This window comes from Papio anubis, chromosome 12 (genome assembly GCF_008728515.1).
Source record: "Papio anubis isolate 15944 chromosome 12, Panubis1.0, whole genome shotgun sequence".
Lineage (NCBI taxonomy): Eukaryota > Metazoa > Chordata > Mammalia > Primates > Cercopithecidae > Papio > Papio anubis.
Window position 1 is genome coordinate 26,668,197 of NC_044987.1, and position 144,179 is coordinate 26,812,375.

The 144,179-nt window shown below is 38.8% G+C and overlaps 3 protein-coding genes and 1 pseudogene across 9 annotated transcripts in view; 2 read left to right on the forward strand and 2 right to left on the reverse strand.

Annotated features, from left to right (window-relative positions):
* Positions 1 to 7,095: 7,095 nt before the first annotated feature.
* ELMOD1 (ELMO domain containing 1) lies at positions 7,096 to 82,936 on the reverse strand. Of its 3 annotated transcripts, none has more exons than XM_003910640.5 (12): positions 82,618 to 82,880; positions 55,352 to 55,453; positions 42,894 to 43,039; positions 42,728 to 42,756; positions 41,784 to 41,881; positions 37,561 to 37,690; positions 26,282 to 26,415; positions 23,523 to 23,591; positions 22,977 to 23,000; positions 19,504 to 19,554; positions 17,996 to 18,129; positions 7,096 to 8,855 (listed from the first exon to the last, which is right to left on the reverse strand). In XM_003910640.5, the coding sequence occupies exons 2-12, from the start codon at positions 55,366 to 55,368 to the stop codon at positions 8,683 to 8,685; spliced, it is 1,005 nt and encodes a 334-aa protein (XP_003910689.1). In that variant the 5' UTR covers positions 55,369 to 55,453; positions 82,618 to 82,880; the 3' UTR covers positions 7,096 to 8,682. The 3 variants fall into 3 exon arrangements, with proteins under 3 accessions (XP_003910689.1, XP_009185465.1, XP_003910688.1); XM_009187201.4 differs by lacking the exon at positions 82,618 to 82,880 and adding an exon at positions 69,256 to 69,345; XM_003910639.4 differs by lacking the exon at positions 22,977 to 23,000 and having other exon boundaries at positions 82,618 to 82,936.
* Positions 29,781 to 30,762, forward strand: LOC116269795 (annotated as a pseudogene).
* LOC116269691 lies at positions 79,243 to 82,610 on the reverse strand. Its single transcript, XM_031652999.1, has 2 exons — positions 82,008 to 82,610; positions 79,243 to 81,674 (listed from the first exon to the last, which is right to left on the reverse strand). Exons 1-2 carry the CDS (start codon positions 82,267 to 82,269, stop codon positions 81,541 to 81,543), a joined length of 396 nt encoding a protein of 131 aa, XP_031508859.1. The 5' UTR covers positions 82,270 to 82,610; the 3' UTR covers positions 79,243 to 81,540.
* A 19,822-nt stretch (positions 82,937 to 102,758) lies between the features above and the next one.
* Positions 102,759 to 144,179, forward strand: part of ALKBH8 (alkB homolog 8, tRNA methyltransferase) — a 75,008-nt gene continuing 33,587 nt past the window's right edge. The window contains exons 1-9 of one of the 5 annotated variants that reach the window (XM_009187199.3): positions 104,856 to 104,995; positions 107,765 to 107,872; positions 109,704 to 109,838; positions 113,770 to 114,007; positions 115,884 to 116,015; positions 116,660 to 116,755; positions 118,358 to 118,462; positions 120,401 to 120,471; positions 137,995 to 138,101. In XM_009187199.3, the coding sequence (XP_009185463.3) occupies positions 109,710 to 109,838; positions 113,770 to 114,007; positions 115,884 to 116,015; positions 116,660 to 116,755; positions 118,358 to 118,462; positions 120,401 to 120,471; positions 137,995 to 138,101 (878 nt within the window). In that variant the 5' untranslated portion in view covers positions 104,856 to 104,995; positions 107,765 to 107,872; positions 109,704 to 109,709. Of the gene's footprint in view, positions 104,996 to 107,764; positions 107,873 to 109,703; positions 109,839 to 113,769; positions 114,008 to 115,883; positions 116,016 to 116,659; positions 116,756 to 118,357; positions 118,463 to 120,400; positions 120,472 to 137,994; positions 138,102 to 144,179 lie in introns of all 5 variants that reach the window. The other 4 variants (XM_009187200.4, XM_017948928.3, XM_003910638.5 and 1 more) reach the window with 4 other exon arrangements.

Sequence of the window (144,179 nt, forward strand, 5' to 3'; positions counted from 1 at the left end):
GTGTAGATGGAATCTCTTCATATTATTTCTTACAACTTCATGTTGTAAATAAACACGATTATCTTAAGAAGTTTAATAAAAGATGCTTTTGAAAGCTGGAAAAAAGTTCTCCAAATAAATGTACTTAAAATGTATTAATTTATAAACACAAGTAAACCCATAGCCAGTTAATTGTATTTTAGATAGATCCTGTTTAGATGATCCATGTGTCCTTATGTGAAATAGTAATAATTTTTAAAAAGAGAACTTTTCACATTTGTATAGCATGTTCATCCATGTTAATTCATTTCTTTTTTTTTTTTTCTTTTGAGACAGCGTCTCGCTCTGTCACCAGGCTGGAGTGCAATGGTGCGATCTCAGCTCACTGCAACCTCCACCTCCTGGGTTTAAGTGATTCTCTTGCCTCAGCCTCCTGAGTAGCCGGGACTACAGGCGCCCGTCACCACGCCCAGCTAATTTTTGTATTTTTGGTAGAGACCGGGTTTCACCATATTGACCAGGATGGTCTCAATCTCTTGACCTCGTGATTGGCCTGCCTCGGCCTCCCAAAGTGCTGGGATTACAGGCGTGAGCCACCGCGCCTGGCCCTCATTTCTTACATGGGGTCAGGAATATAAGTTGGGAATGTAAGTTTAAGCAAGGAAAAGGCCTGAAGCCAGGAAATTAGCTATGTGGCTTACGGGAAGAATGCATATAACCCCAAACCTACATTTTCATAGAAACATGTTAATAGCTTTCTTATAATTGGCTAGTATTTTTAATTGATTTAAATTCCTCATCTTTATTCTAGATCATTCAAAAATATTCAGATGTGTGAGATTCTTTGGTTTATTTAAGAATGGATTCTACCTTGCTCTGCAAAGGTTTTGGTACTCTCTTAAAATAGGATTAGAACAGTTGGGCAGCAGAATTGTACTATTTTGATTGTATTGGTGCTTTCAAGCTCCTGGGTTCATTCTAGGAAGCACAAAGCTCAGACTTCAAATAACTTCTAGAAAGAGTTGGTGCTATGGACTGAATTGTGCCCGCTCCGCCCCACCCCCAGACCGTTTTATATGTTGAAGCTCCAACCCTCAATGTGACTCTACTTGGAGATGAGCATTGGAGGTAATTAAGGTTAAATGAGGCCATAAGGGTAAAGCTCTAATCTAATAAAACTGGTGGCCTTATAAGAAGGGTAAAAGAGGCCAGGTGTGGTAGCTCATCTTGTAATCCCAACATTTTGGGAGGCTAAGGCGAGAGGATCACTTGAGACAAGGAGTTTAAGACTGGCCTGGGCAACATACTGAGACCCCATCTGTAAAAAAGAAAAGTAAAAAGAAAGTTAGCGAGGTGTGGTGGTGAATGCCTGTGGTCCCAGCTGCTCAGAAGGCTGAGGTGGGAAGATTGCTTGAGCCCAGGAGTTCGAGGCTGCAGTGAACCCTGATGGCACGACTGCACATCAGCCTGGATGACAGTGAGACTTTGTCTCCAAAAAAAAAAAAGTAAAAGATTCTCGGCCAGGTATGGTGGCTCATGCCTGTAATCCCAGCACTTTGGGAGCCCGAGGCAGGTGGATCACCTGACGTCAGGAGTTTGAGACCAGCCTGACCAACATGATGAAGCCCCACCTCTACTAAAAAGACAAAATTAGCCGGGCATGGTGGCGCATACCTGTAATCCCAGTTACTCGGGAGGCTGAGGCAGGAGAATCGCTTGAACCTGGGAGGCGGAGGTTGCAGTGAGCTGAGACTGTGCCATTGTACTCTAGCCTGGACAACAACAGCAAAACTCCGTCTTAAAAAAAAAAAAGATTCTCTCTCTCCCTTTCTCTTAGCACATGCACGGGGGAAAGGCCACGGGGCACACAGTGAGAAGGGGGCCATCTGCAGGCCAGGAAGAAGACCCTCACCAGAACCCGACCACGCTGGCACACTGACCTCGGACTTGTAGCCTCCAGAACTGTGAGACTGTTGTTTAAGCCACTGAGTCTATGGAATTCTGTTAACGGCAGTCAGAACGGACAAATATCGTCACCGAGCAGCATCCAGGTGGTTCTGGTTAGTGAGGAGACAATGAACAAGCTAACAAGCGAAGACTCGACTCATTTGTTTTCTCCAGCATCTAGGAGATTGGCCATCCTGACAGACACCTTGAAAGAAGGACCCTCTGAGAAAGGTCATCCGTGGGAGTCCACATGGGGGCAGGACCAGCTTTGGCTACTGTAGGAAGCGTCCCAAGCAGCATGGCATGGGGGTAGGCCACCCTCTGAGGCCGGTGTCCAGGATGAGGCCAGCTCCTGTTTGCACCTCTGGGTGATGACAACAGAACATGAAGTCCTTTGTTAGAGGTGGGAGCAGGGTCAAGTTATAATGACTGCGTAAATTGAGGGAAAACAACGGGAATATTTGATTGATTTCTAAACCATCAACAACTGAGACTAAATCTTGTCAGGTTTCAGTGAAGAACCAGATCAATAATCCCTAGAGAAGTGCTTCTCAGCTGAATGTGCACACGCATCACCTGGGGGAGTGTTAAAATGAAGACTATCATTCAGTAGGTCTGGGGACGGGGCTGAGAGGATTCATTTCTAACAGTGCTTATCATGGCGGTCCAAAGACTGGGCTTTGAGAAGCCAGGCACTAGATTCAGACTGTGAGGTCCCTGAGACCAAGGCCACACTGTCTTGTCTCCCATTTGGTCCCCAGACTTGGCACGATGCCTGGGACTAAAATAAGTTTTCAATAAATATTTGCTGAATTGAATTACTGAGGAACACTGGCTCCAAGGACAAATTTTGTAGCTGAATTCTTTGTTAGAGGAAGTTCATAGCCAAAAACCAGAGGGATGAAAATTGAACCATGATTAAACCTGTGTTTGACTAGCACTTTGGAGTTTCCCAAACACTTATAGCTAATAATTATTGTTAGCTTATTTGAATTTTACTCCTACAATAATCCTCTGAAGAAGAGTTGTCATTATTATTTTTATGTTACAGATGGTAAAAGCAAAGTCAGAAGGATGAAATCATTGACCTAAGGAAGGAAGCAGCACGTGCACTAGAACGCGGGTCTTTGGATTGCAATTTTTTGCTGCTGTGCTCTGTAGAAAGAGTAAAATCGTCACCCAAAGTGGATGATGTAACTCTTAGTACCATATAGCTTGAGGCTGTTGATGTCCCTATTCCTCTATAATTGTTATACACTTGGTACAGAGAGCTATTATGTCAAAAATGTAAGTATATGGGTGTAATATGAAGAGATTTCTCAAAATATAATTCATGAGCTCACTCTGGGCTGCCTGGACAAACCAGCTATAACTGAAAGCTCCTCTCTCTTCTAGCAAAGAGGTTGCATCCCAGCTTAGCTTCCCTTAGAACCAGAGATTTCCTCCCCCAGGGCAACATCCCACAGACCTCAGGGCCTCCAGGTGCAGGGAGCTCGTGCTCCCACTCAGCTCGCAACCGGCTGGCAGCCAAGCCAGACTGCCTGCTGCAATGTGTTCTGATCAGATCTTCACCCCTTGGCCAAGGTTGCTTTCATGCTTTCCCTAAAAGAAAGAACGATAGGGGGTAGGACCCTCTCCAGCTGAACTCAGACCTACACCACCAGGCCTTGGTGTGCCTCGTGAGCATGGGAGGTACGTGAACCTTCTTCACTTGCTGACCCTTGCTTTAGAAAATTTCCTAGTAAAGCTGATTCCAAAACTTATGCCTTGTGATGCTGTGGAAATCCTCTGACCCTTTGTAGGGTAGGTGAAATCACAAAAGGGCCATTTAACTTGTATGACAGAGGGGGTTTACCTGTGGTTTTTCAAGATTAATCTCAGCTATCTCTTCTCTTTGCCACTCTTTTCTAGTGGCCATAAACTCTTTATTTTTATTTTTATTTTTTTTCAGACGGAGTTTTGCTTTTCTTGTCCAGGCTGGAGTGCAGTGGCACAGTCTCAGCTCACTGTAACCTCTGCCTCCCAGTTTCAAGCGATTCTCCTGCTTCAGCCTCCCAAGTAGGTGGAATTACAGGTGCCCGCCACCACGCCCGGCTAATTTTTGTATTTTTAGTAGAGACGAGTTTTCACCATGTTGGCAAGGATGGTCTCGAACTCCTGACCTCATGATCCACCAACCACAGCCTCCCCAAGTGTTGGGATTACAGGCGTGAGTCACCTCCCCCGGCCCATAAACTCTTCTTCTATGGTCTTTCCCAAAGCATTGCACAGTGCTATGATTAAAAAAAGAAAAGAAAAAAAAAGTAGTCAAGGGTTTGATCTTTGTAACCATGTCCTGACCCTGTCCTGACCATCTCCGTGGGGTTTCCATGAAGCATCCCAGCGATGTTAGCGGACAACATAATTCCTGTTAGTGTCTATGAGTGGCAGCATTCTGAAGGCTATGTCAGGTCAATGAGACACAAGAACCTCAGCTGCAAAAGGAATGTTTTATTTATGAAGCGCACACATGCCCAAAGCCCTGCGTGTTTCTCCTTCCATAGAGATAAATGCTGTGTAGCTTCCGGCCTGAGCTTGCCATCGCACAGGTCCTGCACACCCATCTTGCTGAGGTTTCCCCTGCAAGGGAACAGGAAGGAGGTTTGCAGCCTCCCCTCCTGGGGGAGACAGGGATCAGGAGAAAGAGCTTACAGTCCTAGAATTGTTCTTTGAGTAGCAAGGGGAAAAAAATCTGACCAAAACTGTGGGCAGTCCTGAGGGACAGTATGGCAGCATTTGAATTCACCCTACAGACATCTGAGCGAGAAATATTTATGAACACATCTGCTATCACTTGGGGGTGGAGTGTGTGTGCACATTTGTGTGTGTTTATAATTCACCAGTGTCCTGGGATGGTAGAGGATTCCAGTTCGGTAGACAGCAGCATAATGATTGAATGTCTGGGGTTAAGGTCTTGGGTTCAAGTCTAGCTATGCCATTTATTAGGCTGGTGCAAAAGCAACTGCAGTTTTTTGCCGTTACTTTCAATGGTGAAACCACAATTACTTGTGCACCAACCTAATACTTCTCTTGAGACCTTTGGCAATGTATTAACTTATCTAAACCTGTTTGTCTAGAAAAACAAGTGTGTTTGTCTAGAAAAACAAGTGTGTTTGTCTAGAAAAACAAGTGCGCAGGCAGACAAAAACCCATCTGATCCTGTGTGTTGTTAAGGAAATGAAATAATGCAAGGTAAGGACTAGCATAGTCCTGGCACATGGCATAAAACCCGGCTAAATGTGAGCTCTTGAAATGGAATCTGTACCAGAATCTCTTTCTTCTTCTAGGACTTGATGTTATATTTGGTTCTGCTTTTCTGCCATTTTGTCTCTAGATTAGAGCAGCTACCATTTCTGAGCTCCTTGAAGAGTTAGAGGCATTGCTTTAATAGAGTCTGTGTCAGAAGGCTCAGTGGCTATGGGCCTAGCTGATATTTTCCTTTTTCTCTGCCCCCTTCCTCTTCTCTCCATCATCTCCCATCTCCTATCCTCATATTCCACCAATTCCGCTCCCCTCCGCACTCCCCTTCAATTTGGATCTGGCACCATATGTTTATGGGTCAAGACAATTTGTTGCCATGGAGTTTGATTGTCAGGTTTTATGTCCCCATTGCCAACTTAGGCCCCATCTATGCAGCTGAATTTCTCAGCTCAAACCAAGCCCATGCCTGTGATGGGTCTCTAAAATTTTGGGTAGTGTCCTGCATATCAAAATGTCTATATCTCTATGATGTACTTCTCCTGCCAGAGGCTTGAAAGTAAAGAAATCGGGCTATATTTGATTAATCACGTTGTGGGTGGACAATCCTTATGTCTGTCTCTTGGTCTCTCTTGGCCACCTAACATCTCAGTTTTCTTAAATTGTCCCAGTTTACTCTGTTGTTCTAAAGAAACTATTAACGACATCCTCTTTCTCTCTCAACAGTGTTCTGTTTTGGAAGATACATTGTAAGGTCACCCTGTCTTTTGGGATTGGTATATATTTAAGCCTCTTTTCAAATATGGAAAAGATGGTATGTTACCAGGCAAAATTTTTTTCAGTACAATAACAAGAACTGTGAGAAGGAAGGTCACAGTCAAGTTTCAGAAACAGTGCTTCGAAAGGTTTTCTTTCTCTAGTGCAAACAGGAATGTGTTTTTATCGTAGCAAGTAGTGTTTTGGAAGACTTGGAAGAGGCTTGCCGCACAATTTACATTTTATGTGGTCAACCCTTATTCAATGGAATAAGTATAAGCTGAAAATACTCAAGGGACACACACACACACACACACACACACACACACACACACTCCACAGGTTGTTGATGCTTTTGAAACCTCTCCTCTTCTTTTTCTCACCTCGCTTTGCGTGACTGGGTGGAATGCATCTTCCACAAAGTGGTGTGAATGAGAAATCTAATAATACTCAGAGCTCAAAGGAGCTGTCAGAGCTTGTTCATCCTAAGATTGTGCAGCCATGCTCAAATACAATAGAAAGAAAGCATCCTAGGAGCCGAGAGGGGAAACTCTTAGCTTTGTTGGCATCAACTCTATCTGAACAGAAGAGACGCAAGCTGGTGTAAGTGCCGCATGCTGTCAAGCTGTGACAGTGACATGGGACCGCAGTGGATAAAAAGAGACAATGAGCACATGTGGCTGGCAAAGGCTGGACTGCATGTGGAATAACACCTTCATCGACAGCAGCTGCAGCTACGGTGGAAATTCAGGGCTCCTCAGGCAGGCCTGAGGAACTAGGTTGACAAGTTCTCGGGAGAGGAATATACATTCTTGTCATTACTCATGGTATCCACCATGTGCTAACCAACTATTTTCCTTCCTCATTCTAAGAAGGGACACAGGGCCATAGGAAAGGCAATGCAAAATGCTGCCACTTGGTACATGGCTGAAAGGGAAAGGATAATGCAATCCCAGAAGGGAGAGAAAGGACAAGAAAACAATGGGTAGTTAATGTTTCTGCTTTATCTAGCAACAGCCAAGCCAGGTTTCCTAGGAAGTTATGAACCTGCTGACTCTGAATGATGGCGTGATTTATAGTCAGCTCCATGTTGTCTGTTTTTGACATTCTATTCACTCACATATTTGCATATTCAGAAGCTGTACGAGCACGAAACTATTAATATGAAAGCCACTATACGTTACAGTAGAATGACATGTAATTTATTCATATAACTGACAATTAGGCAGTACTCAAAATTCATTTAAATAAGCAAGTGGTTACACAAACATCTAATAATACTAAAATTGATAGTCAGAAGGTATAAAATACCATGGGTATGAAATGCCATGGTAAATACTATTCAACAGACTACAATCATAATTCCAAACTAAATCACGGTTTTTAAAATGATTTTTAGCAGTTCTGGAACGACTTGACTTTTCCCTTTCTAAGCAATTTACATCTTCCACTGATACAAGACAAGGTCGTTATTTTCAAGAAATATTGCAGAGTGACTTAGCTTAGGTTGCTCTCTTGAAACACATTTTCTTGCAAATTGTTTTTTAATATTGCCTCTTGACATAGAAAACAAACTAGTCAGCACTTAGTTCCCCAAGCAAATATGCTTGGATCAGAACAGTGCCAGGGTGTAACCCAGTTCCGCAAGAGGCAGGCAGTGAAAAACCTTTTGCAGTTTTTGAAATATGCTTATTTCTTTTCTGAGGCTTTAAGCATCATACACTTAGGCATCCAAGCCAGTGGAGTTATGGGAATAAAATAGTTTGATATACAGATGACTATGACACAATTGCAACTGGGGTGAGGGGAAGTTACAATATAATTCTGCAGTACTTCAAACAAAAACAGCTCCTACCTAAAGTTACTTCTTGTAAGCCTCATTACATTTTCATGAAGCGTAGCTATGTTTGCAGGAACAGTTTGGCTTATCATGTGTCTGTCTGTATTATTTTATTTATTTATTTATTTATTTATTTATTTATTTATTTATTTATTTATTTTTGAGATGGAGTCTTGCTCTGTCACCAGGTTGGAGTGCAGTGGTATGATCTCGGCTCCCTGCAACCTCTGCCTCCCGGGTTCAAGTGATTCTCCTGCCTCAGCCTCCCGAGTAGCTGGGATTACAGGCACCCGCCACCGCACCCAGCTAATTTTTGTTATTTTTAGTAGAGACGGGGTTTCACCGTGTTGGCCAGGATGTCTTGATCTCTTGACCTTGTGATCCGCCCGCCTCAGCTTCCCAAAGTGCTGGGATTACAGGTGGGAGCCACTGCGCCCGGCCCTGTTTGTATTATTTTAAAGTCTTATACTTTATCAGAATGAGGTCCAAGCATGAACCTGGCTTGAAAAGCTAGCAGCAGTAGTCATGAAACATATCAATAAATTAAAAGGCTTTCACAGAACAAGATTCGGCTAAACCTCTTACATACAAAATACAGCGAGAGAAATACAATTCTTTAGTGCTGAACTATGAGGGAGAGGAAAAAAAGTCTAAAAAAATAGAAAACTCTCTCCATACCTAGGTGTCAAGGCAAGATGTAACACTGCATAATGCCACAATATGAGCAGTCACTGGATGACAGATACTCCAGAAACAGTGGTCTCTGGGGATCTCGGAATTATGACCAAGAGATGAAAATACTGTACCAAAAGGCATGCATACAATCACTGTGTGCATTCAATGCGTGAGCTGCAACCTAAGCAGAGATCTAACAAGACAATGAGGCAGTGTTCCAGGGTATCCATTAAAACTGGCGTGGGCAACTACATGTTGATTAAACCTTCCGAGGCAGCAAAATGTGGGCACAGCGCCATGTCTGGGTTCTGCAGCTGTTTTATGATCCTCTTGCGGAATTTCTCCCTCACACGATTAAATTCCATTATGTCCATGGGGTCCTCTTCGATCCAAAACTTATGAAATTCGTGCATCAAATAGCCTGTTGGAGACAAGACAATGATAAAAATGCAGGAGAAAAAAAATTCTTAATCACATTCAAAATCATTCTGAATGCTGAGGGAGATGCTGAACCAAGCCACAGCAACCATGGAGCTCAAAGAAGATGTCAAAATCTAGAAAGTACCACTGTTTAAGATTATTCTTTAAAATCAGTGCAGTTGAAGACTATCAATCTGCAAGCTTATTGCAATTGGCCCTGGAATTATTCTCATTCTTCCCAAGCAGGAAGACAAATCAGTTCTGTCATCTCTTGAATATGAATCGCATTGGGAACATTGTCTGAAAGGCTGACAGTGACTACTTCATCCTTCTCCTCCTAATTAAATTAACGTAACGGTCCAATTTTTCCAAATCACCCCACTCAGTCTTTATTCTCTTGATATTTGATATAACTAAAGTTTTAAATTACCCCAACAAATCAAACAAATGCATTCTGACACTCTATTATGAGACAATAAAAATTGTAAATCAACCCTGAACAACACAGCCTGGTCATAAAACCACATGAAATTGTTAATAAGACTTCCTTGCTCTGAAGCAATAATTTCATATTCAAATCCTTTGGTGTCTCAAAAACGCTACCCACGAGTGATCGGGATTGAAACAATTTGGGGAATAAATGTGAAGTATTTGGTATAAGAACCTATTCATTGTGCTTTGTTCCCCATTATGCCCCCTCCCATTACCACATTTGTTTAATTATTTTTATCTACCACATTTAGTATTGAAATGTGCATAGGCTGGGCGCGGTGGCTCAGGCCTGTAATCCCAGCACTTTGGGAGGCCGAGGCAGGCGGATCATGAGGTCAGGAGATCGAGACCTGCCACGATGAAACCCCGTCTCTACTAAAAATACAAAAAAATTAGCCGGCCCTAGTGGCGGGTGCCTGTAGTCCCAGCTACTCAGGAGGCTGAGGCAGGAGAATAGCGTGAACCCGGGAGGCGGTGCTTGCAGTGAGCTGAGATCGTGCCACTGCACTCTAGCCTGGGAGACAGAGCGAGACCCTCTCTCAAAAAAAAAAAAAAAAAAAGAAAAAAAGAAAAAAAGAAATGTGCATAGTGTTTTGTTTTGTTTTGTTTTTATAATGCTAGATACTTGTAGGTAGTAAACTACTACAAGCTCAGGTGTCTCTATATATTAGAAAGAAAAGTACTTAAGGAAGTAATCCTAGTTTAAAAAAAAGAAAAACAGCCAGGCATGGTGGCGCAAGCCTGTTGTCCCAGTTGTTTGGGAGGCTGAGGTGGATCACCTGAGCTCAGGAGGTCGAGGCTGCAGTGAGCTGTGATTACGCCACTGCACTCCAGCCTCAGCGACAGAGTGATACCTGTCTCAAAAAAAGAAAAAGAAAAAGAAGACAAAAGAAAAACAAATATTACGCAAAATTTTCTTTGTCTTAACATTAGAAGGAGGTAGAACATAGAAGACAGGATTCTGGAGCCAGAAACCTGGTTTGAATCCTTGTTTTTCCACCTGCATGCATAAATGAAAATGGGGAAGGGGAGGATGAGAAGCGAATTTGGAATAAACATACTCAATACTAACAGTACAAAAAAAATCAATACTTTTTGGTTTTCTGGTAACTAGCTATGTATGGAAAAATGCTTCAACATAATTTCATACATTTTTAAAAATCTTTACTCATATTTTATTTTAATACAAAAATAGGAGTGACCTTCACTGTCCCCAACACACATGGCCGGCTGCTCGTCCACTTCCACAGACCCTTCCCACTGGTGACTTGTCTCATTACATTGTTAAGTATGCTTATACTTGTTTAAGTATGTGGTCTGTCTGTAAACTTAGGAGGAGGGTTGGGTTGACTGTTTCATTTCTTTTTTTTTTAAAGTTTATTATTTTTTTTAGAGGCAAGATCATGCGATGTTGCTCAGGCTGTCCTTGAACTCTGGCCTCATGTGATCCTGCTGCCTCAGCCGCCCAAATAGCTGGGACTACGGGCACATGCCACTGTGCCTGGCTTATACCATTTCTTTTAGGACTAGCCTGCCTTTGGGCCCTTCATACTCTAGAACTGACTGTTTTCAACATTTCTGATGAGGGCACACACCAACCCATCACTCTACTGGCCTTGAGGCTACACAAGCCAGGGCTCCACTATCACTGTCGTGGGAACCTGACCACATCAGAAAAGGCCCAAATCAGAAGGATCAGTCGCCCCAGAAGCCACCTCCTCTGTCTCTCGTCATCTGATGCTTAGATTCCCAGAGGCAGCATTCAGGCTTGAACTTCTCTGGTGACAACACTATTTGTTCCTTGGATGAGGAACCTGATTCTTAAAAGCTTCTTTCTTGTCAGGCACTGTGGCTCACACCTGTAATCCCAACACTTTAGAAAGCTAAGTCAGGAGGATCACTTGAGGCCAGGGGTTTGAGGCCAGCCTGGGCAACACAGGAAGACCCCATTTCTACAAAAAATAGCTTTTTTTGAGACAGGGTTTTGCTCTGTTGCCCAGGCTAGAGCACATGGCAAATCTCAGCTTACTGCAACCTCCACCTCCCAAGTTCAAGCAATTCTCATGCCTTAGCCTCCTAAGTAGCTGGGACTACAGGCATGTGCCACCATGCCTGGCTCATTTGTGTATTTTTGGTAGAGATGGGGTTTCACCATGTTGGCCAGGTTGGTCTTGAACTCCTAACCCCAAGTGATCCACCTGCCTTGGCCACCCAAAGTGCTGGGGTTACAGGTGTGAGCCACCACACCTGGCTTACAAAAAGTTTTTCTTTTTTTTTTCTTTTTTTGAGACAGAGTTTCGTTCTCGTTGCCCAGGCTGGAGTGCAATGGCACGATCTTGGCTCACCACAACCTCTGCCTCCTGGGTTCAAGCGATTCTCCTGCCTCAGTCTCCCAAGTAGATGGGATTACAGGCATGCGCCACCACGCCTGGCTAATTTTGTATTTTTAGTAGAGACTGGGTTTCTCCATGTTGGTCAGGCTGGTCTCGAACTCCCAACCTCAGGTGATCCGCCCACCTTGGCCTCCCAAAATGGTGGGATTACAGGTGTAAGCCACTGCGCCTGGCCACAAAAAGTTTTTTAGAATAAGCTGGCTATGGTGGCTTGCACCTGTAGCCTCAGCTACTCAGGAGGCTGAGGTGGAAGGATCACTTGAGCCCAGGAGTTTGAGGCTGCAGTGAGCTAGGATGGTGCCACTGCACTCCAGCCTAAGCGAGAGAGAGAGAGAGACTCTGTCTCTAAAAAACAAACAAATAAAGGTTCTTCCTCATTCTGGGCCTAAATCTGTTGCCCTGTATTTCACAAAACAACTTCAATCCTTCTCCAACTCAAGTGTTTGACGTGTGCTTTATGCGTCGAGCTTTTCTCTTTCCCTGCTTCTCCTCACCATTTCTCATATGCCATGATTGGAGCCTGTTTGTCATCTGGTTGTTTTAGCGCACATCAACAGAAACTTGTTTCCTCTGATCTCAATATCTTCTTCAACCAACCAAAAGAATTCAATCACCTGTCCATTTCAGTGACTGGGCAAACTCCTAAAATACTCCACGAATGATCTGGGGTACTTGTTAAAAATGCAGATCCTCCTAGATTTAACCAGACTTGTAATTCAATAAGATGAAACTCGTGTCACAAAAGTTGAGAACCTGTGGTCAAGAAGATTCTCTTTCTAAAAAGAAAGTTTCCTTGGCTTCCTTCTAAATATAATTTTTACGGTTCTAAAATAAATCTATGATAATTTACAATTTCTTCTTTCTTTATATAAAATGCATACATAAATTTTCCTGACTGGTCTCTGAGCTCAAATAAACATAGCTATTTTGTATGTAGAGTCAGGTTTCCAATACTATGAATTAAAATCATTGATAATGCATCTCATTAGTATTTCATGAGTGACAGCATCTTTTCTCCTGTTGACAATGATAAACAGGCAATATGAAAAATCATCTTTTCTACAATGTGCAGGAATATTGGCAACTCACTCTAAAGGTGATGTAGTGTGGCACAGTTATAGAAGAATGTGGATTTATTTGGTTTCCTCATTTTCCTACCTTACACACAATTATAGAAAAACATCATGAAAGGTTTAAAGGGCTTGGGTAAAGGTAGAGGAGTGGGTGGCTCCTAATCTGACACCATGCTCAGGATTCTTCCTCTGAAGATTGAAGACTGATTCCCTGGGACTCTCTTTCTCTGTCCCATCAGGAAAATAATTAGAGACCGTGTAACATGATCTTAATCAGAATGCAGAAATGGTGGTCTGGCTTCCAAGGTGCGTATTATAATCATAAAACTCCACTCACTTATACAAATCACAGTGTTCAAAAATTCATTTGGTCTGTCAGTTAACTCATCTGCCGATGAACAAATATGAAACAGACACAGTACTAGGTATTGCGGATGAAGAAAAACGCAGACTTCCTGTGGTCCCTAATGCTGGGTTTGTTGGAGAGAGGCAAACAGGAGTACAGTTGCAGCTGATGATTTGTTCACTAGGGAAGCTAACAAAGTGGCATGGAAAGGAGAGGGAGAAAACAGAGGCCAGGCTATTTTTCCACCATCTCATTGTATTCTTACAACAGCTTTGTGGAGTAGGTAACACAGATATGACATCTCCATCTTTCAGATGCAGACATTGGGCTTAGATGAGTTCCTCGAATGGTCTACAATAACAGGTACAGCTGGAAGCTGGAAACCAGGGCCTGAAACCAGCTGACTTTTCGCCACAGCAATAGGCTGCCTTTTCCAGTGCATTCTGTTCCTCTGGTTCTTATTCCTATGGAATAGTCCCTTCTTTTGGAGGTCAAAGAAAAAGTAGTTTCCTCTTCCTCTTCTGGCCTTCATACTTTCCCTTCTGCTCATTACACCTAACCTCACTCCATTTCAGTGGGGCCGTGTGTTCAGTGGAGCTTTAGACTGAATGCAATTTTTGTAACATAGTGTCTTGGCAGCTCAATGTTCACCGAATAATACTGTAAAGTCAGAAGGATGGAGCTATTATATTCTTACATTTTTCTGCCTAGATGGAATACTTGTTTTGAATATTAATTTGGCTCTCCGATTCCAGCCTGCAGAACATTTGTTGCTGCTTGAATGTCTTGGTTTTGCTTCACTGCATTCAGTTAGTAGAGAGCAGAGACATATGCAAGGACACAGGTAATTGCAAGAATATTACAGAGGAGACATGTAGAACTGATCATGTCTGATTGAGGAACAGTGAATCTAGGGCACAGTTTGTTTCCCTTAGAGAGGCCTCAGTCCCTTTGCCTACATACCCCACAATCCATAGGGGGGCTGCTGCTGCTTCTAAAACCTGATGAGGGCCTAAGGAAATATGCATACTTGCTCATCTGGGCTAGGATTCTCTTGAAGCATATCAATCCAGACCAAGACTAATATTGTTTTTCTTTTGTAGAGATGGGGTTTCACCATATTACCCAGGTTGGTCTCAAATTCCTGGGCTCAAGTGATCATCCTGCCTTAGCCTCCCAAAGTGCTGGGATTACAGGTGTGAGCCACCGTGCCTGGCCTAGGCTAAAATTTCCCACAGAAACTAGACTCTCCTTTCTCCTGCAAAAAACATCAGCCAATATTTTAGCCTTCCATCCATCTATGCATCCATCCATCCATCCACCCATCCATCCACCCACCCACCCACCCACCAGTTACTACGCACCTCTGCCCTGTACCAGGCTTTGTGCTGAGGATACAGCAGTGAAACCTGCCCTTAAATGCCAATTCTTTACGATTCTAACTTTGACTCTTTCCTGGGAATGCTCCCCCACTGTGTGGCTCTGATATTCTCCCAGGTGCTCACAAATCACAAATCTGTAGCTTGAGCCTTTCTAATCCTTCAGCACTCCAGAGCCCTACATTATGAGAATGCCCACTCTGCAGCTCCACATGGATTTCCCAAGAGCAGCTCACCCTCAGTATGCCTAAAACGAAACTCACTCTACTTTCCCTCAGAACGACTTCCCTAACTTCCCTAATGAGCATGGTAAATATAGAATAGGGCAAGTATAAGGGGCCAGGGAAACATGGCAAGAGGCTTTCTTTATCTGCATGTTGATGCACTTTGATGAGGCTTACCGAACTCTTCAGGACTGCCCTTCATCCTGCTCTTAGGCTTCCAGTGCCATCTCTCGTCACCGGCAAACCCTATGCTCTACTTCTTAAATCCACCTACTCTTTTGCTTTATGGCCTTCACAGGACCACTCAGCCACCATTGCCTTATTTCCTGCCACTCATCCTTTGGTTCTCTTCAAAAGGGCCATTTGCTTTGCAGAAACTTCCCTGACTTCCAGGCTGAATGAATTAAGGCAGCCACAGACTTTTTCAATATTTATATATATATATATATATATATTTATGAGATGGAGTCTCACTCTGTCGCCCCGGCTGGAGTACAGTGGTGCAATCTTGGCTCACTTCAACCTCCACTTCCTGGTTTCAAGAGATTCTTGTGTCTCAGCCTCCTGAGTAGCTGGGATTACAGGCGTGCGCCATCACACCTGGCTAATTTTTCTATTTTTTCATAGAGACAGGGTTTCACCCTGTTGATCAGGCTGGTCTTGAACTCCTGACCTCAAATGATCTGCCCTCCTTAGCCTCCCAGAATGCTGGGATTACAGGTGTGAGCCACTGCGTCAGTGACTTCCAGTTTTTAGAAGCAGTGTCTTTACTTCCTCAATGACTAAATTCCTCCCACTACATTTTATTTTTTTTAAAGACTTTTTTGTTTCCCTGAAGATAATGCTGGACCCACTACATTTTAAGTATTTGTTTAAATGCCTGTCTTCCTCAGCATAGAACCTAATCCATAGTAAAATCTCAATCATATTTGTTGGAGATGCTCAGAATTTTTATAGGAGTGAATAAAATCATCCAATTATCAAAGCAGGAGCTGTGATAATGCATGTAAGGGACTTACATTTTCCATTAACAAGTTGTAAAGTATATGTGTTTTATAATTTACTTTTCATTTTTATCTAAGTTATACATGCACATTGTTCAGAGTCAAATAGTTTAACAAGTCTTGTTACAAAAACAAAAAAAAAATCCCCAAAACAAAAAGAAAAAGCAGTCTCCTGCCCTAATTCCTGCTTTCCTAAAGCAATATTTCAATTCTTTTAGCTGATTATTTTGGTTATCGATCTTCATAGCTCTAATCAACATGCTTTCCATTACTTGACTAAAAAAATTTTTTTTCTTTATAGAAGATTAAGATTTAGCTCCCTCTCACTCACCCCAGCCACATAGTCACTTATTTTCTCACCCTTTTCTTTACTTTGTATTAATAACTGCCTTCTTTGTTTATTTGCCTGACTTCCCCCTTAATTTAAGCCTAAACTAGCTCCTTAATATGCCAATGTCCTCGCAGTGTGTTCAAACATGGTAATATTCTGTCAATTTCAGGTTCTTCAAAGAGTCTCTCCCACAGCCTTCTGACCTTCTAGAATCTAGATTTATTATTTGCAGCCAATTGCACAGATATCTTGGGCTTTCCCTTCACTGCTCTCCTGGGATAGATTTCCTATTTTCTAGACCCCATTTATTCCTTTAGGATTACTCTCTTATTTTGTGGAAATAAGCTTCCCGATAAAGGTACAGGGAAGTAAAATGCTTAAGACGTTGCATTAAGAAACTGTTTTTATTCTATTCTCATATTTGATTGGTAAGGTAGTAAGTTATACCGGGTGTAAAATTCTAAACTAGAAATCATATTCCCTTAGTTTTAAAAAATATTCTCTTAACTTTGATTGACTTATTGATTGAGATGGGGTCTTGCTCTGTCACCCAGGCTGGAGGCAGTGGTGCAATCATAGCTCATAGCAGCCTTGACCTCCTTGGGCTCAAACGATCTTCTCACCTCAGCCTCTTGAGTGGCTGGGATTACAGCTGGCTAATTTTTTATTTTTTTTGTAGAGACAGGGTCTCGCTATGTTGCCTGGGCTGGTCTCAAACTCCTGGGCTCAAGCAATCCTCCCACCTTAGCCTCCCAAACTGCTGGGATTACAGGTGTGATGTGCGGCGCCCAGTCTCTCTTAACTTTTGGAGACAATATTCTACTTTTTAGAATACAATGTAGTGTTGAGAAGTCCAATGTCATATTGATTCCCAATTCATTATGTGATAGCTTTGGAAGTTTTCAGGGTCATCTCTTTCCAATGTCATTAAATTTCACAATGAGTAGGTCCTTGGTGTGGGTCTACATTAATCTATTGTGTAGGTACTTATTTCTTTAAGTATGAAAACTCATACTTCAGTTCTGAAAATTTTTCTTTCTTTCTTTATTTGATTCCCCTTCCTTAGTTTTTACCACTATTTTTCTGGCACTTCTATTATTCAGCTATAAGACCTCATAGAATGATCCATTAATTTGACAACCTTTTTTATTTTCTATTTTCCATCTATGCCTTTTTGCTCTACTTCCTAGGAGAGTTTCGACTTTATCTTCTAATCCTTCTTGGAGATTTCACTTTTGCTAAAACATAGATCTGAGAATTAACTCAGGCTGTCTTCAGAACCTGCACTCTTGAGTGCTATGCCATGAGGATCAGAGGGAGAGAAACACCCATGACGTCTTTAAGTCAGACCAGAAGTGGATACACTGGAGATTACGCAAGAGCCAGGAAAGAGAAGAATTTACCATGCCTGAAAATGTAAGTGTAGATTTTTGAATGAGAAAACAAAAAAATCAGAACCAAAAGAGGAAGTTCAAAGGCTCCAAAGCAGCCAAATCACAAAGATCTCTCAGCTTCGATCCTTGTCGGGAGTGTTCTATAGAAACCTATATATATATATATATATGATTTATATTTTTTGAGATGGAGTCTCACTCTGTCATCCAGGATGGAGTGCAGTGGCACGATCTTGGTTCACTGCAACCTCTACCTCCTGGGTTCAAGTAATTATCCTGCCTCAGCCTCCCAAGTAGCTGGGATTACAGGTGCGCATCACCATGCCTGGCTAGTTTTTTTATTTTTAGTTCAGATGGGGTTTCACCATGTTGGCCAGGCTGGTCTTGAACTCCTGAGCTTAGGCAATTCACCCGCCTTGGCCTCCCAAAGTACTCGGATTACAGGGGTGAGCCACCGCGTCCAGCATAGAAACCTGTATTGACAATTATACAACAGGATACTTACAGAATGTTTGCTGAAAGTGAGACAATGTTGGAGCTTCTGGGGCGATATTGTAGAAATGGGTTTTTAGAGCTCCGCTGATCAGTAGATTATATGCCAGGTCAGTTATATTGATGCCCACAATTGCAAATGAATACCTATAAAGTATAAACCATAAAACCAACTCTGTGTCACATACAAGAAATAAGCATTTCCCATTAGCATGCTAAAAGACACTACTACCAGTGCCATTACAGTGTACAAATGCCATGGTAATGTCAGGAAGTTACCCTATGGTCTAAAAGGGGAAGAACCCTCAGTTCTGGGAATTGCCCACCCCTTTCCCAGAAAACTCATGAATAATCTACCCCTTGTTCAGCAAATAATCAAGAAATAACCATAAAAATAGCCAACCAGCAGCCCTTGGGGCTGCTCTACCCATGGAGTAGCCATTCTTTTCTTTTTTTCCTTTACTTTCTTAGTAAACGTGCTTTCACTTGACACACACACACACAAAAAAAAAGCATTTCAGTAATTGATAATCTGATATTTAACTTACTATTAAATTATCAGAGTAGCAGGTCACCCTTCCATCTCTACCCTATCAAAACCTTGACTTTTGTAATTTAGCAGAAAATTTCAGTAATGTGTATCAAGAGAATTGGTAGTTCATATACTTTGACCTTTCCATTTCCAAATATATGACAGAAAAAAAATCCGAAGTGGACAAAGCTTTATAGATATATTTCATTATAGCATTTTTAATAATGGAAACGACATGGAAACTATTCAAATTCCTAAAGAAGACAGATAGCAAAATAAATTATGGTAATCTCATATATTACAGTTGATTAAAATTATCTTCTTAAAGATGATTTAAGCAGGATATAAAACATTACGGATAGAGCAAGCCATTTTATTATATAAATGCACACAGATGTGCAAGGAAAAAAACTAAAATAAAATGCCACAAAAGTAACAAGATTGGGGTGATTTTTTGTTTACTTTTCTATAATAAATTGTATATTACTTTTAAGATGAGAAAAATTTAAGTAAGTATCTTAACACAGTGTGTATTTTCTAGTTCCTTATTTACATGTTTACCAAAAATTAATGGAACCCGAGTTCTTAAATCTTCTCTGCTAATATAAATCCAGCACAGAAAAAATTCTCTGTTCAGAAATATTTTTGGATAATATGGGGCATTATAAAAAAACTAAAGTAAATTTTTATCAAATAGCCCAATATTTGATGAAATCCTTAAAAGAAAACTACCAAACACAATTCTAAGTGATTTCTGAAAATCATTTCCTTATAATTACAACTTTCTACCTTGTCAGTTGTTCATAGGCAAAGTAATATCATATAACCATACAGATGAATCCACAAACATATAAAAGGTGCTTTAAATATTTTAACTAGATTGTATATTTCTATCAGAACAAGTAGAGTTTCACTCTTGTCTTTCATGATACTCTAGTTCTGGTTCTGGTTCAGACGGACCATCTTTCCATGTGAGATCCCATACTCACCCAATTGCCTTATCCATCCTTTTCTTCTCCCATTCTGCTTTGCTGAATTTGCTGAACGGATGAATGAATAAGTAAGTAAATCAGATTTAATCTCTAATTGGTACTTGTTCTCTTTTAATGCTTATGTTAAAACTGTTAACTATATGCAGAGATGTCTGTAGCTCAGTTATCCAACACTTATCAATTTAAATATTACCAATTTTAAAAGCCACAATACAATTTATGTGGAGCTCAGAAATGGAATTATTTAAGGCCATGCTATTTACCTCCTATTCACTTTAGTACAGCCATGGGAGACAGCCCTAAAGGCCAAACATTAAGATATTCTTTTGCACTATCATTAATGATCAAACCCCTCCTTCCTGAAACATTTAGTGAGGTAACTAGATGTCATCTCACTCTCTCATGATTCCCCACTGCATTTTGTTTGGTTTTACCTAGTGGTATTTATCCTATTCAGTCTTATTTGTGATGCCTGATACATGGTAGATGCCAAATAAATGTTCATCGATAAATAAATGATTGAGTTAGTAAAAGAAAGAAAAGAAGAAAAGAAGCAGGGAGGGAAGTAAGGAAGGTAAGGAAAGGAGGAGAGGAAGGAGAGACAGAGGGAGGGAGGGAGGGAGGGAGGAAGCAAGGAAGGAAGAAAAGAAGGAAGCGAGGGAGGGAGGGAGAGGGGAGGGAGCATTTACAGGTTTTAAAAATTCTGTCCCAGTAAGTGCTATGGTATTTCTTCTGGCTAAGTCAGTAAGCCACAGCAGCTCCATTTTCATCTGTTTTTGTAATTTAAGCTTCTGAATAAGACTGTTTGAAAAAAGATTTCTATCATAGAAGCATTCTGAAAATGCTTGCTTGCTCTCTCTCTCTCTCTCTCTCTCTCTCTCTCTCTCTCTCTCTCGCTCTCTCTCTCTTTCTTGGCCTCGCTCTGTCATCCAGGCTGGAGTGTGGTGGTGCAATCTCGGCTTACTGTGCCCTACATTCTATTACTCTGTGTGCATCTGCCCCACTCCCATGCCCTTCCGTACAGCCAACAGGAGGAGGCAGGACTCATGTTCCATTCTTCACTGTGACTGATGTAACCTTCATTCAGTATTTTACACTAAGGTCATTTAGCCTTTTCTTATATTTCCAATGCAGATAGATATGTAATTTAACAAATAAGGAGGCACCGTTTATTTATAAAGCTTTGTTGAAGAGAAAAGGGGTGCTTATAAATTCTTATATACAAAGTTTGTATAAATTGTATAAACCGTAGTTGGCATTTGAACTCAATACAGTGTAAAAACTAGTTATTATGAATATTTAATTTCTCTCTATCTGGCTAGAAGAAAGGAGAGTTCTCCAGAACACACAGCAAAGATTTGATTACAAGACGCTCATATAATACACACAACACACAACTACAAAAACATTACACAGAATTGATATTTAACTATGTGTATTTTCTATTCTATAAATGGTTATAATTCAAAATAACTGCTTTTAATTCATGTTAAAATGTGCCACCTGTTTCTAAAGTGTAACTTCTGGCTAACAAACCAAACAGCTGAAGAGGAATCAGGAGATCAGGAGATTTCTTTACCTTAAAGATTCATATCCAAACTAAAATAAGGTATGTGTGCAATTTAAGAAATTTTATATATAAGAATTTATAAGCACCTATTTTCTCTTCAGCAAGGCTTTATAACTACACAGTATCTCCATATTTATTAAATCATATATCTATCTGCGTTGGAAATAAAAGAAGAGGCCAAGAGATCTCTACTTATTTGATACTTATAGGATATCCTGACCCAAACAGATTGCATTCCCCTCGTAGGGAGAAAACAAACACACACACAAACAGTCAAAATTTTCTTCTTAAACTTGAATCCGCTTTTATCCCTCAAGTAACTTTAATACTCAACCAATGGATGTTAACAAAAGCAGTAATGTGTCATGCTTGCTAAATGATAGACAGGAAAGAGCTTTCCTTAGTACGCACTGACTTTTGAACTTTATTGATTCAATTTTATTGTAGTTTGAGGGATAAAGCATGGTAATTTTATATACATGACTACACATATATGCATGCACACACAAATGCTAGTCTCTTTTTAAGTAAGAGTAGTCACCCCAAACCTCAAATACTTTCTCTTGGATGGCTGACACAGGAGATACAACTATAAAGCTTTTTTTTCTTTTTTCTTTTTTTTTTTTTTTTGAGAAGGAGTCTCGTTGTGTCGCCCAGGCTGGAGTGCAGTGGTGCGATCTCGGCTCACTGCAAGCTCTGCCTCCCAGGTTCATGCCATCGAGTAGCTGGGACTACAGGCGCCCCACCACCACGACCGGCTAATTTTTGTATTTTTGATAGAGACGGGGGTTTCACCATGTTAGCCAGGATGGTCTCGATCTCCTGACCTTGTGATCTGCCTGCCTTGGCCTTCCAAAGTGCTCGGATTACAGGCGTGAACCACTGTGCCCGGCCAAGCTTTTCTTTAAGAAAGACTCATAGACAAAGTCAGTGCCCCTCCAATGGTTAATCAGAAATATTGTGAGCTTATTGTCACTTTCCAAGGACCGTGGAGGACTCGTATCTTCTGACTGATGTTCCTCCAGGAAATGCCACCTGAGAGCATGGACAGACTCCCCAGCCAATTTTAACTAGAGGGAGTTTAGAGTCTTTACATTATAGAAATATGCAATTCAGAAGATGTAGTTAAAAAATTAAAATAGCTTGATTTTAACCATATAACAAGAAAAAGCTAAACAATTGTAGTGTTTTTCTTAAAGGAACGAATTTTTAATCTTATAAAATATTACGAATGTAAATTCGGGAAGTGTAATATGACTTAATGAATCTTAGCCAAATGAAGCTAGAATGAGTAAAATAGTAAGGTGGAGGGGGGAAAAAAAAGCCCAACTCAACATATCCCTGAATTTTAAGAAGGTTTTGATAAAATTTTGGATTTACTTAGCCAACATGAATACTAACAACTAATCTACCATCATGCTGAGGAGAAAAAAAAGCGATATAAAACTATGATTGCAAAATAATGGAACTCCTTCTAAGAAGAGTGACTAACACACACACACAAAACTACCATTTATAATAATTAAATTAGATATATTAATAGAGAGTAAAGTTGTTCTGTGCAACAAAATTCCCAAATAAAATGCCCTTCTCTGGGGTAACTGGAGTCAGAACAGGTGTGGTGAGGGGTTCAGCCTTTAGGTGAGTGTTCAAAATGTTTCTCCAACCAGATTTCGTCATGGCTGTAGAAAGACCGTTTGACATTTTGCAAGCGGTCAGTCTCATCTGGTTTTCAGTTCGTTAAAACATAGCCCAGCTATAATCAACTATATTAAATTAAAAGTTTGAAAATGTTGGCTTTTAGAAACAAATAAATTCAGAGTTCCTTAAAAAAATTCTTACCCATACTTATTCTAAAACAAAATAAAAGCACTAAAACACAAAAACAAAGAAAAGATACCTTATTTCTTCTTTAGTGATATCCCTTCATGTAATCAAAGAAAAAAAAGTAGAAAAGCAAATGAAAATGCAAATAATTTAGCATCTAGAATTTTACAAGAAAGAAAGAAAAAAAGAAAGAAGCCTCAGCAATTCCAGATGTTCTCACTTGGTCCCTGACTTCTTAACTCCCATTCTTCCTTCTGTTCCCCCGTCATCTTGTCTCTGGACTCTTTCCCCCAGACCCTGCCCTTCCTCCATGCCCACCTCCTCAGTCTTCCTGGACACTAGTGACACTATCAGTCCCTTTAAATATAAATACATATCTCACCTGAATAAAATAAAATAAAAATGCATATCTCACCTGAATGGTGCCACTTGATATCCTAAATCTTGGAATGAGTACCTGAAGTTTTAACCCTCCATCTCAGCATTTATTATGAGGGCTTGTTTGAAAAAGTTTTGAGTCCCACTATCCTGAGAATCTCATCAACAGATACATGTAGGAGATGAAGTTCATTTGATCTAACCCATAAAACCTAATTCATCTTTTACTTTCAACAATTACCTGCATTTGGGATGAAGAGAGTCAGACAGGACCTGCTGAGCTGCTGTGGCATCCCTTTCTGCGAAATACCTGCAGCGGGGGAGGGAAAGAAAACCGTAACTCTGTACTTGCTTACTTGCTGAATATATTCATTTTAATCCAATTCGAGGTCATTCTGAATTCAGAGATGGATACTGGCATAAGGTTATTACTTGTTTCAGCTCCTCCAGGGAACAAACAGTTTTTCACAACAGAGTTTTCGAAATGTAATGACATGGTAGAGTAGCTGTGAAACCCGCATAGATTTAGGAATGTATCCAGTAGATTTTGAAAATTTAATTAAGAGCTTTGCCATTACCCAGAGAACCAAAGATTTTATTATAAAGAGGGGTTATAGAGGAGGGGGTCAAATAGTTCGATTTTTGGAGGCCTTCAGAAGGCAGAAGCCTCGGTTAAGGGACATGATGAGAGAAAGAAAAGACTGAAGGAGATGAGAGAGGATATGCTTTGAATACTCACTGGGAATCTGAATTCTGGATGAATGGAAAATATTTTTTTGAGTTTAGATATGTTAAAAACAATAACATTTTATTCTAAAGGGAAAAGGGTAGTTAGGTTTCCTAATAAACACAAAAAACTGCACACCCTCAAAAATGATCCGTTAAAAAGTACTTCATAGAGACAATGATAAAACACTAGCATATATTATTTAATGTGATGTGTGTATATTTCCTGCATAAATCCAAAGGGTAAAAGAAGTTCTTGAATTTCCTCTGAGGAAATTTCAACCCCAAGTCAGCAATTGTAATGCACACATTCACAGTTGTTAATGAAACGGAGTTTATTTTCATACTTTTGTTGGTTATCTGAGTTTCCTCTTTTATGTCTCATCTGTTCATATTTTTTGGCTCAGTGAGTCTAAAAATGACCTCAAATAAAAAAGACAAATAACCTTATAGACAATAATATACTGAACATAGATCTTTTATCATTTATGTGTCAGTCTTGTCTCTTTTTACTTTGTTTATGGGGCTTATCTTACTGCAGTTTTCAATTTTAATGTGTGAAATTTATTGATTCTTCTTTTCCAGTGGATGCTTTTTTTGCTCGTGTCTTTAAGAGATCTCTCCTCAGTCAGATATCTTGATTTTCTTCTAAAAGTAGGAAAGACTTGTTTTGGACTTTCAGCTTGTGAACTGAGGTGACGTAGTGATTTAATTTAATTTTATTTTTCTCAGTGGAAGGCCAATTGTCCCAGTTATTCAAAAGCTGACTCTATTCACTTATCTGTAACATTGTCATTAATGTTTACTTTCCGTTCATTAACATTACATTAAAACGTTTCATAAAAGAATAGGTGATTATTAAACTTCTTAAATTTAAAATAAAGGGAAAGATCTAGGGGAAAATGGGATGCCACCAAAATGACTGAGTAAGGCTTAACTTCTTTTAAAAATACATCACTGCCCTAATAGGGTAGCGTCAAAGGACACAAGAATCAACTTGAAAGGACTCTTTGGCTCAAAAAATAATGACTATACATGACTGAATTAAAGCATGAAAAAAATGACAAGTACAATTAGTTGAGTTACAATAAACATATAGAAACACAGGAGTTAACAAATGGTGTTTTAAAAATAGAGAGAGCGAGCAAAAAAAAAAAAAAAAAAATTGATCACTAACAGGGGAACGAGGCAACCAACTCCTGACTCTGAGAACTGGCAAGCAAATGCAAAAATTGAATATCTGTCCTGCCTATATTTCAGAGAAACCAAATAACTATATAAGGAAACGAAGTCTTTAAAAATTCCAGCCAAAAATTATAGGAAAAATAACAAAAATAGAAAAGCACTCTTTATACAATTAATTAATCGGTTCAGTAAAGATCATAGAAGGAGGACTTTACACTGGAGGCATTAGAATGGGATCCCTCTGATTTGTTGCAGCACAGGGCTGAGAGTGGAGGGACACTGAAGGCCTCCCGCTGTGATGTCAAACTGAATCTCTTCAGGCCTGTCTGCATATCTCCAATTTTCAGGAAATACAGGGGATGGATACAAGTGCAAAGAGGCAAATCCAGACCATGGGACATATGACAGGACAACTGATCTGAAATCCTGACATGGAGAAGGGGGCAAAAGGAAGGGACAGAGCAAGAGAGACCCATCTAGTTTAAGAACACCAAAGGGCATAGTTGGAAATGCACTAGGATAAACCAGCCGTAAAAAGTATTTTCGAGAGAACCGGGAAATTTGAATATGGACTGGATAAAGATGACACCAAGGAATCACTGTTAATTTTGTTTGATGTGATAATGGCATTGTGGTTAATGTGAGGTAATATTGATATTTTTTAGAACTACATATTAACATATGAAGGGTGAAATGATGGTGTAGAGTTTTCGTTAACACCCTTCTGCCAAAAAAATAATGTTGTGAATATTTCAAAACCTCAACAATTACTGAATCTGCATGATCAATACAAGGGTGTTCTTTACAATCTTCTCTGTTTTTACATATGTGTGAACATTTTAAATAATAAAACAATTTTTAAATATAGTTGAGATTTGCTTTAAAAATCCATGAAATTTGCTGAAATACAAGGAAGGCTACTAGCAGACACTTTTAACATTTTATGAACCTGACCTCTCAGGGAATTTGAATGTTTTCTTAGAGTCTTATGGGAAGTAGCTTTTGAAGCTAATTACTCAGCTTTTGCCATTTCAATATGAGGAGACCAAAACATCACTCGATCAGTCAGCTGTCCTTCATTTTACTTACTGCAAATTGTACAGTCCCAGAAGTCCCATTCCTCGAAAATCTGTTTTAGGATCATCACCTTGGAAACCAATTTCACACCACTGCTTAGAAATCCGAGATTCCAATGGAGTATTGGGCTTCAAGAATTTCCATAACTGTAGGAAAAAAAAAAGAGAATTACCGTGTTGATATACACTCACAAATACCCTTTCCTATTGGTTCAGATTTTGTAAACTACATCATTAGGAGGAGCTTTGCAAAGCTGAATGTATGCAAATACATTACAATTAAAGATGTGATCATCTTTCAATTATTTATGACAGCATTTCTCAAAGCATGATCTGAAGCCTCCCTGGAGGTTCCCAGGACCTTTCCAGAGGGTCTGAGAGATAAAAACAAAACCAAAAAACTACTATTTTATAATAAAAGAAGAGGTTATTTGCCTCTTCTCTCTCATTGTGTCATGAGTACATAGTGGAATTTTTCCAAAGGATGCATGATGTGCTGTGATATCTTTGCTCTGAAGGCAATGGATTGAGTACTTACATATTTTAATGTTTAAAATCTTTCTATTTTAATTTTGAATAGGAAATTAGATAGCAGATAGGTAGGTAGGTAGATAGACAGATTAGATAGATAATCTCTCACAAAAAAGCTCTTTGGTGCTCTCAAAAGTATTTAAGAGTATAAAGAAAAGACAGAAGTGGAAAAATTTCAAGGCCACCTACTATTGTTATTCAGATTCTCGGAAAATGCTGTAATATTATATCAAAACTTTTAGCAGCATTATTAACCAAAAAAAAAAAAAAAAAAAAAAAGCGAACTGACATGAGTTTCTTTTTGCTTTTTTATTTTGGAGACAGAGTCTCACTCTGTTGCCCAGGCTGTGCTCTTAAAAATATTTAAGAGTATAAAGGAGTGCTGTGGTGTGATTTCGGCTCACTGCAACCTCTGCCTCCTGGGTTCAAGTGATTCTCCTGTCTCCATCTCCACAGTAGCTGGGATTACAGGCATGCACCACCACACCAGGCTGATTTTTGTATTTTTGGTAGAGACGGGGTTTTACCACATTGGCCAGGATGGTCTCAAACTCCTGACCTCAAGTGATGTGCCTGCCTCGGCCTCCCAAAGTGCTCGGATTACAGGCATGAGCCACCACGCCCGGCCGAGTTTCATTTTTTTAGATCTCACCTATAACAGGAGTGAGAGTAAATATTATCGTGTTGCTAGAGGAAGCAACATCAGTAACGTTCATGAATAAACCTCAAAATGTATTATTATCTTTAAGAGTTACCAAAAGTAATTTCAGTTAAAATCAATTTTATTAATATATTACTGGACAATTGTAAATTTTAAGCATTATACTCTTTACTGCTTAATAAGCTGGTTCTATTTTTTAAAGTTTTCTGTAGAAAGATTCAGCACATATCATTACTTGAGAGAGACTCTGAGACCCATAGTTGTATAAATACGTAATGCTGAAACTCTTCAGTTTTTTCTAATAGAGATGGGCATGTAAGTAAGTTTACTTTTTAGACTTACATCTTCATTACCAACAGGGTAAAATACAAATGTAAAATTTCCTTGCTACTATTTCAGAAATAATTCAATTTCTAAATTGCTTATTCTACATTACGAAGCTTAAATGAAACAGTAATACACAAAATACCTTGCTAAATCAAATTGTCACATACCTGACACAGTGTAAAACATAATATTCGATGACAGAAAATACTAATAAAAGCTGTTATTCATTTTACTAATGTTATTTTACACATTAATCTAATATTACTTATTATTCACATTATACAATATTTTATGTTAGTGCCACAACAGGTAAATTCGATTTGTCTAAAGGGCGAGAGAAAAAGGGTAAAAAGGAGGTAAATCTCTCACGCTTGAAAGCAAAATATCAAGCATGAGTATACAAAATCTCTTTTTAAAGAATTCACATAAGAATATGCCAGTGCTCTGCATTCATCAAAACGGAAACTGGTCCGGTACGGTGGCTCACGCCTGTAATCCCAGCACTTTGGGAAGCCGAGGAAGGTGGATAAATTCAGGTCAGGAGTTCGAGACCACCCTGGCCAACATGGTGAAACCCCATCCCTACTAAAAATACAAAAAATTAGCCGGGTGTGGTGGCGCATGCCTGTAACCCCAGCTACTCGGGAGGCTGAGGCAGGAGCAGGGCATGAACCCGGGAGGCGGAGCTTGCGGTGAGCCGAGATCGCGCCTCTGCACTCCAACCTGGGCACAAGAGCAAAATTCCATCTCAAAAAAACAAAAAACAAAAACCAGAAACTGTTTGAGATCATCAGAAAAGACTAAATGAGACCAGGAAATCGTCACTGGGGAAAGGTTTATTTTAAAAAATCCTTTAGAGGGCCGGGCACGGTGGTTCACGCCTGTAATCTCAGCACTTTGGGAGGTAGAGGTGGGCGGATCACGAGGTCAGGAGATCGAGACCATCCTGGTTAACACGGTGAAACCCCGTCTCTACTAAAAAGGCCAAAAAAAAAAGAAAGAAAAAAAAAAATTAGCTGGGCGTGGTGGCGGGCGCCTGTAGCCCCAGCTGTTTAGGAGGCTGAAGCAGGAGAATGGCGTGAACCCGGGAGGCGGAGCTTGCAGTGAGCCTAGATCGTGCCACTACACTCCAGCCTGGGCGACAGAGTGAGACTGTCTCAAAAAACAAAACAAAACAAAACAAAAAACAACAACAACAAAAAATGTTGGAACTGATTTTTCACTTTAGGAACTGATTTGGTGACTGACACGAGGGGAAAAAAGGAAAAAAAAATGTAAAACTTGTCGCATTCATTTGAATAATAATGTGAAGTCATCTCAGGGCCCTGCACAATTAAAAAATATCTTATTTTATCGAATGAGTGCAGCAAGATGGCAAAAGCAGGTGCTTCATTTCCGTAGGTGGGTGATAAACCTCACTCATTAGGTGAATGCTTAGTGTGGGATGCTTAGTAAATGCTTAGTAAAACATTTGAATAATAAAATGCTTTGGTTTTTGTTTTGTTTTGTTTTTCACAAAGACAGGGTCTCACTCTGTCATCCAGGCTGGAATGTAGTGGCATGATCTCAGCTCACGGCAACCTCTGCTTCCTGGGTACAAGAGATTCTTGTGCCTCGCCTCCCAAGTAGCTGGGACTACAGGTGTGCACCACCATGCCCAGTTAATTTTCGTGTTTTTTTTTTTTTTTTTGGTAGCGACAGGGTTTCGCCATGTTGGCCAGGCTGGTGTGTCAAACTCCTGACCTCAAGTGATCTACCTGCCTCGGCCTCCAAAATTTCTAGGATTACAGATATGAGCCACCATGCCCGGCCTGAATAATAAAATGCTTTAAAAAGAAATTTCATTTTAGTAATTTTATGGATCATGAAAGACTAGAATAATGGCTAAAAAGTGTTGTTAATCTTCAGATGATAGCACTGTGGTCATGGCAGAGGACATGGCAATGCTGAGGTGGACCAGGCTGGGCACCTGGCCTGATGATTCTTTTGATGAAATGACAGTATGCTAGCTGTTCAGCAGTATATGCAACAGAACATAAGAGAAGATTGCTCCAATACTGACAAAAATCTTGAACCACCTGAAGGCCAAGATGCAGGTATATGGAAGTATGAACATTTAAGGCAATTCTTCCTTGAGCTAAATGGACTTGCTGTCAAACTTCAGACTGAATGCCATCCAGACACTTGTATTCAAATGACAGCAACTGAACAATGGATTTTTCCTTGTGCAGCTCATAAAAATCCAAGTGTTCTACTACAGACTATACTAGACACAGACTTGATGGTGCTGCGTCTTCTGAAAAGCAATAACTATTTCCCTAGCAGGGTTAGTATAAAGGAATCATCTGTAGCAAAACTTGGACCAGCATACTTCAAGATTTCCAGAATATTTTCACATGCTTTTTTTTTTTTTTTTTTTTCCCTAGATGGAGTCTCATTCTGTCGCCCAGGCTGGAGTGCACTGGTGTGATCTCAGCTCACTGCAACTTCTGCCTCCTGGGTTAGAGCGAGTCTCCTTCCTCAGCCTCCTGAGTAGCTAGGATTACAGGTTTCAGCCATAATGCCCAGCTAATTTTTGTGTTTTTAGTGGAGATGGGGTTTCACCATGTTGGCCAGGATGGGGTTTCACCATGTTGACCAGGCTGGTCTTGAACTCCTGACCTCAAGTGATCTGCTGGTCTCGGCCTCCCAAAGTACTGGGACTACAGGTGTGAGCCACTGTGCCTGGCCACGTGCTTCTTTTTATTACTCTAGATATTGGATGAATACGAAAATGAAACATTTTTGTGTCATTTTGTATCACTAAGTTTGTGATAAAAGAAAATTTGATGTCCAAGGATAACCTGATCGTACCAATTTTAGAAGAGGAAGTTCAGTATTCAGTTTCTGAAGAAAGCAGCATGAAGGGGAATCACAAAGAAAAATATACCGATCACATGATTAACATTAATTATGTATGGTACGTATCATCTTAGACCCATCAATCCTGTATCCATATTCTAGCTTCTTTGTTTAGTATAGTTGTCTGCTGTGTTTGCCTTTTAAAACGGGAAATTTTTTTAAGGTTATTCATAAGCTGTATATTCACCAGTGTGGCACTCATTATTTTTAAATAAGATTAGTATTATCTGTTTATAATGTCTGTTAGTGAAAGAACTTACAGTTTGGTAAAATTGCTGCTAACCAATCATTGGATTACAATCCTCATCAGACAAACCCATGTATTAAAAAATGGGTGAGGAGACATGGGTGGCTCAGGCCTGTAATCCCAGCATTTTGGGAGGCCAAAGCAGGTGGATCATGAGGTCAGGAGTTCAAGACCAGCCTGGCTAAGACGGTGAAACCCCATCTCTACTCAAAATACAAAAATTAGCCAGGCATGGTGGTAGGAGCCTGTAATCCTAGCTACTTGGGAGGCTGAGGCAGAGAATTGCTTGAACCCGGGAGGCAGAGGTTGCCGTGAGCCAAGATGGCGCCACCGCACTCCAGCCTGGATGACAGAGTGAGACTCCATCTTAAAAAAAAAAAAAAAAAAAGAAGAGTAAGCTCATACGATCCATTTACTAAAAAGGTAGTAATGTTTTCCTTTGATTTTACCTCTTAGTTTAGATATTCTAAATTCTATAGTACATAGTTCCATCTTCCCTGAAACTCTTTAACTCATTTAGGGAAATGAGTTTTTAATATGCATATAGGATTATGTATAATCTAAGTGCAAATGAAGCATTAGTAATACTTAAATAATCTTACTATGCTACATAAAGTATATTCTAGGCTAGCATACTTGAACAGGATTTACCTTCCTGCATCAGTGGATTGTTACATATAAGAGGGTGATGATAAGGCATGTAAATGATGTTTCCACTGAAAACCTGCCCTGTCTGCCCTTTCTCATTTCCCTTAACTCTCTTCTCCAACTAGCTTAGCTGAAAAGCTTTTCATCAGACTGTGATTTTGTGGTGGCTTATGCCTGTTTATATTTGTATTAATTGCTTACCGATTATACCTCATATTAGCAATTACATTACACTATAGGAAAAACGTATTGGCATACTCTGCATATCTTGGTTTTACTAAATTGTGGTAACTACTTAGAAAACAAGTTATTAAACTAGTTTGATTCTTCCTGTTAGCTATATACACATATATATATGTGTGTGTATATGTGTGTGTGTATATATATGTGTGTATATATTATATATATATATATTTCTTTTTTCTTTTTTGAGACAGAGTCTTTCTCCATCACCCAGATAGGAGTGCAGTGGCACCATCTTGGTTCACTGCAACCTCTGCCTCCCAGGCTCAAGCAATTCTAGTGCCTCAGACTCCCAAGTAGCTGGGACTACAGGTGTGTGCCACCACGCCTGGCTAATTTTTGTATTTTTAGTAGAGACAGTGTTTCACCATGTTGGCCAGGCTGGTCTCGAATGCCTGGCCTCAGGTGATCTACCTGCCTCGGCTTCCCAAAGTGCCTGTTAGTAATATTAACCTTTTCACCTAACCATCTAGGCAGCATTAAATAGGACTGAAGAAATATTGTAGTATTTATTTTATATCCCCTCTCCACAAAGTTTATGTTTGAATTATATGCACACATGAGATTAACTGCAATGATTCACAGGTTTTAAGGGTGTTGATGAATGGTCATACATTTACTGGACTTTGTTATAATTCAGTGTCCTAATAATGATTCAAATGCAGATTGAATAATTTTATAATCTATTGAATGCTGTTTTTGATAAAGCACAGAAGGTTTTATTGCTAAACTGATTTTAATGAGGCACTAGGGTCAAAAAATTGTACATGTTGTGAACAAAGTATTTAAATCCTTCTTTTAAACAGATTTCACATGAGGAACTTCTTTTTCATTAAAAAGGTCATTTTGAAATTCAGATGAAAATGTATTCATCTTGTTTTTTTTTCAGACTTAGGGAATAATTTGTACCATATTATGAAACAAGAATGTACAGCAAAAATGTGGGACTAGTAGTATACTGACAGTATGTATAAATAGTTTATGCCTTTCTGAGCCTGCCAGTCCTTTTGGCTTTTAACAGTACCCAGCAGCCACAGTCATTATTGTACCCCTTAAGAATTCTTATGTCCACAGTGAAAGGAATGTTGACTTTGAAGTTGTGCATTTATATGAATGGTACTGTAGACCAATGGGAATAGTAATTTTTAAAATAAACTTGCTAAATATTGAGAGGCTAAACCAATAGGTTAATAAATATATGTAGCAAATAAAATAGTCAAACTTATTTTGGAAGATGAAAGCCCATTATGCTAAAATACTTACATGAAGTACAATTATCTGTATATTTCCTATTTTAAAAAAATCTTGAGCCAGGTGCCGTGGCTCATGCCTACAATCCCAGCTACTCAGGAGGCTAAGGTTGGAGAATTGCTTGAACCCACGAGGTGGAGGTTGCGGTGAGCCAAAGTTGCACCATTGCACTCCAGCCTGCATGACAGAGTGAGACCCTGTCTCAAAATAAATACATATAAAATAAAATAACCTTGAGCTATTTCGATTCTCTTCCAATAGGTAAGCTCTTCCCTGAAAAAATAAGAGTAGGGGATGGGGTGCTCCTGAAGGATGAGGTCATGCACTAGGAAGCCAACTTCAGATCTGAGAAACGGTGGTGGGCTTATGGTGGGGACTCTGAGGAATCCACTCATCTAGGACTGTGCTACTGGGAGTAGTTATTACAAAGCCACCTGCCAAGCGGAGGAGCCTAGGGGCTAGGAAAAGTGATTCCTATAGCAGAAGACAAGAAACAGATGTGAAGACTGCACTCTGAGTCAGATTGTTACCCTCACAGACTGCCCTCTCTACTGAACTCTCTTCATTTCGAACTGAAGCTTTACACAAGTTTATTTGAACACTTCTGCCTGGTCATGAACTCTCTGCAGAACAGAAAGGGAAGGTGATTCGTCTACCCTTGAGCTAGAGCATTCAAGGAGAAGCAGCTTCTCACCAAGGTCACCATGGGATTGCTCTTTCCATCAGGAGAGGGTCTTTAATTCTGGACTTTATGTTTTTCATTAAATGCATGAATCCACCTAGAATTTTGTCTTCATTATTAATTTGGTTGGAACACTTTTAATAGAAATGTCTATATAAGTGATTCATATGGACAGTGATATTATTCAATTTCATCCCAGGCTATGTTCAAATGATCATAAAATCTGGACTTTGAAAATAATTTAGAACTCTAGTAGCACTGATAACACTCTCCTATGCTTAAAAAGCCAAGCGCTTAAACATGTGGCAATACTATATATGACCTGTGCTTAGAAACTAGAGGTCAGCAAACATGTTTTTACATTTAACTTAATTTAATTATTATTATTATTATTATTATTATTTTTAGAGCTAGGGTCACACTCTGTTGCCCATGCTAAGTGCAGTGGTACAACCATAGCTCACTGTAGGCTTGACCTCCTGGGCATAAGTGATCCTCCTGCCTCAGCCTCCCAAGTAACTGGTACTACAGGTGGACATCACCATGCCCAACTATTTATTAAATTTTTTTTGTGTGTGGAGATGGGGTCTTGCTATGTTGCTCAGGCTGGTCTTGAACTCCTGGGCTCAAGTGACCCTCCTGCCTCAGCTTCCCAGAGTGGTGGGATTACAGGTGTGAGCCACTGTGCCTGGGCACAAACTTTGTAAAAGACCAATTGACAAATATTTTAGGCTTTATGAGCTGTATGGTCTCTGTTGTAACTACTTAACTTTGCCTTTAAACTAGGACAGCAGCCATAGCAGCTATAAATGCCACACACAAATGCATGTGGCTGTACTGCAAATATTACTTGTAAAATGGGTGGTATGCCAAATTTGGTTTGCAGGCCTTGGTTTGCTGACTTTTGCTCTAAACGGTTCTGTGAAGTAGCTAACAAGGGTATTATGACCCATTTTAAAGATGAAGAAGCTTAAGCTCAGGCAGTGAAACACAAACCATGGGTCAGACCTGGAAAGACAAATGTGAACAAGATGTGGTTTGTCTCTCAAGACCTAGTGCAGTGTGGTAGCTCAGAGCGCTTAGCTACCACGCTATGTGAGCTCGCACAGCCACTTCACTGCTCAGCTTCAGTTTCCTCATCTGAAAAATGAAGATAAGAGCAGTGTAGCACCACAAGGCTACTGTGATAATGAAATGAAATAATGCCAGAAAACACTGACTGTAACAATTGTCACATACTGAACACTCAATTAATGTTTTATTATTTCTGATTTTATTATCATACTTGAAACTTGAACAAACTGAAGAAGAGAACAAAGATTCCCACTCCTAAGTTTGCTTGGGGAGCTAGTGAAGATTTCAAAATTCTGTGAGTAAGGATTTAAAAAACAAGCTGGCTTCTGCAGTGACAGTAATAGGTAACAGAGGGAACAGCATGAACAAATTCCTGGGCATATGGTATGGCACGGCTTATTCTGGGTCATGGTGAATGGCAGAGCATGGCAGAAATGTACTATATGTGATGAGGATACAGGAGCTGTAGCTTCAAGAAATACATTGGAAAGCCTCCAAAATGACATGCTAAGATGCGTGGGCTTTCTACTATAGGACATAGCCTGAAGTTTCTAGTCTAGGGAATAACAATGAATATATCTGTGTTTTGAGAAAAAAAAAAAAATCCCTCCAACAGTATTTCGGATGATGTGAGGGAAGAATCTAACAGTTACTGGCATAATTAAAAGGCTGTCACAGCCCAAGTTGGAGATGATGGCTAGAATAAGGCATTGGGCATGGAAAACATTTCAAAGATACCTTAGGGTGCTGTATGGATAAGATTTAGTGATTTTTGTTTGTTTGTTTTTTTGAGATGGCGTCTTGCTCTGTCACCCAAGCTGGAGTGCAGTGGTGCGATCTGGGCTCATTGCAACCTCTGCCTCCTGGGTTCAAGCAATTCTCCTGCCTTAGCCTCCTGAGTACCTGGGATTACAGGCATCTGCTACCGTGCCCGGCTAATTTTCGTATTTTTAGTAGAGACAGGGTTTCACCATGTAGGCCAGGCTGGTCTCAAACTCCTGACCTCAAGTGATCCAGCCACCTCAGCCTCCCAAAGTGCTGGGATTACAGGCGTGAGCCACCACATCTGGCCAGATTTAGTGATGTTTTTTTGAAGATGTAGAATATGCCCCAATTGGATTGTAAGCCACTTGAGGGCAGAAATGATGCCTTTCCCCAAAGTACCTAATGCAGTAATGAACAGCCCTGACTTTATAATTTACCAGACATGTGAATGAGAACCTGAGCTAAAATGCTTACAGTTTTCTCATCTCTAAAATAAAGATAGCCACCATTTCCTTGCCTACCTCCTATAGCTGACAGTTTAAATAACACATAATCTAATCATAGCCACAGATGAAAGTCATATACAAGTTCTTGAGATGTAGCTAATGAACTATAATAATTCATGAATTCACTCATATTTGTTGAAAACCTACTATGTGCCAGCCCACATACAAGAGATCAGCTAAAGATGGTGCCTAGCAAGCACCTGGATGTCACTCATTCTGAGGGAACCTCAGCTATTCTAATACATTGTTCAGGCTCTTGTGACTATCGGTTAATTACAACACCTCTTTTCTCTGTCACCTCTTATTTCCTATGTTTGGGTAATTTTGTTGAACTACCTCCATCAGAAAATGGTCAGAAAAAAAAAAAGGCAATACAAAGAGATAAAATTCAGTCAGCAGGTTAGCTAAACTTCAGCAGGGAGAAAAGGAAGAAGAAAAACTATTGCCAAGAATGAGGTATCTTTAATTTTTAATGATTTACATCAGATCCAGCACTAATTAACAGAGACAAATGAGTCATTTGCTTAAGTACTTACATACATAAAAACACACTCCTTCACACAAAAACACAACAGGATACATTTTTGAAATTACATGTTCTGTTGACATTTTTCAATAAAATAAAGGCAGCTAAACAAATGTTTTCTTACAGTTTTGTTACTGCCTTTTTGAATTCTAAGAAAAGGCAAGGAAGTACCCTAATGCACTCTAATTCTAAAGAAGCATCTGTTTTCAGAAATGAATTTATAAAACATTTCTGGTAAGTATGTAGTTCTTAAGGGTAGTCTTAATTATTGGGGGGTCTTAATTTCTTTAGCCCCAAACTCCGTGTTTTGAGGGAAAGTATTACTGATGTTTTTTAATACACCATCAGATCCTGTAAGATTTTTAAGCTTTTGCTTTGACAGCCAGGAGTATTCATAACTTCATATTATTTCTCCAGAAGTTCTAGTGTGCCAAATATAAACCTTTACCTCTTCTAATACTCTCTAAGTTGCATGCATAAATAATCAGCATTAAGATCTTGGGTAATTTCCCAAGAGGGCCGTTGCTGAGGCAGAAACCGACTTTATCTTCTCTGATGTGTATTAAAAGTCATAAATGGGAATCCCAAGTCACTCTTTGACAAATGCTATTTCTCCTGTTGGCTTTCAATGCATGTTAAACAATCTAAACTGAAGCCAAATGCGAGAGCCCACAGAAATCACCTCTGATGCTTTCTCAGATTACAAAAGAAAATTGGCTTTGGACTTAACTTCTCACAGGAATTTTCTGATGAAAAATTTACTTCCAACACCTGAACCAGCAAGAAAACTTGACCTTACCAACCAGTCAGGGGCCCGTGTCTCATCCATCTTTGTACCCCTGATGTACAGAGCAGTGCCTGGCACATAGCAGGTGCCTGGCAAATGTCAGCTGACTTAGATGAAGAACTGAAATGTGTTCAAGCACTAACCTTCAAAAGCATTTCTTCATGTTGGGGATTATCAGAATCATAGGGCTCTCTACGCAGTTTTTCCACATCTGCAATAAGGTTCCTGTACCCAACGATTTGCAGAAGGCAAGCCTGAAGAGAGATTCCCAGCCTAGGATGTTCAAAAACAGAGGAGACACACAAGGAAGAACAGGGCATCACTTTGGCATTTGTTCACTTGATGTATGCGTGATAGAACTTTTCATATTAATGTAATATTCAGGGAAAATTGCTCAAAGATGATCTATTTAATAGAAGCACAATTCTTTTTTTTTTAAATTTATTTATTATTATTATACTTTAAGTTGTAGGGTACATGTGCATAACGTGCAGGTTTGTTACATATGTATACTTGAGAAGCACAATTCTTATTAAATCTCCACATGGACAACTGTAGAACCTGGCTAAAATTTGCCTCAAAGTCTGACTTTTTCTACAGCTAAATTGCAATGGTATGGCTTAAAAATAAGGAATTTCTGAGGCCAAGATGGGAGGATTGCTTGAGGCCAGGAGTTCAAAACCAGCCCAGGCAACAAAGCAACATTCTATCTCTACCAAAACCAAACCAAACCAAACCAAACAAAAACCCACAAGGGATTTCTTTATGCAGGTTACTTGAAATTATAGGTAATACTGGACTCTTAGGGATTATATAGCACCCCCCTAGGCGGTCATATCAGAATTACTTTAGAAAGATGTGTGGAAGAGAACGAGGGTGAGGACAACTGAAAAAACCCTTAGGGGCTTCAAGGAAAAAAAATCAGAACAAAATGAAGAGAAACAAAGTAACAATAACACCACCACCTCCACTTGGGAATGTCCTCCTCAGGGGAGACAGTGCTAAGAGGGTAGTTACAACTTTACAAGATGTTCTATTACATTCTGACCAGCTGTAGTTGTCCGAACACGTTTTCTTGTGCTGAAACAAAATCTGCTTTGCTTATGACCAAACGGTTCAAATTCTTTTCTCTGAGCAAATTTATTTCCACCTTTCCCCTGCCATGACTATTTAAGATAGTGATTCTTCTAATCTCTAGGGAAAAGAGAAATCTTATTTCTTCAATTGCCTCTCATGGGACATGGTTTTCAGATGTTTTATTTTATTTTTATTTTTTATGTTTTGAGACAGAGTCTCACTCTGTCGCCCAGGCTGGAGTGCAGTGGTCCAATCTTGGCTCACTGCAACCTCTGCCTCCTGAGTTCTAGCGATTCTCCTGCCCTAACCTCCCGAGTAGCTGGGATTATAGGTGCCCACCACTACACCCAGTTAATTTTTATATTTTTTAATAAAGATGGGGTTTCGCCATGTGTGGCCAGGCTGGTCTCAAACTCCTGACCTCAGGTGACCTCCCTCTGCCTCCCAAAGTGCTGGGATTACAGGCATGAGCCACTGCGCCCAGCCGGTTTTCAGATGTTTTATGATCGCTCTCAGTCCTCTCTGAATGTACACTATTTGAATAATAGTACCGTTAAAGCATATCACTAGAACAGAAAACAATCTGGCAACTATAACACACAGAGGATCATTACTTTCTGTGATCAGAATGCTGTTTTCCCTTTCTACAGCCACTAAAGTAAGGTAGAATCTGAAGGTCTAAAAGTAGTACTTCATGTTTATCTTTTCCTCCTAAATTCTTTAGAGTCATGTATTTTCTGTGGCTCAAAAATGGCTGAACATTGGCAATTGATACTCTCCAATCTAGTCTTTTGTCTTGTTCACTCACGGACTTTGAGCATGTTGCTGTGGTGTGGTGGTGGTCATTATAATCACTGTACATCATCATATTTTTTTCAGGGGTAAATGACACGCACAGATGTTAAATCTCAAGTTGAAGGCAACAGAACTTAGAACTGTGTACCTGCTCTAAACGTACAGGACAGTCAGACAGCCTAGGAATACTGAACTTTAATAAAGTCGTATTCAATGAGTGGCTTTCATCATTACTTGTTACCATGGCACCAAACTAGGTCAGATATTAAAATTTAGGAAAGGGCACCATAGCACTAGTCACCCAGAAAGTCTATGTAGGATGGAGAAGAGAGTTAATTTTGAGGGAAAGAGGAGAATGGAAGGAGTGCAAGAGGCAGGAATAAGGAAAGTCAATTAAATGTTCTCAGGCCAGGCGCGGTGTCTCTCGCCTGTAATCCCAGCACTTTGGGAGGCAGAGGCAGGTGGATCACAAGTTCTGGGGTTTGAGACAAGCCTGGCCGACATGGTAAAACCCCATCTTTACTAAAAATACAAAAATTAGCCAGATGTGATGGCACATGCCTCTAGTCCCAGCCACTTGGGAGGCTGAGGCAGGAGAATCACTTGAACCCGGGAGACAGAGGTTGCAGTGAGCCTAAGCTGCACCATTGCACTCCAGCCTGGGCGACAGAGCAAGACTCTTGTCTCAAAAAAAAAAAAAAATAAATAAATAAAAAAATAAAAAATTAAAATAAATAAATAAATGTTCTCTTTCGTAATTTTTAGTGCCACCATAAGCAGCACTTACAATAATGTAATTAAAACAAGTGAGGTTAATAGTAGTAACAGTTTGGTCAGCTATAAAGTGTTTACCCATCTCTAAGCTATTTCTTTATTTTCTCAGAAAAGTATTTAATTTTTTTATATCGAGCTTATTAATGTTACTCTGGAAAAAAAAAGGCATTAGAATCCATATGGAGATTTAAAAAAGATACGACAGGTTGAGTAACCCTTATCTGACATGCTTGGGACCAGACGTGTTTCAGATTTTGGAATATTTGCATATACATAATGAGATATCTCGGGGATGGGACACAAGTCTAAGCATGAAATTCATTTGTGTTTCATATACACCTTATACACATAGCCTGAAGGTAATTTTATACAACATTTTTAATAACAGATACAATCTGTCACACGAGGTCAGCTATGGAATCTTCCACTTGGGGCATCCTGTCAATGCCCAAAAGTTTCAGATTTTGGATTTTCAGATTCGGGATCCTCAACCTGAACCTAAAAGGGTCTTTTAAAAAAATGAGAACAAGAGAATGGATGGCAAAGAAATGCTCTTGAATGCACCTTATATAACTTTCATAGAAAAGATATGCTACTAAATCTAATCCAATCTCTAAACATGATTATTACAGGACTCATATGTCCCTCTTGCCCAGTTGTAGTCTTAAATTTTTCGTTCAATCTTATTTATAATGAATTGCCTTCTTATCACCTTCCCAGAGGAATACAATATATGTTAGAAGGTTTCAAAAAGACATTTACTATATAAGTAAATGAACCTCTGGTAGCGGAATAGGCAAAAGGCAGCTAATGAACTGAAGTGGCTGCTGAAGAACGCTATGGAGACCAGGTGAAAATGGAGTTTTTGTGACGAGCCCCTGGATAGCTAATATCTAAAATCCTTCCAAGATGGAGACCTATGCAAGTATGCTCTGAAATTCCCTTCAGCTACAGTTCCTGTAATTATTAATAAAAGCCTTTCTCAAAGGTAACATCTGAAGTTCTCAGACACGAACATCTAAAAGACAGTTTGATTATTACCAACCAAAAACCTTCTCTAAATATATCTGCGTTTGGAATTTATTCTACTCAGTGTCTTTAGTGTAAAATTTTACTGAAAAATTGCTGTACCCAGTGGAAAATATGAAGCTAATTTTAAATGTCACGAACATTGCCAAACGCATTTGAATACTTCCAAGATGAGAGGAATAAATTAGGAAGTTCTAAAGTCTTCATATAAAAACCATTTCTCCCTCCCACACATGCCTGTCTTCTTGACAAGCAGGTAGAAATGGTCTCCAAGATTCTCAGTCTGTCATAAAGTAATATTCATGAAGGAAGTGAAGGACTATTCTAGATGAAACAGAATCAGCTTAAGCACATTTACAATTTGAACATTTACTGTTAGTGTAAAACACAGACATCAGATGGAGTGATTGCTGATGAATGGACTCATCTTTCTCTATCGGGGCACCCATCACAATTTCTTACATTCATTGCATCTGAGAAGCATAAGCCACAAAGGAAGTACAAAGTTGCTGCCATTTACAAACATGAAAAAGGTACTTTTTTTCTCTATTCTTTATCTGAAAGTCAAAATATGGCAGATGATTATTTTAGGGAGAGAGGGAGGGAAAAAAAGAGAGGAGACAGAGAAACGCTAAATTTGTGGCCATATGACTTGTGTTCTGTACTTCTGACATAAGAAACATATTCTTACTGTGGATTTATGTCAGGATTAATTTTTTTCAGTTCCATGATATCTTCTATAGTTTTTTCAATAGCGTCAGGGTGAACACTCACAGAAGTCTGCAACAGCTGGAAAACATGTTTCAATCAGTTTTCTTTTCATTAACACCAGAGGCTTAACCAGTATCTACTGGGATACAGGCTTCAAGCATTCGCTTAAGCTTCTATATGAAGATTTAAGTTAAAAGCAAAAATTGATTTAGTGTACTTGAATTCTAATAAATTTGACGTTTTCACAATGGGGGTGGCAGTGCAATTTTCCTGATTACTTTAATCGGGAAAACACATACAATTTTTTTGGTTTTGTTCTTACCATTTTCCTGTTTCAAGCTACCTATATTGAAATGTAATATTTTCATTTCCTTGCCCAACATAGTTTCTATTGTTAATGGGCATTAAGTTTATGACTAAAGAGTGAGGCACATGGGGGAGATAGTCTTCAGGATGCCAAAATTAATAAGATAAAATTATCAAGAACCTTGAAAAAGAAAACAGGTTTTCTTTCTTATGTGGATGCTCCACTATGCTATAAAAGCTAGCGTAGTAGCTTCTTTGATATTATTGAAAAATCTTCAGTATAATGTTAAATGATTTCAATATTGAGGAAATAGTAGGGAGTTAATATTGTTCCCATGTTCAAGGAATATTTATTTTATGATGTGGGAAGAGGTATAAGAAAGGATTCATTTGACAATAAAGTAATAAGTACTTCACAAACCTGTGTAGAAATTCACATACAGTGGCTGTTCTCATGTAAATAGTACAGTGGTTTGTAATGGGCAAATGATTATTTCTTCTCAGTTGGCAGTTTTCCTAGCCAATGCTGTATTTTGGTTTCTTAGAATTTTCACTTCTTAGGATAGAGGTAAGCCTCCAAGTGAAAAAAAAAAGCTGCTGAAAAATAATTTTACTTACCTTACTTTTAGAATCCCTCAGTGATGTTTCTGTGAAAGCAGTAACAAAAACAGTCATTCAAAGATTATCCTTTACACATGGTTTAGAATTACTACACTGAAAGATAACATTGTATCCTCTATCCTACCAACTCTACCTTTTGCTTACTTCTTTGTCTCAGGCTTACCGATTTTCATGGTTCTAGAAGCTCCTGGCTTGGTATTGTAACAGATCCGCTGTAGTTCACATCTTCCAGTTAGCTTCCTCATTACAAATTTCAGGCAGCGCCACAGAAATTTACAGTAAAAATACAGGCATACCTGGATCAACATTCTGTGAAAAACAAAAGACAGCACCCTTCCAATAGAACTCTGGAAGAAAAGAGAAAGCAGCCACCACCAGCAAGAAAAGAAGCCCAGGAGAAAATCGGGGTTAGAAAAATCACCTTATACTTAACATATATTTCTAGTCCCATGTTACTTTATTTTGCAGTAGCTACACTTACTATGGCTGTAAGAAACTCCAGAATTTTCTATTCTAGTAAATTTGATATTCCAACAAACGGAGGATGAAGCATTAGAATCTTTTCTTTTCCCTCCTTTGCCTAAAAACATCTTGGAAATAAATGAGTGCCTTGAAAACAGAATCCTTTAATACTGCTTGTGTTTTAGGAGTCGCCCCTCCCTTTGATGGGGGGAAGAACATGCTTTACTCTTTTGCCTCCATGAACAGCCTCTCAGCTTGCCCTTGTCCATTTCCAGCCCCTCTCTAGTGCCCTCCTTACCCTCCACCAAACCTACTATTTGATTCTTCCCTTGCTGTCTCCCTCTGCTTTCCCTTAGGCATTGCAGACCTCCTTGAGGACTTGGTTGTGGCCACCTGCCTTTTCTGCCGACCTATCCTAACATTCCCTGACCTTGTCAGAAGCCCTTCTCACCAATTCACTGAACAAGCACTATTGACCTTTGATTTTCCTAGAGGTGACAACTTTCTGTAATTTAAGTGTTTCAAAAACTCCTCTTGAGAAGTTTGTTCTTGGCTCTTGCTGAAGAAAGTTTTCTTTACTGTACACTGTACCTCACTCCAGCAATACCTCAACAAATGACGAACTATATTGTCACCAGTCATGTCCTTATTCACACATCTATGGCCCATGTAAATCCATCTTTTATGATGACTTTTAATTTTAAAAATGTGAGTGCCTACTATTTCATGGTACGGTTCAGAATTTCAAAAATGACTCAAGCTTTAGTGGTAAAGAGGACTTATTATCTGGGAACTTATATATTCAACCTATCTTCTCTTTGTACTGTACATTCCCAGGAGGCAGAATTATTTATATTACTTCCTTTTGGTGTCATTTGGAAAAGATTTTTCTTTGTTATCAAAAGTTCACTAATTCCTTCCAGTTCTAAAATAAGGTGATGCGTGGTCACTCAGATATACTGGAGTAGTTAACTAGTAGCCTCCACAATGTGATCCACCCCTGAAAAAGAATCAAAACCTTGGCTGTGTTCCTTTCCTCAAATTGCTCTGGTTCCAATATCTTCAACAGCCTTGTGTTAAAAATAAAAACTCGAACAATCTGATTTGCACAAAGGCATGGGGTTTATATCTTATAAAGGAAATGGAAAGAAACAGTACAAAACAACCAAGCTGCTACACTGAGATAACATAATGGAATGTTTTGCAGGCAACAAGATTATGTCCTAGAATATCTAATAACATGAAAATGTCCATGATATGTTTATCAAGTAGAAAAAAGTTAAAAAGAAATATGTATGGGATAATCTGCTTTTCCTTTAAAAAATAAAACAAAAAATTTTAATAGTATCATATAAAGCAGGATATACAACAAAAATGTTAACAGTGGTATTCATTGGTAATAAAATAATCAGTAATTTTTATTTTCTTTTTTAAGAACATTTTTGTAACAAATATGTATTATTTTATTTAAAAAATGAAAATTATAACTAAAATTATGATACATAAAATGATCACCAAAAGCCATTATAAAAGTGCATATAAAATTTCCATGTATAGTCAGTACAAAGTCAACCAGATTCTCCTGAAAGACAAAAATGGATTTACCATATTGTAAAGCCTAACATTCAACTGTTCTAGTCAAATATATTCTAAGATTGGTTAGGATTTAGTTTAACAGCTTCCAAAAAAAAAAAAACCACCCCAAACAACAACAACAACAAAACCCAGTAGCCCTAAAAATAAATTTAGTGGGATATTTTAATTAAACAAGTGAGAAGATTTATAAAACCTCAGGGCTGGGCGTGGTGGCTCACGCCTGTAATCTCAGCACTTTGGGAGGCCGAGGTGGGTGGATCACGAGGTCACGAGGTCAAGACCATCCCGGCCAACATGGTAAAACCTCTCTACTAAAAATACAAAAATTAGCTGGGCAGGTGGTGCATGCCTGTAGTCCCAGCTACTCGGGAGGCTGAGGCAGGAGAATTGCTTGAACCCAGGAGGTGGAGGTTGCAGTGAGCCCAGATCGCGCCACTGTACTCCAGCCTGGCGACAGAGAGTCTCTGTTTCAAAAACAAGCAAATAAAAAAACCTCAGCTTGCTGTCTTGGAAAATGTTTTTCATTTTCTAACTACTGGATAGCTACGCCAAAAAAAAAAAAAAAAAAAAAAAAAAAATTAAGCAATACCTTGTTAACTGGTCCCCAGCCAAATGGTAATGATATTCAGTTCTGGGATATATATGTATATACATTCACATATTAATATATACTATTAATTACTAAGTCAAAGATAAAAGCTTTCCCTAATATCTGTTCCATGTGCAATTTTCAGGGAAGTCCACCCCATCTGTGGGCTTGCAGCTCAACAGAAGCTACCTTTTCGTGTGGCAGAACTCTAGCACAAGTGAAACTATGTGATAATCCAGTTCTGTTTGTACTAAATCTTCCTAGAGAAGAGGACCCTTATGATTGTTCCTGGAGTATCTCCGTATTCTTCCTATTCAGGTTCCAAGGCATCAAATAGAGCTTCAATTAAGCTACAAAATGTTTTCCCTGTGACCTCTGTATCAGGTCTACACAAAAAGGAGGCTTGAGACCTAGAAGTGTCATCCTAAGTGGCAGGAAGTGTCCATATATAGAGTTACCTATAGCCCAACTCTACTGGCCTCCTTGTATATGAGGAAAACGGCTGTGTTACTGTTTTGCATCAAGACAGTCTTACATCAAAAGGAAGAAAAGACATCACATTCTGTTTGCTTTTATCTTTTTAAAAAACTTCCTTGACGATGCTCATACTGTCAAAGACATGAAAGCCAGGAGAAATCCACAGTGGGGGTTAGGGATGAAGCATCATTTCTTAGGGTTCACCACTCTGAGGTAAATCACGTCTCTCTCACATAGTCATAAACAATTTCAATTATGCACATTTCAATTATGAAATGATATCTATATGCTGCTTGCTCTTTCATAATTCCTGGGCCAACAGGACCTGATAATACTACTTACTACCCAAGAAATATTCTATTTTCTCCCCTTATTTTTCTAATAGACCAATAAGCCCACAAATATTTAATTAAAACCTCAGCTTGCTATGCCAGGTACCATATTTTCTTGCTATGCTAGTTACTATATTCTTTTTAATCCAGATCATCAGATCAAATTATGTTTTGACAGGTGTAATTTATTTTGTGTGTAGGTTATAAACCTGGCCCAGGCACATCATGGTCAGAGACGGAAACACCAGGGTGATCCCTTACTCTGGAAACAATATACAACTTGCTTCCTTATAAAAGGACCAACTCCTCAAAACCTCCACTTGAGCAACTCAGGCGGCCATCAAATACTGCCAGGAGCTCACTTCTTAAATTATGTGGACCTATTTAAGTCCCTAAATCACAAAGTTTATGGAAAAAAACTGCTGAGCATCAAAAGCAGAACAATAAAAATGATTAACTATTTTTAGAGAATGTTTTATTGGCTTGACATGTTTACCTTTAAAAGGAAGCAATTAAGAAATAGATCTGTAAATGCTCTTGAGCTAATCCGTGGTTGTTTAGGAAAGAAAGGAAGAAAGAGAGAAAGAGAGAAAGAGAGAAAGAGAGAAAGAGAGAAAGAAAGAAAGAAAGAAAGAAAGGAAAAAAGAAAGAAAGAAAGAAAGAGAAAAAGAAAGAAAGGAAGAAAGGAAGGAAGGAAGGAAGGAGAGAAGGAAGGAAAGAAGGAAGGAAGGAAGGAAAAAGGGGAAGGGGAAGGAGAAGGGGAGAGGGAAGGGAAGGTAGAGACAAGAGGGAAGGGAGGGACAGGAGGGAGGAACAGGAGGGAGAGAGGAAGGAAGAGAACAAGGAAGGGAGAGAGAAAAGGTGTATCTGTTTCTTATTTGAGTTTAAGGCTTTGGGGATTCATTGTACCCTTTCCTCCTTTCAATTTCATTTGTTTTATGTCCTTTTTTTTTTTTTTTTTTTTCATGACTGCATGCTTTGGGAGGAGGCATTTCAAATGCACCTGTGAGACAGAACCCACGTACTCTCTCTTGCACCAGCACTAATCTCCACCTCCTGTTTCACCCCCTCTTCACCTCCTGAACCCTCTGCTCAGGGGGTTTATGATTCTGCTCCTTTTCCTTCCAGGCTGAATCAGGAAACCAATGAGATTAGTTTTAATTGGGCAATATTGGCTTTTCTTCTTCATAACGTTAGACTTAGTTTTCTTCATTTTGATGGAAGATTCTTGACTCACTACTACAAAAATCTGTTAGATTTTGTAGGAACAACAATTAAATCCTCAAGACTAGATGGAGAAAATACTGATCACCACCTCCTCTTTCTAACAACTACATGCATAGGCAGCAGTTTTTTGTTTATTTCTGTTTTTTAATCACAGCTTTTTGATAGTGTTCCAAAAAGAGCTACTGTAGCTTCCTAAAACGAATGCCTTGCTTCGACACTGGGAGAAGCTGATTCAATAATAAGAGCTACTACACATGCTCCATTTCTAATCTTTTCTGTTACTACCTTTTATTAATATGCTGCAGAGTGATGTTTATGGCTGAGTTCACAGCGGTGTTCTTCCATAAAGCAATCATGATCACGTTTATTATTTAACATTCATTCTGTAGTTTGAACCAGAATAGCCACCCAATGTAAATTATTCGAAATGGATCACATCTCTGCTACCAAATAATAGCAACCTCCTGTCTTGTGGCACTTTGTTAGAGGAATCTATTCAGGAGGGATGGGGCCTCCAAAACAGGAAATGCACCTAAAACCATGTAGCCCCTTGCCTGTGGGGTGAGGGGGTGTGGGTACCTGTAATGCAACACTACTCCATCATCTTAAATTTGTGACTCTGACGTCTTCTTTTGGAACAATAAGAGAAAAGTGGCTTATTTTGAACAGTTTCAATGAATGTGCTAATGAAAGTTAATTCTTGCTTGAAGAAATCCTGTAATAAATAAAAAGTACACTATTGTTGATGAAAGATACGTACAAAAATAATCACGGTTCTTGGTTCAAACCACACTTTCCCAAATGAAACACTTTTCATCTAAACGCCATAGAGAAGAGCAAGCGGCTCAATGTCCCCAGCAGTTCATTTAGTTGCTCCATTGAAGTTCCTAAGCAGGGGCACTGACAATCAGCTGAGAATTAACTTACCAGTAGGTACGTTGCCTAGTAAATGGGACCATCTCTCTAAGAGCTCTCTGCTAGGAAGAGAGGCAGCAGAGGACTTGGTACATGAACTGGAAATGTGAAATCACACAAACAAACCATCCGTGGGTCTCTAGGAAAACAAGAGTGTTTCTTTCCTATAGAGCAGGTGAGAGGTTCCAAGATCCCATGGCCAGACAGCATGGGGCCCTATGGTTTTTTCCATTATTCTTTTTCTGAAGAGATCACACTAACTTCTGAACAGTAAAAATTAAAGGGATTGGGGGGTATATATCTATCATGGATCAATGTGATTCAAAACTATACTGCTGTAGCAAAGGGCACTCTTTTTATAATACATTCCAGGGAAATTGTATCTGAGGCCTTACAGAGCACTAGCTGATTGTGTAACAATTAAAATAAATAAATTATAGTGTAACCCTTTCCTTTCAAAGAAAAGGAGGTACAGGTTTCTCTTAATTTATTAACGACATCATTATTCAACTAAAATTTTGATGCATAAATACACTTTATAAGATTTATTTCTATTTATTTATTTTTCAAGACACAGTCTTACTCTGTTACCTAGGCTGAAGCAGTCTCAACCTCTCTGGGCTCAGGTGGTCCTCCTACCTCAGCCTCCCGAGTAGCTGGGACTACAGGTGTGCGCCACCATGCTCGGCTAATTTTTGTATTTTGTATAAAGACAGAGTCTTGCTGTGTTGCCCAAGTTGGTCTTGAACTCATGGGCTCAAGCAATCTGCCCACCTCAGCCTCCCAAAGTGCCAGGATTACAGGGATGAGCCACTGTGCCTGGCTACAAGATTTATTTTTTAAAATCAGGTTATTTTTTACTCTTTGGATAATATTTTTATTGACTTATGTATAAGGAGAAGCAATGAACACATTATAACACATTATACTTTGACATTTTAAAAGTATTTAAATGCAACCTCAAATATAAACTTTTATTGGTAATTATTTTTAAGGCAACTCAAATTAAGTAAATATACAAATAAAGGAAAGTCATCAAAGGTATTATTCATGCTCCATCATCCATTATAGGGTTCAAAATATTCTATAGGGGATAAGAAATAGGCCTGTTATTATTATAAATTTGCTACATAATATAATTCAAAAAAATTTAAACAACCCAGTTAGAGGACATGCTCAGTATTGTGAACAAATTCATTTTTGTTAAAGATCTAAAGCAGCTGAAAGAAAGAGATTTGAAATGAGTTGGGGGAAAATGAAAAATGATAATTGAAAGGTATTTCAATTTATTTTATTTATTCCTTCATAGAACCAAACACAAAATGAGACTGACTGTGCAGTACAGAAGAAACGAGAGTGGGAAATATGGCGGTGGAAAAAGTGAATATGAGTCAAGAACTGATTTTCGCAGCAAGCCATATGACCTCCCTGTCCACAAGGAGCTTATAGTCTAGCAAGGAAAAGGACAATAAAAACAAAAAATTGAAAAACAGTGTGACAGTTCTATAAAAGAAAAACACCCAGGGTGTTGGAGAGGCAGAGGAGAGAGAGAGAGTACATTCCTCTGAGGTTGGACAGGAAAGTCAACTTCGCCATCCCACAAGGACAGCCAGAAACAGCCTGGAAAATCAGCGTGCCTTCCTTGCTTCAGAACAAAAGTGAAAATTCCAGTGAGCATGTTCTCACTCATAGGTGGAAACTGAACAATGAGATCACTTGGACACAGGAAGGGGAACATCACACACTGGGGCGTGTTGTGGGGGCAGGGGAGGGATAGCATTAGGAGATATACCTAATGTAAATGACAAGTTAATGGGTGCAGCACACCAACATGGCACATGTATACATATGGAACAGACCTGCACATTGTGCACATGTACCCTAGAACATAAAGTTAAAAAAAAAAAATTCCAGTGAGTAAATGAATGAAATTCAAACTAACATTTATTGAGTGCCCATGGCTTTCGGTTAATATTGCTCATGCTCTGTGGGAAGAGCTTAACAAACAGCGAAGTGGCCAAAGAGTTGGCCCTGAAAAGCTGAGAGAAAGCCAAGGGGTGGGAGAGCTGGAATGTACGTGATCCAGCTCCCAGAAGATCTCCGACAACAGCTTGAGGGCAATGGGCAGGCTTTGGGAAGGTCACCTACAGGAGATTGCCTAGAAAAAGATGCAGGTTAACATATTTCAGCGAGAGTGTGGACACAGCTTTTGTTTGTTTTAATGTAGGGAGCAAAATAATTTAAAATATATGTGTGTGTATATATGTACATATTTGTGTTTATATATATGTATGTGTCATATATAAGCACACATACATGTACAAATATACATGCATACATGTATGTACCATAAAAAAGAGAACACTACAGCTGAAAGTACCAGTCTACAGTGAGAGAGGTATTTGGATGCATAGGCCATAAGCGTTCCCCTTTTTAGGACTTAGCTTCTATATCTTATAAGCTCAGTCAATGCCTCAAGCAATGCTAATCAAATTCTGGAACAACTACATGTTCCCGCACCTTCTGCTCTTCAAAAACAATGGAAAGTGGGTCATGCTGAATAAAAAGTTTGACTTAACTTGTCTGGAAGTCAGACTTGGAGTCTAGTCCCAATTTGCCTCTATGAACTATGAGACTTTGGAAAGGTTACTTTGCTTCTCTGGGTTTCTTCTTTCTCACACATAAGGTGAAGGGATTGGAGTAGATTTCTGGTTCTAAGAGAAGGCCAGACGTATTACAAGGGGAAAAGATTTTTTTATCCAATTTTCCTTTCTCTTTGAGGTGCTCTTTAAGTCAGGGTGAAAATGTTGCCATGCCCTGGGCTGCTTTATGCTGTGCTTGCAAAGGTGACCAAGAACTGCTCCTAACTTGATTTTTGCAACTCGTCTTCTACTCACCCCAAACAGGGTCTACATCTAACAAACTTGGACCTAGTGCTTATGGCATCAGTCATGCCTTCTTGGCCTTGTTTATAGCATCCCACATCTTCCATCTTTATTTTAAAATATTAAAATCCTAGTCCTTCCTTTCTCTTAACATTGTCTCAAGGAAGTGTTTTGTGAATATTCCTTCACAAAATGTCTGTAACCTGTCACTGATCGCATTCCTTTATATATCTTAGTTTTGTATGCATACGCCTCGGCTCTTACCAGGTGGTGTGTTACTTTGGAACAAAGACATCTCACATTCGTTTATTTTTGAGATGGAGTTTTGCTCTGGTTGCCCAGGCTGGAGTACAGTGGTGTGATCTCGGCTCACAACAACCTCCGCCTCCCGGGTTCAAGAGATTCTCCTGCCTCAGCATCCCTAGTAGCTAGGATTACAGGCACCTGCCACCATGACCAACCAATTTTTGTATTTTTAGTAGAGACGCGGTTTCACCTTGTTGGCCAGGCTGGTCTTGAACTCCTGACCTCAGGTGATCCGCCTGCCTCAGCCTCCCAAAGTGCTGGGATTACAGGCATGAGCCACCATGCCTGGCCCTCACATTCATTTTTGAATCACCCACAACACCTCACAGTAGGCTCACAGTAATGGGGTAATGTGATACAAACATGAGAAACAGCTCGGAAGTCAAAAAGGCCTGCATTCAAACATCTGTGTGCCTTTGTTTAAGTCACTTAACTTTACTAAGCCTCCTTGTCCTCCTTTGTAAAATGGGATATTATGTCTTACTAATTACATTTGCTATGAAGAGAGAATAAAAGTGGCATAAATACTTGCATTATTAGCTACGAATGCACACTAAATGAATTAGTGGACCAAGATATTAATCAAGTATGAATGACTTAAAAATCCAATTTGTAGTTATTTCTGCTGATTGTAAGCCTTTATTTACCTAATCATACTAGAAAAATAGGTTTTTCCCTCGATTGCCTCAAAGTTGGGACATGGGATAAGTGTGCTGTATTGCTCAGTTCCTCCCACAGAGGTTTGAGCTTGGCAGATACTTTCCTTTCCTCTTTTCTGCTGGAGGAAGGAAAATATGAGGTGAGATCCAGGGCCAAGAAACAGATTCTGAGACTGGGACAGTTGGAAGCAATGATTTATATGGGGGACTTTAAAATTTTCCTTTATTAATTTCCAAAATTAATCATGTTCTGGTAACTTTAAAAAATATACCCTCAATAACTAAATCCCAATGAGGGAAAAGATCTTCAGCACAAGTCTTCAGACTTCTCTGTAATACACATTAACTGAATTAAAGTTAGTAAAATATATTACAAAAATGAAACCCTAAGCTTTTGTTCTAGCTGGGACTTAAAAAATGTTCCTTCTTTTTCTGATCACATGTAGGTATGTTTTGTTATCCATGTTATTCCATGTTTTCTTTTTCTTTTCTTTTTTTGTTTTTGTTTTTGTCTTTGTTTTTGAGATGGAGTCTCACTCTCTCGCCAGGCTGGAATGCAATGGTACAATCTTTGCCCACTGCAACTTCCGCCTCCCTGGTTCAAGTGATTCTCCTACCTCAGCCTCCTGAGTAGCTGGGATTACAGGCATGTGTCACCACACCCAGTTAATTTCTGTATTTTTAGTAGAGACAGTTTCACTGTGTTGGCCAGGATGGTCTCAATCTCTTGACCTCGTGATCCACCTGCCTAGGCCTCTCAAAATGCTGGGATTACAGGCATGAGCCACCACGCCCAGCTTCATGTTTTCTTTTCATGCACATCATGGCTAAAGTCAGATTGGATGATTTGGGGATATATATCCAAGATCCCATTTCTATCCTCAATTTAAAATACACACTTTAGCCAGGTGTACTAATCGAATAGCATTTATTCCTTATATTTCATGTAATTTTTGACATAGATTGAATATTTTCTCTATTCCTTTATGCTCTGAATATTTATACCATTAATATATCTGATGGTAGCAATTGGGTATCATGTATCTTAAATGTGGATCAAAATCCATTTTTTCCCACAACCTGGTTTCTCTAAGGTTAACCTAATTTCTTCTGGGACTGTGCATGGAGCATTTCATTCTAGAGCATCTCAGAAGTTGACAGATTAATCACTGCGTGGGCTTTTAAACAATGCTGAATTCTTCCCTGTGAAAATCAGCTCCTCATTCTCCATAATACATTTGCTGAGCTCAGGAACTAACACCTGATTCATTCAGGCTTTGCTTACATAACCTTCTCTTTGGTTGAAATGAAAAGATCGCCAAAGTCGTCCAACATCTGTGGAAATGGACTATAGAAAATAAATCAACTAAAGAAGGGAAATGATCAAGTTTCCTTTTATTATTTCAAAACCAATGGTCAATGAAAATCCTCAAGTTTCTGTTTTAATGTACAATCTGTTATCCTAGCTTTAGTTTCACATAGATAATCAATGCCATATAATATTTATAAAATATACACTCCAAGTTACATGAAAAAAATGTTTATCAGAACACGTAACTAATAGGGATGTGTTGGTTCTGTAACCCTTGGTGCTAGTCTATGCAAAATTACAGTGGTATATTTTCACTGTACCAGTTCCAAATCATCATATACAAATTAATTTAAAAATATACTCTCTACTAAACATGTTGCACCTATTCAGTTTAACAATAAAACTAACAGAACCAAAAGCTACTATTTTTCCTAAAATGACTGGTTTTGAGGTGGCTCAAGTTTTTCTAAAACAAATGAGACACTGAGGAAGAAACTGAGTAGCACAAGGCTTGGTAACCTCACCACCATCATCACCACTTTTACAAAGGAAGCTCCTAAATTCTAAGCTTCATCTCACACTAAAGCTTTCTGTTAACAGGATTCCACAGCTGAAAGACCCCATGTTTACATTCAGGAGGTGTGCACAAATGCCAAATTTTCATGAATATAGAGATAGGTCAGTTAATTACCATGACAACCAAGAACATATTAGGTCAAATACTTGGCTGGCAAATGTCCTCATGATTTTCAAATACTATATTTTTACACAACTGAGATCATTACTATTCTGTACAATAAAACAAATGCTGATGCCTGTAAATTGTTCACAGTAATCTCCTGAGAGGTTTTCACAATTCTAAGATCCAGTAAACTACCAGTAGCTGCCTCAAAACCCAGTGAATCCTACACAAGCTGATCTGGGTGCTCCGGAAACAACAATGGAACCAAAACCACTGGAGGGGGGCGGGGGGGATCTTAAATTATGGCCATTGAAGGAGTCAAACCATTTCTTAAAAGATACAAGTCTATTAATTTGCTTAGAAAACATAAGCCCGAGTGAAAGACAAGAACGTGTAACAGAGGAAAGTCACCATCTTGAGGAAAAGGAGCCCGATCTTCTGGAAAGTGGGCTGTATTTTCTCACATTCAGGACCTAAGTTTATTTTGCCGTATTTTAATACTATGCAAAATTTATCTGGGAATTCCATTAATAGACAACTGAATGGCAGTCAATACTCTTGAAAATAATTATAACTTTAGGTCCAGCCAAATGGTTTTCAAAACTAAAAAAAGATCACCCCAAACATACCAATGTATGGCAAACTCTGTCCAGCACAGTCTTCAGGGAACCAACAATTGATACAAATTTCAGAGACATCACTGAGGTAAGAAGAGTGGAAGCTTAGAACATATAGTTTGACCCCCACAAAATTTTAAAATGCCCATATGGATTGGCCAGCCACCCAAAATCTAAATTAAAGGATATTTAAAAGGACACTTATTTCCAGAAAATGATTTTGCACAAATTGTATCAAGTGATTCATTGACAGCTATTTCCTTAAACCTTTCAGGCCAGCGGTGTACCATTGTGCAGAGACAGGGCACCAGGGCTGTCTCAAGTGCTTTTGTGCCCACACTCTCTCACTATCTACAAGTGCTCTGTCTTGTCATCAACACATACATAGAGTTAGCAGAGGAATTTTGTGGCCAAGTTATTCTTGGCAAAAATGCAATGCTATTTCACAGACTCTTAGGAGAGCTGGTCACAGGATCACAAATGATGACTGGTAATACTACCCTAACCAGTGAGGAGGTTTCTCCACTGCAGAGGGCCTGGCCAGGGAACCGCAAACACATACCTCAGGAAGTGCTTCATGGTGCCCGTGTTGACTGTCCAGATGCTATACGAACTGTCCTCAAGTAATTGCTTCCAAATTTGCCTTTGTCAAAGTAAGCGTCAACTGTGGGAAGAAATTAGATATTAGGTATATTTACTAATAAGGCTGGAAGCTGCAAAGCAAAAATTTCTGCTTACTGAGGTAAGCAGGTAACATGCCAGCCACCCAGAACATTATCAACGGAACTGTCCACAGAGCAATGCAATTCAATGGATGGAGATTACAGTTATAGACTTTCACTTTATAATTATATTAATACAATTAGCCTTTCATTTTAAGTCACTTGCTGGAATAATTATGAATTTCATGAGTAATCTCTGCAATATTAAGCTTTTCCTTTATTTTGAGTATTGTTCCTATATCTTTAGGAATAGTATTCATAAGAAAAATAAAAATGAAGAACAATAAAATGAACCATCTGGATTTCCAGATATCCAATAGTCCAAAATCTGGCGGCCCCAACTTTGTAGAAGTACAACTCAAAAATAACTGGAACCAACTAATTTTAAGATAAAAGATAACTGTTAAAGAGCTCAAGCTCAAGAATAACCTAAAGAGCAAGATATTACAAAGAAATGAATGATGCCCCAGGCCCCGTTGTCTTTTGGCACGGTGAACAGAGCAGTGGGATTTGATATTTGCATGGCACTTTTTGGTTTATGATTTGCTTTCACAACGTGTATATCAGGTTATCAGCCTTTTTCCTTTTGATAAGGAGGACACTAGGAGCAGCCTACAAAGCAAGTTAGGATAAGAGGGGATAAAACAGACTATAGAAGAGAGAGTGTCTGCAAGTGGAGAGAAGTTATCTCATGAGAAAAAAGACAAATGGAACATCCACTGCAACAGCAATGCAAGGAAACGAATCTACATTCGAAAAAGAGCTGCAGGCAGAGACACATTGCCAACTAGAACAGCCCAGAGTGTGGGAACTCATACTTAGCTCGAATAAAAGCTGGTCTCTTATTTAACACATTTATTTCTGTAAATATTCCATACATGCTTGAAAAAACTGTCTATACACCAATTTAAGACTGTGGTTGCTTTTGGGAAGAGAGGTGGGGTTTAGGATTGGAAGGAGAAAAATGATCTTCTTAACTTTGTGTGTTTTATTTCTTAAAATATATCTGAGGAGAAATAAAAGGAAAAATAACGTTTATTCATTTTGAGTGGTGGGAACATATATTATCCTTTGGACTTTTGTGGCTTTTATAAATGAATCCAAATTTTAATTTAATTTGGTTAGTTCCCACCAACACTCAGATCATAGTTTCTAATATATTCAACAATAAAAGCATCTAGGGGACGTTAGGGAAATGGTTGATTCTAAAGCTGGGTCAGGGCAAGGTGAACCCGAAGCATCTTGCAGCACAAGATAGTCAAGAAGTGCTCAAGGTAAACAAAATAGATGTGTGTCAAATACACACAGCAGCCAACTGAAAGAACTCCCAGTGGTCAAATAATTGATGTAGCTACTCTGCCCTCAAGTAGGTTGAGCAGGCCAGGTGCCCTGGCTCACGCCTGTAATCCCAGCACTTTGGGAAACAGACGGGCAGATCACTTGAGGTTAGGAGTTCGAGACCAGCCTGGCCAACATGGAGAAACCTCATCTCTACTAAAAATACAAAAATTAGCTGGGTGTGGTAGTGCGTGCCTGTAGTCCCAGTTACTCAGGAGGCTGAGGCAGATGAATCACTTGAACTGGGAGGTGGAGTTTACAGTGACTCGAGATGTGCCACTGCACTCCAGTCTGGGTGAAGGAGTGAGACTCTGTCTCAAAAACAAAACAAAAAACCTCCCTATCCCTTAAATATAAACTGGACATATGGTTTTCTGAATACAGTGTGGAAAGGGGAAAAAAGAGTAACTACAGTAGGGCTGGGAGCAGTGGCTCATGCCTGTAATCTCAGCACTTTGGAAGGTGGAAGCAGGCAGATCACTTGAGGCCAGCAGTTTGAGACCAGCCTGGTCAACATGGTGAAACCCCATCTCTACTAAAAATACAAAAATTAGCCAGGTGTGGTGGTGGGCACCTGTAATCCCAGCTACTTGGGAGGCTGAGGCAGGAGAATTGCTTGAACCTGGGAGGCGGAGGTTGCAGTGAGCCAAGATGGCGGCGCCACTGCACTCCAGCCTTGGTGACAAAGGAAGACTCTGTCTCAAAAAAAAAAAAAAAAAAAAAAAAGGAAAGAAAGAAAAGAAAAACCTGACAAACACTGCCTCAGCCAGGTGATCAAGGCTAAGATCACCAGTGATAAGTCATGTTGATAGCATGTAACCTTGACCTGATATAATGAAAATGGCACTTTACCCCCCCAAAACCTATAACCCCAGTCTAATCATGAGAAGAATATTCAACAAACCCCAATTCAAGGGCATGCCACAAAATATCTAATCAGTACCCCTCAAAACTCTCAAAAGCTTAAAAAACAAGGAAAGTCTGAGAAACTGTCACAGCCAAGAGGTGCAGGCCAAAGGAGCTATGACTATTACATGTAATGTGGTATCCTGATTGGATCCTGGAATAGAAAAAAGGACATCAGGTAAAAACTAAGAAAAAGTGAATGAAGCAAGGACTTTAGTGAATAATACGGTATCAGTATTGGTCCATTAGTTGTGACAAATGTATCATATTAATGTAAGATGCTGACAACAGGGGAAAGTATAAGGGAACTCTCTGTACTATCTTTGTAACTTCTCTGTAAATCTAAAACTGTTTTTAAAATAAAAAGTTTATAAAACATGTTAACGCCTGCCATGCTCTAGACACAGTGAGGAACTAGGGATACTATAGGGTAAGCAAAAGGGGCATGGCTCTACCCTGTAGATGCAACAACCTTTGGGGAGGAGAGGAGAGAAGATGACATAGAGAAACAAACAGGGACTCACATACAGTATTACAAGTGGAAATAGGTGCTGTGGCAGTGAGTAGGAGAGATGCTTAGCCTAGATGTAGGGGTTGGGGGTTCTCCAGATAGCACATGCAAAGCCCTAAAGGCAAAAGAATGCACAATATCTATAAGAGAGAAAGTTCCAATATGACTTAGTGTGGTGCTCAGTGAGAGGGATGGGAAAAATAGTGATGGCAAGATACGGAAAAGCAAGTAGGGTCAGATCAAGAAGGCTTAGTAAGTAATGTTGAAGTTTGAACCTTATCTCAAGAGCAATAAGGAACTATTGAAAGTGTTCAAGCTGAGATGTGACGAGATCAGATCTCTAGTTTAAAAAATATACTCTGACTCCAGCCTGGGCGACAGAGCGAGACTCCGTCTCAAAAAAAAAAAAAAATACTCTGGGCCAGGCATGGTGGTTCATGCCTGTAATCCCAGCATTTTGGGAGGCCGAGGCAGGTGGATCACGAGGTCAGGAGATCGAGACCATCCTGGCCAACATGGTGAAACCCCATCTCTACTAAAAATACAAAAATTAGCCGAGTGTGGTGGTGTGCGCCTGTAGCCCCAGCAACTCAGGAGGCTGAGGCAGAAGAATTGCTTGAACCCAGGAGGCGGAGGTTGCAGTGACCTGAGATCGCATCATTGCACTCCAGCCTGGGCAACAGAGACTCCGATTCAAAACAAAACAAAACAAAACACTCTGATTGTAATATGAAGAATAAATTGTAATATGAGGAATAAATCCTATACCTAAAATTATAGGTATAGGATACCATCTACAAACTTGTTGCAATAACCCAGGCAAAGGTAATAATGGCTAAGGCAATGGACAGACAGAGGTGTGAAAGATATTAGAGAGTTAAAAGGTAGACTTGATAGGACCTTTGTTAATTGATTGATTGGGGGATGGTTGGTAAAGGAAAAGGGGGAGTTGAACATTATGCCCATGTTTGTGGCCAGCAACTGGATAGACAGCAGAATTATTCATTAAGATATGCTATTTTGGAGAAGCACATTTGGGGATTTGGGTGTACAAAAGATCTCTGGAACATTTTTAGTTTTCAGGACAAAGTGGTAGAGTAAAGATTCATGGATCTAAAGGTCAGGAAGACAGGTCGGAAACAAAGATTTGGGCTTCCTCAGCATGTAGATGGTAATTAAAACCATAGTTCAGAAGGAATTACTAAATAAGTAGCATATACGACACTTGTTCATAACAAAAGCTCTTTGTCATTAGGATACGATTGAAAAAGAATTCTCATGCAACTAAGGTAGTAAAGAATGGATTGCATTTTAAAAATAGTTTTTCTAAATTTTTAAGAAGTCTGTCCCCTTAAGTGGCTTGATTTCAGTTAGCTATAAAATTGGTTTACCTAAAAAAAATTTTATTTCTTAATGATGTGAGATAAGTGAAATAATACTTCAACTCCCCACTCTTTACATAATAGTTCTTGAATTTATCCCTTGTAAAAACTTCTTGAATGCTTATGTGTCCAACATTGTGCTGAGTAATGCAGCACAGTTTAATACAGTAAAAGAGCCTTACAATTAAGAGAAAATTTGGCAAATATGGCAGGGAGTGTGCATGGTGGTTAACAGCACAAGTTTTGGAGACAAAGTTCTGGTCTGGGATCTACCACTAGCCAAGTGGCAGCCTTAGACAAGTTGCTTGACCTCCCTAGGATTAAATGGGGTAAGTAATTAAATGAGCTTGTAGGATTGTTCTAAGGATTAAATGAACCAAAGCATGTAAGGCGCTCAGCATAGTTACAGGTATTTAATATACATTCAGTGAGTAGCGTTTATTATTTAGTATTATTATTTTGTCATTCTTATTGTGTTCTCCTCTAAAGTAAAAGATTATTTTGTCAAGTGAAGAATCACTTAGGAGAACAGTTAAAATAAATTCTCACAAGTTGATGTGACCTGAACTGGGATGATGACTGTTGGGAGGGAGAGAATTGAACAGAAGTAAAAAATATTTAGATGGTAGAATCAATTGGACTTACTGATTGAATGGGAAAAGTGAAGGGAGGGAAAATAACCATTAGTTCTAATTGTCTGTCCCCCAAACAGGAAACAAAGATAACAATTAGATCTCATTATCTGTCCCCCAAAGAGGAAACACTAAAAATGGCTTTGGGTGGCAGAAGAAGCCTGTGCGAATGCTATTTAACTCATTATTCACAGGATATTCATTAAATAATTATGCTAAATGTTTTATATAGAAAACAAAAAATTACTGTTCATTTTTAAAGTCAAATAGCTTTGTTTTAAAGGAGACCCACTTGTTAATGGTCCATTTACTATTAATTAGACAATCTGTGTTAAGCAAATCATGGCTGTGTGTGAGATATTCTGAGCCCACTACTGATAAGAAATGCCCTTCGCATTATTATTTTTCCATGAGTGGTACTGAGTTCATCTATTTCTTTCTACTAAGCCTCCGCTATAGCCAAACCAACATTTCTCAAGTGGTTCAGTAGGACCTAAGTATGGGGAGAATGTTTTCAAAATAATTTCAGCTTTTATTTTAAATTCAGGGAGTTTATTTGCAAGTTTGTTACATGTGTATGTTGTGTGATGCTGAGGTTTAGGTACAATCGATCCTGTAACCCAGGTAGTGGGCATAGTAGCCAATAGTTTTTCAACCTTTGCTCCCCTCCTCCCTCCCAACTCTAGTAGTCCCCATTGTCTATTGTTGCCATCTTTATGTCCATAAGTACCCAATGTTTAGCTCCCACCTATAAGTGAGAACATCTGGTATTTTGTTTTCTGTTTGTGTGTTAATTTGCTTAGGATAATGGCACCCAGCTACATCCATGTTGTTTCAAAGACATGATTTCATTCCATTTTATGGCTACGTAGTATTCTATGGTATATACATAACACATATTCTTTATCTAGTTCACTGTTAATGGGCACCTTGGTTGATCCCATGTCTTTGTTATTGTGAACAGTGCTGTGATGAACACATGCATGTGTCTTTTTAGTCGAATGATTTATTTTCTTTTGGATATATACCCAACAGTGGGATTGCTGGGTCAAATGGTAGATCGTTTTAAGGTCTTTGAGATATTGCCAAACTGCTTTCCACAGTGGCTGAACTAATTTACCTTCCCACCAGCTGTGTATAACATTCCCTTTTCTCCTAGCCTTGCTAGCATCTGCTGTTTTTGGACTTCTTAATAATAGCCATTCTTGCTAATGTGAGATGGTATCTCATTGTGGTTTTGATTTGCATTTTCTTCATGTCTGTTGGCTGCTTGTATGTCTTCTGTTGAGAAGTGTCTGTTCATGTCTTTTGCCCACTTTTCTTTTTTCTTTCTTTTTTTTTTTTTTTGAGATGGAATCTTGCTCCGTCGCCCAGGCTGGAGTGCAGCGGCTCAATCTCTGCTCACTGCAAGCTCCGCCTCCTGGGTTTGCATCATTCTCCGGCCTAAGCCTCCCAAGTAGCTGGGACTACAGGTGCCTGCCACCACGCCTGGCTATTTTTTTAAAAATATTTTTAGTAGAGATGGGGTTTCACTGTTTAGCCAGGATGGTCTCGATCTCCTGACCTTGTGGTCTGCCCGCCTCGGCCTCCCAAAGTGCTGGGATTACAGGCATGAGCCACTGCTCCTGGCCTTGCCCACTTTTTAATGAGGTGCTTTGGTTTTTGGATGTTGAATTGTTCAAGTGCCTTATAGACTCTGGGTTTAGACCCTTGTCAGATGCATAGTTCTTGACTATTTTCTCCCATTCTGTCTGTTGTCTGTTTACTTTGTCAATAATTTCTTTTGCCATGCAGAAGTTCTTTACTTTAATCAAGTCTGGTTTTAGACCCTTGTCAGATGCATAGTTTGTGAATATCTTCTCCCATTCTGTCAGTTGTCTGTTTACTCTGTTGATAGTTTCTTTTGTTGTGTAGAAGTTCTTTAGTTTAATTAAGTCACACATATCGATTTTTGTTTTTTGTTGCAATTGCTTTTGAAGAGTTAGTCATAAATTCTTTCCCAAGGCTGATATCCAGAATGGTGTTCCCTAGGTTTTCTTTTTTGTTTTTTTGTTTTGGATTCTTATAGTTTGAGGTTTAACATTTAAATCTTTAATCCACCTTGAGTTAATTTTTGTAGATAGTGACAGGTTGGGTTCCAATTCCATTCTTCTGCATATGGCTAGCAGGGTATCCCAGCATCATTTATGGAATAGGGAGCCCTTTCAGGATAGGGAGAATTTGAGCTCACTCTTCATCTGCATAGAGTTCTAACAATGAGGTGGCCATGATACACTTCTCCTGTGTTTTTATACATCAGCCTATTGACTTTAATACAGTTACATGTAAGCTTGGTAAGCTTGGTTTATATCTGTTTAATTGAAAAATACAGATATTTAATTTTTTTTTTTTTTTTTTTTAGACAGGGTCTTACCCTGTCACCCAGGCTGGAGTGCAGTGGCCCGATCTTGGCTCACTGCAACCTCCACCTCCTGGGTTCAAGCAATTCTTGTGTCTCAGCCTCCCGAGTAGCTTGGATTACAGGCATACACCACCACATACAGCTAATTTTTGTATTTTTAGTACAGACGGGGTTTTGACATGTTAGCCAGGCTGGTCTCAAACTCCTGGACTCAAGTGATCTGCCCACCTTGGCCTCCCAAAGTACTGAGATCACTTCACCACCAGGCCTGGCCCAGATATTGACGTTTTTGTTTGTTTAATTCAGCTTTACTCAGTTATTAGTTACATATAGAAAAATTCACCCTTTTTGTTCATACAGACACTTTAATGCCATCTGTTTCACAAAAATCAGGATGAACATAAAAATCACTCTCTGTGCTATACCTTCCCAAAGACTTCCTCTCTAGAGGTGTTTTTCACCGGAGGGGGACATTAGAATTACCTGCTCTGTGTTACTAATAAATCACTAATATTGTTCCAAAATGATCTGTTTCATGTCTCTTTCCGCTCTGGACTGTATGCTTTTCTAGGACACCCGTGGATGGGTATATTGCCTGACACACTGCTTGCTTAATATATACTTGTCAAAATGAACTTTGCACTCTTTTAGAAAAGTACTTTTTTTAACCAGCATTATTCAATCACAGTACTAATAAAACAAACTGAAAATCTCCCAACTGGAAGAAAACAAATCTGTAGATTTATTTTTAACTAAAATAAAGAATATGATTATAATCCTGGGTTCACTAACGTGTTCCCCTGATCTGTAGTAATTTCTCTCAGTGTGTACACGGACATTGCCCTGAACTCATCCAAAGGGAAGGATCAAATGATTGTGCTTTTCATATCAAACGCCCCGAGAGAGCAGTTGATACTTCAGTGCTATGCTATGAGGTTATCTGCCTCTTGTCTTTTTTTTTTTTTTTTTTTTTCCAGCTGGGAGAAAAGGGGCAGTAATGAGTGTGGTCTCCTACTTCTGAAAGCTCATCCTCTCACCTGGCATCAAGAAACCTGCCTTGCTTCCTTTGAGCAAGAAGCCCCCTGAGGCTCTTTGTAAAGTGCTACGGGGTAACCCTAACTCTTAGAGGTCGATCTCTCTATTAAGCACCCCAGGGAATGAATTAGAGACTCAACTAGAAGGGACGGAACTCCTTTCTTTAAAATCTTGAAATCCCTACATGAGACAAAGAAAGTTACTTTCTGTGTAGCCCTTCACATTCTAAGTTTAGCCCCTGTAACAACCAAAAGACTTGTGGACTCATACTGTTTATACATAAATAAAAGGTAATCTACAAAGTAAATACTATTTCATTTTTATAATCTTCCTAATTTGAGATTACCCCAGTTTAATAAAAAGTTGTGGAGAGCACATTTACAAACAAAATTTAATTTTAAAAATTACGTCTTAGCTTAAAGTTTTGTAAAATTAATAATAATAGCTAATATTCACAAAGTGCTTATTATGTGTCAGGCAATATGCTATAAGCTTTACTCATATTAACTCACTTAATCTTAACTGTCATCTTATGAAGTGAATAATAACAATTATCTCCATTTTGCAGCTGAAGAAATTGAAACACAGAGAGGGTAAGGAAACTTCCAAGGTCACACAGCTAGGATGTGGCGCAGATTCAAACCCTTTCAGCTTGCCTCCCAAGGTAGTGCTATTAATCACTTTCCTGTGCGGCCTCTGGAAACCAAAGGTAAACTTCTGGACTGACATGAGAATGAAGAGAATACATAATATATTCATTTCAAACTAAACTGCAAAGCTGGGGATAATCAAAGCCAGGAGGTACATACACATCTAAATAACAGTGTTCCACTGGGAGCTACCTGCAGGACTCCCAAATAAAAACAGTTACCCTGCCACTGAAAACTAACCTCTTTCCTTTCCTGGAGCAAATTATATTACAGATCTAGAAGTTTCTAAACCAGAAAATTTTATGGGAAGAAATTATACAACGGAGCGAAAATACATGAGTTTTATATTATTCTTTATTGAGGCTACATTTCCAAGGCAATAAAAACTGTTGGCAGTATAATTCTGAAATAACTAGAAGTAAAAATATCCCCCACCCAAAATGTAAATCAAGGCTTTCTAAACCTTGGGTTTAGAAAATTCGACGAAATTCAAGCTTCCGGTCCACACTGTAATTTATGTGGTGATTTCGGTCTCCAGTCTTCAGCTTTTTTCTTCATTTCAGTCTACTCTGCATGCTTCAGTCTTCATAATATATCACACCTTTCCCTTTATCGGTGAAAATATGTTATTTTTTTTTTTACGATACATAAAATATATCTAGTGGCTGGTAAAACATTTCAAATCACCTAGGAGATATAAACTAACTTGAATGAGTTCTTGAATTCATTGGAAAGCAGAAGTTCTATGGTCCTTTAGTTTTCCCTAATTGCTTCTTCTCGTTTTCTTTTCAGGCTATAACACCAGTAGGAGAAAAAAATCACAAGGGTCACCCTCAAAACACAATTACTGTAATTAGTAATAACTAGAAGATGAAAACATGTTCCATGTTCCACTCTCCTAGATTTAGATAAAAAAGAGAAAGGTTAGGCAAAGTTTTTGTTGTTGTTGTTTTGTTTCGGTTTGGTTGTTTTTTTTTTTTTTAGCAGTAATGAAAAACAAAAACAAAAAACATTCCATTTAACAATAAGGTTTTGGGCCGGTGGGGGGCAGGCACTGGGAGTTCACACACAATTTGACTTTGCCAATGATACATTCAAGATCAGCAATATCTAAATTATTTGCCACTGATTAATTGCCAAAGCTTGGGCTATTCTCATTTCAGGTGAAAGAAGAAAGAAAACAATGACATGTAGAACCATAGCTTCATAAATAATAATGTTTATAGTTTTCTCTCCTAAAAATAAGATTGATCCAAAGCTGATCTGGGTATCAGAAGGAAGCCTGTAGCTAGTTTGGTTCAATACCATTTGTCCTATATCTTTTTTGTTTGTTTGTTTGTTTGTTTGTTTGTTTTGAGGCAGGGTCTCAGTCTGTTGCCCAGGCTGGAGTGCAGTGGTGCAATTGCAGCTCACTGTAGCCTAGACCCCTAGGCTCAAGCGATCCTCCCACCTCAGGCTCCCAAGTAGCTGGGACCACAAGTGCATGTCGCCATGCCTGGCTAATTTTTGTATTTTTTGTAGAGACAGGGGTCTCACAATGTTGCCCAGGCTAGTCTTGAACTCCTGAGCTAAAGTGATCCGCCTGCCTGAGCCTCCCAAAGTGCTGGGATTACAGGCATGAGCCACTGTACCTGGCCTGCCCTATTTCTTTATTATACTGTGTCACTTTAAAGCTTTTCTAAAAGTAATTGAGAAAGTTTCAATGACAATTAAAAACTACTAGTAAATTCTCTTTAATCTATGTGAAAATTTTTAGTTTCTCTCTTGAATGGTCTGACAGTATGTACATGTGGCCCTTCTAGAGTCTGATGAAATCAAGACTGACATCCCTCAATCAGCCCATCAAGTGGAGATTTTGGAATCAAACAGAAACAGATACAGGCTTCTCTTTTTCCACTCCTTCTTCAGTGATGGCTATATCTGGGTGAGGTAAAAGGACGCTATTCTGTATTTATATGATTTTTAATTGACAAACCATAATTGTATCACACTATGATTAGTATGTATATATATATAGAAAGTAGAGAGATTAAGTCAAGCTAATTAACATATCTATTATCTCATTACTTTACATTTTTTATGGTGAGACACTTGACATGTACTCTGTTAGAAAGGCAACTGAAAAAGTTGAAAAAGGTCAAAACTAACAGATAACTGAGCCAATGTAGGTTTTTTTGTTGTTGTTTTTTTGAGACAGCGTCTTGCTTTAACGCCCAGGCTGGTGTGCAGCGGTGCAATCTCCGCCTCCTAGGATCAAGCAATTTTTCTGCCTCAGTCTCCTGAGCAGCTGGGATTACAGGCACATGCCACCACACCCGGCTAATTTTTGTATTTTTAGCAGAGATGGGGTTTCACCATGCTGGCCAGGCTGATCGCGAACTCCTGACCTCAAACGATCCACCTACTTTGGCCTCCCAAAATGCTGGGATTACAAGCGTGAGCCACCGCACCCTGCTGCCAATGTAGTTTTAAGATGTAATTAATTCCTGTCATGGCTCCCATGACTTCTTTATTATGTTCTGCACGTATGCATGCCTGTGGATGGTTTTCAAGAAATCAGAGAAAGTTCTCCAAAACAAGCCTGCCCTCCTAGCAGAAGCACGTCTCTGAGGGAACATCAGGCAGGAGCACAGATGGTCTGTAGATGAGTAGATGGTAAGCCACCTGCCATGTGAGGGCTGGGTTCTCACTGAGCCAACCCACAAACACAAGGGGTCAGTCTTCTGAAATCAGATGGGCCAAGTATCAGATTCACTTAAGTCTGAATTAGCAAATTCAGATAGTGGCTAAGTTTGCATCTTGCTTCATATGTCGTCAGATCCTAAGAGGCACTATGTCTGTGCAAGGAAGACCTAGACAGGTGAGGGACTCATAGATTTCAAAGGATATAATTCAGTAAGACTCTACTACGTGAAACAAAATGAGAGAGAAGAGAAGGAATGGGCAAGGAAAGGAAGAGAAGAGAAGGAAAGAAAAGAAAAATAAAATTTTCTTAGGTTATTTGTGAGCATTTGAAGCATGAATAAAATGCAATTTTTGACTTTATACAGCTATGCACACGATGAGAGAAAGAAGCAATATGAAAAATTACTATCACATACAAATGAAAAATCTTTCAAATTACCCATTTACATTTCACACAGGCTATGCAGCATCTCATATTAGAGGTACAATGCTCATGCATAAAGATCTCCCTGAGGCCACATTCCAGAATTTTCCTTTCCTCCTCCAGTGACTAGCCTGAAAAACACTGCTGACGCTCATTAAAATGACAACAAAGAAGGTTTTTTCCCCTTCATGAATAAAACACTCACCTAGAGTTAATTTTTGTGATTTATAGCAAGGGAGGTCCATGCCAGCCTCAGAATTCAGGGCTGCCTGCAAATGTACTTATGATCTGTTTTAAAGTCAGTAACTTTCAGGATTTCACTGTGGTTGCCTACATCTTATGCACTGTTTTCATGGAGGCAGCAAAGTAGGAGGATGCAGGATTGATGAAAATCATTCTCAAGGCTGGGCACCTGGCTCATGCCCATAATCCCAGCACTTTTGAAGGCCGAGGTGGGTGGATCACTTGACGTCACGAGTTCAAGACCAGCCTGGGCAACATGGTGAATACCCATCTCTACTAAAAGTACAAAAACTTAGCCAGGCATGGTGGCATGCACCTGTAGTCTCAGCTACTAGGGAGGCTGAGGTGGGAGAATCACCTGAGCCCAGGACGTCAAGGCTGCAGTGGGTCGAGATCACACCACTGTACTCCAGCCTGGGACACTGGAGGGAAATCCTGTCTCAAAAAGAAAAAAAAAAAAAGGAAATTTCATCTCTCAGCTAAAAAAGAATAAGGAGATTTCAGAATATATATATTAATCTGTTTTGCCCCCAAAATCATCTGAATTTTGCAAATTCTCAATTTTATATTTTAGTTTTAAAATTAAATTTCTCAATAAAATCATGATAAAAGAATGATAAACTTATGTTTGCATGAAAATTAAATGGATATAATTTTGCCAATATAATCTAATGCTTTTGGCAACATTTTTGCTTTCGTACAATCAGAACATAGTGAAAGCATTTATCTAGAAACATTTGACAGGGAAGTTCAAGCAAATTGGGGCATTTCCAGCAGCTTGGAGGCAAGCAGGGTACTCTGCTCTTAAGGCAATGCTCACCCTGATCAGGTAACAGCATTCACTAAAGGAATTCGACCATTTAGACTGGGCTTCTGCAATAATTCATAAAGTAAAACCAAAAAGTAGCTTTTAACACACTTTAGAGCTATGATTATGCATGGTTTGACAGATGTTTGCCGAGTGAATATTATTTTATTCTTTCCAATGGTATTTCATCAGTGCCATCAATGGTAGAATTCACCATTATTTTATGTGCCCTTAACGAAAAATCAAATGCTGCTAATTAAACTACAATGCATCTAATTTTAGTGATGTGGGGGAAAAAAGTATCTTAGAATCCATGTAACATAGTAAGACTGAAGCCTACTTACTTCCAAATTCTGGGCTGTGATGCTTCTACATAAGAATTTATCGGTTGGTGACAAAGAGTACTAATGACCTGCAGCAAATCACACTTACAGGACTCTCATTTCCTGACTCTGACATTTTTATTCAGGTTAAGCCAGGTTAAGTAATTCCAGAATATGTTATATTTGTTGATAGTGCAACTCATATCCTTCTTAGCCTCACTGGAGAGCCACCCAACGCTCTTACTCCACAGTCTCTGAGCCCTGGTTCCCTTGCCCTATCACAATCCCTCCAGTGTATGTAGCCATGCATACACTTCTCACACATACACAGTGCTCAAGACAACTTCCTTTTGACACACAGACAGCTCAGATCATAAACATCTCTGGAGTGATTAGCACTCCTTACCGCAACACAAAGGGTGGGTGAGTAAGTTTGTGCTTGGTCGAAGGCAGGCTATGTTCTACTCCAAGCTCCATTTTCCTGTCCTGTCTCATTCAGCTTCTAACACATGTGAAGCTGCTTCTTAAAAGGCCTTTTTTGTGGCTTCTGTGATCTCATGTTCTCCTGGTTCTCCAGCTACCTCACAATCATCATTGCTGATGTATTTAACACTGTTTTTTTTTTTTTTTTTTTTAATTTTTATTTCTTTTTTTTTTTTTTTTTGACAAGGTCTCACTTTGTCGCCCAGGCTGGAGTGCAGTGGTGCAATCTTGGTTCACTGCAACCTCTGCCTTCCAGGTTCAAGTGATTCTGCTGCCTCAGCCTCCGAGTCACTGGGATCACAAGGCGTGTGCTACCATGCCCAGCTAATTTTTGTATTTTTAGTTGAGACAGGGTTTTGCCATGTTGGCCAGGCTGGTCTCGAACTCCTGAGTGAGAACCTCAGCCATGTTCAGGAGTTAGAGGTGCCCAGTTCCTCTAAAAGTGGACGTGTAAGAAGAAGCCCAAAATAGAGGCTTGGTTGAAAGGTTTTTTGTTGTTGTTTGTTTTGTTTTTTAAATATAGGGTCTCACTCTATCACCCAGGCTGGAGTGTAGTGGCATGATCTTGGCTCACTGCAACCTCTACTGCCTGGGTTTAAGCGATCCTCCCGCCTCAGCCTCTCTGGTAACTGGGACTGCAGGTATGCGCCACCACATCCAGCTATTTTTTGTATTTTTAGTAGAGATGTGGTTTTGCCATGTTGGCCAGGCTGGTCTCAAACTCCTGAGCCCAAGCGATGTGCCCACCTTGGCCTCCCAAAGTGTTGGGATCACAGACGTGAGCCACTATGCCCAGCCTGGTTGAAAGTTTTCATAGGAGTAGTTAGGACCTACGGCTCCTTCTCCAGCTTTTGAAATTAGGCATAACCCTTCTCCATTCTATCAGCAGAGATGAAATTTACTTGTAAAGAGGTTGAGCTAGAGAGGCTCTGAACTTGGTGATGTAGGAAAATGAGATTGAGTTGACATATGAAATACAAGGAGTTTGCATGAAAATCTACTGGTAAATGTGAGATCCCTGCCATCCTTCTTCTCCCACTCAACTCCCAGAACAGAGGCAGCCAGCATAATACTTCTCAGGTAGGATATTAGAGGAGTTATCTCTCAGGAAATTAACCAGAGACACATACAGCTCTCCCCTAAAGAAGCATTAGCCCCCAACTGGGCTACTGTGAAACAGATGGTCAACAAGGCCCACCTGTGCACAGAGAGCATTTTAGTGCCTCAATCTTAAATATGAACAGATAGCCAAGGATTATCAATTAAGGGACATTTCTGACATGAATTACAGAGCCCCAAAGCAAAGAAAGAGGAAAAAAAGGGAATCTGAAAGCAAAAGAAACAATGCAATTGTTTATTAAAATTAAAATTAAAACGTCATAATTTTCATAGATAAAAGAAAAATATTATACTCATTAAATAGGAACAGGAATCAATAAAAGGGAACTTTAAGAGAATTAGAAAATGTTCTTGGAAATTTTATAAAAGTGAAATGAAAGACAAAGTTGAAAATATCTATCAAATTTGAGGGAATCTGCCAGAAGAATTTAACAAAAAGATGAAAAATGGTGAGAAAAAGATTCAAAATCCAAGTAATAGATATTCTAGAGAGAAAGAAAAGCGAGAATGTTGGTGAAGAAATCATCAAAGAAATAATACAGGAAACTCTCCAAGAGCTGAAGAACGTGAGTCTCCGGATCAAAAAGACCCACAGGGTACCCAGCTCCTTGAATAACAAAAGAGCCTCACTGAAGCACATTATGACGAAATTTCACAACACAGAAGTTTCCAGAGGGGGAACAAAAACAAACAGTTCACATAGAAAGCACCAAGTCTTCACGAGCATTCAATTTGTCAACAGGAACACAGAAGCAAAAAGAAAAATTCCAAGAAAAAATTCTTTCTAATCTAGATTTCTACACTGAGCCAAAATATTCAGCATGAGGAGAAAATGAAGAGAATTTCAGACATACAAGACCTTCTATGTATCTTTCAAGTATGTCTTTTCTGGAAGTTTCTGAAGCAAGCATTCCACCAAAATGAAGATGGAGAATGAGAAAGACATTGGATCCAGGAATCAGAAAATCCCATATTGGAGAAAGGTGAAAGGATTTCTTAGAATGATGGTGAATGTAAGGCCCTTAACAACCAGTTCAGAGTGCATTAGAGCTTAAGGAAAGAGGTCTTCATAAAAAAACTGGAACTGACAGATTATTTGACATGTATGAATGTATGCAGAAAATATTCACAACTCTGTTGGTTTGGGGATAAATTTGGGATATGCATTAACAGATAACAAGAACATTAATAGAAAATAAGATTAATAGGCTGGGCTTGATGGCTCACACCTGTAATCCCAGCAGTTTGGGAGGCCGAGGCAGGTGGATCGTTTGAGCCCAGGAGTTCAAGACTAGATTGGGCAACGTGGCGATACCCCGTCTCTAGTAAAAATACAAAAATTAGCTGGGCATGGTGGTGTGCACCTGTAATCCCAGCTACTCAGGAGGCTGAGGCAGGAGAATTGCTTGAACTTAGGTGACAGAAGTTGCAGTAAGCCAAGATACGCCACTGCACTCCAGCGTGGGCAACAAAACAAGACTGTCTCAAAAAAAAAAAAAAAAAAAAAAAAAGATTAATAGACATCAATAAAAAAAAAAACAAAATTAGAATTACTAATTCTTGAGAAAACAGAAAGTTGTGCAAAAAATATAACAAGCTATAAATAAAATTTACATTGTCAAAATAAACACTGAATATTTAATCAAAAATAGTGATATTGGGAGAATTGAGAAAGGAGAAATATATGTGTATAAGAGAGCGGGATTAGATATGAAAGTTAAATTTTCACTTCTGTAGTGGAAAATCAATAGATCTGATACTTTTAATATACTGAGAAACAGCAGTATAAACAGTCAAAATAATTAAAATGGCATTGCTGAGAAACACAAATCTGGAGTAGAGATGGATTAGGGAATGAGTTTTTCCATTAAAAGTCTTCTAGCAATACAATGTTTTAAATGATGTGTAAGTGCTCCTTTGATATACACAAAAACTTACATTTTAAGAAGGTTCCATGGGGCTATGATTTCAGCCCAGATGGAGGCACCAGTCACCTCTTGAGATTCAGTGCCATTAAACCTTGACTTAAACCACACTTAAAAAACAAGAAGAAGAAGAAGAAGAAACTAAGGCTTGAGGAACCAGAGCATTGCCTGCAACAAGTGGAGGAATTCCCAAAACCTAAGCCACTTCTAGCACAGTATCCATCAGGCCACACGTTACAGATGTGTGTATTGGTTTTGACATTAGATGAAGATATGTGGGAAATATTTAATAGGAATGTGGAAGAGCTTGAGTAAACAAATGTTGACATGGTTCAATGTGATGTATGCTCATTAGCTAACTGATTGTCCAAATCATTTGATGTGGTATTATGAATCCTTCGTTTAGGACCAAAAATAATTAAGGGACAGATATGGCTTTTCTGAACACTGCATTGGAAATGGCAAGAATATTTTTATACACAAATCCTCAGCTAGAGCATATATTCAAAAGAAAGCTGCAGGATGAAAAATCAGAAGAGATACTGTTGCAGAACAATATCACAATGCTAATGTGACGTGTTAGCATCATACAAATTTCATAAAAAGAATTCAGTGGACATTGAAGTGGACCTAATTTGTTGTTACTGTTTTTTAAAAAACCTTCAAAGACAAAAGTAGCTTAAAACTTAAATTAAGTAAAAAAAAATAATGCATTTACTAAAAAAAAAAAAAGATGCCACAAATTACAGATTTTTTTTCCAGGGGTATATTTTTGAAAAGTCATTTTCTTTTAGAGATACTTACTGAAGTATTTATAAATGAAATCATATGGTATCTGGGATTTGCTTCAAAATAATATGGATGGATATAGAGTAGGGTTAGAGATCAAACAGCATTGGTCATGATTTGATGATTTTTAATTACTGGGATTCACACTATCCTATGTATTTCTGGATGTATATGAAATTTAAAAAAAAGGTATCAAAAAAAAGGTGCCATCCACATAATTGAGAATCATCACAGGTATGCTAGGTATTTTTTTACAGTCAAGCAAGGCTATAATAATTAGCACCTGAATTGGTTTATAACAGAAGTTAGAGGTAAATCCATTACTCTTTAACAGTTTTGGAACACTATGAAACAACAATGAAAAGAACTTTGGTACCTAACCCATATCATTTCCATAACTGACTTAGTTCTCTTACGGTCTCTTTGAATCCTCTAGTCTGGAGAGTCCCCAGTATGCTGTTAGGATATAGTCTTTTTTTTTCTTTTTTTTTTTTTTTTTGGAGACAGGTCTCGCTCTGTCACCCAGGCTGGAGTGCAGGAGCACAATCTCGGTTCATTGCAACCTCTGCCTCCTGGGTTCAAGTGATTCTCTCACCTCAGCCTCCTGAGTAGCTTGGATTACAAGCACATGCCACCATACCAGGCTAATTTTTGTATTTTTAGTGGAGATCGGGTTTCGCCATGTTGGCCAGGCGGGTCTTGAACTCCTGGCCTCAAGTGATCTACCCGCCTCAACCTTCCAAAGTGCAGGGATTACAGGTATGAGCCACCGCCCTGGCAGAAGCATTTTAAAAATAATTATTTATTGAGCTTTTTCCTTAAAGGTATAAAATATAATAGTACATGTCAATGACATCTTAGATTCAGTAAAATATGGTAGACGAGTTGAGCAGAAAAAAGTAACAATTAAAACATGGCACACTCTAACAATGCTTCCTAATTTCATAAATGTTAAACTGAAGGAAAAAAATTTTCTCTTGGAATGGATGAAATGCAGTATTTATTTTCCTGAAAAGTATCCTTTCTTATCTCAACACTTCCTCTCTGTACTAAATCAATTTTTAAAATTAGCATAGCCATGGAATTACATCTACCCTCCCTTTAAGTTTGCCAGTAGTATTCCCACCTCCTCCTACTTGTCCTCATAGCACTAGTTCGAAAATACCAGCTTTGTATGTCTTTCCTTCTGGCCAATGCCAAGCAAGATGCCTATTCCATAAATACTCAGAGAATGAAAAAGCATTTCCTTTTGTGCCTTTCACAGTGCTGTGTGCTCAATAGGTCCCATGTAAACATGGACTCGCACCCTGTTTATCACTGCAAGAAACGAATCTAGCTCTGCCAACTGAAGCAGAAACAGAATTTGTTCTGAAGGCAACTCACAGAATCTCCAGGTGGGCTAGAGAACTGGGTATGGAGGCTATGTAGCAAAAAATAACACTTGAAATGCTGACACAGAACTGGCTCAGTAAAGACACCTCTACTGTCACCACCAGGCACAGACTGGCGTGGCCCCACTGACCCTCCAGCACTGGTCAAGGGGCACTGCCGAGTGGAAAATCTGCCACTGGGGCAGAGTTTGGATCATGGGCCCAGGCCCACATGCAAGGAGGTTTGGGGAAAGGAAGCATCTGGCACTTTCAGCTCCTACAGGGTGAGTGGGCTCTGCCTCATCATGCAAAAGAGCCCCTGTGATGGTGAATTCTCTGTGTCTACTTGACTGATCAAAGACTGCGGAGATTAAACATTATTTCTGGGTGCACCTATGAGGGTGTTTCTGAATGAGATAAGCATTTGAATTGGTGGCCTCAGTAAGTCATTTCCCCTTCCCAGTGTGGGTGGGCACTGTCAATCCATCGAGGGCCTGAATAGAACAAAAAGGCAGAAGAAAGAAGAATTCACCCGTTTTTGCCTCCTGCTTGCCTGCTAAGCTGGGGCATTAGTCTTTTCTTTCCCTTGGACTGGAATTACACCACCAGCTTTCCTGGGTCTCTAGTTTGCAGACAGCAGATTGCAGGACTTCTCAGCCTCCATAGTCAAGTAGGCCAATTCCTCATAATAAGTCTCTTAATATAAATATATCTCCTTTTCTCTGGAGAGCCTTCACTAATACAACCCTCGACATGGAAAAGAGATTCAGATGGCGTTGTTGAAAAAGAATGACAGTTGTCCACTGTATGCTATAAACAAATACTTTCAAAAGTCAAAACACAATGCAGAGTAATGAGAGTACACATAGAGTACACTCAGAACAAACACATGTTCATCTTCCATCGTTGTCTAATTTGATTAGGTGTGCTGTGCAATTTTATTTTAGGACTTGGACACAAGCCTATTTTATGGCTACTCAAAATACATATCATTTTGAACTAGAATTTCAAATATGATCTTAGATAATTAAAGAATACCTGGAAACAAGCTGTTTAATTTAATCTAGTGCTAGTTACAGAGCAGATGCACCTATTTTTAGTTAGATTGATTAATTACCTAGGGAATAACTAACACATGGAAAAGAATAAGATCATATATTCATTATAAGTCAAAGGAATGATGTACAATAGTTATCTATCACATACATGCTGCTAAGCTGAATTAGACATTGACAGATTCGTGGATAAGTGCCTGGGATCTCAATTTAAACTGCAGGATAAGATTTAGGAGGTGTTTTTAAGGTCATCAGAATCAACGCCCTCCCCAATAAAAGCATTTCTCTCTCTGATAGGTGGCCCAAAATGCATCACTTTCAGCACAGTATGTTATACTTTTTGTTTCTGACCTTCTTAGATCTGGGCTCTATTTATCTGTGAATCCAACCAAAGTATAGCATTAATTTCTTCTGTACTGTTTGCTAATGCTCAAGTGAATTAAAACTATTTTTTGAAAACCAAACTGTTGGTAAACTACGACTTCTACACTATGTCCTTAGCAAGTGATTTTAGAACCTACATGAACTTCACATCCATCCTTTTAAAACATAATCTTAGTTCCACTGCTTGTTCTGGGCTAAGAGATTTCAAATTTAATCCTGATTGTCATCCAAATTCTCTATTGCTTTGAGCTTTGCATTATGATCTATGTACATCTGAGTCCTTGAGAACATTGTAGAAATGTCACGGTCAAATAAAGACCTGTAAGGTAGACCAACAGAAACCAGCTTCTATGTTGGCTTACAGACCTATGAACATTCTTTGGATGTAGCTGATCAACCCAGCTATGACACTACCTTTCAGACCTGATTTCTGCCTGTCACCCATAAAGATTACTCAATATTCTAGTTGATAAATGTGTGCTAGAGGGATTGTGTATATATAAAAATTTGATAACTCTGCCTCTATTTTAAATACTCCAGGTTATCTACAATTTAAAGGAATAGTAGAGGAAATTTTTGGTATGGCACAAAACTCTTTAGTGAAGCAAAAACTACAACTCAACCCATCTGTTTCATAAGTCTTGATTTTAATATATTGGATTCACATAGTGGGTTACATATACATTATCCATGAGACAGAATATGAAAGTCAAAATTCTGTGTAAAGTATTTTAATAAAGGCTTTTAAAATTATGACTAATGATGTACATAATAGGCACTTTAATTTAAATAGCCTTGATAAATGTTTACCATTTTAAGAGAATGTACAATTGAACTTCTCAACTAAAAGCAATTATTTAAATTTTTGCTCATTTAAGTGGATGATAAAGCAAAGGAAATCTGAAATTAATATGTCAGTGTTTATGGAATATGGAACCTTCAGAAAATCTGGCTTCCAAGTTCTGAAGAGTGGAATATTCCTATTCTTTTAAAGGAAAAAGTAAGAAATGTACAGTAAATTCATTCCAAAGATTGATTCACATTTTAAATATTTATAATGCCAAGTGGTAAAGTAAAAAAGATTTAGAGAACAGGGTTTCTGATGTCACTGATGATATCTGTTAAGCCAAAAAACAGCTGTGAGATAAATAATTAGTTTCATTATGAATGAAACCTTCAAAACATATGGTAGCCTTTCACCAACTACCTGCACAAAAAAATAGAGAGTTATAACAGCTGAAATGAGCTCTTATAACCAGCATGCTAATTACCCAAGTCCTCCAATAATTGAAATGGAAACATTTAAAAGTTATATAAAGACTTTTGAATCTGCAGTTATTGACTTTCATGAGACTGATTTTTTAAAGAGGCTTAATGAGCTCTTCTTAGGCATTTGCCACAATTATTTTGCTTTGCACCAAAAAAGCAAAAAAATCAAATTGTGAATTATTTTGATGGCATCTGAAATATCATATAGAGTACCCAGACATTGTACAAATCATCTACTTTCATTGAGAATAAAGTTATTCATCCCTTGGAACCATAGCAACACTTAGGGTTTATTTTATAGATACTGAGATTAGGGTTGGTACAATATTATTTTTTTAATGTGCGTATCTTCCATTTTACAGCATAGAAACTGATATAAAATATGACTTGCTCGTGGTCAGCATAAGTGAGTTGGAAGGTTAAAAGCTCCCAGGATGAAAAAACATACTGTCTTCAGAATCTTTAAATTCAGAGTATCCACTGAGGACTTAGAATATAAAATGTAAATTGGGCACACAATTTCAGTTAAGGCTCTCTCTGGGTGATATTCCACATAAACTGTCATTGAGGATTACTGCAGTAAGCCTTTCTTTAATAAGCCATGTTCATGCAAAGTCTTGCTGGAAACAAAACCTATGGTCTAATTGCCTTGAAATTTTAGCAGCATCAACACATTCTTGATCATGTATTTTTTTTTCATATACTATCAGAATTACAAGGCAGAATGTGTTTGGCAAACATTGCAAAGAGGAACAGTAGAAAAACCTGAAGTAGGACTGTTTTCTGCTCTTTTGAAAGGATAATCATTTGATAAGAAAGATCCTAATGAGCTACTTAGTTATAAGTTTTAGTATAGGGTAATTTTTATAATTTTAAGATCTTATTATAAAAGTTGAAGTGGAAATTTAACCACACATATGGACACTCAAACACATGAGGCTCTTCTGAAGGATGGTTCCAAAAAAAAAAAAAAAAAAAAAAAAACAGATTTGTTGACAGAAGGGCAATCTAGAATGGCATTCTATTATCAGTTGCTGGAGTTTGCAAATTGGAATCTTCAAGAAATGAGTAACTATTCTCTACCTGGACTGCAGTGGTTTGATCATCAACTTCCCTGGAAATTTACCATGTTACTCAATAATGAAAGTAGCTTCTGGGTCTTCAAAGACACACATGTATGTGGTGTGCCAGTTTTTTTGGAATTAACTGCATTTGGAACATTCTGACTAGGTCCTCTGGTGGTACTACAAGCATATAGTCATTTCACATAGTGCTGTTTCTGTAAAATGTACACTCTTTCCATCATCAGAATCTAGTTTTTTAAAGATAGCTGGATCAAATCAGAAATGATCTCAATTTAATGTCTTTTCCTACTTGAAGCAACAGATTTGCTAAAACCAAGACATCTGCTTATCTTATTTCAGAAATTTGTGCCAAGAAGCAACTGACTATTGGATCTAGAACTAGAAATACCATTTGACCCAGCCATCCCATCACTGGGTATATACCCAAAGGATTATAAATCATGCCGCTATAAAGACACATGCACATGTATGTTTATTGCGGCACTATTCACAATAGCAAAGACTTGGAACCAACCCAAATGTCCATCAATGACAGACTGGATTAAGAAAATGTGGCACATATACACCATGGAATACTATGCAGCCATAAAAAAGGATGGGTTCATGTCCTTTGTAGGGACATGGATGCAGCTGGAAACCATCATTCTCAGCAAACTGTTGCAAGAACCGAAAACCAAACACTGCATGTTCTCACTCATAGGTGGGAATTGAACAATGAGAACACCTGGACACAGGAAGGGGAACATCACACACCGGGGCCTGTTGTGAGGTGGGGGGAGGGGAGAGGGATAGCATTAGGAGATATACCTAATGTAAATGACGAGTTAATGGGTGCAGCACACCAACATGGCACATGTATACATATGTAACAAACCTGTACGTTGTGCACATGTACACTAGAACTTAAAGTATAATAAAAGAGAGAAAAAAAGAAAAGAAATAAATAAAACATTACGAATTGAAAATAAAAAAAGAAGCAACTGACTATTGATCGGCATCTCAAATATTATATTTAATTACCTACTTTTATATAAATGTAATAAAACATTTAAATGATATATTCCAGTATTGTGTGATGATGACTTTTTACCTGAGACCAGGATGGTAATAGAATAGTAAACTAGCACTTAGGGTATGAGTCAAGAGCAGATCAATTGCTATTTTAAATGCACTGAGGTCCATTCACCGAAGTACCATTTGCCAATTCCTGCCCTTGTCCCTTTTCAGCTCTCTTTTCCATTCCCATTGGCGACTATTTAAAATCTTTCTTTCAGAATCCCCCTCCCTTCCCTCATTCTCAGCAGGCCACTCTGTCCTCTCACTGAGGCTATCAGATCAAATCCTTCAACTTCCAGCACTACTCTACTATCTATTAACACAGAGATTTTTTTCCCTCATTTTCCCCCAGGATAAGATCTTGCTCTTTTATTCAAGGCCAGTCCTGTCAAAACTGCTAGGCATCTCACTCCCTGACTACAGCTGCCCAGCATAGTTCAGTGCCTCTCCTAGGCTCCTACAGTAGACACGCCCCTCCACCACCATCATAAACACACACTCCTGGCACAACAAATCCTAGAAATTATGATGCAGATCCCTCCCTCTGCCCCATTTCCCCTTGTCATCTTTGCATTCTTGGCACCTTCCACTAAGTCTAGCAAGCAGAGATACCCAACCAATATGTGTTCAAGTGAAACTGTTCACTTTTAAGCATGAGTTATTTTCAAAAGCTTGAACCAGAACTGAGCTTGTCCCAGATTGTCTGCAGAAGAGCATATGATTTCTGCTCCACTTTATTTTTTCAACCCACAAATGACCCAAAAAGGAGGAATGAAACATTTCCAGTAACTAGGGTTGCCAGAAAAATACAGGCTGCCCAGTCAAAACTGAATTTGGGATAAACAACTAATAATATTTTGTAGTATAAGTACGTACCAAATATTACATGGGACATAGGTAAAAACAATAATTCACTATTTATCTGAAATTCAAATTTAACTGGGCAGCCCACAATTGTATTTGCTAAATCTGGACACCCTAACAGTGATTTGTTAAAAATTCTCAGAGGACTCGGAGAACACTTCCTTTAAGTCACCTGGAGATTTGTATGCAAGCTCTGCAAACTTCTCAATCATCCAGATTTCATATCTGTTAATGTAACTGGGTTTCTTTCTGAACCTCTCAGTAACATGCTTTAAGAAATGCTGCTTGATTTATTATATGACATTTTCACTTATTTTGCCAATTTCATAGAATTTTTATTCTACTGCAATTTATCGAAGATTTTACAAAGAATACTGTAATTTTGCTTAAGATCTCTTGGAAAGCTAACATTTATAGAGTTATTATCACGCCTCAGTTAAGTCCTGGCTGCAAGTATTAATTTTTGAAATTTTCATATTTTCAATTAAATCAGCAGAACGCAAAAAGAGAAATAAATAAATCTTTGATTTGGAGATTTCTTTTCTTCATTAATCAAGCACAGCAATACATAGTATCCTAACTAACAGGCTTGCAGAAGCAGGCTGGCAGGCGGAGGTGGAGCCTGTGATGTAACTGCAGTAGGTCTTTGTTGGAAAAGCCTTCCTAAATGTAAAACATCTGTAAATTGAAGCACTTCAGCTTCACTGTGTATGGGCTGGCAAGATTAAAGCGTTGCTTCTTTTAGCATCCTGCACTGGAGGCTTAAAATTTTGTTCCACAGAGGAATTCCTTATAGGTCCTTATGAAGATTACATATCTATCTCACCAAAGCTGGGAGAAAAGCAGGCTTTTTCTGCAAAAGAGGACCATTTCGAGTACTGATTGCTGTGTGTGCTGGTTTACCGGTAAATGGTGGTGATGCAATGGAAGTTATAACCTGAAGTGTAGGAAAGATGCCCTACAGCCTGTTCCAGTTCTCAACGTTCCCTACATTAATGGGTTCTTCTTTCAGTGTTCTTGACAGTGATGTCTTAGAGAGAAGACATTTATTTCTTCTTCCTATGAAAAAGATTAAGATGAGAGAAATACCTCCCAATGTAGATAGATACAAGAGTGTGCCTTTGGCAAAATACCAACTAAACTGACCTCAGAGAAAACTTCTGGGGGAGGGAATGACTAAGTCTGCTATAACTACGTGTTGTCATAATATGTTAATGAATTAAGACATTTATCCCAATACACGCATACTACCTGCTTTCCACCATATTGGCACCACCAGTTAAGGACGGTTGTCAGGCTACCAGCACAACACGTATACACTGCAAAGATGCAGAACAATGCCTGGATGCCTGCCCAAAATTGGTCTCTCCAAATGACAGACTCAATTTATAGTACCAATATATGGCCCACTGGGGGTTAGCAGCATCTTTTTCCTAGTTGGTGAGGGAAAGGGATGAAATAATGTAGAATGCTCAGAGCACTGGTTGGGGCTTCCACCTGCCTGTGCACAGCAGAAAGGCTGACAAACATATTCATTAAACTTGATCTGAAGCAAGTGAGCCCGTGAGGTCGTTCCTGAAATATTCATAAGGTGTGTTACCGGACTCGCCGCTTAGAGGTTGAGCAGAAACACTGAGTCAGAGCAGTCCGTACCCACACTTAGAAAAAAAAAAAAAGCACCCACAACAGCTCACCCCACCACCACACTCCACTGCTCTGCTTTTAACAGCCCCGTCAGCAGTCAGCTGTCACTCTCCACTAGGCTGTCCAATTCTACCTGCCCAGGAAAGAGATGCTCTAATACTGAAGTGCGGAGTTTCCCAGCAGTTGGAGGAGGCGCAGCGCAACAGCCCAGGCGACCGCTCCTCCCGTCTCTCTGCCAGGAGGACCCCACAGTCCGACGGCCCCGCAGCCCGGCTGCCTTTCTCCTCCCTGGAGACCGAAGCCCACAGGCCAAGGGGTCCCCAGGGACCCAGACCAGCCCCTCGCCCCAGCCAGGCCGCCCTTGTCCCGCCTTCCATTTTGGCTCTGCCTGGGATCCCTTCCCCGAGCCCTCGGCGTTAGGTCGCTAGGCGACCTACGCCCGGGCCGAGATGCAAACAGCCTCTCGCGCCGACCTGCAGTCTCTCGGGTGTTAATTGGGAGGACAGGATAGGAGGGGAAATCACTGTCCTGGGTGACCCCGGAGCCCCTGCACCGAGGCAGAGTGCACTTTCATTCACGTTCCCTCTCTGCCCCCGATGCTTAGCATTTCTGCTGCGTCCCAGGCACCGCGCAGCTTGCGTGATGCCTCGCGTCCTCGCCGCACCTCTCTCCTCCCCAAGGGCATTCGCCCCTCGTCCCTAGGCTCCTCTGGGGTCGCCAGTCACCTGGACTCTGGCGGCGGCAGGCTCAGCAGCTCCCGTTGCGCGGCGGCGTGGTCTTCATCTCCGCCTTCCCCAGGCGCTTCGGCTACGCGCTCCGCGGCGGCGATCGACGCGCTCGGTCCCGGGCGCCGAGGCTGGACAGGGGCGGCCGCGGCTGCCGCACTGGCTGCGGGCGCGGAAGGGGCGGGGGCGGGGCAGGAATCTGGGTCGCGTGGAGCGGAGCAAGCCGGGATGCACCCGGGGCCGCTGGCGGCGGGGAGGCGACCGAGAGCAGCTGGGGAGGGCGTGCAGAGGCTTCCCTGAGAGCACGAAGCGGGCGGCTACTGAGCATGCCCAGTCCGGGAGCCGGGGACGCGGGCGCAGTGCTGTGGGAGGGAGCGCGGCCCCCAGCGCCGGAGTCTGCGGGGAAAGGGTTAAATCTGCGGACCCCGCTGCTGTGGGAGGTGGCTGGTGTGGCCCAGTTTAATTGCTCCCGGGTGGACTCCCCGGAGGAGCCCACGACGGGAAGATGGTGAACCTGAGATGACCTGTCAATGGGATTCCCAGGCAGTCCCGGGAAAGGTGTGTTCCCCGCCCTCTCCCTGGATAAATGTCCAGAAGTCAAACTTTGTTTTAGTTCAGCTCCAACCTCCCCCATCTCACCGAGCACCCAGTGACTCTCCCAATCCTGATCCCCACCCCTCATCTGCCTTCCTGGGCCCGCAGAACCCTACCCCTCACCCCCACCAGCAGCCCCCGCCTTTCCCACTCCTGGCCCAGTCGGGTCAGATTCTCAAAGAGCCAGCTCTTTAATTAGGTGTAATTGAGAGATCGTGTCAATCCTGCCAGGTCCATATCTGCATTTCAACAAGGGCTTCAGAAACAATACCGTAACCCCGGGGTTAATTATAACAGGATGAATTATAGACACCCTGGTCTGGGGCTATTTGGGGGAACATTGCTTCGTGGGGCCCCAGAAGCCACTTCATACACACACACACACACACACACACACACACGCATGCACACACAGACACACACAGAGAGAGAGAGAGAGAGAGAGCGCGAGCGAGCGAGCGAGAGAAAAGATAGAGAGACCTGTGCCTTCAGGATTGCATTTCATGTTTGATGAAGAACGTTTTCTCCATAGCTAATCAAAAAAGTCTCTTTAATGAGGCCGCATGGGGTTGGGGAAGGACCAAATGAGCTTCGAGGTCGGTGCTTATTTTAGTTTCATTTATCACTCCAAGTCGGTTACCTGGCCGTCCTGCGCCTCTGTTTCCTCACCTGTAAAACAAAGGGTGGTTATACCTACCTCTGTGGGCTGTTGTGAGGATTACTCCGGCAGCCGCCAGCGCGGAGCAGCCTGGATACCAAAGCATCAGGCTGTCCCGCAGTGGGTGTTCCCTGAATAAAGTCTCTGCAGGTTCCACCTCCACTATTCTGTGTTTATGAAAAGTTGGGTTAGTGATAATCCTTCAATGCTGAACATTTATCTTATTTCCTCTTCACATTAAATGACATTAAAGCCTTGACCTTTCTGATTTTTTTTATCATTGTTAAAAGCATTAGCCACTATTTACTTTTCTTTCTTTTCAGGGAGATATGAAGGATACCTCCCAGAATAAATGTCTTGGAAAAAGCTAGACCTTTGGAGAGAAAAGCTTCTCGGGAGGTATTCATTAGGGATAGATTTATCCAACTGACAAAAGAAATTTACTCCCTAGTCTTTTAAAAGTAATTTACTTGCATCTCCCTGTGGTCCTTGTTTCACAACTATTGCATGAAGTATGCCTGTATGGAAGGAAATTTGCTTCACACACATACTGTTGACTGCTTAAGTATCAGCGTTCAAAAGATAAACTTTGTATTATCCCCCAAACATACTATTTTTTTCATAACACATTGCTTTATTCATGATGTTCCACCCTTTCTGAAATACCATTCTCTCTCATTCTGTTTTGTGAAGTGCTACTCACTCTTCAAGCTCAAATGTCACCTTCTCTCTGAAGCCTACCCTGAACCTCAAGGCAGAGTGAATGCTCTGCTGTCATAGCACCAGTGTATACTGCTATCACAGCACTTATCTCAGCCTATCGCTGTGGTTCAAGCAATGTAAAACTATTTACTCAGCAACTGTTATGTGCAGGCACCATTCTACATGTTAGAAAAATAAGAACAAACAAGACAAGGTTCCTGCCCTCATGAAACTTACAGTCTAGTTGAAGAAGACAGAAAATAAACACCTAAACTATAAATAATCAGTAAGGACAGAAGTCTAGTAATTCTGGTAATTTTTGTCTTTTGTGTTATTCATCAAATTACATTATAGAGTCTTGACTCATCCTTCCAAAAAACATCAGTAAAAACATTAATATTGGCTCTAGGCCAAACAAATGACATGGACATGGATCTCTGCCAGTTTGTTGCTGAACCAATGACTTTTACTCCTTTCAGTTGATTCCCTCAGCTAAAACTTTCCTAAACTCAAGCCACTCAAGGTAGGTAACTGCAATCCCGTATGATGAATGGAAAATGGTCGGGGAGGGCCAGAGAGTTTAACCTCCACAATAAATTATATCCTTTATCTAACCTTTAGGAATGGCATTTCTAAAATGTCCAGAATCAACCTGGATCTCCAGATCTCCTGCATCCCAAACATCTCTTCCAGGGTCTTGCCTACCACTCCCAACCTCTCACTTTTTCACCATCTTTGGCCTCTATTTATGTCAATAGTTATTCTCTGTCATACATCATCTGTTTGAATCTACCTACTGTCTGAATGACAAGCTTTTCTCTCTGATTCTCTTGCTGTCTGAGTGTGAGGCAGCCTTGGTATCACTTAGAACTGACTTCTTCAAAGTGCGTTTGTACACATGTATTCCATAGCAGTTAGAGACAATCTTGCCACTGTTTAATGCGAGCAATTCAAGGGGAGGGTCTCATTCATCTTTGTATTACAGAACTTAGCAGATGACCAATATGTAATAGATCCTCAATGAAAAGTGTGAAAGGAATGAATGAATGTAAGCAGGTTCTTAACTCTCTGTGTCTCCTTAGACTATAGTTCTTTTCTAATTGGTTATCCTGCTAACCCTGGACTTGCTTCACCAGGATTTGGCCCAGTTTTTCTTTTCATAATTTCTCTTCCATCACAAATCCACAGATTTCTCCACTTCTGGGTCCTGCACACGAGGATTATACCATTTGACTTAATCTTTTGGCTATTTATCTCACAATAAACATACACACTAAGGCTTATTTGTGTCTGTGAAACTGAAGTTCATTTTTATTTCAAAACCGAAGAATTCTGTCACTTTGTCACCCAGGCTGGAGTGCAATGGCACAATCTCGGCTCACTGCAACTTTTGCCTCCCGGGTTCAAGCGATTCTTGTGCCTCAACCTCCCAAGTAGCTGGGATTACAGGCATGCACCACCACGCCCAGCTGATTTTGTATTTTTCAGTAGAGACGGTTTTGCCATGCTGTCCAAGCTGGTCTTGAACTCCTGATCTCAAATGATCTCCCCACCTTGCCCTCCCAAAGTGCTGGGATTACAGGCCTGAGCCACTGTGGCCAGCCCTCTTCAGAATCTGCCAGCTTGTGGTAAAAATATTTTAAAAAGTAATAAAATGTGTTCTTTTCCTTGACAGTTACGCGGTAGAGAAGAATTTGATTTAGGTTTTTGTTTAAATTTTGAAAAAAGGTTTAAAATATTTTTACAAATTTTTATAAAATCCTATATTATATGGGCTGTTAGCAACACATTCTGTACTAAAGCAAAGAAAGGTAATCTTGCCACTTTGCAGTTACTTTAGTAAGTCTAAAGCAATACATTTCCTCCCTATTTTTGAAAATGTGAGTTGGTGGTGTCCTTTAAATAAGTCATGGATGAATGGATGGACGGATGGATGAGGAGGGACAGATAGGCAAGTGAATGGCTGGATAGATGGAGAGAGAAAGGGAAGAATAAATGAATAATGTAACTCGCACATGGATAGGGCATTCATCTGTTCAGAATTTTCTGAGACCATCTAGATTTCAAATATTTTCTCTCACTGTCAGATTGTGTTTCAGATGATGGGTCTTAATTTTTGGTTTGTAAAATATAATATACAAAATATATATGGAGACATTTCTCCTGCTTATTTACTATGGAAACTGAAAAAGATGAAGATTACTGTGACATCCTGTCTTCAAAAATGAACATTTGTTGAGTGCTGTGTGCTAGGTTCTGGTGAGCACTGGAGATATGAAGATAAATAACATGAAGACTACCCTCAAGAAGCTCACAGCTTGACAGTAGAAGAAAGTGATGGAAGCAGATAAACAATGCAAAGGAGTACATGGTGGACTAGAGATATGAACAGCTTTCTGACGGGAACCCATTGGAAGGAGTGTTTATGATCTATTTTTCTTTAGTAGGTCCCAGAATTTCCTACGCACCATAAAAATATTCCACCAAGGAGCATGCCTACTCTTAGCTCGGTGACACATCGTGACAGTGCCCTGTTACTCATGCAGTACAGGTATGTAGGTCACATAAAAGTCTGTGGCTTTACATTTCATGGCATCATGTATTGAAGTGTATTAATCACAATATAGAGCAGCCTGGAGCGATGTGCCCATGAAAGTTTTGACTTTTCAGCTCTTGAAATTCCACATAAGAGCTGTGCTTAGAGCACCTGTTCTTTCCTTTGTTACTCTCAAAAGGACATTTCTTCTATGAAGCATCTCTGAAACTCGAAAACGTTATTTATGTATTCACCAGGATTATTTTCCTTTACTTCAATTCAATAAGATTGCTTGAGTGCCTACCATAAATAAGACACATATCTAGAGAGATTCCACATGTTTAGGTCCTAAAAATTGGTTGTAGCCCAAATATAATAATAAAATTACCTGAAGGTAATAAAAAGGGATAAAAATAACTAACACACATGCACTTACTATGTGTCAGGCACCATCCTAAGCACTTTACATATTAACTCAATGGAAATCACATAGGGGGCTCCCACAAGCCTCTGACTTGATTGTTCTTGATGGTCCCAGGAATAAAGGAGATGAGAGATTATGTTGAATGTACAGAGAAATAAAGTCCCCTTTTAAAATCCCTTTTTTACTTGTCAGATCACTTTACCTGGTATTTCCTTAGAGCCAGTATAGAAGGGACTACTGTAGATGGTAGAATTATCAATAATTTTTAAAGGCAGAGAAGCAGCCAGTGATAATAGGGAGAAGTTTGGAGGCTCAGGAGGCACCAGTAGGTGAACAAATATACCTTTTTTTTTTTTTTTTTTACTTATAATGTCTATCCTTTTATGAAAATAAGAAGTGTGCTTTAGTTAAATACAATTCAATTATATTTTTCCTGTTCTCTATTTCACTCTTATCTCTAGATCAAAGTTCTGAGTTACTTGAGTCTCTTATATGTGAAAGTAGACAGGTATCCTAAAATAAGAAAGTAAGGGGACGAATACCCAAGAGAAAAACAGACATTGCAACAGCAATGCCATCATACTCTCAATATCCCAGTGCAGAGTCAGCTTCAAGTTAGAGAAGTAAGTTGCAAAATTATCCACAAAGGCTTTTGTTGTTGTTGTTGTTGTCATAAAAATGGCGGAAAAACTCACTGAACAGTGTCTAGTAGCTCAATCTTAATGAAACATAATTCATAATTCCATGGAATATTAGGGACATGAACTAAAGATATTTTCTTCTGTGAGTGGAGAATTTGGTAGAAAATTTCTAGCACACCTCGTTATGTGAGTGCTGTCAAAACTGTAGATAGTCTTTACATTCTAGTTGAAGCTGGTTTTTGCTGAATGGGAAGAAAAGGGCCAGAAATACTTGGAACAGTAGTTCTGTCTCAGAATCCCTTGGGTGAATGTTTTCCAAATAAACATGCCAGAACATCACCTAGACCTTGTGAATCAGAATCCCTGGGGAATGGGGCCCATACCTGTATGGGGGGGGCGGTTTGAAAACTTCCCCAGGTGATTCTAATGCACAGAGCTGATTAAGAACCACACACTTAGCAGATGAGCCAAGTAAAAGCAACAATTGGAGTTCACTTGTTTTTTTCTTATTTTATTATAGTCTTGCAATAAAATAATAAAACATATATGTTGCCCCAGGCTGAATCGTCTCAACAGGCCTGTTGTGAATAGACTACAATGTGGTTAGTTCCTTTCTTTGACTAACTGAAATTACTGCATTACTAGCACAATAGAGCGTTTAATAAGCTCTCCACAGAGAGAAGCAAGAGCATTGAGTGCCCCAAAGCTTGCCATCCTTTACCATCAACATTTATTAGGCTGTGACAGGCATGGTAAGGCCAAACGGGACTGGGCCAGTTCATTTGCAAGGGAACATAATGTTGCACTCAAGGATGGAGGAAGAGACTTAAAGCAAACCGTTTTTTGTTTTTGTGTTTTTTTTTTTAGAATAACAGCCAACATGTATAGCGCCTAGTGCCTTACTTTGTACCAGGTCTTATTCAGAACACTGTACCCATATCATCTAATTTCATCCTCATAATGACCTTAAAATATTATTACCCCCACTTTTCCTACAGATGAAGAACCTGAGGCATAACAAGGTCAAGGTCACAAAGTTAGCAATGACGGTGGCTGCCAAGATTCCAGGCAGTCTAACCAAGAGCCCACACTTTAACTTCGTGTGATATTATCTTGCAAAATCATACTAGTTGACGGCTATTTGATGAGAAGGAATGGAGAGTGCAAGTTTTATTCTGTTTTTGTTCTTTACTAGATTGTTAGTCATAAGCAGCCTCACACATAGCGGAAATTGGGATGTATTTTGGAGAAGGAGTGAGGAAGAGCGCATATCACCCATGCCAAGAGACACACACCTTCTTTCATTCCTCTTGCCTTCCTTATCTCCTTTTATCTTTTCTTTTTTTGTCTTTTTTTCTTCTCCATTGGTTAGGCTGTTAGTCTATAGATATCACCTACAACATTTTTTTAGTGTTCATGGGAATCCTTTTCAGCAATTACAGGCCAGGGCTGGAGTTTGGGTTGGGGAAGCCAAATACTATGCCAGGCAAAAGAGAAATACTAAGAAGCACAAGGTAAGAATGCAATGGAGAGCAATCGCGGAAAGAACAAGGAATGCAATCAAGCTGAGGGAAGGGCGGGAGGTGTCCCAGGTGGCTCTCCCAACAATTAGGACACCAATTAAGTTCACACAAAGGTTGGAGGGAAGGGAGGAGGTTACATGTTTGAGATGACTAAGATTAGGAGCACAAAAGAGGAATGCAGTTAGACACAAACAACATCCATGCAAAAGTGGGAGATGTCCCCAGAGGAAGGTGAGGGTATGGCGAAGCACAGTTCTTAGATTGGGATGGACCAATACCGGTTAAGACCACTATCATTTAAATGTCAATGAAACAACAAAATCAAAGGTTACAGTCAAAGGGACCTTTGAAATAATCAATTCGGGTTAAGATTTTACAATTTTAGCAACTGAACCCTTATAAATGACTTTCTACTGTGAACCCCAAAATGTTAAACTGACGAAAGCAGATCCACTCTCAATAAAGTTGGGGTGGACCAGTGCCCCAGTCCTCTGTGCTTGGTGGCTACTGAGGCATCTCTAAGAAGCTCTAATAAGGCTCAAAGGAGCAGAGTTTGAAAATCAATGGTTTCGTCCAACTACCCCATTTTACAGAGACACAATTGAGATGTGGGAAGGTGGCAGGACTTCCACCCCCATGCAGTGTGCTCTGTCCTATGACTCTGCTTTTAAACCAGCACACAAATACATATTGAGCACCACCTGTGTGCAGCACTGGGTCCTGGATGCTACAGTAGGATACAAAGGTCCTACTGTAAAGAAGGCCATTGTTTCTAGCTGGGTGCAGTGCTCACGCCTGTAATCCCAGCACTTTGGGAGGCTGAGGCAGGTGGATCATGAGGTCAGGAGTTCGAGACCAGCCTGACCAATATGGTGAAACCCTGTCTCTACTAAAAATACAAAAATTAGCTGGGTGTGGTGGCGTGCGCCTTGCACCTGTAATCCCAGCTACTCGGGAAGCTGAGGCAGAGGAATTGCTTGAACTTGGGAGGCGGAGGTTGCAGTGAGCCGAGATCATGCCACTGCACTCCAGCCTGGATGACAGAGCGGGACTCCATCTCAAAAAAATAAAAAATAAAAAAAATAAAAAATAAAGAATTTCTAGCCTAATTAGGGAAAACTGAATAATAATGTCAAAGTTAAATGGTTGTGAATAATAACGTAAAAGTTAAATGGTTGAAAGAGCCCAGCTGGGTGCCGGAACTCATTCCTATAATCTCAGCACTGTGGAAGGCTGAGGTGGGAGGATCTCTTGAGCAGAGTTCGAGGCCAGCCTGGGCAACACAGGGAGACCCTGTGTCTACAAAAAAATAAAAGATTAGCTGGGCATGGTGGTGTGCACCTATGGTCCCAGCTACTCGGGAGGCTGAGGTGGGAGGATTTTTTTTTTAATTTTTAATTTTTGTGGGTACATAGTAAGTGTATGTATTTATGGGTTACATGAGATATTTTGACACAAGGGTGCAATGAGAAATAATCACATCATGGTAAATAGGGTACCTATCACCTCAAACATTTATGTTTTTATGTTTCAAACAACCCAATTATATGCTCTTTTATTTTAACATGAACACTTAATTTTTTTTTTTTTTTTTTTTACTATAGTCACCCTGTTTTGCTAGCAAATACTAGGTCTTATTTATTCCTTCTAATTATTTTTTTGTGCCCATTAACCACCTGCTCCCTACTACTCTTCCCTCTACTCTCTAACTCCATGAATTCAATTGTTTTAATTTTTAACTCCCACAAATAAGTGAGAACAGGTGATGTTTGTCTGTCTGTGCCTGACTTATTTCACTTAATATAATGACCTCCAGTTCCATCTATGTTGTTGCAAATGACAGAATCTCACTCTTTTTTATGGCTGCATAGTACTCCATAGTGTATATGTACCACATTTTCTTTGTTCCTTCATGTCTTGATCACACTTAGGTTGTTTCCAAATCTTGGCTATTGTAAACAGTACTGTAACAAACATGGGAGTGCAGATATCTCTTCGATATACTGATTGGAGTTTTGGAGTTTCGGTCTCCAGGTCTGCATAGGAACCTCGCCTGTAGGCACTTGCTTCTTGAATGTGCACACTTCTCTTAGTACTTCTTATTTGGTGTGGCATAGCCCAACTCTAACCTGGTACACCTGAGAGTTGGGCCTTCCTTTGAAGCCTGTCACCTCCATGGACTGTGGCTTTTCTATGTCCTTTGAAGGCTATTACTTCTATGGCTTTCAGTTTGGCAATCCGTCCCCGCTTCAGTGTTTTGAGAGCAAAAGGTGTTCTCATCATGTATTCCATGGCTGTAGGGCCTTCTGGGTGATCAAAGTCTGAAGCCCAAATCCTTCAGGAATTTCCATATATCAGACTTCCTTGGAGGCTTTCTTGTCCCATTTGTATAAGAAACAGAACTGGAGTACCCTGGTGTTGCTTGCCTATCATCCTCTACCTCAGGACCATCTCTGCTAAGCATTTGTTCCAAATCTTACCTCAACAGGAGAGTATGAGCTTGGATCCTAATATAAAAGAGGACTGTCTGGACCTAGCAGGGCTGCCCTGAGGCACTGCTGTGTATCTCATGCTGACCACCATCTCCCATAACTTAAAAGAAGGATGACTGAGTCTCGCTTGATCCTGGACTCTGGCTTAGATGGACAACCCAATACATTTTGATCTTAACCCTGCTTAGGAAATCCAAAAAGTACAGCTAATGGAAGTAATGCTTCTGGAGCACATTTCCCCTCAGGAAATGCAAATAGATCTCTCAAATCTAAGTGTTTTTGTTTAGAAATGCAAACAAAAGTTCTCAGCTTTTTCTTCCACGAGTACAGTTTGACCTCATTTCTCCACTTTCACTGTTCCTAGGTACTTAGGGCTCCAACCCCCATCCCTGGTATAGATTTGTCTAGAAGAACTACAGGCAGTTCTAGATAGTCTTGAGATTTTGTTTTTTTTTTAAAAAAAAACACAACCAAGAGTGTAAGGCATCATATTAGAAGTGAATCTCTTACTGCAGTATCTCTCCCTCTTGTGGTGATGAAGTCTTTCCCAACTCTTCAAGATACTGGGAAGATCATTCTTGGGCCTAACTGACACCCCTGTTTCAGTCCTCATTACTATTTACTTAAACAGCTAATTGGCAAGGAAGGGGACATTTGCGAACAATACCATTAGATTTAAACTACTCCACAGACACCTTCGTATGGCCCAGGAAAGTAGACTACCCTCCAAATATCTGATGGTTTTCCATTGCTAGACCACTGGCACTACCCTTTGTATCAACACCTTTGGTTCCCAGTTAGATTTGCTTTTTTATCTGTTCTGTGACTTGTGGCTTAAATCCTAGTTCATCTTTCAGTTGTTATTATGGTGGTTCAGTGTCTCTGTTAGTTCTTGTTGATTTTTTTTTTGGTATCAACTGGGCTGACTTTTGAGAGATTCTTTGTTACTAAGGCTTAGTAACATCTGCTTAAAACTCCTAACCTTTGATTTTGGTACTTGGACTCCTCTTTTTGATGCTGAATGGGAGGAGCCTGGCATCACTTCAGGGAAGTGGCACCTTCTAAAGGCCTCCTTATCAGCCAGAAGCCTTTGGTGATTCAGGAGCTTTTGAGACAGTGTAACTATCCAGTGGGTTCAACTTTCCCTCTGCCTAGGCAGAGCCGATTTACCAAGATAGGGGAATTGCAATGGAGAAAGAGTAATTCACCAGAGCCGGCTGTGCCGGAGACCAGAGTTTTATTACTACTCAAATCAGTCTCCATGAGCATTCAGGGATCAGAGTTTTTAAAGATAATTTGGTGGGTAAGGGCTTGGGAAGTGGGGAGTGCTGACTGGTCAAGGTGGAGATGGAATCACAGGGGGTTGAAGTGAGTTTTTCTTACTGTCTTCTGCTCTTGGGTGTGATGGCAGAACTGGTTGAGACAGATTACCAGTCTGGGTGGTGTCAGCTGATCCATCGAGTGCAGGGTCTGCAAAATGTCTCAAGCACTGAACTTAGGTTTTATAATAGTGATGTTACCCCCAGAAGCAATTTGGGGAGGTTCAGACTCTTGGAACCAGAGATTGTATGACCCCTAAACTGCAATTTCTAATCTTGTAGCTAAGTTAGTCCAGCAAAGGCCGACTGGTCTGCAGGCAAGAAGGCGGTCTTTTTGGGAAACGGCTGTTATAAATTTTGTTTTGGAGTCAAACCTGAACTGAAATCCTTCTCAAAGTTAGTTTGGCTTGTGCCCAGGAATGAATAAGGACAGCTTAAAGGTTAGAAGAAAGATAGAGATATTTAGGTCTGATTTCTTTCACTGTCATCATTTCCTCAGTTATAATTTTGCAAAGGTGGTTTCAGCAGTGTTGTTATTTGCCCCAAGATACTTTGTTTCTAGAAGTTCTTGCTTCCACTGCTGCCACCTCCTGGTCAAAGGTGCCTGCTACACTGAAAAGAACTTGTATTTATTTTGGGTCCTAGATTTTCGTCTTTAACAATTTGTCCCTAATTTTTTGTTTCCTGAATTCTTCGCCACGGCTTGTCTAACCACCTCACCTCACCTCACCCCAATTTCCTTGGGTTAGATTAAAACCAATTAATGTGAAATCACTGCTAACCACCTCACCTCACCTCATAATATTTATTTATATTCATTTGCCTGAAAGACCATCTAAAACTATGGAGGAATGGGTAACATGAGGGATAACATAAGAAATAAGTCATAAACTCACAAGCCCCAAATAACAATGACAGGCATGAAAAACATTTGTTAATATGAGATCATGGTCCACCTATATTACCAGGTCAAACAGTCAACTTCACTAAACTTTTTGTTTCAAGTAATCTTTTCAAAACTTTTCTCGATGTGATATGTTTCTTAGTCCATTCCTGCTATTATGTCAAAATGCCTTATAAATTACCTAGTCTAAGCAACAGAAATGTATTTGAAACAGCTCTGGAGACTGGGAAGTCCTAGATCAGGGCAGAAGCAGATTCAGCATCTGGTAAAGATCTGTTCCTCATAGATGGCACCTTCTTGCTATATCTTTGCATGGCAGAAGGACAGAAGGAGCAAACGTACTTCTTTCTCTCCTTCATAAGGGTACTAGTCCCATTCATGAGGGTGGAGACCTCGTGACTTAATCACTTCCAAAAGACCAACCTCCGTTTTTTTTTTTTGAGACAAAATATCTCTCTTGTCCCGCAGGCTAGAGTGCGATGGCGCGATCTTGGCTTACTGCAACCTCTGCCTCCCAGGTTCAAGCGATTCTCCTGCCTCAGCCTCCCAAGTAGCTGGCACTACAGGCACCTGCCACCATGCCCGGCTGATTTTTGTACTTTTAGTAGAGACGGGGTTTCACCATGTTGGCCAGGCTGGTCTCGAATTTCTGACCTCAGGTGATCCGCCCGCCTTGGCCTCTCAAAGTGTTGGGATTACAGGCGTGAGCCACCAAGCCCAGTCAGACCCACCTCTTAATACTATTGCACTGGGAACTAAATTTAAGCTTATGAATTTTGTGGGGGAGTTGAGGACTCCAACATTCAGGACATAGCAATGTGTTGTTTTGTGAAGAGGGCCATAATCAATGCTAATTAATTACTAATTCATCATCCTGATTATGTCAACAGGCCTCCTAGAGATATTGAAAAGTAAATTCTAGGTCTGGTTAACTTTCCATTGACCACATGGTCCCCTAAGCCATATTTTAAATAGGTGAGAAAATAATGATACGCAATCTTATTTCTGACTTTAAAAGCAGGGGCAAGAGAAGAAAACAAGACAATTAATGCTGTTTGTCCTTTAGAAATATTATCACATCTAAACTTTCAATTAAGACTCTGTATACACTATCGTTCTTAAAGATTTTAAAAGTTATACTATGTAAACTACCCTGTATGTGTTTGCGTAACAGATGCACCCACTTTAACAAAACATTTTTCACCTTTTTATGTCTATATTTTTGTCTCATTATACTTGGAATACTTCAAAATGTAAAAAAGGACACGTCCTCTTTGCAATGGTGTCCTTCAGCAATAATGCATGCAGTTGGTAAGAAGAAACCTTTGGGTTAGACTCCTGGCTTCATCACTAACTATGTCATCTTGGGAAAGTTGCTTAAACTCTCTGAGCGTCAGAGCCCATTTGTAAAATTGGGAGAATAAAACTTGTACAGTTATTGAAGAATTCAGGAATAGTGTATGTTAAGCACTTTGTGCTTGTAAGTGTGCTTGTAATAAAAGGTGGATGTAAAGAGGTACATGTTTTAACATATAAAAGTTGGCCCTAGGCTGTGCATGGTGGCTCACACCTGTAATCCCAGTACTTTGGGAAGCCAAAGCGGGAGGATCACTTGAGGCCAGGAGTTAGAGACCAGCCTGGCCAACATGGTGAAACTCTGTCTCTACTAAAAATACAAAAATTAGCCTGGTATGGTGGCCGGCACCTGTAATCACAACTGCTTGGGAGACTGAGGCAGGAGAATTGCTTGAACCTGGGAGGCTGAGGTTGCAGTGAACTGAGATTGCGCCACTGCACCCCAGCCTGGGTGACAGAGTGAGACTCTGTCTCAAAAAATAAAAAGTAAAATAAAATAAAAGCTAGCTCTTTTACTAATGTGATAACAGACATGGATGTAAATCGCTCTTTAAAATATTTTATATTTAAATCCCAGCACTTCGGGAGGCCGAGGCAGGTGGATCATGAGGCCAGGAGATCAAGACCACCCTGGCCAATATGGTGAAACCCCGTCTCTACTAAAAATTACAAAAAAATTAGTTGGACGTGGTGGCGCACGCCTGTAGTCCCAGCTACTCGGGAGGCTGAGGTAGGAGAATCACTTGAACCTGGGAGGCAGAGGTTACAGTAAGCTGAGATCGCATCACTGCACTCCAGCCTGGCGACAGAGCAAGACTCCATCTCAAAAAAATAAAAATAAAATAAAAAATTTATATTTAAACAGCTCATAAATTTTGTCTTTAAGTCTCAGTTGTTACATTTGTAAAATGGGATATAAGAGATGCCAATCATTAGAGTTTTTATTTTTTATTAAAAAACTTTTTAAAAACTTTTGTCAAATTATAAAACATAATCTATTATTCTTTAATAATTTAATAATCTGAACTTTGAATCATCTGCTTCTTGGTCCTTTGTACCTTATAAAATTAAAATACTTCCCTTAAAATGAGAATTGCAAATATACAAAATCTGGCAGCTTCTCACTCTGGGGATGATTTTTAAAGAGGTCTATGTTGACAAATAAATACAATCTTTTTCCTCAGTGGTTGAACCGTTGCAAAAGTAGCAAAATTGCTTGTTAAACATGCAGGTTACTGGGTCCTGGCTCCAGAGATTTTGGAGCACACACTGTAACCCACTGGGGTTCAGAGAATTAAAATTTATATTTGCTTTTAGTTGACTCGTTATGTCTAGCGGGGTTGGAGACCACTTAACCAAGCACTTCAGTGATTCTGATGCGAGTAGTCTAAGAACCAGCCTTTGAGAAACACGCCCTGGTGCAGTGACCTCTAAGGTGAAATGTGTATGGCTTGTGGGATTTAGAGGAATATTCTAGAAATTCCATTTATATATTTATCTAAAACAAATTAATCTCTATTCACATTTAATATCCTGGAAGCTTCATTAGGTGTGAATGTTTGATGTTACATGTCACAGACTTTATGAGAGGTACTTTAGAAGAGGAGAGGAGTGAGAGCTCACAGGCAGGGGAGCTGCCTCTGGCATCTTCCCTCTTTTAATTTAAGCGAGACATTGCTTTTTGGAATATATAATCCAAAAACTATTTTTTGCAAAATGGACAAGTGGGTTAGAAAACTAAATTTCCTACAGGGAAGATGAATAAAGACAAGAATTCAAGCACGAATAACCAACAGAAAATAGCAACATTAATGCTTCTAGTATGAGATCTCGGTCCCAGCCTAACAGCTAAGACCATCTAACCAGATCTGACAAGAAGTCTACTCTCCAAATTAAAAGCAATCACAAATATAGTTAATAATGAAGCTTGCCCTCTCTGGGCAAATTATTTGGGTCTTTGAGAAATTAATGGTAGAATGAAGCCATCAAAGTGACAAGACATTTTTAAATGAAATGTTTATACATTTTTAAAAGATATTTTTCTCTTGTAGATTTAAGGAAAACATTTTTAAAAGATTCTGTTTTATTTTATCATAACCTTTTAAAATCCACAAATCCCACACCTCTTAGCTACCCCAAAGATTTTCCTGCACCCTGAGTTGCCTGCTAGTTCTTTATTCTCATCTATTTAAAAAATCTATGTAGAAAAGAAAATTATTCTGCAAAGGAAGCAGGCCTTTAGCCTCAAGAATAAATAGACCATTTGGGGGAGGTTAATGCTTCATAGCTAAAGTCGTATGCTTTGCAAATGACCAAATAATAATAATAATAACAATAATAATAATAAGTGAATTCTCCAAATTGAGTTTTATGTTTTGTATTATAAATTAAAGGCTGACCCTTTTCCTTCTCCTCTGTTTTTTTTTTTTTTTTTTTTCTTGGTTACCTTTTGCCTCTAATTATTGTACAGGGAATACTTTCACCATATGACTCATAAAACTGCAAACTTTTCATTGAATTTTTATCACCATAGCATGAATAATTTATTCAGTCCTGAAATGTCACAGTGAACATCAAATGGTTTTACATAATGCATTCTTGCTGAAGTTTCAAGAAGCCAGCAACCGGGGAAGCAGCAGAGAAGATACAAGTTTGGAAAGAAAACTTGATACAAATTTGTCATTTTTCCAAGAGGGATAAAATAAGTAGCAGAAGAGTAAATGAGAGGAAAGACTGAGAAATAAAAGGTTTTTTTAAAAAAACCATAAATAGAAAAACAAGCAAAAACTAGTAGTTGCCACTGGGGACAAGTGGAAGAAAAACTAGGAAGTAGCCAGAAACAGATGGTGGGGAAAGGGGGTGTAGGGAGAAGGGGAAGTTAGAAACCTCATAACCATAGGAATTGAGTTTGAAACTGCAGTAAAACAGTATCATGGTTGGGAACTACAGTAAAAATGTAATAATTTTCGAGGACCGTTGGGGCCTCTTTCAATTTTCTTCTGATTGAAGACTCTTGAAGTAGAATACAATAGCTGTAAGAATTCTACTTTCAGATGCTTTATTAGCTGGTGAGATTTCTCATTACTGTGTCTCCCAGGCTGGAGTTCAGTGGTGCAATCATAGCTCACTGTCACCTTGAACTCCTGGGCTCAAATGATCCTCCCATGTTAGCCTGTTGAGTAGCTAGGACTGTAGGTGCAGGTCACCATGCCTGGCTAATTGAAGAGTGGCCATCCTTTTAGCATCTTTTTCTCCTAGATTTGGGGAAAGCTCGTAATGTGACAATCTGGCCCAAAATAAGTGCTCCATCCCTTATGGAACACACTGTTAGTGGTCTACCCAATGAATGTCTCCCCTTTCTTTTGCTAATAGAAACATATTCCCCCCATTCCCTGCCCATAGTCTCTCGAGGTCTCGATCTCAGGGAGGACACACTCCACCCAAGCCCCACAGAGTGAATCATGATTGGCCTTATAGCAGTCATGGTAATTCTACTTCCCTTAGCTACTGGTTAGTGTGGGGGTAACCGTCTGTAGTAGGTTTCTATTGCTGCTGTAACAAATTACCACAAATTTAGCAGTTCACAACAATGCAAATTTATTATTTCACAGTTCTGTAGGTCATAAGTTTGGGTTGGTTCAGTTGACTTCTCTGCTCTGAGCTTCGTAAAGACAAAATCCCAAGAAACCAACTGGATGGGCTCTTATCAAGATACCCATGGAAGGATCTGCTTCCAAACTTATTCAGGTTGTTGGCAGAAGCCAGTTCCTTGTGGTTGCAGGATGAAGTCCCCACTTCCTTGTTGATTATCAGATGGGATGGTCCCTAGCTCATTAGAGGCCTCTCTCCATGTCCTTGCACATAGACCCTTACATCTCAGAGCCTGCTAGTGTTGGAGTCCACACTTGGAACCATTCTGACTTCCCCAGTTGGAATAGCTATAGTAAATGCTTAGCCTTTAAGGAATTGTGTGATTAGACTGGGCCCTTGGCAAATCTAGGATTATCTATTTTAAAGTCTGCAAACTTAACTACACCCATATATTCATAAATTCCAGGGATCAGAGTGTGAATGTTCATGAGGGTCCATTGTTCTGCCTACAATAGTATGAAACCTATGTGTGCTCAAAACAAAAACAAAAACAAAGAGAAGTCCACTGGGAGCTGTACTTCCTGGAAGAAAATACAGAGAAACTGCTTTTTTTTTTTTTTTTTTTTTTTTCCCAATTAGAGATGCCAGTATGGGGACAAGATGTCTGGAACTATGACAGCTACTTTGTAACAAGGAAACATCAGGAATGAGGATAACAAGTCAATACATCAAGGATGGCAGAGCAGAAGAACAGAAGGCACCTGGGTTCTTTATAACATTTTTCAGCAGCAGAAACAGTACCAGTGATTGCCTTGTCTGGCTGGCTTGTCATTTGAGGATAGATAACTATTTGTTTAAGGAACAAGCTCAGTTTTCTGTTACTGGCAACTAAAAGCAATTCTAAATGACACTGATATGGAAGGGAGGCAGGGAAATGCTGGTAGGAGAAGGGCGGGTCCCTGGCGAGGGCTCCACCCCCAGGCCTGTGTCCAGGGAATCCACTCCTGCCTTCGCATCCAAATGTTTCATTTCCCAAGACCACCCTGGCCTGCCATCCTATGTCTATAAAAAACCCGAGACCCTAGCAGGCAGACACACAAGCGACTGGACGTCCAAAGGACATCGAGGAGAGCACGCCAGCAGAAGGGCACACCAACAGATACAGGCAGGTTGTCAGGCCTTCAACGGACAGAACAATGCGGGGTTTGGCCGGGGCGGTTGCAGGAGAGCCTGAGCCACTGAGCGCCTGACTCCAGGGGAATACCATCTCCCTCTGGCTCCCCCATCTGCTGAGAGCTACTTCCACTCAATAAAACCTTGCACTCATTCTCCAAGCTCAGTGTGATCTGATTCTTCTGGTACATACACCAAGGCAAGAAACCCTGGGATGCAGAAAGCCCTCCATCCTCGTAATAAGGAACGGGGTCTAACTGAGCTGACTAACACAAGCCATCGAATGGCCAGCTAAGCTGTAAGAACACCCTGTAACACAAACCCGCTGGGGCTTCAGGAGCTGTAAACGTTCACCCCTAGACACGGCCGTGGGGTCAGAGCCCCAGAGCCTGCCCGTCTGCATGCTCCCCTAGAGGTTGGAGCAGCAGGGCACCGAAGAAGCGAATCAGTCCTCCATTGCACGCCCTGCGAGGGGGACAAGGGAAATTTTCCCATTTCAATGTGTTACTCCTAGCCTTAATTTCTGGAATTTTATTTTTCAAAGCTTTAAAATGCAGTGTTGGTTAATCGGATTAAATTCACTTGTATTTCATTTCTATCCTATTATAATTCATAATAAATGTCTTAAATGGTGGGCTGATCTCACCTTTACTTTGAGATGGTGCTCTCAATTCAGGGAGGATCCAGAGGGTAGAAAACTATAGCCCATGGCCAAATCCTGCCAGCATAAGCAGGGGGAACTGAGAAAGGTGTTTTTTTTTCTTTCTTTCTTTTTTTAAGGATTTTTAAAGAATTGTTAAAAATGAAAACAGGCTGGACGCGGTGACTCACGCCTATAATCCCAGCATTTTGGAAGGCCAAGGTGGGTGGATCACTTGAGGTGAGGAGTTCAAGATCCGCCTGGCCAACTTGGTGAAATCCTGTCTCTATTAAAAACACAAAAAATTATCTGGGCATGGTGGTGGGTGCCTGTAATTCCATCTACTCAGGAGGCTGAGTTAGGAGAATCGCTTGAATCCAGTGGGTGGAGGTTGAAGTGAGCTGAGATTGTGCCACTATACTCCAGCCTAGGCAACAGAGACTCCATCCCAAAAAATTAAAACAAAACAAAATAAAAAAATAAAAACAAAGAATATTTGGCCACAGAGCTGAAAATATTTATTATCTGGTCCTTTATAGTAAAATCTTGCTGACCCCAGTACTAGTCACAAAGAGGACCCACCTCTCATGAAGTTGAGACTAAGGTTTTACTAAGGAAACAGGTCAGCATTTCACACCTTTGAAAAATTATTATAGATCACCATGAAAGAGTTTGGCACAGGTGAAGATGAATTATATCTTCAAATAAAAATTCCTTTTCAGCTCAACATTTATTAAATTTCTAGTATTACAAGACTATGGAAGACATTATGGTTACATAAATAAAACAAGGTCTCAGTGTACCTGAAAATCTTTTGGGGAATCATCTTCCTTAGAAGAAATGGTCTATGCAATATTCCAAGAAAAGATAAGGGTCTGTATACAAAGGATGGCACACAAAATTTTATATGTATTCACCTTTTTCTGGAGATATTGAGACAGGGATGGACAGCAGGTAGTGGGAAATGTAGGCTTGTAAATCAGGAGCAGAAGATAAATGAATAATCACTTAACAGCTCATCTCTGTTCAGTGTTTTATTAATTATCACATAAATCCCAACAAAATAAATGCTCTTGTTGTTTTGATTTCAGGTCATACTTCAATGCCCCCACATTCTTTTCACTAAACCACTCTGGTTTCTAAAGGGAAGTGTTAATCAAGTTTAGCCTAAAGCTGCCTCCTTACACATTTAAGTTCAGCCTAAAGGTTTTTCTGTACATTGTGAACAAGTGGAGGAGTAAACTGATCATAGCCCACACCTGTGCCAATCACTGAGTTTTGGCCAAACAAATGTAGCCAACTGTTTGAACAGTGTTCAAATAAGGCAAACGCCAACCTGTAACCAATGACAGCTATTTCTGTACCTCACTTCCGATTTCTGTACGTCATTTCCTCTTTTTTTTTTTTTGGTCTATAAATCTTCTTCCACCACATGGCTGTGCTGGAGTCTCTCCAAATCTGCTGTGATTCTGGGGGCTGCCCAATTTGCAAATTGTTCATTGCTCAATTAAACTCCTTTAAATTTAATTTGGCTTCAGTTTTTCTTTTAACAGAAGCCAGTGCTGAAGATAAAGATTAGGGAATGATTCACAAATCTCTTTATAACTCTGGGGAGGGCAGACAGGAAGAGACTAGAATAACAGAAAAGAGTCAAACACAAAATCTGAGGGATTGCCTATATTTAATTACGGACAGAGGGAGAGAAGCTAGTGGAAAATTCTGAAAGTAAGTGATTAGATTGTATAAAGAGAATTAAAAGAGAGGCATAGAAAAAAAGCTTTAAAAGCTTCACCACCTTAAGGCATGACAAATACTGAGATGAAGTAACTGAATTTGACCAGTAAGAGATAAGAGGATATTTTACACTGTTATCTAGTTTGGTAAACACCAGCCACTTGTGGCTACTGAAGTTCAATTGAAACTAAAATTTAAACATTCAAAATTCATTTCCTTAGTCATACTAGCCACATTTGAAATGCTCAAAAGCCACACGTTAACTAGTGTCTATTATGTTGGACAGCTCAAACTATAAACTATTTCCATCATTGCAGAAAGCTCTCTGGGGATGTGTTTTTGAAAGCATCCAGTAATGCAGAAGCAGAACTGCAATGGGAAGATTTCCTGTGTGTCCTCTAACACCCATGTAGCTTGCAATGTCTGGTGGATTTGACCTCTCCAGCTTGCATTTGCCTCCTCATATTTACTATTAAGTTTTAGTCTCACCCTTTCTTTCCTAGGCTATTGCCATGCTTGCCTATCTGCCTCTTCTGTTCTTTCATCCTTGTAACCTATTATCCACACAAATCATTCTGCCACTCAACAACACTCTTTTTTCACTGCCATTTTTCCTGGTCAGCCAGTTATTTCCTTGATAGTCCACTGTGGTGCCCTGCAGATAGGAGGCATTGTATCAACAACATGGCAAGGTGATTCCTCTCCCCCTACACCTTTCCCTTCCTGCACTCACATAGCTCATAAGCCAATGCAGGCACAATGATTATGGTATATTTATATAACAAATAACAGAGCAGGAACAACTGCTAATCATCACCCTCTCCTTCGTCTTTTACTTCTAATCTGTTACCAACTCTTTTTTCTTTCCCTCTGCCACTACTGGGCTTGTTAATATTTCGTTACTTTTCACTTCAACAGTCATCTTCTAGTCTCTCCTCCCACTTACCACAAGAAGGTCTGGTCATATCACTTCATTTCTCTAACCTTCCTCCCCGCAACTCCCACTCTGTAGGCCTACAGAATTCTGTCTTGCTTCCTTCATCATTTTTCCACACATCTTTCTATTACTTCGTGGCACTCACCATCTCCCTGGCACATTCATGCATATTCACCTCCTTCCCTCCTGCCCATGCAATGTCATCTTTCAGACCCCAGAATCCTCTCCCATATCTCTGTGAACCCTGAATATCTGAGACAGGTCTCAGTCAATTTAGGAAGTTTATTTTGCCAAAGTTAAGGACGCCCTCCGTGACACAGCCTCGGGAAGTCCTGACGACATGTGTCCAAGGAGGTTGGAGCACAGCTTGGCCTTATTTTTTTAGGGAGACATGAGGCATCAATCAATATATGTAAGATGAAAGTTGGTTCGGTCCAGAAAGGAGGGACAAATCGAAGCAAAGGTGGGCCAACTTGAAGTGGGGAGGGGGCTTCCAGGTCATAGGTATTATAGCTAAGAGACAAATGGTTGCATTCTTTTGAGTTTCTGATGAGCCTTTCCAAAGGAGGCAATCAGATATGCATTTATCTCAGTGAGCAAAGGGATAAATCAGAGGGATGACTTTAAATAGAACGGGAGGCAGGTTTGCCCAAGCAGTTCCTAGCTTGACTTTTCCCTTTAGCTTAGTTATTTTGAGGAATCAAGATTTATTTTCCTTTCACACCTCTAATAAGATTCAGGAGGAAACACACACGAAGAATCCAAGGTGCCAGGGGTCATTATTGAAGGACCGAAGGGCCCAAACCTGTATGACCTTGTCCATTTGGAGAGCAACAGATAAAAATATAGCTGCACTACCAATTATTACTAATCCCCCCAAAAAGACAACTGAATTTTCAGTGTAACAGAGAGCACTTTACAAACACAGTTGGTCGAGAAACAGTCACTCCCCAGCTCTGGGAGGCGAAGAGGACTGTGGGAGCCTGTTCGTTGTCCCGCTGGCTCATGGGAAACGTAGTGCAGTTTTCTCCAACATGGCCGCGCCCAGGGGAGGTGGCGTGCAAATATCCGCTGCGGCGTTCTGGTGCTAGAGTGGAGGCTGGCAAAGAAGAAGGCACCCGCATGGTGAGAATCCGGCCTGAGCCGAAGCGGAGGTGTGTGGCACTTCTTGCTGGCGGGCATACGGGCTGCAAATCCTCGCTTCCTCTTTTCGGCCTCTTCCGGTCTTCTCTAGCTGCCTTGCCAGCTAGGGCTGAGAACCTAGGGAAAGGGGATGGATCCCAGAGGCGCCCTTGGTGCAGTGTGAGCAGTAGGGTATCTGCGTTGGGTGACTCTGTCAGTGTTTAGGGTGCACGTGTTTGTGTTTGGTTCGGGTGCTCACGTGGTGTCTGTGTCAATCTTCTGTTTTCTTTGGGGTTGGAGAGGACGGTTGCAACATGGGGCTTGTTAGTTTAGCGCTCTACGGCTTTTCTGACCGGTGACAATCTAGTGATGCAAAGGCAGTGCTGATGATCTGATCTTTTGCGCAGCTGAGTCTTCCCGTGCTCTTATTTGAGCAATCCCCGCGACTCCTGGGCCTCTGGTAGCGTCAGCCTGTTATTTTGATTGATTTCATTGAATATTTATTGTCAGTTGTATGTCAGGCACCAAGTCTGTACCCTCAAATAGATGACAGTTTTGTGGCAGAAGCCCAACACAAATAGGCAGTTATAATACAATGTGAGAACTCTAGAAATAGAGATCCATGCTAGGTGTTAATGAAAACGTTGAAGAAGGCCACCAAACTCGGAATTCTGGAGGAGGGGAGGTTTAGGAGCTAAGACAGCAAAGTCGATTTAGGTTTATTTGACAAATGTTTATTGAGTGACTGCTAGGTGCTAAATCCTATTTAAGTGCTGGGTGCTACAGGGTGAACAATAGAGACAAAATCTCTACTTCATGGAGTGAGTGTGCTTTGTTAAGTTATGGGGAAAGACAGAATAAAATTAATGAGAGTGTAAGAAAATATGTAGTAAGTGTTAAAGAGTTAGAACGGGGTGCTGTGACAAGTGATGGGGTGAATTTTTTTCTAATCATTTTAAATCTTTATTTTCTTTTTAAACAGGTAATGCAGTTTAAATAGCTATTAACTTCAAAAGTCATGAAAGAAGAAAGCTCCCTTTCATTCCATTACTCATGGATCCATTTTCCTTCCCTGGAGGCAACCCATATCACCAATTTCTTGTGTGTTCTAAAGATTTATATGTAGACTGTGTATACCGGTGCCGTACTTTAAAATTGGGCCTCATTTGATAGGAAGTTAGATTCTAATCTTTGCTATTAATTATTAGGTTGGCACAAAAGTAATCGCGGTTTTTGCATTTTTTTGTTTTTAACATACAAGTATAGGAACATTTGTCTATACTGCTTGGTTCATAATAGGCTCTCTATTATTCAAGAAGGGTATGATGTACATACTACTATTACCACGTAGGGCAATATCTAGTAGGATATATTGGCTTTAAACTCACTAACAAGCAAGTAGCAGAGCATGCATTATCTCCAAACTTTCATTATCCCACAGAGAGTACGCTTAGGCTGGAGCTGGCTGGACTGGACTCAGCATGGCTAGTATCATAGTTAATAGTAACTTCACTCCAATAACATCACAAGGAGCATCCAAGTTATCTGTGCATTAGTGGAAAGTGGCCAGGGAAGTAGCTTTGTCAGAAGGGGGCACCTCCAGACCTCAGCAGCTGGTATCAGCCTATTCTTGTTGAGATGACTCAGATATGCTGGGCCAGCACATTGCCTAGCCACTGGAATAGAGGAAAACAGCCTCAAAGGCCATTTAGTGACTTTCTTCACGTGCAATAATATTGCATGACTGAGGGAGAGAGAAAGGAAAGGGGATGACAAAAATGTGGTTATGAGGCTCCACCTGCTGGTGCTGGACTCTTAGTGGCAGACATTTTAAAAAGATGTATTTAGCATCGTTTCTTTCTCATTCCTTCCACTTTGCAGTGTTTGCTCATGTGAAATATTAAAAATAATTCTGTAGTGCAGTCATCCCTTGTTCTCCATGACATACTGCAAAGTCGCTGTTCTACAGATGAAGATCTTGAAATGGAATGGCTCTAAAATAGCTCCTTTGTAGGCCCTCAGATTTTCTTTGTTGTGTTAAGCCATTTTGATCTGCTTCTTCTGAAAATCAATGGTAATAAATAAATAATAAATTAATTTAATTCTAAAAAAGCTATGGGATAGGCACTATTATTTTTATCCCTATTCCTAGATAAAGAAACTGGAACACAGAGGTATATAACCAACTCATCTAGGATTATACAGCTAATAATCAGTGGTTGAGCTGAGATTTGAACCTGGAACATGAACTCCTGAACACTGTATTATATTACCTCAGAGCACTGAATGAGGCTCTGTGGTAACTCAGAAAATTATTATTTAATCCCTGCCTTCAGAAAGCTCACAGTTCAGTGGAAGGGGACAGATATTAAAACAAATAATTATAATTAATGCAATGTTAGAAATGTCCATTCACTTGTCCCCTTCCTGTCTTAATGATGACTGACTCCTAAACATTTTTAACCCCAGTTCCTTTCCTAGCAGCCACTTTATATTGTCACTTACCAGTCAGACATTCCAACGCTATATCTCACAATACCTTAAACATATTATATCCTAAATCTGACTCATTACCTCCTATACTGAGCAGCTCTTCCTGAACCTCCTCTTGACTTTCCAGTTTTGAAGTGGTAGCACTCATCTCTTAGTCACTCTGCCTCTAACTGGTTATTAAGTGATCTTTGATTCCTGTCTCCCTCATGTCTGGGGAGTCATCGAGGCCTCTCAATTCTGCCTGAACTTTTCTCTCACCGTTTCTCTTTCCCCTCTCCCCCTATTTCTCTTCTTTCTGTTGCCCCCAGCCTAGATCAGGCCAGCATTTCTGATTAACAAGGTGGATTGTTTTCTTACCTCTCATCCCTTTGCTATGGTGTCAGCCAACCTGCCTGCCTCACTGGCCTTACCTCCTGGTATGTACTCCCTATGCTAGGAAGCTGGACTGCTGGCATTTTAATAGACTTGGCATTTGTCTTCTATACTAAAGATTAGTAATTAGAATTTTGACTGTTTATGATTTTATGTGAAATAAGATAAATAAGATTTTATTTAACCCCCAAATTTATTTATTTGGTTGACTTTGAAGACTTTAAAGTCTGCAGAGAGTGGGACTGGAGGATCAGCAAACTCTCTCTGCTCTAAAAAAATTATGCCTACATCTTGGTGTCTTGACCAAACATGTCCATTTTGGTTTTAGCTTCTATTCTTTACTGCCTTACTGAATACCTTCCTTTTTGTTTGATTCTATAGTATTCCTATCCTTCAGTACATGGCACAAATCTCCTGTTTTGAGGCCTTTCCAGCTTTTCCAGTTTACATCCATCTTTTTTTTTTTTTGAGATGGAGTCTCACTCTGTTGTCCAGGCTGGAGTGTAGTGGCATGATCTTGGCTCACTACAGCCTCTGCCTCCCGGGTTCAAGTGATTCTCCTGCTTCAGCCTCCCAAGTAGCTGAAACTACAGGTGCCCACCACCACACCTGGCTAATTTTTTGTACTTTTAGTAGAGACAGAGTTTCACCATGTTGACCAGGCTGGTCTTGAACTCCTGAGCTCAAGTGATCTGCCTGCCTTGGCCTCCCAGATATTACAGGTGTGAGTCACTGCTCCCAGCCCACATCCATCTTATTTTTGTCTCTAATTCATGTCACACCTAAAGACTGTACTATCAGCATTAAATTATGTAAAGATGTGTCATAGTCTTATTGTTTAGTGTTTGTTTTCCACAACTAAGTTACAAACTTGTTGAAAGCATAAACTATGTACTTTATTATGGTTGCATGCTGCAGGGTGCTGAGACTGTGTATTCACTCATTTATTATTCATTTAGTCCTACCATCAAATATTTATTGAGCAACTACTATATGCTGGCATTCCTGCTCTCTTGGGATTTATATCATGATGGAGGAGTTACACTAACAGATGAATCTTAACAAATTACGTTACATTTTGTGAACAAAATAAAAGACTACTGTGATAAAGTGTGATAAAGCATGATACTGGGTGCTGATTTGGATGGTGTGATTATAGAGACCTCTTTGGGATTCTGTTATTTAAAAAATTATAGATATAAATATATGACACATAGTTTTTAAAATAGTAAAACAAACACCTACACCTACCATGTAGCTGAAGAAATACCTTTGATGCTCCTATGTGTCACTTTCATGTTAATTTCCTTTCCTCTCTCCCACAGAAATAGCCTCTCTCCTGAATTTTGTGTTTATAATTTCCTTGCTTTTCTTTTAGCTCTGCTATGTATGTATTTCTAAATAATATATGGCTTGCTTTTTGATTTTGACCTTTATGTAAATGGAATCATACTGTATATTCTGCTAATTTTTTTGTGTTATTTCTCCCCCCATTGCTCCCGTGCCTGCTCCTTGCCTTGCTTTACATTATAGTTGTGAAATTTGTGTATGGCCCATTTTACTTAGGGCTTCATAAGTAAAGGATTCATCACCCATGAGTAAAATAGCACACTTCATGGAGCTACCACATTGGAACGTTTTTTAGAACCATCAGAGATATCCTATTAGATGTTCTTAGATACTCCTCCATTTTTTGTGTATCTGTTTGTTCTCAATTCTCTTAGTTGGTACAAGGTAAAGGAAGCATTTTAAAAAATGATCACATAGAAATATTGATAAACTATGGAATGTATGAATAACATCATTATAATTGTTCCTTCAGGACTCTTGAGGTTGACATTTTTTACTGTTTATTTATTTATTTATTTTTTACAGTTTGCTATGGACAGCAGCCATCAAAGTAATTACAAACTCAGTAAAACTGAGAAGAAGTTCTTAAGGAAACAGATTAAAGCCAGGCATACTTTGCTGAGACATGAAGGCATTGAGACAGTATCCTATGCCACTCAGGTGACCTAAAACTATTATTATTATTTGAATGTAAATGTATTGACATGTTAATGTATTATATTAATATTTGCTAATAATTGCCTAAGGCTGTAATTGTTACATCCATATTAGATGTACATATGATAGGACCTGCTAACTTTCTGGGTCCATAGCCTATAGTTTGCTTTTCTATTTGTTTTGTTGTTTGAACTAGAAGAGGTTGTGGTTATATATTAATAATAATACTGTACAAGTTTCTCAGTTTCCTAAGCATACTTATATTCATCATTATATTTAATTCCCTAGAAGTCCTTGTGAGATAGGTAAGAAAACTAAAGTTCTGAGAGGTTATGATATGTCTCCATTGATATAAGCTAGTAAGTAGCTAATAGAAACTTAAAGCTAGATCTTCCATATCCTACTACAGCTCTTGTTCTCTTCTCAACCTTACCTGTTTTATAAAGTATTTTGATTATGTGCTATTAAACATTTTTATTTTATTAGACCTTATTGACAAAGTCTTTTCATTATCTGTTGACAATAATTAAATGAGATGATAAACGTGAGGATCATGAGATTTCCCGGGTTATGAATTAGGAGAACTCAGTTTAACTCTTAGCTTTTCTGGACATGAGCAGTAGTATCCTCTGACGTTAGCTTTTCTGGACATGAGCAGTAGTATCCTCTGACGTCGGCTTTCTTCATTTTTAAGCAGGGCATAGTATTGCATACCTTTTTAACCCCATTAGATTGTTAGACTCTAGAGAATCTAGTTGTACTTACTGGGCATTAAACTACTACATGAATATCAGGAGTTCTTATCTTTTTGGCTCATAAAGTTATAGAATAAAAGTAGAAAGTAAGCTTTAGATATCATTTAATTGAGGGGCAGACATACAATTGAGAAGGTGAAGCTGGGATTAAAACTTAGGCCTCTTGACTCTGAGACCAATACTCTTGCCTTATGCTTACCATGCTGTCTTCTGTACATCATAGCTTAAGAATGAGCAGTCTGTTGAGGCACATTTGAATTTAGGAGGCAAAAGGCCCATACTTGGAATTAAATATTAATGTCTTCAGAGAATTTAAGCCACATTCCTATAGCAAGGATTAACTAGATAATAGATAATTAGAATTAATATGTTTACATACATACACTTTACTGTTTCAGTCAAGAGCCACTGAGGCTGTGAGACATTCAGAAGATTAAACTGACATACACCGCTCTCATCTCTTTCCAAGAGTGACTTGTGTTCCTTTCCTTACAGGGTTCATGAAGAGAAGTAGCAAGAAAAAAAAAAATAGGCTCCATTTCTTTGACCCCTTTGAAGCTTGTTTCTGGTTGGGTCTGCCTTTTCTTTAGGATCTCTAGAAGCTTCGATGTCCTTCATGGCTTCCAAAGTAGCATTTTATTAGGCTTTCTTTTTTCTCCATATTCTTAAAGGAAAAGAATAAAATTGTAGATGGACCTCTAATTATATTTTGTCTTTCCGGGGGAGAGCAAATATTGTTCTAATGATATTGTATTAGTCTATTCTCATGCTGCTGATAAAGACATACCCGAACTGGGTATGTTACACGTGGCTGGGGAGGCCTCACAATCATGGCAGAAGGTGAAAGGCCTGGCTTACATGGCGGCAGGCAAGAGAGAATGAGAGCCAAATGAAAGGGGAAACCCCTTATAAAACCGTCAGATCTCGTGAGACTTATTCACTACCACGAGAATGTTATAGGGGAAATGGCCTCCATGATTCAATTATTTCTCACCGGGGCCCTCCCACAAAATGTGGGAATTATGGGAGCTAAAATTCAAGATGAGATTTGGGTAGGGGCGCAGCCAAACCATATCAGATGTATTATAATTATAGGCTGCTTTGTACAAATTTATAGCATTATAGATTCTTCTAGAGCAGTGAACCTCAAATTATCAGGACCAAAGATAGCTTAAAAAAAATTCACATTCTCTACTTCATACCATACTCCTTCTTATTTAGAAAATTGCTTGGATGAGCAATTATAAATAAAATAATGGTTCCATTTAATTATATTTAACTATTACATTTAATTATATTAATTATGTTACATTTAGTTATGACATTTAATTATATGCATCTCGTATTTAATGGGAAATAGGTTCCTCTCCTCTTCTACTGCACTTGTTTTTGTGTGGTCTACCTTTAGAGTTGCCCACAAAACACTCCAATGGCATCTTTGAGGACTTCTAGTATTCCTGAAGTCATACTTTATCATCTTCCATGCCTAGATGGGGTAGTGGACCCTCAACACCAATGAAACCTTTGTTCTTCCATAGATTTAGGAATATGGAAATGTTATTGCAACTATCACCACATATAACCAAGTTATTTTGGTATTTTAATTAATAAACCTCATTAAGTGAGGTCCAGGGCAAGCCACCTGAGACTCCGTTTTACTCCATATTATATAGTATTGTGTTAGTGGGCTTGTTTATTATGTGTGTTGTATATGCTTGCATACATACAAAGTAGTGACTGTCCCGTGACAAAACAGTTTTACTTTCCTTATTATCCAATTTCATAGTAATTCTTTTATAGCCTTTTCAAACAAAGTTCTAGGTATTCTTATTTTGTGTAATAAACCAATACGCTATGTACTATCATAAATAAATGTACTATCATAAATGAGCTTTATGTACGATCTTTTAGGCTTAATAAATAAATGTACTATACATAAATAAATGTACTACATAAATGATCTTTATGTATGATAGTACATTATGTACTATCATAAATGAGCTTAGTATAAATTAGGGGTTGGCAAACTACTGTCCTTAGACCAAATCAGGCTCATGAACAAAATAATGAGTTTTACATTCTTAAAGTGTTGTTAAAACATAATACTAAGACTATCTGACAGAAACTTTTATGGCCTGCCAAGCCTAAAATATTTACTATCCACCTCTTCTCAGAGAAACTTCATCAACACCTGGTATAAATGAAGAAATTGATGAGAGTAGGCCATCCATGGCTTTCTTTTGTTATATTGAAATGTTTTTAGAAGTCATAGAGCATACATTAAAAATATTTACACTGTATAGAATGGTTAAGTATAGAGACTATATGGGTGCTAGGCCATGAACATCAGAATGAAAATAAGAGACTCCCCCTTCATCCCTGCAAAATTTCCTTGAATAAAGTTTAGTGCAGGACTATGCAAATAGCGGGAAGTAATCGTGAAACTTACAAAGGAAAAAGTTTTCATTGTGAATTGACTGAATTACTTAGACTGAATTTCCTTACAGGAAAATTTTTTCCTAAATATGTTCAATAGAACCTATAATTGGTTTTTCTTTGAGCTAATAGTACCTTTTAATTTTTAGTGAACATTGTATAATGGTTATATTAAAAGTGTGGATCATGGAAATGGACAGAAATAGGTTTAAACCCACCCCTAATCACCACTGTAACCTAATTTGTCAGATCTTCTTCTATGAAATAGGGCTGATATTATCCAAATAAATTCAATATGTTGTGAAGATTATGTTAATGAGGATTAAATAGATAAAAGCATATAGAACAGTCTTGCAAAAAAGCAAGTGTTATGTAACTGTGCTTTCTCCTCTGCTCCTTCTCTTTCATTATGTTAAATTTATATTTCTGAATAGTCATGTTTTAATTTGCATTTATGGTCATTTAGAAATGAATATTTTGTGAAATTGGCTATTTAAAAATCAATATTATTTACAATATAGGAGTCCTTTTTATTCCCCAAATTTTTAGTAAATTGGTTTACATACTTTGTATGAGATCAGCAAACCAAACAACCAGTACAAGGAAACCTTTTTTTTTTTTTTCTTAATTACATCTTTGTAGAAATCTTATTTAAAAAATAATCTTTTTAAAATAAATGGGTTGATATCAGTTGCTCATGTTACTTTCTTTCTTTTTGTTTGTTTGTTTGTTTGTTTTTTAAGAGCCTGGTTGTTGCCAATGGTGGTTTGGGTAATGGTGTGAGTAGGAACCAGCTGCTCCCGGTTTTAGAGAAATGTGGACTGGTGGATGCTCTCTTAATGCCACCTAACAAACCCTACTCATTTGCAAGGTACAAAACTACGGAAGAATCTAAGAGAGCCTATGTCACCCTCAATGGAAAAGAAGTAGTGGATGATTTAGGACAAAAGATCATTCTGTATTTGAATTTTGTGGAAAAAGGTATTATCATACAGTTATCTTTTAAAAAATGATTCTTTTGTGTGTTTTCTTTTCATAGACTTAAGTTGGGAGGTTCAGTTATTGTGAAACAAAATGATGCAGGTTAGCAGCCCCTTTTACTTTAACAAACATTCTTTAAGCACCTATTTGTGCCAGGGATGGGACAAGCAGTTGACAGGACAGAGGTGAATAAGATACAACCTGCCTTTATGGAGCTGGTCCCACCAATCAACAATATATTTATTAGGCACATGGCTTATTTTGGAACCCTTCTGCCTAATTGTGTTTTTCAAAGTTTAATAATGAGGATTCGGATTACCAGTTTATTTCACCTGTCTACCCAGGAGCTTTGAATTAATCACTTAAGAATGAATTATGATCCAAATGATCATGTACCAATCTTCATATTTAATAGCAGGGCACCTGTAGCTACCAAAGATTCCTAAAACTTTATGGTGGTGCTGTCCAGTAGAACTTTCTGTGATGGTAGAAATGTTCCTGTCTGTGCTGTCCAGTACAATAGCCACTGGATAGTCTGATTGAGGAACTGAATAATTCAGTTAAATAAGCACAGCTTTATATACTGGTGTACAGAATTGTACAGGAATTATTACTTCTGACCCATGGAAATGAGATGTATTGAGATGAACTTTGATTTCGACATCTAATCATATATTCATTTGCCACCTATTTAGGCAATAAAAGAGCCCTGTTTTAGATATCCTAGGAGTGGGTAGGTGACTGCAATCTGCTCAGATTTATGTTTTTGTAAAATTAGATCCAAAGGAAAACTTTTACAGACTCTTTTAAAGATTTATTTTAGAAACCGTATTTCTCAGTGCTCATATGCATTTAATTTTGAATCTGACTTAATCTTTACACATTTTGGAAACTAGATTATCCTCATATTTTACATGTTTCTGGTCAGTTTTTGAAAACTGAATGGCTGAGGAGTAAGTTTTTTTTTTTTTTTTTTTGAGACGGAGTCTTGCTCAGTCGCCCAGGCTGGAGTGCGGTGGCTCAATCTCGGCTCACTGTAAGCTCCGCCTTCCGGGTTCACGCCATTCTCCTGCCTCAGCCTCCCGAGTAGCTGGGACTACAGGCACTCGCCACCACGCCCGGCTAATTTTTTTGTGTGTTTTTAGTAGAGACGGGGTTTCACCGTGTTAGCCAGGATGGTCTCAATCTCCTGACCTCGTGATCCGCTCGTCTCAGCCTCCCAAAGTGCTGGGATTACAGGCGTGAGCCACCGCGCCCGGCCGAGGAGTAAGTTTTAATCAGAAAATAGTCATTGGATTTACCCCTGTCCCCCATGGTGAATACTCAATAAGAAATTGCACAAAGTAAGTTTTGGAGTGTTATTTATTTGAAATTCTTCATTAGATCCATATGTACTTTTAAGACTGTGGCAATCACATTTACAACCTTGAAAGTCATTTTTAACTGAGAACAGAATTGTGTCACAAATAGTTTATGCTTGTTTAGATATCTGCTACCAGGCAGCACTGAATAACAAATAGAAGATATGTTTTTAATTCTTTTTAAAAAAACATATTTCGGAAACTAAATCCAAATTACTTAACACTGTAAATTACTTGTCTTTAAGGAATTCTTTCCAAAGTTTTCCTTATGTGATTTGAATAAATAATGTCTGGCACATAGTAGGCAATGGTATGTATTTAGCAAATGATTTACTATTCATGTTAAATGATTTACTATTCATGCACTTTTAATATGTTGTGTGCCTTTCAGCAATCTTATTTCCGAAAATGAGGATTTGAAGTTTTGTGAATTGATAAAGAGTTATTGGGCAGAATTATTTGTATATAGGAACTTTAAGTTTTGCATGTGACTATTTTAATTTGGTTTCCCATAGCACAATGGAAGGAGTTGAGGCCTCAAGCCTTACCACCAGGACTCATGGTAGTAGAAGGAATAATTTCTTCTGAGGAGGAGAAAATGCTTTTGGAAAGTGTGGACTGGACCGAAGATACAGACAATCAAAACTGTAAGTAAAGCTTTCAAAATCTGATATTTAAAAGTTTCTGCAAAACTCTTCTTCGTTTTCTCTGTCTTTCATGGTTTATTAATATTTCCTCAAAATTACTGAAACTAGCCTGGATCCAATGTTAGGCAAGTCATACCAACAATTCTTAGGAACATTAATAATAAATAACATTTATATAGCTATCAAATTTTAACTCCAAACTGATTAATATTATCCGACATTTATATAGCTTTTATAAGCCTTTTCACTTATTTTATTCATTCCCTCCCACCTTAAGGCAAGTTTCCCTTGAGGAATTAGCAGTTCAGTACCATACTGTTATAATATAGTGAGAGCTTCCTGGAGATATTTGCAAATTGGAGTTTTTCTGACTCTTTCCAGCTCATTGGCAATGTTGTGAATGGTAGTGTACATGTTTAGTTTTCAGATTGATTGGGTGAAACTCTTGAAGAGTTTGTTACAATTTTAGACTTGAAGTAACAACAAATATAAGGCAAAATGGTTAATTTTGTTAAAGACTATAATTTACCAATTAACAGAAGTTGCCATTACTAAACTAATCCTTACTCAAAAAGTTGACTGAAATATGCAGAGGAATATAATTCTTTTCCTTCTTAATTATTTACTTTGTTCTCTTCACACAGCTCAAAAATCCTTAAAACACAGAAGAGTAAAGCATTTTGGTTATGAGTTCCACTATGAGAACAACAATGTAGATAAAGATAAACCATTACCTGGAGGTAAGTAATTGCTAATACATAATAAAGTCTGCCTCAAAAAATTTAATATAGTAGTAGAATATTATAGTTGGGGGATTATGTTTCGTTTGTCATTTGTAGGTAAACTTTTCAAACAGTTGATTTAAAACACTTTAACTAGATAAATTGTATAGTTTTGTTGTAAAAAAATTTCAAACTGCATAGAGCTGAAGTTCATCATTATTATCCTTATTCCCATACTGCTTCTCAGAAGTACATACTATTAACAGTTTAGTATATACTTTTCCAGTCCTTTAAAAAATGAGTTTACATTAAAATATGTACACCAATAAAAGTATCCAGTTGTTAATAAATGTAGTATTGTATGGTATTGCATATATTATATATTCCATATATTACATGTATCAGCCCAACTTGTTCTTTTCCCTCCACTATATGTCTTGGAAATCTTATACAGATTTTCATTTTACTAAATGATCCATAATAGCTTATTCAAATAGTTCCCTATTGATAGCTATTTAGGTTGTTTCTGGTTTTTAGCTTTCATAAATAATGCTGCTGTGAATATCTTCGTACATGCCTCTTTATGCACTGTGCAAGAGTTTCTCAAGGGAGGCTACTAAGAAGTAGAATTGTCATGTTGAAGTTTATGTTCACTAAAAAAATGTTAATCGATCAAAAAATTAGCCGGACATGGTGGCGGGCGCCTGTAGTCCCAGCTGCTCGGGAGGCTGAGGCAGGAGAATGGCATGAACCCGAGAGGCAGAGCTTGCAGTGAGCCGAGATCGCGGCACTGCACGCAAGCCTGGGCGACAGAGCGAGACTCCGTCTCAAAAAAAAAAAAAATTGTTAATCGATACTGGCAAATTGCCTCCTAAAACAGCTGTACCAGCATGTTCTCACCAAATGTGTACCCATTTCCCCCTGCCCCAACAACGTGTGTTGTAAAGCTTTTAAATTTATAATTTCTTGATTACTGATAAGGTTGGTCATTTGTATTTCCTTTCCTGTGAATTCCTTTTTATATTCTTTGCCAGTTTTTTTCCAAGGAAGTGTCTAATTGATTAAGAATTTACTGTATATTCTGGCTTTTAATCCTTTGATATAATTGATGTAATTCTTTGTTGGAGTTAAATTTATCTTTATTTTAATGACTTTGGTCTTACTTAATGCTTTTCTTCCATCATGAAACAACATTTATGACTCCAATAAAAGTAAGTTAGTTCCACTTTGGAAGGTGTGTTTTTTTAAGGGAAATAACTTAAAATAATTAAATTTAAAATAAATGGTATAATTTAAAATATAATTTAAAATAAAAAAAGTGGACAATTTCAATATATGGTGTATTTTTATAATTTTATTGCTGTTTTATAAAATACCAAAATTGTTGTGAGAATTGTTCTTTTAAACTTTTTATCTAAAAAAATCAATTAAATAACTTTAAAAGATTCTTAATTTTTTTTTATTTTTAAATTTTGTTTTGCTTGTGGGTTTATTATATTAATGGACCTGACTGCTAAATTAAAAGCTCAGTGATTTTTATCACAGTGACTTTTAAAATTCTTAAGTAAAACAAGCAAAGTAACTATTTTAATGTTTTATCTTCATGATTACTAACTTTAGGTCTTCCTGACATTTGTGACAGCTTTTTGGAGAAATGGTTGAGGGAAGGTTACATTAAACATAAACCTGATCAAATGACCATAAATCAGTATGAACCTGGGCAAGGTGAGTATTTCTTGTTTAAACATTTTAGTCACATATTTTGGAACTGAGTAGATGATGTAATTCTCTAAGAGCAAATATATTATTATTATTATTATTATTATTTTTGAGATGGAGTTTCGCTCTTGTTGCTCATGCTGGAGTGCAGTGGTGCGGTCTCGGCTCACTGCAACCTCTGCCTCCAGGGTTCAAGTGGTTCTCTTGCCTCAGCTTCCCAAGTAGCTGGGATTACAGGTGCCCACCAACACGCCCAGCTAATTTTTGTATTTTTGTAGAGATGGGGTTTCACCATGTTGGCCAGGCTAGTCTCAAACTCCTGACCTCAGGTGATCCACCCGCTTCAGCCTCCCAAAGTGCTGGGATTACAGGCGTGAGCCACTGTTCGCAGCCGAGCAAATATATTATTTTTAAGCTTAAATTAAGTGTCAGATTACCTTGCTTATGTTTGTTACTTGTGTTGACTTCAATCCTTGCAAATCTACACTTTAATCCCTTGAGGAACTTGCATTTCAAAGTGTAAACACACTGACACAAATCAGTTTGTGATTTTTTTTGTTTCCCTTTCAACATTTCCTTTAGAGAGGGAAGACATTGGTCTGAAAAACATAGGAGACGTGTGAAATAAAAAACAGGAGACGTGTAATGGAAGAAACCAAATAATTTATAGATAGACAAAGGTTACTTGGTTGGATGATCTTTCTCTTCCTAGTTATTGATTTCTTATACTTGTTAGCAGCATCTTCATCTGATATTTATAGTAATCAAATGATTTTAAGGATTTTATTTTTTACTTTTTTTGGCTTAAACAACAGAAATTTGTTTTCACAGTGTAGAGGCTGGAAGTTCAAGATCAAGGTGCCGGTTGATTGGGTTCCTGGTGAGGGCTCCCTTCTTGGCTTGTCATCGGCCACCTTCTCTCAATGTCCTCACATGTCCTTTTCTCTGTGTGTGCATGTGCATGGAGAGAGAGCTTCCACTTGGAAGATTAGGACCCCACCCACACTTAAGACCTCTTTCATTGTAAGAGTTTTATTAAGGCAGGAGTTATGGAGTTTTGTTTTCTTTTCTACATTTATTACAATGAAAATTGATGGCTTTAGATTTGTAGCCAAGTGGATTTGTGACTACTGCACCTCTGAATTAGAGAGACATGCTGACCTTGTCCCTGGCACAGCAAGACAACTGGAGCTGAAGCAGAGGCCGCTCCTGTAGAGCACAGAGGCTGGGGCCACTCTTAAAGATGCAGAGGCCTATAGGATGAAACGGGAAGGAGCATGCGTTAGCTTCTACAAACCAGTGGGCTCTGAAAATGAGAGGGAAGGGCTGAGCCAAGTGAGCTTGACCCCAGATTAACCAGTCAGCCAGGGCATTTCTTCTTTACCTTTCTTACCTAGCTGCCTTTCCCTTGGCTGGTAAGCTCTTTGAGGACAGGGACCCTCTTACTGGCTTTGTATACCCTCACTGCGTAGCAACATTTCTTTTACTTAAGAGGTGCGCAATTAATGTAAATTGACAGATCGGTGAAGTCCATATCGTAATTATTGATATGCCTAGTCTTTATACCTGGTTATTGCTTTTGTTCTGCAAGTACTTGGGAATCCAGTGTTTGAGGGTAAAAATGACTTTTGTATTTGTCTTTCACATTTTCCTCTTGGGCTGGAATTGGGTTAAGTGTCCTAGTTAATCAGTGATTCCTGAGCCTTAATTTTAGATCAAACCCCAATGGCACTTTAACTTGAAGTTAAGATATTTTTAGTTTATATTTATTTTAATATATTTTAGTCACATTCACCCTAAATGCTTCCTTTTAACCAAAATTATAGTACCTTCCTGATTACCAAGCAATATTGTCACCATAATAGCATAAGGCTATATTTACAGCCATCTTAAATCTACTAAAAGGAAAAATGAAGTGACGTGTTGTCCTGTTTTCCATCTCAGGAATTCCCGCTCATATTGACACACATTCTGCTTTTGAGGATGAGATCGTTTCTCTCAGTTTGGGGTCAGAGGTAAATGGTCATTTTTATTAGCTATCATCATATATCTTACCTTGTACAATGCCCTTTTCAAAGATCATCCACATTCTTAATGAATTAGGATTTAAAAATGAAAAATAAGAGCACCATTAGCACTTTGGTTTCTTTTGAATGTCTTCGTCTTTTAAATGTCGAAATTTTTTTCTGTCACCTCATCAGATGCCAGGAAAACAGCTTGAAATTTAATTTTTTACAGGAAACTTTTAGCAGTTAAATAAGATCTAGACTTTCCTTGGTGCAGTGTGGCCCATTTTTGACCTACTGGTGCAGCATTGCCATCTAGTGGCAAAAGATACTAGCTTCATGCCATAGAAAAAGGAAACAAATTAAAATGTGTATTCCGAGTTTTGGTGAACTTTTTCCATATATTACCTGATTCAATCCCTTCAAAAACTCTGAGCAGTAGAGGGTAATATCTTCATTTTTATAGATGAAGAATAAGAGGTTCATGTTTATTCATTGATTTGTTTCTGAAGCTGCACTTTGCTTGAGCCACTAAAAGAAAATATTACATGTGAAGTAATCCACGCAACCTACAGGCAGATTTTTGGATAGAAATCAGAATTTTAGGTTGGGTGTGGTGGCTCATGCCTGTAATCCCAGCATTTTGGGAGGCTGAGACGAGCGAATCACGAGGTCAGGAGATCGAGACCATCGTTGCTAACACGGTGAAACCCCGTCTCTACTAAAAATTAAAAAAAAATTAGCTGGGCGTGGTGGTGTGCGCCTGTAGTCCCAGCTACTCAGGAGGCTGAGGCAGGAGAATCACTTGAACCTGGGAGGCGGAGGTTGCAGTGAGCTGAGACTGCGCCACTGCACTCCAGCCTGGGCAACAGAGTGAGACTGACTCAAAAAAAATTGAAAATCAGAGTTTTAAATCTACCAGAGTCCTTAAAACATGAGGTCATCTAATCTAACTAGAGGCTGTATCAAATTCTGATCTTGTTCCTGGAGACAAAAACTATTCATTTTTGTTTTCCCATATTTGTATAGTTTCCATCATTAGATCTTCAGTGTTTTGGCCTCTTAACCTTTCCCGAGCTTGTGTAGTCATGTTGATACTGTGACTTGACAATTAGTGGTGTTTGATATGACAGAACCATCTTATTAACTATGTGTGTAGATTCTTAATACAGGTGCTTCAAAAAAATAATGAGATCGGGGAGGAAAAAGCACTCTTCTCTCTCTGGTTTCTTTTTTGTTTTTACCCCCTATCCTTGCTTCTAGCTTTAGGGACCAGTAAAGGACATCTTCACGTTTTCCTTCCAACTGTGTAGCCAACTGAGAAATGAGACAAAAGATAATTGGAGATTAGTGTGTTAACTTTACTACTGAGAAAACTGATGGCAGAACATGACTTTAGATCTGTAGCCAAGTGAACTTGTTAATACTACACCTCTGAATTAAGGAGACATACTGACCTTGTCACTGGCATAGCTGGACAACTGGAGACCTTCCCCATGGAGGCAGAGGCTGTTCCTATAACAGGACACGAAGGAGCTCCTCTAACAAGATATGTGTTAGCTCATATGCTGTGTTAGCTCATAACCAGCTGGCCCTGAAAGGGCTGAGCCACGTGAGCTTGGCTTCAGGGTAACCAATAAGCAAAAGCATTCCCTGGAGAGTTGTCAGTGAAGGGGTGGGAAAAAACTAGGAGTGTTTCTACTTTTTATTCCTAGGGAAGTTCCCTCCCTTCCCAGGGAGATGTGACAAATGAGGACTCAATATCCCCCCCAATGCCCTAGAAGATCATTGCAGAGTTTTTAATTAGAAATTGTGGAGAAGGGAAAATTTGCCCTTTAGTTGAACTGAAAATCTGCTGCATTCATTATCTCTATTTGGTGTCTCTGGAGGCATATAATTTTCAGCTGCCAATTTGAATGACTTTTGGTTAAAGCCATCTTTGTAATGGCTGGAAAGTGTGCGTAAGTTATGACAGGAACAGTAGATTTTCTTTTAAAAGATACCTTTGAGGGTAAGTGAATTGTAATTTTGAAAAAAAAGTTTATTTGTATGATTACTTGAACATATTCTTCTTAAAGCTCTTATAATTTTAAGTTTATAATGTTTGTTTCAGCTTGTAATACTATTTAAAACAGTCTACTAAATTGGGGCCTTTATTTCATCTATAAAATGGGATTAATAATATTTCTTTCCTGGCTGAAGGATTGTGATAGAAATAAAATGAGGTAATGTATGTGAAAGTGTTTTTCAAACTCAGAGCAGTTCATGCATGTAAAGGCTCCTTGAGGTGTATCTGCTCTAGGGCTCCTTACTTAAAGCCTTCACTTCTGTAACAAGAGGAAGCTCATGTTCCCATGGCCTAGAAGTAGAATTTCAAGTGGTCATGAAAGAGATGACTTTCCACTCTTGCAACTTGTTCCGTTCTGTTTTATTTATTGATTGATGCTGTGTAATTACTCGAATTTTCTCCTAGCACCTTGCTCCACACCTAGAATCTGAGTACTATACCTTCGGCCCTATTTCTTTATTTTCTCATGTTTGACATCCTCAGTTGTTTTAAGAACTTTCCTGTAATGCCTATCGTAGCTTCCATTTCATTGTAATAATTTTGTCAGTGGCATTATTGTTTTGGTTTTTTGTAATGCTTTTTTTGTTTTGTTTGACTTAAATATAACATCAAAGACTCAGCAAAAGTCATTGACGTTATATTTAATTCTTTACTTTCTCTCTTTCCCAGGAAATTTCTAAGATCTCTTTCAACTCTTAAATGTTCCAACTCATGGTGTTCCCGTGAGGTATTCTTAACTTTAATATAAGTCTTAAATGCTTTATATTTATGACTACTGGAGCATATTCTTAAAATTCTTATAGTATGTCTAAAAATAGTGTACATTTTATTTTAAGCAAAAACAGTCTTGATTTTTTTCAAACATATTAATTTTCCCTCTAAACTAAGTTGTGATTTTCTTTAAGGCTTTTGTACCTTTGAAATATGTGTGATATGTGTATAAGTGAGGATGATTTTAGCTGCAAATAATAACAGAAAACCCAAATAAAAATGATTATGCAGCAAAACAAGTTAATATCTTATATAACAAGATGTCTCAAGGAAGGCTGGTTCCAAAAGTTTCAACTTGTTGGCCCAGGTCAGTGATTTCATCAAGGAACCAACCAGTTTCTTTCCATCTCAAATACTAACTGCTCCCCTAACTAAGGATGAGCTTAGGGAAATATCCAAGGAGTAGGCTGCGTCAGGATATATGATAATAACGTACACCTGTGAAGTCTACTAGACTTTTGTTTTTAGGTAATCCCTCACTGATAAATTTGTCCTGCGGTAAATTACAGCCTGCCTTTGCTGGCCAGGCATGTTTTGAGAGATGCCCTTGCTATAACCTTTTATGAAAATAAACTAGTAATGTTGTTGCGTAGACACTCAGTATCTGACATCCTCAGTTGTTTTAAGAACTTTCCTGTAATGCCTATCGTAGCTTCCATTTCATTGTAATAATTTTGTCAGTGGCATTATTGTTTTGGTTTTTTGTAATGCTTTTTTTGTTTTGTTTGACTTAAATATAACGTCAAAGACTCAGCTAAAGTCATTGACATCATATTTAATTCTTTACTTTTCTCTCTTTCCCAGGAAATTTCTAAGATCTCTTTCAACTCACCAAGTACCATAAGAGTTGGTCAACTGACAATGAAAATAACTGCTTAATGTGCATCTCCCTAAAACCAGTACCTAACTTCTATTATAAATAAGAAAGAGAACTTTTGATTAGGACTCACCTGGGAAAATGAAACTAAAATTTATGAAGTTGTTTTTAGAGAAAAATTTTATTTAACAATTTTTAGATTATATTACAACTATGTACTAATTTTTTAGAACAAAGAATGAGTCACATGAACTTTATTTTTGGTATTGTTTTTCTGATAAAATATGATAGCATGATAAAAATTCCTTTATTTGACTTTTATAGCTTGATTATAAAGAGTGCATCATTGTTGTGTTGTTTACATTATTTTTCTCTTGTGAAAGTCCTGACTCTCCCAGATTTTCAAATGTTTAATGGATTTGCATGTGATTTAAATGGCTCTCTGACATCCCTTTTATCAACTTTGGGAAGTCCCTCTTTTGTAAGAATTGCAATTTCAATTAGTTTTGTATTTGAATTACACTGGCTAATATTTATATAATCAGCATTCACTGAAAGACTGACCAAAGGGATTACCATAATGGGCAGAGATAGCTGCTGATATTGAAGAGAGAGAGAGAGATTTGGGCAAGTGCTAATTTTATGGAAGTCTTTTTATCAGTAAATATTTCTTATTATGATGACTTTTGCAACTCGGTGGATGGGGATAGTCGGATAGTTGGGTAGTAAAGACCCCATCTGCTGAATGTTTGCTATAGAGGGCCACATCTTTCAAGTATATTTCCTGCTCTCTTTCCAGGCTCTTGCTTTCAGCAAATACCTATTGAGTCCTGCCTGATCTCCTGTGATAGGGTACTGAGTAAAAATTATTTATGCAGTATCTTGAAATACCTAGCTGAATAGGTTTTTTAGTCATTGTTTTTTGTTTTGTATTCTCAGTCTGGTCAATCAGAATGACTCACAGGGTACGTCTGTTCTAAGAGTTTCTTGTTTTAATGGACAAATGTTTCATTATTTTCTGATCTTTAGCACAAACTGGAAAAAACACCCAGACATTTTCTTTATACCACTTAAAACAACAATACTGTCTGGACCGCAGACATACTGGCTTCATCTCCAACCTCAAATTCAGCCCTCAATATTTGCCTATATAAGCAATGTTTACAGCCTCAGAAGCCAAACAATCTCTTCTTTTAGTTTTTATCTTGATTCCAGGCCCCACACTTTATTCTTATCTGAGAGTCCTTGGAATATTTACATTTCCTGAAGTTCTGAAAAATGGGTTGTCTCTGCCGTGTAGCGCCTCACTCCTTTCTCTCATTCTTTATAGCTTATTTGTGAATTTTTTACTCTGTCTCTGTAGTGCCCTTAGCTTTAAAAAGAGTGATCTGCCATCCTGGTGGGTGTATATTTCTCCATCTTTGTGTTTGTGTGTGTGTGTGTGGTTTGTATCTATAGCCATGGTGACTTTTGTATGGCTGTACATGTATTTTGATGTAGATGTGGAAAAAGAGCGTAACTCTCACATGGGTTCTTTAGTTGCGTTATAGTATAATTAAAGCGGCATTGGGCCAATCTTCATTTTCCCTTTTATCCTACGGGTCTCTAACATTCAAAACTTCTGGAGTAGACAAGTAGATCTGCTGGTTTGTGGGCCAGAAATAAATAAATGCTCTGCCTTGTTTGATCATGTCATTTTTTATACATTGAATTCTATTTTTCACTTTTAAGCACTTTCCTTCAGAACTTATGTTCTGAAGATTCAATTATTTTTGTGTTTATGTTTCAGGATCTCTTGGAAGTCAGCATTCTCTTTTGCATAAACTGGGCAAATAAGACTCAGTGCTGACAGTTCTTAACATGCACTCTTTATCTTTTTTCTGTGGAGTAGGAACTCCTTTATTCAAGCCCCTTCAATAAGGGTAATGGCAAAGAAATATACCTGTTTCAGCCAACAGGCTGCTAACAAAGTCTGTTTCACGGCATGACATCATAAAATAGAACGTGCTGCTGTATTTGGAGACTTTGGAGTACCGATTCTTCCATCTTTTCAGTTAGAACGATGTGCATTTACTTTGTAGCAAGAAACAGCATTATATCACTCCATCTAGATTGTAGAACTGGAATAAAATTTAGAAACATCAATGGAGTTCAGAAAACTACAGTAGAAGCCTGCTTAGGTAATATAGTTGAAACTACCAGTTGGCTGCACTTAAATTAGGGAATAGTAATAATAAAAGATACATACATACTGCAGCCATTTTAACTTAACACATATAAATTCACTCATCAATATTTTGTTGTTGGGCCAAGGTCTTTGCTTCTGTGAGGGGCCACAGTGTGCTTTGTCCTTCCAGTTTCATTTCTTTAAAGTGAAGCAAACATTTAAAGATGTGAAACCATCTGAGTGTGGGGTTTTACATTTGAGGTTTTTATTTCCAATATTTTATAATCCAATTTTCACATTTGTTGGAACATTATATTTATTTTTTGCCTTTATTGAGTGATTCTACAATATTCAACTTGGCTTCTATGGAAAAATGCTGTCTTTTCTCACTTAATTTTCATTCATTTATGTAATATTAAATTAAGTTAAATAATTATAATGATAAGGGTAACCGGCACAGTGATTTGGGAACATACACAATTTGACTTGTTAAGCGTATAGCTCTACTGGTGAGAATAGAAGTGCATGAACATATTGGAGAGTTGTCTGTCATCAACAAATATTCCGGGCATGGGTATGCATTATAGAAGGAATGGAGCATGTTGGTTGGTTAAATGGATGTTGGTTAAAAGAACTTTTACTTGTATGACCAGCATTGTCCTGTGCATTCTAGGGGATGCAGAAATGCTTTCAACCTTGATTTTTTTTCCCCTCAGATATTAGGCCTGAATATCTAACATTCTTTTTTTTTTTTTTTTTTTTTTGAGTTGCAGTCTCACTCTGTTGTCCAGGCTGGAGTGCAGTGGCACGATCTTGGCTCACTGCAACCTCTGCCTCAGAGTTCAAGCAATTCTCTGCCTCAGCCTTCTGAGCAGCTGGGATTACAGGTGCCCGCCACCGCGCCTGGCTAATTTTTGTATTTTTAGTACAGACAGGGTTTCACCATCTTGGCCAGGCTGGTCTTGAACTCTTGACCTTGTGACCCACCTGCCTCGGCTTATATCCAACATTCTAAAAGGGATTTTAACTTGTCTAAATCAAAGCTCATCATCTTTGTTTTCAGCCATTCACCACCCACTGTCATTCTCCTATACAGAACAAAATCTTTGCCCTTTTTGGGTTTCCTGCTCTGGTTAATGAGCCCACTGTCATTAGAACATTCAGAACATGGCAAATATTCCTTTTTTTTTTTTTTTTGAGACAGGGTCTTGCTCTGTTGCCCAGGCTGGAGTGCAGTGGTGCACTCATGGCTCACTGCAGCCTCGACCTCCCAGGCTCAAACGACCCTCCCACCCTAGCCATCCTAGTGGCAGGGACTGCAGGCGCGAGCTACCATGCGCAGCTAATTTTTGTATTTTTTGTAGAGACGGGGTTTCGCCATGTTGCCCAAGCTGGTCTTGAATTCCTGGGCTCAAGCAGTCTGCCCTACCTTGGCCTCCCAAGGTGTTGGGATTACAGGCATGAGCCACTGCACCTGGCTGATGTCAAATATTCTTGACATGTATTTCTAGGATTATAAATTTTGCTTTTAAGTACTGCTTTATTGCATCCCATGTTTTCTGTTAAAAATTGCTTTGTGGAGATGTAATTGATGTACCAAGGGCTGCACATACTTAATAAATGCTCATGAAGCCTTCACCACACTCAAGATGATGAACATACCCATTATTCCCACAAGTTTCCTCATGCACTAAGTTTTCCTCATGCACTAAAGATTTCATTTAACTTTTTTGTGGCTTATGTTATTGTTCTTGTTACATTTGAGGGTGACTGTTGTTTATTTCTCTGGATTCTTTTAAGATTTTTTTTCTTTTACCTTTTGTTTTATTTTTATGATCCTGCTTATTCTGCTTATTTTGATGGGCTTGTTTATTCTGCTTGGGAATTACCAGGTTTCTTGAATCTGTAGATTGAGTTTTTCCATCAGTTTTGGAAACTGCTTAGTCATTGCCTCTGTAGATTTTGCCCTTGCCCCATTCTTTCTTCATTTACCTTTTTTTCTACATTTTTTATTTTACTTATCCTGTCTTCTGTGTTTTCTGTCTTTTGTCTCTCCATGCTTTATTCCAAATAGTTTCTTCTGTCACTAGTTCTTTATTTTGCTGTGTTGATGTGCTGTTAAGCTCATTCATTGATATCCTAATTTCAGTTATGGCATTTTTCTGTTTTAGAATGCTTGGTTTTTCTTTATATCTACAGGGTCTCTTTTTTATCATTTCTGTTCCCTGCTGAAATGTTCAAGCTTAGCATTTATATCTTTAAACATGGCAAGCATCTTTGTTTTATAGCCTATTTCTGATATTTGAGTATTTGAGGTCCCTGTGATTTTTTTTTCTGTTTCCCCTACTAGGCTGTCTTTTTTCAGAGCAGGTACTGTGTCTTATTCTGATTCAGAATGTCTGATATGAAGGCTGGCTTTCTATATTTATAGAAAGCTCACAGGTGATTGTGTTATATAGCTAGGATTTTATACCATTGAGTTAGAAAATGCTGAAATGCTAAAGCTGTATAGTATCAACTCTAAGGGCAGTGGGACTTTAGGTTTATTCTTTAAGACAAAGGATAAATAGAAATGAATATAGGCCCCCACTGGCAGTTCTAATTATCATTCAATTAAATATTCCATTGCAATACTAGAAACTGAAGAAGTTAAAGGTTATGTATATTGGTTTCAGATCCTGGGATGTTTGTACCAGGGCTGAATTAAACACTGGACTAATTGGGGGACTTGGGTTTTAGATTATCCCTGTTAGTAACTTTTAATTGACCATGGAGAAAATTTTGGTGCTTTCTGTTTTAAGTTGAAGTCAACATGTATTACTTGCATTTTGATTGTCATCGGGAGTTGATATGCAGTTAGTAATATGAATAGTAGCTACTATGACTTCTACTCCTTTGACCATCAGCATTATCATTGCCATGATCATTACTGCCAATAGCCAACTATTCTATGCTAGAGACTGTGGCAGATGCCATATTAAGTGAACTTTTCCTCATGGGGAGCAATCTAGGGCCTCAGGAATAGATATACCCGTGACTGTTGTTCTTGTTACTCTAGCTGTCTCATTTTGGTTCTTTGTGAATCTGATGGTTTATTTTGCTTAAGGAGGAAAGCCCAGAGAATAAACAAATAGAATTTAGAAAGTCTTCTGTCTAAATATAAAATATACACCACCCTATTTGTAAAAATACATTATTTGTGAGTTCATTCATTCATTCAAAACTATTTGTTGAATATCATGTACTAGACAGACTCTAACAAGTAAACAAATACACAATTTAAAATATTTTTAAGCTAAAATATTTTATTACCTCTATAACTTTTTCATATATAAAGTAAAACTTAATTTTATTGAAGTGGTTTGTGAACCCATTTTTGAATGGTGGTGGATTTCACTTCATGGTTCCTGCAAACAAATGAAGCCATGGTGCGATAAGTGAGAACTCAAAGCAAGTGGTCTCAGTGTAAACACATCAACATAAGCTTATTAGTTGTTAGGCATTTAAGATAAGCATTTATAATATTGAATATACAATGATGGTTAAAGTGTCTCCAATTTAGTATTTTCTTTTTTAGCTTATTTTCCAGTTATGCAACATATATTTTGTTCTCTATTGTGCCATTTGACGGTGTGTCTAGATCATTAGCTAAAAAGATGCCTTTTATTTTTATTTTACATTACACTTGAGCTTAGCTAGACAAAACAGTTCAAAGCCATTTGTTTTTGGGGGTTAAGAGGAAGAGAGGGCAGAATCTATTTGTTCAGCAGCTGAGACCTAGTTTTGGAGGTCAGAGTTGTATTTGAAAGGTGGAATTTGCTGACTTTTGCTATACAGTAGATCTTTTTGTGGTGTTTTCTTTTTAAATTTTTGCTGGATCTAATTTTGCCTATTTCACATATGCAGTACTGCAGGCACATTTCCAGATGTAAACCCTAAATGTGTGCATGGTACCTGATCAACTAGGAACGTTTGTACGCCGGAAGCGTCAAACAATGTTCTGCCTCTCATTTTCTCTCAGTAGCAATGAGAAATAAGTGCCTTTGGACCACAGTGGTATTTAGCTGCTGCCCGTAACACTTCAGCGCCCACTCTTTGATGCCATAGGGCACCATCCTGTGCAGTTTTTCTCCTCGCATGACCAGGTTATTGAGGCTTGTACTTTATGAAATTGCTGCTGGCTGCAGGACAAGGGAATAGAACTTGTTTTCTTTTAGTCACTTTCAAATGAGAAGTCCTGTATGTTGGTTACAGGATGTGTTGGTGACATTGCCACTTTTCCTTCGAGTTTCATAAGACTTTGTAATTTGGGGATTCTAACTTTCAAGAAATTTAGCCAATGGATTTAAGTCTCCTGTGTGTGGGCGTTGTTTTCCATTTTTGCTTGTTGTTGTTGTTTTTTAAAAACATCCCTTACCAGTAGGAATCAGGGAAGGGAAACAGGTTTGTGGTGGGCCTTGATTTTTTTTTTTTTAAGGCAGAGTCTCCCTCTGTTGCCCAGGCTGGAGTGCAATGGCGCAATCTTGGCTCACTGCAACTTTCACTTCCTGGGTTCAAGCGATTCTCTTGCCTCAGCCTCCTAAGCAGCTGGGACTACAAGCACCTGCCACCACGCCTGGCTGTTTTTTGTATTTTTAGTAGAGATGGGGTTTCACCGTGTTGGCCAGACTCCTGACCTCAAGTAATCTGCCTGCCTTGGCCTCCCAAAGTGCTGGGATTACAGTCGTGAGCCACTGCGCCCAGCCAGTGGGCCTTCATTTTAACCTGTTCTAAAGGAGCAGGCCATATGGCATAGGTAGAAGGTTTAAAGGTCACTAGCATCAGCCATTAGTCTCCAAGGTGTCTCCAGGGCAAAATTACTGTCAATTACTCTGCCCTGGAAATACCAGCAAGCTTTTCTTCCAGTTACTCTTAGCAAAGTGTACTTCTGGGCATATCACCTTTTGTGGAATTTCCTCTTTGCTATTTAAAATAAAAAGCAAACTCTTATTTCATTTGGGTCAAACGAAATTGTTAGCACAACTATAAAATATTTGTGTTTGGTAGGCTATGGGAAACAGGTGGACTTTCAGCTATGAAATATTTTCTCTAGTTAAATATAGTAAGTTCTACCCTCTTAGCTTTTATCATTCTCTATGAATCACATATCGTTTTTCACATCATATTGTCGCTTGTCCAGATATTCTTTTGGGATTTCTCTAAAAGGGTTAATGATCTCGGCCTCTTTCTAACCATTAAGGATCAGGATTAAATTTGTCTTCTTTCTCAGAAGTATTCTCAGTAGCAATATATTCTTCTTTATCCTATTTTGGCAACATGGAAATCTATTTATTCCTTCATGTGCTTTTCTGTTATGAATGTTAACTTTTCTTGGTTGATAGATTGATAACTGTGTCTGGCATTTTTGTTCTGTTGTATTTTGGGTGCGTGAAAGTTGTATAAGATGAGAATGTCTAAGGTTTTTGTTTGCTTAGGACTGAACATTATCCTCGGTCATGCCCTGTAAGCTTGCTGGGCACTTGATCTTTATTGACTCTGCCATCTCAGAAAATAGAGAAAATAGGTAAAAACAAAAAGAATAATTGGAAAAGCTCCTGTGGAGCACAATTTTCACATGGCAGAATGATTCAGCAGTTTCAGGGGAACTTTATTGATTGAACAGTTTTTTAAAGTCTTTTTATTTTGTGGTATTTTAACAAGCATTTAGTTAAAGTACAGATACTTTAAATGTGATGATACTGAAAATACTTTATTTTGATGATGGAATGTGGTAAGAAAAATTTAATTTTCATAGGAAGCCTACATTTAATTTTATAAGTAAAATTATATCTAAATTTAAAAAAACTATACTGTCAAATTATATGCCAAAATAAGTTTCAGAGATATAAAGGCTAAAATGTGCCAGAAAATTTGTAATAAAATAGGAGAGAATATTTATCTGTTCAAGATGGGGGCTTTGTAAGCATATGAGGAAATTGTGTTTTTGTGTTTTGTAGTCATAAAATAGATTGACAACATTTAAAAAATGCAGACCTTCCAAGGCCGGCTATATAAATTGTGGGGCCCAGTTCCAAATGAAAATGTCGACTCCTTATTCGGAACGTAGGAAAATGGACCAGAAAGGCACTAAAGTATAAAGCTTTTCCTTCTGTGGTCTTTCTCATCTCGTCAAAGTGGTTTGTGTTTTCTATTTAGTGCCATCAGTGTAAATAAATGTAAATTTTGATTTATTGGCATGAATTTTACTATTTTTCTTCATGCAATGGCATGCATTTTACTAGTTTTAAATGCAAATGTAAGAACATCTAACTCGTGTGGAATCACCAATTTTTTTTTTTTTGTCTTCAACTTTTATTTTAAGTTCGGGGTACATGTGCAGGATACGCAGGTTTGTTACATAGGTAAACATGTGCCATGGTGCTTTGCTGCACAGATCATCCCATCACATAGGTTTTAAGCCCAGCATCAATTAACTATTCTTCCTGATGCTCTCCCTTCCTCCACCACCCCCCTCCAACAGGCTCCAGTGTGTGATGTTCCCCTCAATGTGTCCATGTGTTATGGTCATTCAGGTACCGCTTATAAGTGAGAACACGTGGTATTTGGTTTTCTGTTCCTGTGTTAGTTTGCTGAAGATAATGGCTTCCAACTCCATCTGTGTCCCTGCAAAGGACATGATCTCATTCCTTTTTATGGCTGCATAGTATTCCATGCTGGTGTATATGTACCACATTTTCTTGTTCTAGTTTATCATTGATGGGCATTTACACTGATTCCATGTCTTTGCTATTGGGAATCACCAAACTTAAACAATTTGTATTTTGTACTTGTACATTCATTTGTGATCATTTTTACCAGAATAGTGGAAACACTGCACAAAACTAACTCAACAGTAGCCATTTTTGTTTCACTTCTTGATTTGAGCACCTTCTGCTAACATTGTCTATCTTCTGTTTGCTGAGTAAGGAAGGACTGGAAAGAAATGGAATTATGAATTTTGAGGAGTCTGGCTCCAGGCTGAAACCCCATGTGATTTTTCAGGCCTCACCATAGGCAATGACAAAGGCTTTACCTGGTGGCCTCATGGCGGGAAGCTGCCCTCCCCATAGTAGACTTGATGCACAGCCAATGCATTACAGTCTAAGTGAAGTTGTAATGAAGGGGTCAAACCTCCCTGGCTGGTCATGCTCTTATGCCTATTTGCATTCCTAGCCCAGACACCTTCATTCCTCGATCTCTTTATCTGAGGTCTTTGGCTGAGGTCCTCTTCAGGCACCTCTGCCAAGGCCTTTTTGTGGAGGAAGGAGTTGGAAACCTCAACGACACCTTCCTTAGTCTGACTTAGTACTAGCTACTTTTCAATTCCTAGTCCTTCCCCCTCACCCTTCCCTGACCGCTGAGTTTATAACACTGCCAGAACCTTTCATTTCGGGCCCCCTCAGCAGTGAGACAATCGCCACATTCACGACGATCCACCTCACCCTCAAGTCATGCAGTGTACAGTGGAGAAAAATGGGGCTGGGGGGAGTTGGTGCTTCCTCAGGTTTTAAACCTTTGTTTATACTATTATATCACAATAAGTGATCAACTTTCATTTTTGGCTTGTTGCATTGATCCACTACACTGAGCTCTTTCTTTCAGCCTTCAGGTTGTCCTGCCATTACGGGTTCTTCTACATTATCATTTTCACAGTTAAGCGGTTGGCTAACATAGGGAAGTAACATGAATAAGAAGGGATATGATGGTGGGGTTCCTTGTGTTAAAAGAAAAACTTTAGACAAGTTAAATTTAATCAAGTTAATTGCACAATGAATGATTCATAAATCGGGCAGCACCCTGAACCAGAATAGATTCAGAGAGACTCCAGTGCTGCTGAGTGGTTGGAGAGAATTTACGGACAGAAAGAGTAAAGTGACATACAGAAAACGGAAGTGAGGTACAGAAACACCTGGATTAGTTACAGCTTGGTGTTTGCCTTATTTGGACATGGTTTGAACAGATGGCCACCTTTATTGTGTGAAACTCAGTGATTGGTAAAAGAGTAGGCAGCAGTCTGTTTAGACATCCAGTTAGATTACAGTTCTATGTATGAAGTATGTGTGAAGAAACATTTAGGCTGCACTTACAAGGAGGCAACTTTGGGCTAAATTTAATTAACACTTGATTGCTTGTGTTTCTTAGAACACCATTGTCTTCTTTCTACATTTGAATCAAGTTCTGGCGGACCCTCTAGGCTGTCAGTGTACCCACTCACTCAGTGGTAGACATAAAGTGCTTACTGTGTACTCTGAGTCTCGGTGAACCCTCACACTTTATGTGTTCATGGGACATTGTGGACGTATTATCCAAATGGGCCTCAAGGAACTGTGGACAAGCATATCGCATGTATCTCCTTGCTCAAGCCCATGCTCCATTGTTACGTCAGACTTCATTTAACACAAGTTCAAAGATAAAGTTAAGAACTTCAATCAGCAAGAAAAAAACAAACAATCCCATCAAGAAATGGGTTAAGGACATGAATAGACAATTCTTAAAAGAAAATATACAACTGGCCAACAAGCATGTGAAAAAATGCTCAACATCGCTAATTATCAGGGAAATGCAAATCAGAACCACAATGCAATGCCACCTTACTCCTGGGAGAATGGCCATTAAAAAAAAAAAAAAGATGTTAGCAGGGATGTGGTAAAAAGGGAACACTTTTACACTGTTGGTCAGAATGTAAACTAGTACAACCACTATGAAAAACAGTGTGGAGATTCTTTGAAGAACTAAAAGTAGATCTGCCAATTGATCCGGCAGTCCTACTCCTGGGTATCTAACCCAGAAGAAAGGAAGTTATTATACAAAAAAGATAATTGCACGCACATGTTTATAGCAGCACCATTTGTAATTGCAAAAATACAGAACCAGCCCAAATACCTATCAGTCAACGAGTGGATAAATAAAATGTGGTATATATGGACGATGGAATACTACTCGGCCATCAAAAGAAACAAAATAATGACATTCACAGCAACCTGGATGGAATTGGAGACCATTATTCTAAGTGAAATAACTCAGAAATGGAAAACCAAACATCGTATGTTCTCACTCGTAAGTGGGAACTAAGCTATGAGGATGCAAAGGCATGAGAATGATACAGTGGACTTTGGGGACTTGGGGGAAAGGGTCGGGGGTGGGTGAGGGATAAAAGACTACACATTGTGTACAATGTGCACTGCTCGGGTGACAGGTGCACTAAAATCTCAGAAATCACCACTAAAGAACTGATCCATGTAACAAAACACCCCCTGTTCCCCTAAAACCTATTGGAGAAGAAAAAAAAAGATGAGGAATTGTCAGTTTGATACAGAAAAAGAAAAACATTTAGCTTATTTGGTTGTATATTTTTCCTCCTTGAAACTTGGCTTGTATATGCCAGGACAAGTGTTTCAAAATTAATTAATATCATGTTCCGATATCTCTTGTGATCTAATGACTTGTTTAAGCTGAAATTTTCCTATTTGGAAATCATTACTCTGTTGACAGGAGGGAATAAGTTTGAATTTCACAAATACATATGTATTGTGTCTTTGTAAAACATGTTGAATATTGGCCAAAAAGTGTAACTTCTAGGTGGACATAGAGCTTGTCTCTCTTCACTATTGTAGCCTTTGATATCTCCCCCAATGATTAATAAATATTTCTTTAATGAATTAGAGTCTAGTCTTCTAGAATATTTTCCCATCATGACGATTTTCATCTGGATATCTGGACATGGATTTCCTTTAAGCCACAGATAATTGTCTCTAATAATAAATATGCTCATTATTCTTTCCTAGGTGTGGGCCTTGGCTTCTATTAAGAAAATTGAAACCTTTATAAATTGATTTAACAAGGGGCCACTGTGGTTTTCCCATTTCCCCCCAACAATTTATTATGAATTTTTTTTTTTTTTTTTTCTTGTGAGGCAGTGTCTCACTCTGTTGCCCAGGCTGGAGTGCAGTGGCATGAACTCAGCTCACTGCAGCCTCCGCCTCCCAGGTTCAAGCAATTCCCCTGCCTCAGCCTCCCGAGTAGCAGGATTACCCACCACTATGCCTGGCTAATTTTTTGTATTTTTAGTAGAGACAGGATTTCTCCATGTTGGCCAGGCTGGTCTCAAACTCCTGACCTCAAGTGATCTGCCCACCTCGGCCTCTCAAAGTGCTGGGATTACAGGCGTGAGCCAACACTCTTAGCCAATTATGAATATTTTCATACAGAAAAGTTGAAGAATTGTACAGTAAATACTTATATGTCTACCACCTAGATTCTACAATTAACATTTTAATATACTTGCTTTATCAAATAATCTAACCATCTTCTCATCCTTCTGTCTGTTTATTGGTCTATCTTTTATGTATACATTTTGAGAAAGTTGCAAGTATCAATACATTTCATCTCTAAAACTTCAGAATTAATCTCTGGTGTTTCGAATGCTTTCAGGGTATGACTATATGAAATTATATGTAGACATTTGGAACAGATAACTGTTAGGAAATTAAACTCCATCACTTTATTTTCCATACTTAGATTGGAAGGATAGGTTAGAAAGGAAGAAAACTACTTTAGCTCTGTATACTTTTTAATAGTTTACAGAGAATTTTCATATGTATTATCTCATTTGATCCAATATTACTATTAGTAGTAATAGTAGCTAACATTTATGGAATGCTTACTTTGTACCGGATACTGTGCAGGTTTACCTTTAAGGAAGGTACTATGCTAAATTATTTTCATCCCACTTACGGTTGGTTGTCATATCTATTTTTCAAATGGATTGATTTGTTCACTTAAAAGAATAGTTTTCAGCCCTGTAGTAAGCCTTTTAAATTCATATTTGTCAGCTGCTGCTATTTTTAGACTGAAGTCTTTGGTTTTTGATGGGTTGCTAGGACACAAGCATTTTCTTGGATATTTTATCCTTATAGGTTGCTATTCAGAATAATATTTGAGCATAACTTACGAAAAGTTGCTGAAAATGTCCTTTTCTTTTTTTTTTTTTGTCTCTTTATTAATCAACCTCTAATCCCAGTATGTTACATTACTTTAAAGTCACAAAATCTCATATAATCTAATGGATTATATAAGAGTGTGCATTTAATAGTTATTTCTTCTTGGATTATTAATTATTACTATTCTATGAATAGTAAAAAACAATAGCTACTTTTTGTGTATTTATTATACAGTGTGCCAGTTATTGTGATTATCTTTATAATTGTCTGTATAATTTATGTAAAATACTGTAAGAGTTGAGAAGCAGAGTGGGGTTAAACGGCTTGTCCTGTGACACGTGACTAATACATGGAAGAGCCAGAATATGAGTGTTTCAGCTCCAGAGTCCGTGTTTGACCTCTACTCTGCTGTTTTCCGTGGTGTGATCCTGAGACCACCTGCTTCATAATTTCTTGGGGTGATTATTAGATATGTAGATTTCTGAGCCTTACTCCAGACCTGCTGATTCTGAATCTCTGTGGATGAAATACCTTTTTTTTTTTTTTTGGTCATTCAGTTGATTCTCATGTACAGTAAAGTTTGAGAACCACTGTGCTATGCTTTTCTACAAGCCTTATTATGTTTTAATCTCTGTTAGCCTAGAAAAATAGCCAAACTCTATTAATCATTCTTATCCTTGGAGTATATGAAATTTTGGATTGATCATTATGCTTTTATCTTTGCTTCAAGATTGTCATGGATTTTAAGCACCCAGATGGTACTGCAGTGCCAGTTATGTTGCCTCGTCGGAGTTTGCTGGTGATGACAGGAGAATCTAGATACCTTTGGACCCATGGGTATGTATTGAAATATGACAGGATTCTTTTTACTTTATGAGACTTATCATTCTTCTGTGTCTGAGCCACAGGGACCATGCCCTGTGCCTGCAGATCGAGACTTCTGGGTTCAAAACTCCTAGGGGCATCTGTCTAGTTTTGTTTTTGTTAAACATTACCTTTTCACTTGGAAAAAAATTTTAATTTATAGCAAACTTGCAAGCATAGTACAGTGAACTCCCTTCGCCTTTCACCTGCATTTACTAATTTTGAATATTTGGAACATTTTTTATTTCTCTCTCACATATGTTATCATTATCATTTTTACTGAATCATTTTAGAGTAAGTTATAGACATTATGGCTTACTCTTCCATGCTTCATTGTGTATTTCCTAAGAACAAGGACATTGCGTATGTCAGGGATTGGCAAGCTATGGCTAGTGGGCCACATTCAACTCTCAGGCTGTTTTTGTACAGCTCTTGAGCTGTGAATGGTTTTTACATTTTTAAAGGCTGTAAAACAAAAAAACAATGAAGAATGTTTGACAGAGACTACATGTGGCCCTTAGTGCCTAAAATATTCACTCTCTGGCCCTTTACAGAAAAAGTTGGCCAACCTCTGTTCTATAAAACCACAGTGCAGTGCTCAAATTCAGGAAATTCAACATTGATAAAATACTCTTATTGTACTCTTATACAATCCATATTCAAATATTGCTAGGTGTACGTTATAGTGCTTTAAGCATTCTTTCTGATCCAGGATTCAGTCTGTGATCCCACGTTATGTTTAAATCTTGTTAATTCTGTTTAGTCTTTTATTTGAAACAGTTTCTCAACTTTTCTTTGTTCTTAATGACGTTGACTCTTTTAAGGAGGCCAATTGTGTTGTAGAATGCCCTGCAATTTGAGTTTGTTTGATTTAATCAAAATCTAAAGAAATGAGTATGTGCTTCTGTTAGGGATACATCTTTAGCCTTTTGAGGAGAGACCATTACACTGCTGAAATTTACATATATTGTCCCTTAAAATACTGCTGAGTTCTGTACTTATTAATTCTGTTCTGCTTTGGAGCTTTTAGCTGACATATTTTTATAAAAATTCAAGGAAATGAACATGTAAATGAATTTGTAACCTGTCCTAAATGTGAGCCATTAAAAAATGATGACCTGATTTTGTGCACTGGGGCTTAAATTTATGTGATTTTTTTTTCATGGCCATTAAAATATTTGCACTTAAAATGAAAAAAAAAAATGATGATATGATCCGTTAATTTCAGGTCTTCTTAGAATTCTGAGAATGATGACATTTTTCTTTTCTGGGTTCAAGCATTTTTGCTATCACTAATGTTTAAACTTCTTAAGAGTAATATTATAACGACAGCAAATACAAAATTAGAAAATTACTTTTCATGTATATATTGTGAAAATATTTTAATCTGTTCTGGTGATACTACAGGTTAATTTTCCTGAAACAACATTTGATCACATTATTGTCTTACTGAAAGCATGTTATGCTATTAAATGTTAATAGAGTTGTCTCTGGAAAGTTAGATTATAGGTAATATTTATTTTTAATCTTTGCTCTGGAATCAGAATTCTCTACAGTATTTTTAGGGAAAAAAACCTCAGTATTATTTTTGAGGCTGCCATTGATACACATTGCCTGTAATGTCACTGTGTGTGTGTGTGTGTGTGTGTGTGTGTGTGTGTGTGTTAGGAAGAGAGACAGATGGGGAAATGGGGGAGAGAGGGAGGGAGGGAGGCAAGGAGACCAGAGGCAAGAAAGAGAGAGAGAGGTAAATGATATACCAACCATTGACATGTTATCAGAATCTTTGGGTGGAAAGGAGAATAGATTGGAAAAGCGTATTTAATACACTTACCACATGGTAAGTGTATTGACTTGATAAAACTTGATAAAACTTTTTGATTTCTATGCTGAAAAACAAAAGCACTAGAAAGCATTGTAGAGGGACATGGATTGAAAAAAGTTAACACTGCCCTGTAATTTTAATTCCAGATACCTCACTCTAACTTTAATTTGTTCAAGTTCAAATTTACTATTCTAGCCGTCACACCTTAAATCAAAGGTGGAAGACCGGTAGCACAGGGGTACACTTACTAGTCAGGTATTTTCTGTTTAGCTGATGCAATAGTTGTCCACATGGTGGCAGTTTATTTTTTTTCAGTTTTCTACATATAAAAATTAGGAGTTTTCACATAAAAATTTGACTTTTCAGCCTCTCTTGAAAATTGAGAGGATCTGACAACACTGAACCTTAGTATTGCTGGGCAGCAGTACCTGAAACTATGTATCACTAGCATTCTTTAGGTGGGAGCCTACTTCTCTAGTTCCCTACAGTTCCTACCCCTTTCTCTTACTCCGTGATCTAAGACTGAGCATCAGTTGTCATTTAACACTGTGCTTGTACTACTGTTTTTATCTTATTCAATGAAAATTGAATATTTCTTGAACTTATGTCTGTATTAAAAGTAGGAGACAGGGCTGGGTGCGGTGGCTCACACCTGTAATCCTAGCACTTTGGGAGGCCAAGGTGGGCGGATCACAACGTCAGGAGTTCGAGACCAGCCTGGCCAATATGGTGAAACCCCATCTCTACTAAAATACAAAAATTAGCCAGGCATAGTGGCGTATGCCTGTAGTCGCAGCTACTCGGGAGGCTGAGGCAGGAGAATCACTTGAAGCCAGGAGGCGGAGGTTGCAGTGAGCCAGCCAAGATCGCATCACTGCACTGCAGCCTGGGTGACAGAGCGAGACTCAGTCTCAAAAAAAAATGGAAAGCTAGCCTGAATGAGAATGTATGTTTCAAGAAAAATGGCACAGAACACTGCTTTTTTGAAATGAAGATTAATCCTATATGTTTAATGATAAACAATATATTTCTAAACAGGTTCACCTGTTGCATTTATTTATGCCATCTGACTGGCCCCAGGAAGCATTATTTCATGAGGTTATGTGAATGCTCCTTTTAACTTATTTCTGGAGCATTTTCCTTGTGCCAGGAATTGTTCTAAAAACTTTACATATATCAACTCATTTAATTTACACAATCATAGTGGGAAGTTTGTTCCATGGTTTTGTCCTTATTTTTGAAGGAAATTGGAGCATAAACAAGTTAAGTAACTTGTCACAAAGTTACTAAGTTAAGTAACAAAGTCACAAAGCAGTAAGTCTCAGAGCCAAGATCAGAAGCCTGGCAGTCTGGTTTCAGAATCTGTGCTCTTACCAATGACGTTATGGCTAAATTTGCTTGCTCCCTTTTCTCTGAACTTACACTGTGCCTTCTAACCTTCACACCTTTGCCAGCCCTGTATCTGTTAACATATAGCTCTTTTACTTCCTTCATAATTTATCAAGCTTTCCTGACTACATAAACTTGAAATAATGTATTCCTTATCTTAACTTTTGAAGTCTGTATTGTTTCCTACTACCTTGAGATGTCTCTAATATTATATTGAACTATTATTTAAATCTATAAAACTCTTTTTATATTCTTAGTGAATATTGTCCCAATTTGATTATAATTTGAGTGCAGGGGGAAAAAGATGTTTAGCAATGTTTACATAAATCATTACTTTAACACATGCATTACCTGTTCTTAAACATTTGAGATTGTTGGAAAAGCAGTTAGGAACTCCTTGGCCTTTGCCTGAAGTTACACTTTAGGCAAGTGAAGTAATTGATTTAAAAGAGCCATAACAGAGAATGACTTAACTCTTCAAAAGAGGATTAGTTTGCTAACAAGAGCTTCAAGATACTTATTCCTCTAAAATATGTTGACTTTGTTCAATACCGTAGTTTTAATCATTTGTAGCTATTAAAACAAAAGTAATACAAATTTGGGCAATGATTGCTTTCTTTTTTTTTCCTCTAAAAAGTTGCCTTTAGCACAAGATTTTTAAAAAGAGCCATTCTCCTACCTTGTTTTATGAGGCTGGCATTAATTACCCTTGACATCAAAACATAGGAAAGACATTAAATAAAAGAAAATTACAAACCCACATCTCTCATAACAGAGGTGAGAAAATCCATAACAGAACATTAGAAAGTCAAATCTTGCAATATATATATAAAAAGAAAATATAACCTAGCGGAGTTTATACCAGTATTTCACAGTTGGTTTAGCATTTCAAAAATCAATGTAATTCATCACATTAAAGGAATAAAGGAGAAAAGGCATAATCATCTTGATTGATGCAAAAAGTATATTTGACAAAATTTAGTACCCATTCATGATAAAAACCCAGCAAACTAGGACAAGAAGGGAACTTCTTCAGTGCAATAAAGAGTATTTATGAAAAACCAACAGCTGATATCATACTTAATGGTATTTTATTGAACAAGTCAGGGATGTCCGCTCATACTTCTTCTATTTAATGTTATATTGGATATCTTAGCCAGTATGAGAAGTCAAGAAAAAGAACTAAAAATCATAAATATTTGAAAGGAAGGAGTAAAATTCTTTATTTGTAGATTACGTTATTGTGGATGTAGAAAATCCTAGAGAATCTACAAAACAAGTTCCAGAACTAATAAATGAATTTAGTGTCATACAAGGTCAATATTTAGAAATTAATTTTTAGAAGATGAAATAAAAATGCTATTTAAAATAGCATCAAGACTCATAAATGTTTCCTTTCCAGTACTCAGAATTAATTTATTGGGGTGTTGTTTAAAAAGCAATTAGCCTGAGAATTCTGTTTCTTACAACAGATAGGGTGAAATATAGCAATGACAAAATGAAAGTTGAGAATTGGAATACATTATATTTTTCATTTTAGGATCAAATCCATTTTAGGTCGACATTTCTCTTTCCAGATCACCTGGCTGTTATTATAGTAAAGAGGTATCTACAACTTAAGTAAACAATTACAATTTTATATATTTTGCTGAGATCCTTCAGGATTAGCACATTCTCTGTGAATATGAAGCCTATTTCCATAGAGAGATAACCTTGCCTAGAGTAAATCAAGAAGATCTGAGTCTTAGGAATAAGTTTTTAAAAGATATGTAACACACATAGACTGAAAATTCTAGGAAAATTATTGCTATCCCTAGGAAACTTAATATGGTTAATACATCAGTTGTCCCCCAAATCTATGGAGACAGTGTAATTCCAATCAAAACTCCAGAAGGCTTTTTTTTTTTTTTGTCAAAATTGACAAACTGATTCTAAAATTTATAAGGAAATGTGATTGTCAAAACAATCTTGAAACAATGTTAGGGGATTTATTCTGCTTGATTTTTAAGACTTACTATACGGCTATATAGTCAAAATAGTATTGTTGTACAGATAGACAGACAGATCAGGGTGACAGAGTATAGTCCAGAGATAACTCCACGTATACAAGGTCAGTTGATTTTTGCCAAAGATACCAATGTAATTAAATGTGGAAAGGAAATTTTTCATCAGATGGTGCTGGAACAACTGAATATCCGTGTGGAAATAAAATGAACCTGAATCTATCTCATACCATTCACAAAAATTAATTTGAGGTAGATCATAGATTTAAATGTAAAAGCAAAAACTATGAAATGGTCTAAAAGAAACTTTGTAAAAAGCTATTTTTGTAAGCTTGAGGTAGCCAAAGTTTTTTTAAAGAGAGATTTCATAACACACTATTAAGAAATAATAAATTGGAACTCATCAAAATTGAAAACTTCTGCTCATCTAAAGATACCATTGAGACAATGAGAAGGCAGCCACACATGGGGAGAAAATACCTGCTATGTATTTACGCTTACATCTATATCTTTATCATTCTGTATCTAACAAGCAATTGGGCAAAAGGGTGGGACAGATCCTTCATCAAAAAATGATTTATGCATGTCTAATAAGCACATGAAGAGATGTATAACATCATTAGTCATTAGATAAATAATAAAACTGCAATTTTATACCACATGCTACTCACTAAAATGACTAAAATTTAAAACTCAGAAAATACCAAGTGTTGGTGAGAATGTTAACCAGCCTGGAACTCTCATATGTTGCTGGTTGCAGTGTAACATTGTACAACTACCTTGGACAACCAGAAGTTTCTTACCTTATGACCCACCAGTTTCACTCCTTATTAC

Excerpts from the sequence above, each read along its gene's own strand:
- LOC116269691 (XM_031652999.1), bottom strand. The coding sequence starts at position 82,269 with ATGGAAGGCGGGACAAGGGCGGCCTGGCTGGGGCGAGGGGCTGGTCTG. Across the intron at positions 81,675-82,007 it reads AGGTAGAATTGGACAGCCTA|ATGCTGCTAACCCCCAGTGG; the intron begins GTGGAGAGTGAC and ends ACTAGGAAAAAG.
- ELMOD1 (XM_003910640.5), bottom strand. Across the intron at positions 26,416-37,560 it reads ATGAAGAAATGCTTTTGAAG|TTATGGAAATTCTTGAAGCC; the intron begins GTTAGTGCTTGA and ends TTTTTCCTACAG. Across the intron at positions 23,001-23,522 it reads TCTCTTCATCCCAAATGCAG|GGATATCACTAAAGAAGAAA; the intron begins GTAATTGTTGAA and ends GATTACATGAAG.